The sequence below is a fragment of the Meles meles genome, chromosome 18 (genome assembly GCF_922984935.1).
Source record: "Meles meles chromosome 18, mMelMel3.1 paternal haplotype, whole genome shotgun sequence".
NCBI lineage: Eukaryota > Metazoa > Chordata > Mammalia > Carnivora > Mustelidae > Meles > Meles meles.
The window spans coordinates 46,510,352-46,639,771 of NC_060083.1; the positions used below are offsets into that span (position 1 = coordinate 46,510,352).

At 53.3% G+C, this 129,420-nt stretch overlaps 3 protein-coding genes across 10 annotated transcripts; 1 reads left to right on the plus strand and 2 right to left on the minus strand.

The window, feature by feature from the left end:
• Nucleotides 1–32,958: 32,958 nt before the first annotated feature.
• FMNL1 (formin like 1) lies at nt 32,959–58,686 on the plus strand. 7 transcript variants are annotated; one of them, XM_045983717.1, is made up of 28 exons: nt 32,959–33,367; nt 41,832–41,915; nt 43,462–43,575; nt 44,230–44,303; nt 44,475–44,558; nt 44,942–45,079; nt 45,376–45,393; nt 46,902–47,010; nt 47,601–47,677; nt 47,880–47,973; nt 48,893–48,967; nt 49,232–49,342; nt 50,433–50,582; nt 51,069–51,170; nt 51,337–51,592; nt 51,862–52,164; nt 52,354–52,478; nt 54,146–54,348; nt 54,862–55,096; nt 55,319–55,387; nt 56,208–56,288; nt 56,378–56,507; nt 56,667–56,830; nt 57,020–57,121; nt 57,261–57,356; nt 57,613–57,721; nt 57,877–57,975; nt 58,236–58,325. In XM_045983717.1, exons 1-27 carry the CDS (start codon nt 33,239–33,241, stop codon nt 57,966–57,968), a joined length of 3,324 nt encoding a protein of 1,107 aa, XP_045839673.1. In that variant the 5' UTR covers nt 32,959–33,238; the 3' UTR covers nt 57,969–57,975; nt 58,236–58,325. The 7 variants fall into 7 exon arrangements, with proteins under 7 accessions (XP_045839673.1, XP_045839678.1, XP_045839672.1 ...); XM_045983722.1 differs by having other exon boundaries at nt 43,462–43,545; XM_045983716.1 differs by lacking the exon at nt 57,877–57,975 and having other exon boundaries at nt 58,236–58,686.
• A 40-nt stretch (nt 58,687–58,726) lies between these two features.
• SPATA32 (spermatogenesis associated 32) lies at nt 58,727–67,932 on the minus strand. The gene is made up of 12 exons (XM_045986274.1): nt 67,755–67,932; nt 66,847–66,901; nt 65,980–66,025; nt 64,663–65,918; nt 61,681–61,899; nt 61,515–61,561; nt 60,485–60,628; nt 60,046–60,117; nt 59,826–59,946; nt 59,445–59,623; nt 59,179–59,337; nt 58,727–58,874 (listed from the first exon to the last, which is right to left on the minus strand). Exons 1-12 carry the CDS (start codon nt 67,930–67,932, stop codon nt 58,747–58,749), a joined length of 2,604 nt encoding a protein of 867 aa, XP_045842230.1. The 3' UTR covers nt 58,727–58,746.
• On the minus strand, nt 65,550–118,050 carry MAP3K14 (mitogen-activated protein kinase kinase kinase 14). Of its 2 annotated transcripts, XR_006815793.1 has the most exons (18): nt 117,954–118,050; nt 94,375–94,650; nt 93,189–93,258; nt 91,203–91,413; nt 90,482–91,096; nt 89,420–89,557; nt 84,510–84,639; nt 84,142–84,273; nt 83,572–83,676; nt 82,028–82,191; nt 81,475–81,625; nt 79,642–80,025; nt 79,370–79,476; nt 78,808–78,952; nt 77,829–77,929; nt 77,136–77,513; nt 65,980–66,901; nt 65,550–65,690 (listed from the first exon to the last, which is right to left on the minus strand). XR_006815793.1 is itself a non-coding variant. In XM_045983723.1 (16 exons), the coding sequence occupies exons 2-16, from the start codon at nt 94,628–94,630 to the stop codon at nt 77,349–77,351; spliced, it is 2,874 nt and encodes a 957-aa protein (XP_045839679.1). In that variant the 5' UTR covers nt 94,631–94,650; nt 117,954–118,050; the 3' UTR covers nt 75,366–77,348. The 2 variants fall into 2 exon arrangements, 1 of the variants encoding a protein (XP_045839679.1); XM_045983723.1 differs by lacking the exons at nt 65,550–65,690; nt 65,980–66,901 and having other exon boundaries at nt 75,366–77,513.
• Between the last annotated feature and the right edge of the window lie 11,370 nt (nt 118,051–129,420).

Genomic DNA, 129,420 nt, shown 5'->3' on the forward strand with positions numbered 1-129,420 from the left:
GATCCTAGAGTCCTGGGATTGAGCCCCGCATGGGGCTCTCTGCTCAGCAGGGAACCTGCTTCCCCCCCCACCCCACCCCCGCCAGCTTCTCTGCCTACTTGTGATCTCTGTCAAATAAATAAATAAAATCTTTTAAAAAAAAAGATTTTATTGATTTAAGAGAGAGAATGCACACGCATGCATGAGTAGGAGGGGCAGAGGGAGAGGACTACGTACACTCCGCTCTGAGCGGGGACCTGGATGCAGGGTTGGCTCCCACGACCCTGAGACCGTGACCCGAGCCGAAATCAAGAGTGGGACCCTTATGGCTGAGCCACCCAGGCACGGGAAGGGAGGTTTTCTCCTAATGGAAAAAAAGCCCTGGGCAGGCTGGGGTCGGGGCATAAATCAATTCCTAGCAGAGCTGGTGGCCTGGCTTTCCCATGGCTCACTTCCGCTCTGTGCCTCCTGCTTCTCTTAGCTTAGTCACCTGTGTGGTCCCTTCCCTTGTTCCCTCATTCCCTCCGAGGTGAGCCCCTCACCTGTCTGCGATATCGACAGCTGAGTTAGCTGGGACAATGCAGGTCCCAGCCACGCGCCAGGCAGTACTGGGCTAGGAAATGAGCTCATCCAGCACCCCCCGCCCCCGCAGACCACCCTTCCCCAGACACCGGTGTCACTTCCATCACTGTGCCTGCGTCCCTGTTGGTTGCCGAGATCAGGCTGGGGTGGTGGAGAGGGAAGTTAGCCACCACCCTCTGTGTCCCTCGGCCACACAACCCCTGCGCGTGGGGAGGGGCGGAGACCTGGCCAGCCTAACCCAGCTTCCATTCCAGGAAGGCTCATCTTGACAGGCCACATTGGGCAAGAGAAGGGATCGGGCCTCTGAGCTGCTGGGATGGAAATGTTGACGAGCCCTGTGTGTTGTCTGGACAACTTTCATTTCTGCCCTGCCACACCCAGGCCTTGCCAGCGCCTTCAGCAAGGGAAGCGAGGCGAGAACTGATTCTAGGAAGGGACAGTTTTCAAGAAAAGAGCAGAATCTCCTGTCCCTGGTGGGGGCGGGGTTCTGCCAAAGATTTTATCCCCCTTCTCTTTGATCCCCGAACAGCTCAGGAAAGCCAGAGGAATGACTGTCCCCACTTTGCAGATGGGAAATCCAAGGCACAGAGCAGGTGGAAGAGGCTTTCCGAATTCCTAGCCTGCCATCCTCCTTGGAGTGCCAGCCGGGGATCCGAAGGCCGCCCCCCCCCCCCACCCCCCAAGGCACAGGCAGCCCCAGGCAGCCTCCCAGCTGCCGCATTCCTCAGCAAGGAGCCTGGGAGCCCAGAGGCAGAGGTTGGGCCTGGTTGGACAAGGTTGTTTACCTGGGGGTGTGCGGTGATTAGGAGGGGTGAAGAGATTGCAGAGGGGGCTGCAGGAGGGTTGGGGGAGGGGTATGACGGGAGGGAGAGGTGCTGGGGGTGTGTCCTTGGAGGCGGCTTGGGCCAGCGAGTCCCTGAGTAGGCCAGAGCTGCTGGGCGGGGACAGGTGAGGAGATCCGCCCTTCTTGGCTCAGAAGCTGAGGATCCTGGAGACGGGAAAGCTCCTGCTGGCCCGCCCCACCCCCGAGAGAGAGACACTCTCTCTCTCTCTCTCTCTCTCTCTCTCTCTCAAGCTGGGTTAATATTCCCAAGGCTGGGGCAAGAAAAGGAGAAGAGTGTGAGCAAGGAAAGTGTCCTTACTGAGAGGGGGGGTGAAGGAGACTCAGTGTCCCCTCCTCCCCGGATCTGGTTCCCTGACCTCAGTGCCCAGGAGCCCCAGGGCTGAGCAGCACTGGGGTTGGGGTGGGGGGAGGGGGGTGGCTCTGCCGCAGGTGGTGGCCAGGTGTGGGCCCCTCTTGCCTCTCTCGCCTTGTCCTCTCTCTGGCTGCCTGGTCCTGAGGCCTGGGCTTCTCTACCGCACAACAGTGACAGAAGCTCCAACTTCACAGCAACCACCCGGCCCACCTCGGCCACAACAGACACACCCCCTCAGCTGGGGAAATGGGGGCTTAGACACATTCCCCTTTCCAGGCCTTTCTAGAACGAATGTTCAGTGTCTGCCTCCCTCATGCCCATTTGCTTTCCAGGATCTCCTTGGTCACCTGGGCCAGGAGAGGGAAGCCCACAGAGGCAGATACATTCCACCGGAGCGAAGCTTCCCACCACCCCTGCGTACCCTCACCCACCTCCTCCTCTCTTCCCCATCAGGGACTCCTTTCAGCTCAGGTGGAAACTCCTGTGTCCAGAGAGGGGGCAGGAGGAGTCTACAGGAAGTGAAGAGGGGGTTCTGAGGTGCAGTGATCAGAATGAGGGAAGACGGGGTGGCGGGGGGGGGGCAGTTCCCACTGCTCCTGCTAGGTGTAAGCAAGGGTGGCACTGGCCCTTTAAGTGGGGGTGCCAGCCGATGCCCTCCCCCAGCCAACCCAATTCGTGGGCACACTGAGCATGTGCAGGAGCTGTGCAAGCGCAGGGGAGGGAAGTGGGGGGAGAGATTCCGGAGGGAACTCCTCACCCCCCCCCCCACTTCCTGTAGCTGCCCCCACTATCCTTCCTGGGTCTGACAAAGGAGCCCATGGTGCTCACCCAATCCTTTCCCCCACCTCAGGCCACGGTGGGTGCTGCCCCCTCAGGACTCTGGGCATGCAGAGGCTGATGGGCAGGCCCTCTGGGCCCTGGGAAGTCGGGGCAGCCCCCCTGCTGCCCTGAGTGACACACACACTCAGCCCAGTGCCATCCCCACTTCTCTGGTGTGGGCGGCAGATAATCTTCCTGGTGCTTAACATGTTTTGATATCATTCCCTTGGCACCAGCATTTTTAAAAGAACCTGGGACGAAACTGCTCTGAAAATTAGAAACAGCCAAAAAGATGAGGTCCCTGCCCACACCCCGCCTGGAGCTTGCAGTCCACACTCAGAGGAAGCAAATAGCTTGAGGTCTGTTAGTGCCTGTCTGCCTCCCTCCCTGGTTCATCCCTTTCCCTACAGGCAGTTGCCTTCCCAAGTCCAAGGCTCAAACTCTGCCACTTCAACTGGCTGCATCGTCTAGACCACCTTCCCTCTTACTGTTCCCCCACGTCAAGCCACCCTGTTCCTGCAATGCCCCCCCATACCTCATCCCTGCTTCACCTCCCCGCCCCCCTTGGCACTTGCTCTCTTCCTCCTTTAATCTCTTAGCTCCAGGTTCCCTTATTTCTTTTTATTTTATTTTTTCAAAGATCTTATTTATTTATTTGTGAGAGGTAGGGAGAAACAGACTCCCCGTGGAGCAGGGAGCCCGATGCTGGCCTCCATCCCAGGACCCTGGGATCATGACCTGAGCCCAAGGCAGATGCTTAACCAACTGAGCCACCTAGGGGCCCCCGGGTACCTTTATTTGTAATCGAGATAAAATTCACATAATAGATAACTGTTTTTTTTTAATATTTTATTTATTTATTTGACAGAGATCACAAGTAGGCAGAGAGGCAGGCAGAGAGAGAGGAAAGGAAGCAGGCTCCGATGCGGGGCTCGATCCCAGGACCTTGGGATCATGATCTGAGCTGAAGGCAGAGGCTTTAACCCACTGAGCCACCCAGGCGCCCCGATAACTAACTGTTTTAAAGTGAACAGTTCAGTGGCATTTAGTGCGTTCACAATGTGTGCGCCCGCCGCCTCTGTCTAGTTCCGACTTTATCAACCTAAAAGGAAACCCTTGTCCCCATGAAGCGGTTAGTTTCTCCCTGCTCCCACCTTTCTCTAGCTCGGATTTACTTATTCCGGATATGCTGGTGGTGAAGCCAAGAGGGAAAGACTGGTCTCCTGGGGCTTGGATTTGAAATGACCTGAGAGGACCAGAGGGCATGTTGTAGAGGGAGCACTGTACGGGGAGGCTCAGACCTGTGATCCATCCCAGTTCTGCTTTGAACTCAGGGGCCTCCTTTCCTTTGTTCAAGGGCATGGTGGGGGTGGGTGGGTGGAATGCTTCAGGCCAGTCAAGGATCCTGGGCCCTCCAGGGCCTATCCCTGGCCAGGGGGCTTATGTCTGGGAGTAGCTGCCTGGCCTGAAAAACGGAACACCTCCTTGATCCTCTTGGCTCCTCCCTGCTGGGTCCAGGCAGTGCAGGTGGGTCTGGGGCACAGTGTGGTTCATACTGGGGGGTTTGGGGTCAGATGAAGGAGATGAGGCATCTTTGGCTCAGGGAGGTTGAGAAGCTCGCAGCCAGTCCTGCCTGACTGTGTTCGAGCCATTGACTGCTGTGTTCTCCTGTCTTCCAAAAAGATAAAGCAAGTTAAGGTTTAGTAAAGTGCCAGTAGTGTGGGAATGCTCTCAGATGGAAGTGGCCATAAACGTTTACTACTTGCTGGGTATTGTGTAATCAAGAAGGGAAGAGCTCCATTCCAAGATGGTTCTTGGGAGTTCCTCTGACCACCCCCTTCCTTTATCTTTTGGAGATCATTTCCATCTTGCCTTCTCTTCTGGCTTGCCTACCATGACAGCTTTTGGAGGGGGCTAAGAGGGAGCTGGCTGGACCTTGAGCCCTTAGGGCAGGTGGGAGTGGGAAGCACGGCTTTCCTCTCCCCGAGATAAGATACCATTGCTGCCTTCACCTGGAACTCAGTTCACTCATGTCTCCATGGCTGACCCAAACAGAAAGGCCTTTGTGGACCCAGGGAAGGGAGGGGACTGCACAGGCCTTGCCTGGCGGTGGGACAGGGTGAGCAGCTGGTTCCCAGTTGGCCGCAGTGTTCTGGCTGCCTGTGGGTGTGGACATTCCAGAGCCCACCTGCCCCAGAGGTCCTCTCTGGACCCCATCCAAGATGGGCTGCCCAGATCAGCCCTCATGATGACTGGCATGGGTGCCCTGCCCTGCTTTGTCCTTACTGCAGGGGCTCCGAGAGGAAGGTTTGAGGGAGACTAAGTTGTGAGGGACACATTATGAGCCACGTGGGGCATCCAGAGCCGGCCTCTGCCACAGCCTGTCATTCCAGAGGAAAGGAAGGGAAAGGGGTCTCCATGGGCCCATAATTCCCCTGGCTTTTGCTCCTTCCGCCTTCCTTCCCTGTCCCTTGGGCTCACCTTCTGTCCACACACACCCTATCAGCCACTCAGACTCTTTTACCACAGTGTGAGGATCTGGTCATGGGTCTGCACCTTTGTGCCTGAAACCGAGCCCTGTGGGTGCTGGTCTGACCTGCTCCCTCTCTTCTCACTGGGTCTTCAGGCCCCACTGTCCTGCCTAGACAACCCCCTCCCTTTGCTTCTCAATCCCAGCCTCAGTTGTTCCCCCTTGGGCCTTTGAAAAGGAAGATCCTTTTCCTCTGGGCCCCTGGCCCAACTGTCCTCTCTTGTAATTCCCATCAACTCTATCTGTAGCCACAGGCATCTCCTGGGATGTCTCCCAGGACTCATCCCACTCCTACAATCCCCCCTGAGCAACTCTAGCTTCCTGACCTCCCTGGGCAGCACTCCTCAGCTGCCTCTCCTCCCCCCTCCCCAGGCTCCAGGTGCTAGGGGTCTTGCCCCTTCCCCCATAAATGTCTACACAAGTGTGGTCCTAACACCCTCGAAAAATTTTTTTCACCACCATTTGAAATTCCACATTTATCATAAACTGCTTTCACATGTCCGTTTGTGGGTTTTCCATTCTACTAGTTCTCCAACTCATTTTCTTTTTTTTTTTTTTTAAGATTTTATTTATTTATTTGACAGACAGAGATCACAAGTAGGCAGAGAGGCAGGCAGAGAGAGAGGAAGGAAAGCAGGCTCTCTGTTGAGCAGAGAGCCCGATGCGGGGCTCGATCCCAGGACCTTGGGATCATGACTGAGCCGAAGGCAGAGGCTTTAACTCACTGAGGCACCCAGGCGCCCCTCCAACTCCTTTTCTTAAAAGATTTATCTATTTGTTAGCAAGAGAGAGAGAGAGAGCTAACAAGCATGCAAGCATGCGTGCATGTGTAGGCCCTGGGAGAGGAGGGACAGTGGGAGAAGGAGAGAGAGAATCCTGAGCTGACTCCCTGCTAAGCTGGGAGTCCAGTTCAGGCTCCATCCAGGACCCTGAGATTACGACCTGATTCAAAATCAGGAGCCAGATTTTGGACCCACTGAGCCACCTATCTGTCGCTCCATCTCATTTAGTGACAAACTAATCACGCTTAAAAAAATTATTATGCTGCGGGATGTCTGGGTGGCTCAGTCGGTTAAGCATTTGCTTTCGGCTCAGCTCATGATCTCTGGGTGCAGGGATCGAGGCCATTGGGCTCCCTGCTCAGTGGGGAGTCTGCTGCTTTCTCTCCCTCTGCTCCTCCCCAGAGCTTGTTCTCTTTCTCAAATAAATAAAATCTTTAAAAAATTATGCTACATAATATACTTTAATATCTGATAGCTCTATTTTCTATCATTACACTTTTTTACTAAAGATCCTGGATATCCTTAGATTATTTTTTCGTAAAGTACATTTATTTTTTTTACTTTTATTTTTCAAAGATTTTATTTATTTGACAGACAGAGACACAGCGAGAGAGGGAGCACAAGCAGGGAATGGGAGAGGGAGAAGCAGGCTCCCCGCTGAGCACAGAGCCGGACGTGGGGCTCAATCCCAGGACCCTGGGATCATGACCTGAGCCAAAGGCAGAGGCTTTAACGCACTGAGCCACCCAGTCGCCTCTGTAAAGTACATTTAAAAGCAGCTTGTTCAGGGGTACCTGGGTGGCTCAGTGGGTTAAGCCTCTGCCTTTGGCTCAGGTCATGATCTCAGGGTCCTGGGATCGAGTCCTGCATTAGGCTCTCTGCTTGGCAGGGAGCCCGCTTCCTCCTCTCTCTCTCTGCCTGCCTCTCTGCCTACTTGTGATCTCTCTCTGTCAAATAAATAAATAAAATCTTAAAAAAAAAAAAAAGAGGAGCGCCTGGGTGGCTCAGTGGGTTAAAGCCTCTGCCTTCAGCTCAGGTCATGATCCCAGGGTCCTGGGATCGAGCCCCGCATCGGGCTCTCTGCTTGGCAGGGAGCCTGCTTCCTCCTCTCTCTCTCTCTCTGCCTGCCTCTCTCCCTACTTGTGATCTCTATCTGTCAAATAAATAAATAAAATAAAAAAAAAAAAAAGAAAGAAAAGCAGCTTGTCCAGATCCCCTCCCCAAAGCATCTTTTTTATCCCCTAAAGCATGTCTCTATCTATCTACCTATTATCTATCTATCTACAAAGATAGAGATAGATAAGCAGATATCGACGTAGATGTAGGTATCTTCAGGAGATTTCTAGACATCACCTAATTCAACACCAATCTTGAGGCTGGGTTTCCTTTCTAAATCCGCAACTCTGTCTCTTGCATTCTGTAACAGTTTTTAAGGGTGTAGTTCAGTGGCATTAAGTACACTCACGTTGTTCCGCATCCTTCACCACCATCGGTTTCCAGAACTTTTTTCTTTTCATCTGCCCAAACTGAGACTCTGTATCCACTCAACAATAACTCCCTATCCCACCCGCCCCCAGCCCCTGGCAACCACCATTCTTCTTTTCTAGAAGCCGTTTGAGATGATCGCTTCCCTGCTGCTTTCCATCCAGCTGGAGTACAGCTCCCCTCTCCTTGCCCAGCTCCTGTGTCCAACAAATAATTTCTCTTTCAACTTGACTACCCATCGGAATCACCTGGGAGAACATTTTAAAGTTCCGATGTCTGGGTGCCACCCTCCCCGGGGAATTCTGATATAATTGGTCTGGCGATGCTGTCCAGGCATCAGGGTTTTTAAGGGGGATTCTCCTGTGCAGCCAGGGCTGAGAACCACAGTTCTAGGAACTCCAAACACTCTCTCTGCCCAGCTGTCTGTGGCCACATGTCCTTTGTGTGGGGTACCTCTCGCTTGCCCACATCCCTAGGAGGACTCCTAGATGTCATAACCTCCAGTATGCAGATGCCAGACAAGGAGGCAGGATGTTTGGGGAGCCCTGGAAGACATGGGGGTGGACAGAGCTCGGATTAAAGAGGAAGGAGGTATGAGGGCGCCTGGGTAGCACAGTCTGTTAAACCTCCAGCTCTTGGTTTTGGGTCAGGTCATGATCTCAGGGTCGTGATCTCAAGGTCAAGGTCATGAGATGAAGCCCTGGCAGGCTCCATGCTCAGCATGAAGTCCACGGGAGATTCTCTCTTCCTCTCTTTGTCCCACCCACATGTGCTTTCTCTCTGTCAAATACATAACTATATCTTGGGAAATAAAAAAAAAAAGAGGAAGGGTGTATTTCCATCAATCTCTCCGGAGACGCCTGGCCTCCACGGATGTGCCAGGGCTTATGAGGTAAGAGCAGAAAACACGCTGCGGGCCCCTCCAGCAGTCAGATTTTGAAATCTTGCCTGGCAAGGATCTGTTGCCTCACCGCCGCGGCCGCAGCAAAGCCGCCCACGGCGTGTGTGTGTGTGATGATGACTTCTGCCCCATCTGGGCAGGGGGGCCTCCAGACTTGGAGTTTACCCAGGCCTCCTGCTACTGGTGTCCAGCTGTGAACAAGTGCAGAGAGAGAGAGAGAGAGATTGAGATTGCCAGGACTTTCAGAATCAATGCTATTTTCTTCCATTTTTACTGGGAAACTAAACCCCATTTCTTCTTGCTCACCCAGAGCAGAGGGAGGACGGGAGGAGGCCCCTTGGAAGCTTGGTCCCGGAGGGTTCTCTAGAGCCCCTGGGCTTTTCCAGGGTGGAAATGAAGAGCACAGACTCTTCCCCAGGTTCAAATCCTACCTTATTCTGCCCACAGCGGCTCCCTGCCCACACAGAGCAAGGACAGGCGCCTTCTCCATGGCCTGTCTGGGCACCCACACCCTCCTCGGCAGGCGAAGAGATGGCATGTCTCTCTGGACACACCAGGAGCCATAACGCCCCTCCAACAGATACTCACTGGGTGTTTGGTGTTCTAGAGCCTCAGGAACAAGGCACCATGAACTGGATGGTTTGGAGCAATGGAAATGTATTTTCACATGGCTCTGGAGTCTAGAAGTCCAGAACCGAGGCATGGGGAGGGCCGGGCTCCCTCCAAAACCTGCAGGGCAAGAAGCGCTCCTTGCCTCTTTTTAGCTTCTGGTGCTTTGCTGGCCTGGCCACCTGTAGTGTCCCTTGGTTTGCGGCTGTATCACTCCAATCTCTGCGTGTCTGTCTGTGTCCAAATGTCCCCTTTGTATGAGAACATCCTCGTGCTCGCTCTGGCAGCACATATAGTAAAATAGAAGGACACCCCGATTACCTCCTTTCAACCTGATTACCTATGTAAAGGTTGTATTCTAAGGTATTGGGGATCAGGATTTCAACATATCTTTTTTGTGGGCGAGTGGTGGGGGGACTCAAGTCAGTCCGTAACTCTGGGTGTTCATGCGGTGCCCAGCACTGTGCCAGGCACTGGGGATGTCACAGGAAGCCTGATGGACACACTCACTGTCCTCATGGACCTTATCCTCTCTTGTGTTACCTATAGCTTCTTCTTCCCTTTTAAAAGAATTTTAATTAATTAATTAGTTAGTTAATTATTTATTTTTAAAAGTAGGCTCCACACCCAATGTGGGGTTTGAACTCACAACCCAGAGATCAAGAGTCCCGTTCAGGGGCACCCGGGTGGTTCAGTCAGTTGTGTCTATCTTCAGCCCAGGTCATGATCCCAGAGTGCTGGGATTGAGTCCTGCTTTGGGCAGGGAGCCTGTTTCTCCCTCTGCCTCTGCCTGCCACTCCCCCTGCTTGTGCTCTCTCTCTCTCTCGCTAGCTCTCTCTTTGTGTCAAATAAATAAAATCTTTATTTATATTTTTTATTTTTTGAACTTTTTTTTTTTTTTAATTTGAGAGAGAGCACAAGTGGGGTGAGGGGCAGAAGGAGAAGCAGGCTCCCTGCTGAGCAGAGAGCCTGATGTGGGACTCAATCCTAGGACTCGAGGATCATGACCTGAGCCGAAGACAGATGCCCAACTGACTGAGCCACCCAGGTGCTGCAATAAATAAAATCCTTTAAAAAAAAGAAAAAAAAAGAGTCCTGTGCGTTATACCAACTGAGCGAGCTGGGTGATCATTCCAGCTATAGCTCTTTATTTAATTCTAACTCTTCAAAAAAAAGAAAATGTATGTATGTATGTATTTATTTAAGAGAGGGAAAGAGCAGGGGGAGGGGCAGGGGGAGAGGGAGAGAGAATGTGCTGCCGACTCCCAGCTGAGCGTGGAGCCCCATACGGGGCTGGATCCCATGACCCTGAGTTCATGACCAGAGTAGAAATCAAGTTGGACCCTTAAGGCGCTCCTTAATTCTAACTCTTGCTCGTAAATACCCTGGAGTGTTCAAGCCGCTTTCTTTCATGAGTGTATTTGGGCGATCTGATGAGATTCCCATTTCACGGATAGAGAGACCGAGTCTTAGAGGACAGAAGTGACATGTTCAGGGTCACATGACTAACAAGTAATAACACAAGTTAACAATCAAATTCAGCTCTTGCTAGATACCAGCCAGTGTGACCTCACACGCTTCATTTCATCTAATTGCCACAGACATTTTTCGGGGTGAGGGAATTGAAGTAAGTTGTCCAATGCCGTGAGGCTAATAAAAGATTGCACTGGGATTTGAACCTAGATGGTCCAATGCCTGCTTCCATGTTCTCTGCCACCACCATATAGTTCTCTACAGTGAGACACGACTTTATATCTTTTTTGCTGCTCTCTGCTCTACGCCAGCAAGTCAAGCCTGATTACTCATGTACCCTTCATGCCTAGCAGAGAGTCACTCTCTGCTCTTCTTTATCCAACTTCTCTGAAGCTCCTTCTCTCTTCCTCTTCCCTCCCGTTCCTTCTCACTCCAGACAAAGTTGCTTTTTATTTATTTATTTAAAGATTTTATTTATTTATTTGACAGAGAGACCACAAGTAGGCAGAGACAGGCAGAGAGAGAGAGGAGGAAGCAGGCTCCCCACTGAGCAGACAGCCTGATGTGGGGCTCGATCCCAGGATCCCGGGATCATGACCCGAGCTGAAAGCAGAGGTTTTAACCCACTGAGCCACCCAGGTGCCCCAAAGTTGCTTTTTAAATGTCTTACTTATTATACATGATATATATATTTTTAAAGATTTCTGTTTGTTTATTTGACAGAGAGAGACACAGCATGAGAGGGAACACAAACAGAGAGAGTGGGAGAGGGAGAAGCAAGGTTCCTGCTGAGCAGGGAGCCTGATGCAGGGCTCGATCCCAGGACCCTGGGACCATGACCCAAGCTGAAGGCAGACGATTAATGACTGAGTCACCCAGATGCCCCTATACACAATATTTAAGACATCAAACAAACACCCATGTACACACCACCCAGTTTAAGAAATAGCAACATTACTATTACTGTTGAAGCCCTAGGATCTTATCACACCCCACTTGCATTCTGCCCCCTGGGGGGGGTGCACCCAGGATCCCAGATTGGTGACAATCATTTCCATGCATCTGTAGAAACACAGAGTTGCTTTTGACTGACAGTAGGAATTTGTGAGCTTCTTCTTGACAAGAAAACAGAGCAGGAGGTGGGGAATCAAGGTGGAGGTGTTGCTTGAACCGGATCTCTTTTGCAAATATATTATGCCAAAATATTTCAGACACAGAAGGGCCTATAGAATGAGAGAAGGAACCCCCTGCTCAGGAAATGAAACATTACAAATGATCCCCAGGGTTTTCCTCCCTGATGGAATCCTTCCAGATGAACCACCCACCTGAATTTGGGGCTTATCCTTTGGAGCTGAAACTTGGGGGAGAAGCAGGAGGCTAGAGTCATCTGTGGGTGGGAAAGGACATCACTTAAGCAGAAACAGCAGGGCAGAGGAATGAGTTCAGGAAGCGGCTGTTGGGCAAGTTCTGGAGGAGAGGTAGGGAGCTTGGCAAGGTAGATAAGCAGCCATCCCTGTCCTCCTTGGGGACTTCCCTTATTAATTTCCCTCTGTCATTGCCCTAATCGCCCGGAATCCTAATTATTTGTTAGCATGACTCTGAGATCCTGAGGGTAGGGATCCTGTTAATCATCTTTGCCATCCTAGCATCTGACACAATGGTGGGCACAGATTTTTTTTTTAATCAAATATTAAATTGATTAAATGAGTGAATGAAGAGCGGTTCAATTGATTTCAGCCTGCCCTGCGGGGGTGGGGAGCTGCTGCTGGTGGCAAGAGGACAGTCAGAATGGGAAGTCTGAGTGGGAGTGTTTTTGTAGAGAATTATCATTTTCCTACACCAAGTGCAGGACACCACTGCCTCCATCCATGCCAAGCAGAGGCCTTGCTTCTTAACGCGGATCAGTAAGGGTGAAGATCCGCTGTGTAGACCGATGGGCAATGATGTGGACGGCCGCGTGGACGGGCTTCCAGCCGCTTCAGCCACACCGGTGTCATTTGAAACCCTTTAAACTCTTAGCTCTGGTTGGAGGGAAGCAGATAATCAGCCTCCCACAGGATTGGACCTATTTCTTTTTCTTAAAACACCCTCCAAGCCTTGGAGTCCCCCTGCCCGTGTGTGCTCGCTATGCTGTTAAGTCTCCTTACAGGTACCCCCCCCCCCCCCCCCCCCGCAGCCCATCATTTGCATTCCTAGAAGCCCCTCTCGGGGCTGGGCATGCTTGGGTGGGTTTTGAGTGGTGAGAAGTGCTGTTCTCAGAGGCTTGCATTCCACACGGGGCCCAACAAATAGAGAGAATGCGTCTGCAATTAATGGCATCTCTTTGTGTGCAAAGAATTCGCGAGCTGGGGGCTGGCTGTTTGCTCTCTCTTCCCAGCCAGATGTGTGAACCACCATCCTATCCTGTTTTAACCAAACCTTGGCTTAGAAAGCCCCCTTTTCTGTCCCACGGAAGGGATGAGTGGGCTAATATGAAAAAGATGAAAGCATCAAGCTGTCATACAGATAAGTCTTACAAGGTTTCGGATAAAGAGCAGGTTACGAAAGGACTTGGGCAGTGTGATCCATAGAAATTCAGGCGACGGGATTCGGAATTTGCAGAATGTGGATCAGTGAAGTTGTTCTCTGCCTTGCTTCTCTGTTTCCTGTAATTCAGTTTAGATATGCAGAATGCTGTGTAGGGCTGGGGGCTCCTTTGTGGCCGCCCCTCCATAGGTGCCCCCCAACTTGTGGCAGGGTGGGGGAGGGGTGTGGTGGGACATGCCCTGGACTTGGGATTTGGCGTGGGAAGACTGGACATGAACCCGGGCTCTGAGGCTTTTACTGGCCCAGTGGTCCTCATTCACCAAACATTTATGGAGTACTTGGCACTAGGCTGACGCTGGAAAGACAAAGATGAATCAGACACAATTTCTTCCCTCTCCTGCCCCTCCCCCTTTTTGTTTGACACGGGGGAGTATTTTTATTTTTTGTTATTTTTTATTTATTTATGTTTAGAGAGAGAGAAAGAGAGAGGGAGAGACGGGTGGGGAGGGGCAGAGAGAGAGAGAGAGAGAGAGAATCCAAAGCAGGCTCCATGCTCTGCGTGGAGCCCAACATGGGGCTCAATGTCATGATCCTGAGATCATGACCTGAGCTGAAACCAAGATTCGAACGCTTAACTCACTCAGCCATCCAGATGCCCCGAGAAGTATTTTTAACTTTGAAATATGTCAGGCAATCAGAAAAGTATAAAGTAATAAGAATAATAAAATGAAGAGCTATGATAAGAACCACCTGGTTTGGGGCACCTGGGTGGCTCAGTGGGTTAAAGCCTCTGCCTTTGGCTCGGGTCATGATCTCAGGGTCCTGGGATCGAGCCCCCGCATGGGGCTCTCTGCTCAGCGGGGAGCCTGCTCTCCCCTCCACCCCGCCTGCCTCTCTGCCTCCTTGTGATCTCTCTCTCTGTCAAATAAATAAATAAAATCTTAAAAAAAAAAAAAAAAAAGAACCACCTGGTTTAAGAAAACTAGAAAAACATGTGAAATCCCTTGTGCCTATCTCAGTGCCCTCTCTCCCACTAAGATGGTACCTCTGTTCTCCATTTGGTATTTATCATCTCCCCCTGTATGTCTGCTATTTGTACTCCCGAGGGATGTATGTGTAAATAATATGTAGTGGTTAAGTAGTTTTGTTTGGTAAGTTCCTTTATTTATTTATTTATTTTTAAAGATTTTATTTATTTATTTGAGAGAGAATGAGTGAGAGAGAGCATGAGAGGGGAGAAAGTCAGAGGGAGAAGCAGACTCCCCAAGGAGCTGGGAGCCTGATGCGGGACTCGATCCCAGAAGTCCGGGATCATGACCCGAGCCGAAGGCACCCGCCCAACCAACTGAGCCACTCAGGTGCCCGATTTATTTATTTATTTTTTAGTAATCTCTACATCCAGTGTGGGGCTTGAACTCACAACCTTGAAATCAAGAGTTGCATGCTCTACAGACTGAGCCAGCCAGGAGCCCCTGGAGTGGTAGGGATTTTAAAATTCCTGTGGGGGCACCTAGTTGGTAGAGTGTATGACTCTTGATCTTGGGGTCATGAATTTGAACTCCCCTCCCTGTTGGGCATAAAGATTACCTAAAAACATTTATTTATTCTTTAAAAAAAATTTTATTTGTTTATTTGCGAGAGAGAGAGAGAGAGAGAAAGAGAGAGCATGAGCAGTAGGGGGAAGGGGCAGAGGGAGAGGGAGAGGCAGAGCTGTCACTGAGCAGGGAGCCCAGCTCAGGCCTCGATCCCAGGACCCTAAGATCACGACCTGAGCTGAAGGCAGATGCTTAACCGACTGAGGCACCCAGACACCCCCTTAAAAACATTTTAAAAATAAATAAATAAAATTCCCATGAACCATACAACCCAAATACTTTAATCACTTGCTCTTTAGTCAAAAACACTTTAAGATTTATGTGATACAAGTCGCTCAGTCATTTGGTTTTTTTTATATTAGTGTAAAAAAGAAAGTCTACTTTTATGAAAGTATAACATTTAATACAGACAAGTGCATAAACCGTTAAGTACAAAGTCGATACATCGGTGTAATCATACCCAATAAAGAAACAGAACACTCTCAGCTTTCAGAACTCCCTAAGCCTCATTTTTTTTTTTTTTTAAGATTTTATTTATTTATTTGACAGAGAGAGATTACAAGTAGATAGAGAGGCAGGTAGAGAGAGAGAGGGAAGCAGGCTCCCTGCTGAGCAGAGAGCCCGATGCGGGACTCGATCCCAGGACCCCGAGATCATGACCTGAGCCGAAGGCAGCGGCTTAACCCACTGAGCCACCCAGGCGCCCCCCTAAGCCTCATTTTTAATCACCAAGAGTACCTTGTATCCTGACTTCTTTTTTGTTTTTTTAAAGATTTTATTTATTTATTTGACAGAGAGTGGAAGAAAGAGCAAGAGAGAGCACAAGCAGGGGGAAGCAGCAGAGGAAGAGGGAGAAGCAGGCTCCCCACTGAGCAGAGAACCCGATGCAGGGCTGGATCCCAGGACCCTGAAATTATGACCTGAGCCGAATGCAGATGCTTAACTAACTGAGCCACCTGGGCACCCCTGTATCGTGACTTCTAACATAGATTAGTTGGTTGTTTGGCACTTTGTCTGAAAAGAAACATGCTGTCTGTACCTCTCTTTTGTTTGGTTTCTTTCCCCAGCATTACATCTCTGAGATGTATCTGTGTTGTTATAAGTAGGAGTAGCTCATTATTTTTCATTGCTGTATAGTATTCCCTCACATGAATGTGCTAACGTGCCATATTTCATTCTGCTGCTGCTACTGCATCTTTGGGTTGTTTCCAGTTTGGGGTTCTTATGATTAGTGCTGCTATGAAGATTATTTCCCATGTCTTTCTGTGTGTACATGTATACCTTGGTCTTGGCTGTGTATCTGAGAGTGAAACTGCCAGATGGAACCGAATGCATTTATTTAGCTGTAACAGGAACTGCTAAATTTCTCTACCAGTTGACTGTGAGAATTCCTTTGCTCCACATCCATGGTGGGGATGGGTTTATTTATTTATTTATAAAAGATTTATTTATTATTTGACAGGGAGAGAGAGAGAGAGTGCAGTGGGGGGCAGAGGGAGGAGGAGAGAGAATTGCAAGCGGACTCCCTGCTGAGCACAGAGCCTGATGTGGGGCTCCATCCCATGACTCTGAGATCATGACCTGAGCTGCAATCAAGAGCCAGATGCTGGGGCCCCTGAGTGGCTCAGTGGATTAAGCCACTGCCTTCGGCTCAGGTCATGATCTCAGGGTCCAGGGATTCAGGCCCACATCAGGCTCTCTGCTCAGCGGGGAGCCTGCTTCCCCCTGTCTCTCTACTTGTGATCTCCCTCTCTCTGTAAAAAAAAGAGCCAGATGCTCAACGACCGAGCCACCCTGGTGCCCCAGGGCTTCTCTTCTTAAAGTTAAACTCTACTAGGCACTTTATAGGGCCTCTTCTTATTTTCCCATCACATCCAACCCATGAGGAGGGTATGGCTGTTATCTCTGTTTTACAGATCAGAAAACTGATCTTGAAGGTCTTAAGAAACTTCCTTAAGGCTGCCCAGTGAGGGCTAGAGCAGGGCCCCCAGGCTTCGCTGTCTCCAGCCGCTGTGGTCTGGAGCCCTGTGTGGTAGAGGTGGGGGACCCACAAAAACACATCCCTGGGAGGTGGTGAGACACATGCTCAAAGTACATTGTGCGAGGCACCGTGGTGACCCCAAAGCTAAAGGAGGTCGGTCCCACTGGGTGAGTCAGAAGGAGCCACAGCAGAGCCCTGCACTGAACTGGATCCTTGGACAAGTCAGCGCAACCACATGGCGCTCACCTCCAGGGGTCCTAGTGAGGTTTCCGTGCTGGCATCAGGGAAAGCTCCTGGGACTTTGCACAAAGCTGGTGTTCGGTGGAGGGTTGTTGAAGAAATCAGTGAACATGGAGGACTGGGAGAGTTTCACAAGGTTATGGTCCTTCCTGGAACCAGAGGAATGGAGAAAACTACCGCCACAGGCCCCTTTCATCCTGAGTCTGGGAAGGCCAGGAGAGAGCGGGGAGTAAATGGCCGCTCCAAGATCCCAGGCAGGAAGGACTCCCACAACCCCACCTCCCCAGCCCAGCCCACTCTACTGTAGGAGGGGCTGTGTGAGAGCAACTCTTTCCTTCCTTCCTCCCCACTCCCTTTCCTCCTCCCCCCCTTCCTTCCTTCCTTCCTTCCTTCCTCCCTTCGTCCTTCCTTCCTTCCTTCTTCCCTCCTCCCCCTCTTCCTTGTTTTTCTAAAATTTATGTTAGTAATCTCTATGCACCATGTGGGGCTCCAACTCAAGACCTGAGATCAAGTGAGCCAGCCAGGCAGTTGGAGAGCAACTCCTTTCTACCCAGTTAGAAAAAACACCACGGGGGCTCGCCCGGCCCTCCTCGGCACCCTGATACCCCCCCACCCCCAGCTCCATCCGGATTCCCAGACCAGCAGAAGGAACTGGAGTCTAGGAGCAACAACTTCTTGCGAAAGGCCTTGGCGACGCTGGGGACGGGTTGAGGAGGGGTGTGTTTGTTTTGAAAGCCTGGTGCTGCTCGGGAGTCGGGGGAGGAGGAGGGGGAAGAGGAGGGAGGGGAGGGAAAAGAGAAGGAGGAGGGAGTGAACGGGGGAGGGGTAGGAAGAAGAAAAAAGATGGGGCAGAGAAAAGAGAGGATTAATTTGCTACTCAGACCCTAGGGCCAAGGACTGAAGCCTCTTCCTGCTTATCACCTCCCTTCCTCCACCAGGCGTCATCGTAGGGACTTGTTTTGGGGCATCCACGGTGGGGGAAGGGGTGTGGGGAAGCTGAGGGCTTGGGAGTGTGAATTTAGACCCCGGCAAGGAGGAGTGAGCCTGCTTCCAGACCCCGAGCGCTGAGATATGGGAGAAAACCCGTGCGCTCACCACCTCCAGGTCCCGGCTATGCCTCCGCCAGGGTCGGCCAGAGCTGGCTCAACAGCGGCACCTGCTGGCCGGGGCCCTCCCTGCGGGGCGGGGCTCCCCCTCCGCCCAGGGAGCCCCGCGGGTGAGTCACTCGGGCTCAGGTCCTCGGCGGCGTCAGCTGTCAGGTCAGAAAATGTCGGGGGCGAGGAATGTCCCCAAGCGGCGGCCTCGGCCCTTCCAGTCACCACCTATGCCCCTGATTCTGCGCGATAGACTCAGCACCCCGACCGAGGGTCTGCCACGGGACCGATCCAGGGACAGTGCTGGGGGAAGAGCGGGATAAAAGTCTCTAACTTCAGAGCCTCCGGTTTGGGTAGAAGGGTTTTGTTTGTTAACCTTTTTTTTTTTTTTTTAACTGCTTATCTGGAAAAATTTCAAGCTTACCGGAGAGTGCAAGAACTATACAAAAATCCTCCACATACCACTTACCCAGTCGCTAAAATATACCATACACCAAAATACCCATATGTGATCACCAGTTGTTAAACTTTTGTCCTACTTGCTTCAGCTCTCACCGTGTGTGTGTGTGTGTGTGTGTGTGTGTGTGTGTGTGTGTGTGTGTGTGTGTGTTCCCTCCCAAACTGGGAGTGGCCACCATTCTCTCCTTTGCTCAAAAATACTTCAGGGGCTGTTTTCTAAGAACGAGGGGCATAACACAGTAGACTTTTCAACTTTGCGGAAATTTAACCTTGATCGGACACTTTTAACTAATCGACCCTGCATATTCCAATGTTATCAATCGATGGAGTAAAGGTCCCTTAGAGCATTTCCCGTAGGATCCAGACTAGGATCACACATGACATTTCTTGAAGCCTCTTCAATTGGGAGAAATTCCTTATCTTTTTCCATCTTTCACAATTTTTCAGAGTAGAGCTCCCCCCACCCCTCCCCCGCTTTCTTTTAATTGAGTGCTCCTCAGTTTGGGTTTGTCTCGTCAGGCCCCACAGCCATGTTGGAAATACTGCGTAAGCAATATTATGTTCTTGGGGATGGGGATCTCCACATTGAGGGGGTTTTGGAACTGCTGAATCCTGAATTTATTTATTTATTTATTTATTTATTTATTTGATAGAGAGATCACAAGTAGGCAGAGAGGCAGGCAGAGAGAGGGGGAAGCAGGCTCCCCGCCTAGCAGAGAGCCCGATGATGTGATGATGCGGGGCTCGATCCCAGGACCCTGAGACTATGACCTGAGCCGAAGGCAGAGGCTTTAACCCACTGAGCCACCCAGGTGCCCCTGAATCCTGAATTTCTAAGGACTAACCCCTGGAGTTATCTGTAAAAACTCCAATCAGATTTTCAACACAGGTTAAGAATGACACTATTGGGGCGCCTGGGTGGCTCAGTGGATTAGGCCGCTGCCTTCGGCTCAGGTCATGATCTCAGGGTCCTGGGATCGAGCCCCGCATCGGGCTCTCTGCTCTGCAGGGAGACTGCCTCCTCCTCTCTCTCTGCCTGCCTCTCTGCCTACTTGTGATCTCTCTCTCTGTCAAATAAATAAATAAAAAAAAAAATCTTAAAAAAAAAAAAAGAATGACACTATTAATTATATGTGGGTTTTCTTTCTGTTGATGATAGGCTTAGGCTCAGGCTCTGCCCCCCTTTTTCTCCCCTTTTCTCCCTTCTGTCTCCAAACTGCCTTTGAAATTCAGCAGCTCCTCTTGAAAGCATTATTCTTTTTGATGGCCACTAGGTACACCCTACTTGTCCAATGTCTTTTTTTTTTTAAGATTTTATTTATTTATTTGACAGGCAGAGATCACAAGTAGGTAGAGAGGCAGGCAGAGAAAAAGGAGGAAACAGGCTCTCCGCTGAGCAGAGGGCCCGATGGGATCATGACCTGCGCTGAAGGCAGAGGCTTTAATCCACTGAGCCACCCAGGCGCCCCCAATGTCTTTTTTTTAAAGATATTTTATTTATCTTAAATAAAGGGAGAGAGGGAACACAAGCAGGGGGAGTGGGAGAGGGAGAGAAGCAGGCCTCCGGCTGAGCAGGGAGCCGGATGAGATGCTTGGCTCAATTCCAAGACCCTGGGATCATGACCTGACCGGAAGGAAGGTGCTTAACCCGCTGAGCCACCCAGGTGCCCCTGTCCAATGTCTTCATAGTCCTTACCCTCTTGACTGCCTCACAGTGCCTGGGACTCACTCTTCTTCCTCCCTGAAACCTCCTGGAGCTGAACTTCCTCAGCCTCCACCCATCTTCCCTCACCAGCAAATGACAGAATGCTAGCTCGCGGCTGCTGGGTGCTCTGGGAGTCGGTTCTGCGGGACGTGGTTTATCTGGGAAAATCTGCAGGTCCTGGTTTCTCTTGTGGCCTCCTGAAACCTCAGTGGAGGCATCCTCCCAGTTTTAATCCACAGCTGGGTCTCGGGGCTTGTTTACCTCCATGGGAGAGCTCAGCCTTCTTTTTTTTTTTAAAGTAGACTCCATACCCAGCGTGGAGGGGTTTGAACTCACGACCCTGAGATCAAGTTCTGAGCTGAAATCGAGAGTCAGACACCTAACCCACTAAACCACTCAGGTGCCCCAGAGCTCAGGCTTCTAGAGGCTTCCACATCCCTTTCTTCTTCACCCACTTAGTAGTGCAGCCCTGAATCTTCCCTCTCCTGTCTGGACTGGCCCTGTGGATGCCTTTCAGCTTCTAAGAATCCCACATGGAACTGTTTACTTCTCTTCCAATCCGTAGTGTCGTCCTTGTGCCTGTTGTGACTCACTCGCTCTCTGTCACCTGTCTTCAAGCAGGAGCTTAAAGCTTCAAGCACGAGCTTTCACCCTTACATCAAAGCCATTATCTTTCCTCTAAAAGATACCTCCCTTCCCTTCCCTCTGCTTCTCTCCTGATCTCTTGTTTTGTTTTTAAGTCTGTAACCGGTCTTCAGTTTTACCATCTCTTTCTGATGTGCCCAGCAGGTCCCGTCCCTCCGGCTACACGTGATCCCACCACTGACGAGGCTTCGGTCTCATCGTGTTAGCATGGCTCCCATACCTTGAGAGCCTTGGCAGTGGATCCTTCCAGACTCCCATCCTCCCCCTTCCGGGTCCACGCCCTGCATTCCAGTCATACCCAGTCTGTTGTGTTTCTCCCAACCTATCATTGCCACTGGACTTTTGCACAGGGTTTCTCTATTTGAATGGCCATTCACCATCCTTTTCTCCGCCCCCCCCCCCCCCAATTTGGTCAAATGCTCTCTGTGAAGACTGTCACTCTGTGAAGACTTCCTGACTTCCTGACATCCTCTGGTAGTTCTACACTTGTATCTGGGAAAGAGGGGTCCAGCTCTGGCCTCCTCCAGCTCTATGCCTCTGCAGGAGGCGAGGAGCCCACTGGGAGCACTGCCCAATGGCATTTTCTGTGATGATGCAATTGTTCTCTGTCTGCACTGTGCAGTATGGTAGCCACTAGCCACATGTGGCTATGAGCACTTGGAATGTGGCTCACTGGGACTTAGGAACTGACTTTAAATTTATTTTTATTTTATTTTTTTAAAAGACTTTATTTATTTCACAGAGAGAGAAAGATCACAAGTAGGCAGAGAGGCAGGCAGAGAGAGGGGGGCAAGCGACTCCCCCGCTGAGCAGAGAGCCCGATGTGGGGCTTGATCCCAGGCCCCTGAGATCATGACCTGAGCTGAAGGCAGAGGCTCAACCCACTGAACCACCCAGGCGCCCCTATTTTTATTTTTTTAAAGATTTATTTATTTGTTGGAGAAAGAGGGAGGGAGAGCACAAGCAGGGGGAGAGGTAGGCAGAAGGAGAAGCAGGTTCCCTGCTGAACAGGAAGCCCGACGTGGGACTCGATCCCTGGACCCTGGGATTATGAGTTGAGCCAAACGCAGACACCCAACTGACTGAGCCACCCAGAGGGCCCGGAACTGACTTTTTATTTATTTATTTAAAGATTTTTTTTTTTAAAGATTTTATTTATTTTTTTGACAGACAGAGATCACAAGTAGGCAGGCAGAGAGAGAGGAGGAAGCAGGCTCTCCGCCAAGCAGAGCGCCCGATGCGGGGCTCAATCCCAGGATACTGAGATCATGACCCTAGCCGAAGGCAGAGGCCCAAGCCACTGAGCCACCCAGGTGCCTCGGAACTGACTTTTTAAATTGTATTTCATTTTAAATAATTTAAGTCAAAATTTAAGTAGTCGTATGTGACTAGAGGCTACCGTTTTGGGAGAGCACAGAACTTGACCATGCCTTAGGTACCTGGGGTCTTGGGGTTCCCTGCCCAGAGGACCCCTAGCCCTGTTTCCAGGGCTTGCACAGACTATGTCCCAGGTTTATTCTTCCAAGGACAGACTGTAGAGTTGTTGTGTATATGTGGATAAGAGTGCTGTTTATGGGGGTGTGGGGGGCTTGGATATGTGGCCTGGTGTGTGTGTGTGTGTGTGTGTGTGTGTGTGTGTGAGATTGTGGCTCCTCTTCATGCAGGATAGAGCCTGGGGTGGAAAAGGAACTGTCCTGTTCCAGTGCATAGTCCTAGAATGCTTTTTAATTTTTTAATTAAATTTTATTATTTTTCTTTTTAAAAGATTTTATTTATTTATTCCTGAGAGACAGAGAGAGAGAGAGGCAGAGGGAGAAGCAGGCTCCCCACTGAGCAGGGAGTCCAATGAGGGACTTGATCCCAGGACCCTAGGATCATGACCTGAGCTGAAGGCAGATGCTTAACCATCTGAACCACCCAGGCACCATAGAATTTTTTTTTTAAAGTAGGCAGCATGCCCACCATGAGACTTGAACTCATGACCCCCAGATCAGGAGTCACAGGCTCCACTGACTGAAACAGCCAGGTGCCCCAGTCCTTGGATTTTTTATTTGAATTTGGGTTTTCAAGTCCTCGGGCATATTCTTCTTACCAGGGTAAGAAGATAAAACTTGTTTATTTGTGTTGGCTTTTGGTTTATAACTTTTAAACGTTTAGATGAGTTGTAAGTGGGCTCTAGTGGACTTCTGGCCCTTGACCCACAAATTTCAGGAGTGGTTTTTTTTTTTTTTGGTTTTGTTTTTGTTTTTTTAAAGATTTATTTATTTATTGGAGTGCCTGGGTGGCCCATTCCGTTAAGTGTCTACCTTCAGCTCAGGTCATGATCCTAGGGTCCTGTGATGGGGCAAGTCTGCTTCTCCCTTTCCCTCTGCTCCTTCCCCCCGCTTGTGCTCTCTTTCAAATAAATAATAAATAAATCTTTTTTTTTTTTTTAGATTTTATTTATTTATTTGGCAGACAGAGATCACAAGTAGGCAGAGAGGCAGGCAGAGAGAGAGGAGGAAGCAGGCTCCCCGCTGAGCAGAGAGCCTGATGTGGGGCTTGATCCCAGGACCCTGGGATCATGACCTGAGCCGAAGGCAGAGACTTTAACCCACTGAGCCCCCAGTCGCCCCAATAACTCTTTTAAAAAAAAAGATTTATTTATTTTAGAAACAGTTTATTTATTTTAGAGAGAGGAAGCATGTGCTTGGGGGTGGGTGGGAGGGGAAGAGTGAGAGGGACAAGCAGACTCCCTGCTGAGCAGGAGGGTGGGGAGGGTTGGAGGGGGGTGGGGAGGGCTCTATCCCATAACCCTGAGATCATAACCAGAGCTGAAATCAAGAATTGGTGGCTTAACCGACTGAGCCACACAGATGCCCTTCAGAAGTGGGTTTCTTTCTTTCCTTTTAAAAAGATTTTATTTATTTATTTGACAGACAGAGATCACAAGTAGGCAGAGAGGCAGGCAGAGAGAGAGGGGGAAGCAGGCTCCCCGCTGAGCAGAGAGCCCTCTGTAGGGCTCAATCCCAGGACCCTGAGTTCATGACCTGAATCAAAGGCAGAGGCTGAACCCACTGAGCCACCTAGGCACCCCTAAGGTTAGTTTCTTTTTTAAAAGATTTATTTGGTAAAGAGACAGGGAGAGAGGGAACATAAGCAGGGGGAGTGGGAGAGGGAGAAGCAGGCCTCCTGCTGAGCAGGGAGCCTGATGCGGGGGCTCCATTCGGGGCTCCATCCCAGGACCCTGGGATCATGACCTGAGCCGAAGGCAGATGCTTAACGACTAAGCCACCCAGATGCCCCTCAGAAATGGGTTTAAGCTTAGTGTCTTCACTAACTCACTCTCTGGCACACAGAACCTCCCCTCATGCACCCTGTTGTAGGCTGTCAGCTCGTCCCAGGCAGGCCTGGGTCTAATTCCAATGTAATCGAATTAGAGAATTCTATTCTACTCATTCTGGGGCCTGGTATGCTGTGGGCCCACCATTAATCATCATTGGATAATGAATATAGAGTCTCAGCTGCTGGCCCAAGGCCTTGGCTTTCATAACAGTGGCCAGGGGGTCAGCTGGCTGGTTGGCAGTGGGGGCTGGGGTGGGGGTCTTCCAGAGCTGGCTGTCCCTGCTCCAGGGAAAGCAGCCAGGGGCACTATGCTCCCAGACCTGTCTTTGTTCTGCCATTTTCTTGATCTTGGACAAGTCACTCTCTGAGCCCCTGTCTCCTCTTCCATTAAAAAAAAAAAAAACCACCAATTACAGTGTGTTGCCAAGAGGATCAAAATAAATGAGACCCTCTCACAGACCCAATGCCTGGTATTTCAATGTCTCCCATAAATGCGCCCTTAGTCAGCAATTACTGTATGCCAGGTACAGACTCCGTTCCCCATTGTAGGTGCCCCCTAGCTCTGATGGGCCTGGGTGCTTCCCGTGGCTCCCTCAGCCCGTCCTCCATCCTAGCTCAGCAACTCTGAGCACCCAGGTGCCACCTTTCATGTGGCCGCTGGCTGGCTGGGGCCTCATCTGACCTAGTTTGCATGGCTTCGAAAACGAAAGTTCTCCAAAAACCACATTTTTTTTTACTTTGGGTGGGCTAGCAGACCTGGCTGGGACAGACAGACAGACAGACAGACCAATGCAGGTGACAGCTGTGGTTTGTGGCTTCTCAGATTAGACACACTCCAAAGCTTGACAGGGGACCAAATACCTTCTTGGCAGACTGTTTGTGTTAGCCAAAAAGCTTGTCCCCACCTCCCTCCCTCAGGGGCAGCAGGAAAAGTGAGCCGGCCAACGTGGGTTTGAATCCTGGCTGTGCCATTTTCTAACTGGGTAGCTTGAGTTGTCCCACTGGTAACAGCCTCAGGAGCCTCATTAGGAAAACAGGACTGGAATAATCTTTAGTTCACAGGGCTGCTGTTTGTAACTCGTCCGTCAGGTCCCCTCTTCCCAGACTCATTTGTTACCTCCAGACTCAGTCCTTTGGTTTTCACGCCTCCTTTGACCTTAGAACTAACTACTGTCAAGTTTTTCTTATACACACCTCTCCCTCCACAAACTACAGTTGTGCCCTATGATGATGGTAACATCATCCTGCCATTTTTAGGGCCCTGTCTGCCAAGAGCTTTCTACATAATGTTTTTTTAAAGATTTTATTTATTTATGTGACCGGCAGAGAGAGATTACAAGTAGGCAGAGAGGCAGGCAGAGAGAGAGGGGGAAGCTGGCTCCCCCCTGAGCAGGGAGCTCGATGTGGGGCTCCATCCCAGGACCCTGAGATCGCGACCTGAGCCGAAGGCAGAGGCTTAACCCACTGAGCCGCCGAGGCTCCCTCTACATAATACTTTCGATATTCTATTCCAAATATTTTCTATTTTCTGTTAGGAGTTCTTCAACTCATGAAATATTTGGAAGTGAATTTTGACATTTTGAAATGCATGGGGTTGTCTTCTCTTTTTATACTGTCTTTTGATTATTGAGTTCTTTTTAAGATTTTATTTTTAGGGACACCCAGGTGGCTCAGTCCATTGTCTGCCTTCAGCTCAGGTGATGATCCCAGGGTCCTGGGATGGAGCCCCTCATCGGGCTGCCTGCTCAGCAGGGAGTCTGCTTTTCCCTTTCTCTCTGCCTGCCACTCCCCCTGCTTGAGCTCTCTCTCTCTCTCTCTCTCTCTCGATCACTCTTTCTCAAATAAATAAATAATATCTTTTAAAAATTTTTTATTTTTAAAAAGATTTTATTTATTTATTTGACAGAGAGGGAGAGAGACCACAAGCAGAGGGAGCAGCAGGCCTCAGGCAGAAGGAGAGGGACAAGCAGGCTCCCTGCTGATCAGAGAGCCCTTTGTGGGGCTCGATTCCAGGACCCTGGGATCACGACCTGAAAGAAGCCGCTTAATTGACTGAGCCACTCAGGCATCCCCAATAGATTTTATTTTGAAGTAATCCCTGCACCCAATGTGGGGCTCAAACACAGCTCTCAAGATTAAGAGTTGCATGCTCTTCCGACTGAGCCAGCCAGGCGCCCCTTGATTATTGATTTCTAATTTAATTATATTGCTGTCACATAATGAGGTCTGCTGGATTCTTTTGAACTGGTTGGGACTCGCCTTGTGATTTAATATGTGGTCACTTTGGTAAGTGTGTGCCTGAAAGCAAAAGTGTGTTTGCCAGTTGTTGACTGGAGAAATCCAAGTATTCAATCAAATTAAGCCTGTCAGTTATATTGTTCAAATCTTCTACACACTTACTGATTTTGTTTGTTTGTTTGTTTGTTTGCCTGCTTAAACTACCAATTCCAGAGGGAAGTGATTTAAATCTTCTTTTATATTGGTGGACTTGTCTGTGTTTCCCATTATTTCTCTTTATGATTTTGAAGCTATGTTATTAGGTGCATATAACTGTAGCATAGTTATACATTCTTGATAAATTGAGGCAGGCAAGTATCTCATTCTCTCTCTCAGCAAGGTGGGTTTTTTTCTTTCATGTTTACCCAAGGATTTTACCTTTTGGGTCCCTTGACTTTGGAGAGGAGCAGATTTGTGTCTGCTCCAAACTCCCACCTTACCAGGCCCCAGATTTTGTCACATTCCATTTTGGATTTGTGACTTTGGGGATTTTCTTTTCTTACAAGCTTGGCCTTGTATTGAAAATATCATGTGCACGCGTGTGCACAGACACAGACACACACGCATGTGCACACACACACACACGCGCACACACTCTATCTAGCATTTCTAGTTGTTTTGTACCAGAAGGGTTTCTCTGGACCTATAGTCAACCTTATTGCTGGAAATAAAAGTCTCTGCTAGCTCTTAACTTGAAATTTTATTTACTATTTAAATCAGTTCTATGAGGGGCACCTGAATGTCTCAGTTGGTGTTTGCCCTTGGCTCAGATCATGATCCCAGGGTCCTGGATCTAGCCTCCCATCAGGCTTCCTGCTCTGTGTGTAGCCCACTTTTCCCTCTCCCTCTGCCTCCCGTTCCCCCTGCTTGTGTGATCTCTCTCTGTCAAATAAATAAATCGAATCTATAAAAAAAATTCTATGAAATCCTATCACCATTTTTTTTGTAATGAGAAAACTGAGGCCCAGTGGTTTTTGGATTGGGTTCAGATCCTAGCTCTGACATTTACCAGCCACCCAGCATACCGAGCTCAGAGAGCACAACAGTCGGGCCTGACTTCAGGGTGGCTGTCCAGCTCCGAATGACACATGGAAAGCCCCCACTATAGCATCGATGCTTGGAAGACATCTGTGACCATTTAACCTGTGATCCCCTGGCTTCTTTCCAGTCTGCAGGCCTGGCTGTCCATAGGGCAGGGACAGGTGTCTGGTACTAGGGGCTTGTCCTCTCTTCACTGGGAGATGTGGACAAGGCTAGTTCAGCACCTGCTGGAGAGTTCCCTGGTGGACCACAGAAGGCACATATGTGGAGATTCTGATTCTGATGCACTCCTGGGTGTGGGCACATGTGTCCCATGGGTTATGGCTCACGAGGGTTTGCCCTTCCCCTTCCCCTGGGCTATTCTCTGGTAGGTCACATAGACAGGACAGTGGGCTTACTTCCCTTAGCCACCACAAGTTGCCAGCAAGAGGGACAGACAGCTTTCCTTGGTTAGCAAGCAACTTGCCTTTATGTTACCTTCACTTTCTGAATAGGGAATAAATACATATGGTTCAAAATCTGAACAGTTTAGAAAGATGCACGGAGAAGACTTGCTCCCACCTCTGCCTTGTCTACCCCGTTTCCCCACTCCTTAGAGGTGACTACTTTTCTTACTTTGCTGACATATATTTATGCATATATTTTTAAAAGATTTTATTTATTTATTTGACAGAGATCACAAGCAGGCAGAGGGGAAGGCAGAGAGAGAGGGGGAAGCAGGCTCCCCACTGAGCACAGAGCCTGATGCGGGGCTCGATCCCAGGACCCTGGGATCATGCCCTGAGCCGAAGGCAGAGGCTTTGACCTACTGAGCCACCCAGGACCCCCTGCTGACATATGTTTACGCAAATACATTTATTCTTATATCCACCTCCCTTTCTTACACAAAAGATAACATAGCATATATACTGTTTTGTGTGGCATTTTTGCTTCCAAATATATCCTGAGATCTTTCCATATCAATACTGACAGGTTCATTTTTTTTTTTCAGCTGCCTATTTTTTCATTGTGGAGACGGACTATAGTTTATTTAACCCTTCATTGTCTAGTATAGTAGCCACATGTGGCTATTTACATTAAACTTATTTACAATTAAGTCACATTTGAAATTCATTTCCTTGGTGGCCCTAGCGACATCTCAAGAACTCAGTATAGCTACCTGTGGCCAGTGGCTGTCATGTTGCACAGCACAGACGGAATGGAGCATACGCATCGTTGCAGAAAGTTCTAGTGGATTCCTGGTTTCATGGATCCCCTGTAGCGGGACACCTGGCTCATTTCCAGTCTTCAGGCGGTTCATTGGTGTTCACTGGTGATGCCAGCCATCCCTGGGATGCAGGAGAGCTGAGTGAGAGCTGCTTTGGGAGTGCTGGGCCTTAAACCTCAGATTTCAAAATCTGGGAGGCTTCTGCAAGAGAGGGGCTATGTGGGCGGGGGGGGGGCGCATGGGTGGCTCAGTTGGTTAATCGTCTGCCTTCGGCTCAGTTCATGATCCCAAGGTCCTGGGATCATGCCCTGCATTGGGCACCTTGCTCAGTGGGGAGTCTGCTTCTCCTTCTGCCTCTGCCTGCTGCTCTGCCTGCTTGTGCTCTCTATTTCTCTCTCTTTCTCTGTAAATAAATAAATAAATAAATAAATAAAATCTTAGGGGGAAAAAAAACAAAAGAAGGGCTATTAGGTTTGAGACAGGGTCTTGACCAGGGCCCAGAAAAGAGAGTAGCCCTAAGGACAGGCTTCTTGCTTAGCTCTAACCCTCCACCTCCTCCCTTCATCCCGGCTGAAAGGTAAGCCTGTTTCCTTTCATTCACAGTTTAAGTCCTGCACTGCAGATACTGGAAGAGAAGAAACAGCTTCTTCCCTGGAGGAAGAGACAGACGCACCTGCCTTGTGATTCTTTCTTTTTTTAAAATATTTTATTTATTTGTTTGACAGAGAGAGAGAGAGAGAGATCACAAGTAGGCAGAGAGGCGGCAGGAAGAAGGCTCCCTGCTCAATCCCAGGACCCCGGGATCATGACCTGAGCTGAAGGCAGAGGCTTTAACCCACTGAGCCACCCAGGTGACCCCCTTGTGACACTTTCAACTAGGCCTCACCAAACATCAGGAGGCTTTGTTATACCATAATATAGCAGAGTGAGGGTATGGGAAAACAGGCATCCATTGTCGGGGGTTGGAAATTGGTGCAAACTTTTTTTTTTTTAAGATTTTATTTATTTATTTGACAGAGAGAGAGCTCACAAGTGGGCAAAGAGGCAGGCGGAGGGGGAGGGGGAAGCAGGCCCCTTGCTGAACAGATAGCCTGATGTGGGGCTCGATTCCAGGACCCCGAGATCATGACCTGAGCCGAAGGCAGAGGCTTAACCCACTGAGCCACCCAGGCGCCCCGTGGTGGAAACTTTTTGAGGGCAATTCCAAATCTACCCAGATTACCAAAAATCTACCCCAAGGCGCATAACCTTTGACGCAGCACTGTCGTCTTTATAAATTTGTCCTATGGATACACACATAAGTACCGACAAGGATATGTATCGAGATATTTCCTGCAGGCACCATTGTCTGTTGCAAGAAAAGATAGACACAACCTGAATACCCGCTAGGAGGGGAACAGTGAAATAGACTGTGGCGGAGGACTATGCAGATTTTGTAGAGCGCCTAGTCTGACTAGATACGTTACTAAGTGAAAATAGCAAGGTGATAAATTGTGGCGCATGTGCTACCATTTGTGTTAACTGCCCCCCCCCACCCCCCACACTGCTTCTATATGCCTGAAACATCTCTGGAAAGATGCATTAAAACTGTTGTTCTTTTAAACTGAGGACATGGGGGCACCTGGGTGGCTCAGTGGGTTAAAGCCTCTGCCTTCAGCTCAGGTCATGATCCCAGGGTCCTGGGGTCCAGGCCGGAACTGGGCTCTCTGCTCAGCGGGGAGCCTGCTTCCCCCTCTCTCTGCCTGCCTCTCTGCCTACTTGTGATCTCTGTCTGTCAAATGAATAAATAAAATCTTTTAAAAAGTAAATAAACTGAGGACATGTATGTGTTACTTTAAAAAAAATTTTTTTTTTTTTAATTTTTAGAGGTACCAGCTGTGTAATGGTGAGCAGGCAGAGGGAGGGAAATTCCTGGGGAGACCTGAGCTTTGAGTGTCCCCAGTGACCGCACAATTCCTCCATACGAGGTGACAAGGGCACGACGGTCCAGAAATGTCACCCATGCTGTGACTCCATCTCCGTTACGTCCCGAGGCCTCGCCCTGTCTTGGCTGTCATACTTCCTGCGCCCAGCAGGGGGCAGCCCAGACCCACCAAAGCACTGGTTCCAAACTTCACCAAGCATCCCTTGTAGGATTTCCTCCTCTGTGGACCCTGATTGGAAAGATATTTCCTGCCAAACCAACCAATTTTATTAGGCAATAACTGATTAAATTATCTCCGTTTTTGTCCCCTACATTTCTGGTCAGGGCGCACACGACAGAGTGTAGCCTTCCTGAGCTCATCATTTTCCCTGTAAGAGGTTCTACTTAGCTCAGTCTTGTTCCCACTGGGCCTTGGGTGGGAGCAGTTAGCCAGAGCATCCCCAGGGATTGGAAACTCAGGCTGGCAACTGCTTCATTAGAGGCTTCCCACCCTGCTCAGATCTTCAGCTGTGGGGCCCAACTCCCACCCTTCTCCTACCTATTCAAAGAAGATCTTTGACAAGAGGACGCATGAACACCAGGTGCCTAGTCTGACTGGTGGCAGCCACTTCCCCAGATGTGTCTGGAGTCTGTCCCTTGCTAGGGGTGAGCAATGGGGACTCTTTTCATCTGCCCCAGATTCTCCAGGAGTGACTGCAGTGCTGGGCATACAGCTGGTGTAAATTAAAAGTTTGTTGTTGTTAAATGGAAAGAGACAACCATTGAGGGGACCAGAGACTAAATTCTTTAAAAAAATAAAATAAAATAAAAAAGGAGGTCCTAGTTAATCTCAAGGGCAAGAAGCCAATGACAAGACTGGACCATCCTCGGCTGAAGATAAGGGTCGTAGGCACAACATGGGTCACCTTCTTGGCATGCCCAAGGAAAATCCTGCTTTGTCTTACCTTATGGGTCCCTGACTGGGACATGAAATCAGAAACCACATCTCTCTCATCCACTAGAGGTGCGAGTGACCTTGGCAGAAGAAGCGCTTAATCAGGTCGGTCTGGTAGAAGGGGCTGTTTCATCTCAGGGCCTTCCTTAAAATTGGATAAAATTCCTAGCTCCTGCTTAACTCCTGTCAGTGGTTCTGGATGGATTGGGGGGGGGGGAGGGAAGAGGAAGCTCTAAAGGGAAGGGACACTTATGGCCTCTGGCGTGGGTGGCCTGGAGGAAATCCAGGGCTCCTTTAGTGGGCCCTCCCTCCTTAATGTCTTGGAAGTGCAGGGAGGGGCAACTGGGGATAATGGGGAACAAAAGGAACAACTGAGAGAGAAGGACCTCAAATACAGCTTGGAGATTATGTCTGAGACCTGGGGTTCTACAGCCCCCCCCCCCATACTCCCTCACCTTTCTGGTCCACCCTGGATGAGAGAGGCAGTGGGGGCTAGGACACAGCAGCCCCAAGACAGTATGGATTTTGAAGGTGGGCAGAGAAAGTCCTCCTCTCTTAGTAGTTGTGTGCCTTTGGGCAAGTCATTTAACCACAACAAGCCTCAGTCTTCCCATCTCTAAATGAAGAGATCAACACCTACCTTCCCTGGTCATTGTCGGGATGAATGAAAGGAGACCTCTGGAAGCATTTCTGTAATTGCTAGAATTCAGAGATTATTATTCGCCAAGGTGAGAGGCCACCTTAGGTCCCTGGAGGTGACAGCGTCAGGAGATTTTTTTTTTTTTTTTTTTCCTCCTCTGCGGTGCCTGCTCCTTTCTCAGCCTGGATGCTGGCTTTAATCCTCTGTTCCCCAGCCCCCGCGCTTCAGCTTGAGACCGCCTTGGTGGTCTCCAGATTCTCTCGCACCTTGCCTTTTTCCATAGGCGCCCCCCATTCTACGATCCTGGGCGTGTGGGCATGCGCGCAGAGTTGGTCCAGGGTGAGACAGGTTGTGGGGGGTCTCCGCTGGCCTGAATCCGCGCCCCCGCCCTGCTTTGGGGTTCTCATTTGCAGATGGTTCCCTCCGGTCCTCAGCTCCTTTCCGGACTAAACAGAGGAGGACAGAAACAAGGGGTGGGGGGCCCGAAAGGGGGTTCCCACCTTCGCAGTCGGGAACCGAGAGGGGGATCCATCCCTTGCGCCCCAGCGCCGCACCATCATGGGTCTCCAAGCCGCGCTCGCAGTTGCTGGCAATCCTCGACCTGGAGGTTTGCCCTGCCTGACCCCCAGGCCGTCACCCCCCACCCCCCGACCCCGCCGATCCCCGGCTCCGATCGAGCGGGAGCATGCGGTTCTAGGACCCGGAGGCGCCGCCGCGCGCGCCGCCGCCTCTGGCTGGCGGCGGCCGCCTCCAGCTCCCGCAGGTGAAGCTGAGCCCTCCGCCGCCTCTGCGGCAGGTGAAGCGGGTCAGCCGCCCCCTCCCCGCCGCGCCATGGCTGCGGCGGACCCCCGGCCCGCGCCCCGCGCCCGCCCCCTCCCTCCAGCCCGCCCCCCGGGGGCAGGGTGCGTAGCGGCGACGGCGGCGAAATGCGGTTTGCGCGCTCGGGGAGCGACAGCAGAAGTTAGAAAATCGCCGAGGGGGGAGCCCGCGCCGCAGCTTCCTGCCCCCGGCCCAGCCCTCTGGCCCCTGCGGCCTGCAGCCTGACTTCCTCCCCCCACCCCGCAGCTCGCCGCCCGGCTCCTCGGACGGGGCCGCCCCGATGGGACGCCGCGCCCCGGCCCTAGCGCGCCGCTGAGCCGAGCGCCGCCGAGCCGAGCCCGCGCCGCAGCTGCTCGCCGCTGCCCTGCTCGCCCCCGCCCCTCACCCCTAGGCCCTCAGCCGCGTCCCTGGTCCCCCGGAAAGCTGGATTTCCGAGGCTGGAGGCGCCTGGCCGACTGGGTGGGGACCACCATGGGCAACGCGGCAGGCAGCGCGGAGCAGCCAGCGGGCCCCGCCGCGCCGTCCCCCAAGCAGCCCGCGGCGCCCAAGCAGCCGATGCCCGCGGCGCGAGAGCTGGAGGAGAGGTTTAACCGGGTTCTGGTGAGTGTGACCCGCCGCGCGCTGGGCGCGGGCGGGAGACGGCGGGGGCTCGGCACGCGTCCCCGCCGCGGGGGGCTCAGGTACCGCTTGGAGATCCCTGGCCCAGTGGTTGCCCCTACAGGGGGTGGGAGTGACCGTGGGTGCTTTCAGAGTGACTTAGCACTCTCCCCCCCAAAACTTTCTTCTGCAGTCGCCCAGTCTGCCTCCCCAGGACACCCCCATCCCTGGCGCTCCTGGGTCTAAAGGTCTAAACAAAAATGTCCTGCGAGGAAGTTGGGAGCCTAGCACGCAAGGGGGTCCCCGGGGGATCCCCTTCCGCACTGCACGCAGGCCGGGTCACGGGGCGCAGGTCTGGAGCATCTGCTGGTGTCTCGGGGCTAAAGATGGACGGGTCACATCTTAACGTGCTGGGAGCTGGAGACCGAGTTCAGGTGTTCGGTCCAGATTCGTTCGTGCCTGGGCAGCTGGGAGCTGGGTCCTCAGATCATGCAGAGGGAGCGTCTGTGTTTCTCACCCTCGACCTGTGCAGGAGAGATTGCCTGTGGGTCCTTATCTTGGGCATTTCCTCCAGCCCACTGAAGGGATTAAGGTCAGGAGGGGTGGGGTCAGGATGGGTTGGCCACTTTGGTTTGGGGTGGTGCAGAATTCTGGAAACCCCTGTCGACTCATCTTCCCCACTATCACCTGCTGGAGAAATTGAGGGGCTCAGAGACTAAGCCCCTGGGGAGAGAGCCATCAGCTGGGGCTGAGCCTGGAAGCAGTCAAGGATGTGTTTGGGGAGGGGCTCCAGAGCAAAATCAGGGCTCCCTAAGACCTGGTGGGAGGCGAAGTAGGGAGGGGGAAGGGCCACTCATTCTCACTTCCCTCTCCCTACCTCAGCCCTGGCCCAGGCTCCTTTCTCTAACTAATTGCCTGGTGACCTGTCTGCTGTCAGCTCCCTTGCTGGACTCTGGGTGACAGGCGCATGAGGCCGTGCTTTTTCCCAGGGGCACTTCGCAGCCTAAGCAGGCTGGCATTGCAGGTCTGAGCGTGGGAGCCCAAGGGAGACTTAGGCAGTAGAGCAAAGCTGGTGTGTGTGGCAGTGCTTAGTCCTTTGTCCGTTCCACCTCCTTGACATCATTTCCCCTCCCTTGGCCAGTCACTGGGCAGTACTTGCCAGATTCTCCGCGTGGCCCCTCATCAGAGTTTCTAGAAATCTTGGCTGCCCCCCTCCCAGAAGGAAGGCTAGGAGGGGTTTGGAGGAACTATCGGGTGCCGTGGAATCTGGTCCAACCTCGTGAAGGCACCTTGCTTGATTGGGGAGAGGGAGGGACCCGGAGGGACACCTCACACCGGGTCAGGCCCTGATTACCCCATCTCTCCACCCGCTTTCCTTTTCCCAAACCCATGGCCTGGCAAAGCTGAGCTGAGCTGAGCAGATGGGGGAGAGGGGAGAATGAGGAGAGACAGTCTCTGGGGGACCATCTGGGGAGCCTGAGTTGGTGGTGGATCCCTGGACCCCTGCCAGCCTGATGGGGGGGGGGGTAATAGGTCTGTCCTTCCCCCCTAACTGTGTGTCTGTGGACAGGGATGGGCCAGGCTATCAGAGGGAGGTTCCGGCCCCCGTCCACTCTCTGTTAGGTACGCACTAGTGGGCAGGAGTGGTGTGAATAATTCAGACCAGTGGGAAATCCAAAAGTCAAAGGGTGAGTTTCTGATGCATGTGTAGTTCTTGATTGCCCTGCTCGAGTTTTGGCCTTAGCTCTGATTGGCTGAGTCTGATGCTAACGGCCTTTGGGAGTCCCTGAGTACCAGGGCGTGGAGGGTGGAGGCCCAGAGCTGGGTCTGAGAGGGTGTCTTGGCGGAGAAAGCAGCGGTGGCTGCGCAGAAATCTAGGGCAGCAGCACCCATTGGGGCTCAGCTTTCCACCCCAGCCCGCAGGAACCCCAGTGTGTTTACACTTGGCCTTCTTTCTGGGGAGGGATCAGTCTGTCCCTTGTCCTGTGTGAGCAGAACACACCCCACCCAAGGTCGCTTGGCTAAGAACCTGGCTCCCCTCACTCCCCACCGACAGGGGCATGAGCCCCGCCCTGGGGTGACGGCCTTGGCCCCTGCCTGCAGCTGCCTGGGCTAAGTATTTGGCTAAAACCACGAGCCTGGCAAGCAGTATTGCAGGGCGCGTCTTCATCAGAGCTCTGCCTCCGTGGCCAGAGAGGAATCCTGTCCCTACGGACTGTCTGAGAGGAGGAGGAGAGCCTCGGACAGCTGAGCGATGGGCCCACTGCCGGTCAGGAATCCTTGAGTCTTGACAACAAAAACATAGCTCCTTTGCATATTGTCACATGGCCCCAGGGGAGCTCTTCCTTTAGCTTAATGGCAGCCCTTTGGTCCCTGGTGGGGAGTAGGATCCTGAGACCCCAAACCACGCCTTGGCTCCTGGCTGTGGGTGAAGGGTGCCCCCACCAAGGCCTACGCCAGACAGGAGATGGAGCTCTCTCTCCCTTTCCCTTCCGTGGCCTTTCTCCCATGCAGGGGGGTGGGCTAATTTTCTGAGGAGGCTGTGAGAGAGAGGGGTGCCCCTGCTTGAAAAGGGGGTGGGGAGAAAGAGCAGGTTGAGCCAGGGTTTTCCGGCTGCTGCCTTAGCAACAGTGGAGGAGCGATGGCTGCCCAGAGACATGGGCCTGGTAATGGTGGGAAAACCAGCCCGCCAGACACCAGGCTCTCGCCTCTCCTACACTGTGCTCAAGGCTCGTGTCTTCCTTGCACACCTTCCCCTGTAAGGGTCGGGGTTTGGGACGACAAGGCACTCTTTCCAGGCCTTCCAGAAGTTCATGATTCTGGCTGGGCATAGGATACTCCTGATCTGTCTGGTTGGGGAGGAGCCTGTGACCTTGGGGCCAAGGGACCAAGAGAAGGTGCCCCGGACGTTGGGCTGGAGGCCGAGGGTGATGCTGACCCACACGGAGGCTGAACCATTCAGAGATGAGTTTTCCTGCTAGGGCTTAGCCCCCTGACATGCCCTTAGCATGTGCCCAGGGGTATAGACATTTGGGGAGGCTGTGTGGGGAGGTCAGGATGCCCCCACACAGGGTGTGGATCCTGGAAGTCCTGCTTTCAGCGGGACCCCTTCCCTGAACTCCCTTGCCTACATTGTGTTGGCCAGTGCCCTTCTCTGGGGCGAGGCAGATGAAGTTTGGGGACATGTAGCTCTAGAGGGGTGATAAGGCCCTGCACCTCTCATCTCTGGGGTGTCTTACACAGAGAACCCCAGTGAGGCTGTGGGCAAGTGGGCACATGCTGGGCTGGGCAGGCGCTGGCGGGTGACATTCTTAGTGGGCTGGGCTGGCACACGCTGACCCTGGAAACCCAGGGATGTGGTAGGCATGATTCATGGGGACATCTGGGTCCAGTTGGCAAAGAGCTGGGTGAGACGGGCAGGAGCAGGTGGAGCTGCTCTGGGGGCTACCTCTGCATTTTCCCAGGCGCATGGGACCCTGGAAGGTGGCTCAGGCCTCCCTGCCCCTGAGAAGGCCAAGGGTCACTCGCGGGAAAGGCAGAGTAACTTCCTGAGCTTTGAGTTATTACGCTGGGGGGTTGGGTTTTCTCTTTGCCACATACTACCTGGGTGACCTTGAGCAAGTTACTTGACCTCTCTGAACTTCAGTTATCCCCATGGGTAGAAAGAGGCTGGCCTCTGCCGACCGTTGAAAGATTAAGTGGAGTTTGCCTGACACAGAGCAGGTGCTCCAGAAACTCTCCCTGACGGTGAGGAAGGGGATGACATCGGAGAGGGTAGGACCCTCTCCATACTGGAGGCCTTCTAGGCCCTTCTAGACTGTGCCTTTCCCCTCTTCCCACCTCCATGACCGACACCCACCAAGGCTGCCAACTTCAGCCATCACAGGCCATGCTGCCCTCGCTGCCATCAGGCAGGTCTGCAACAGTGGGGCCTAGACCGAAAACTGCCTGGCGGCCGGAAACCACGAAGAGGGAGGGCCCACCTCTCCTGAAGGGTGGGGCAGTGGTGGCGCTAACGGTAGCTCTGTGCACATGGGGAGGGGGTGGGGAGCCCTCCACTTCCCTCTGAGAGACGGTGTGCTTGTGTGGGGGGGGGGTTTCCCCAGTGAGTAAGAGCTCAGTGTGGGCAACAACAGGAAGCGTAGGGTGCTGGGTGGCAGGAAGTGGGGCTGGCTGTTCCTGGTTCCTCAGACTCGGGGGACCGGGGCCAGGCTGTCTGCAGGAGACCCTGGGGGCTTGGGACTCACATTTCTTGCTGCCCTCAGTGAGAAGGAAACTGAGTCTTCTTGAAGACTTGCTTGCCAACTAGGTCAGCTTGGGCAAGCAACTTAATCACTCTGTGCCTCAGTTTCCCCTTTGTGAAATGGGGATCATCAGAGTATTTCCTGTGTAAGCTTCTTTTTGAGGTTTTTTTTTTTTTAAGATTTTATTTATTTATTTGATAGACAGAGATTACAAGTAGTCAGAGAGGCAGGCAGGGAGAGAGAGGAGGAAGCAGGCTCCCTGCTGAGCAGAGAGCCGGATGTGGGGCTCGATCCCAGGACCCTGGGATCGTGACCCGAGCCGAAGGCAGAGGCTTTAACCCACTGAGCCACCCAGGCGCCCTCTTTTTGAGGTTTAAGTGATAGGTAGATAGAAAGCACTTGGAATGGCACTTAGCCCAGTGTGGACATTTGGGGAATATTTACTGTGGTTGCTGCAATTCTCCCCCCAGGGCCTGGATCACCTGGGCAGTACCTGCCATCCTGGCTCCCACCCGGCTTGCCCTTGTCCCTGCCCTGGGGACCCTTCAACCCTGATGGGAGAAGCTGTGAACATTTTGGGGTTCTCGGCACCTCATCCTGGGGCCAGTCGGCTCAGAGCCCTCCTCTAAGTCTGGGATTTCCTCTAACTGCCCCAGAAAATCTATACACTGGAATTTTAAAACTTGGACAAAATGGATTGTTGGAGATGCACTGAGAGCCCTAAAGACCAAAATTGAGGCCATGGAGCGGTGGGCGGAGGGGGGTGCGTGGGGAAGTGGGGGCACTTCCTGGCTTTTGGGCCCCTCAGGCTGTGGAGGCTCTGGAGGGCTGGTCTGAGACTGGGCTTGGTAGCCAAGTTCAAGGGCATTCTGGGACTCAAAGGGCCAGATGTCACGAGGAGAGGGTGGGCAGGTGGGCTGGGGCAGAGTCTGAGCCCAAGCTGAAAGTGAAACCGGAGGGCGTGGCTGTGTCCTGAGGCAGACAGAGCCGCTCAGTCTCCAGGGAGACCCCTCCAGATGTCAGCACTTGGGGGACAGTGGGTCGAGGCAGAGCTTGCCAGGGACTGGACTTGGGGGAGCGAGGCTGGAGGCCCCTCTTGCCCCTCAGGACGGAGGGGCAGGGAGGGAGAACGGGCCCCACACATTCTAACAGAAAGGTTGGGGAATCAGCTCCTTTTCTTGGCCATGCCCTCAGAGATGGGTCTTTTCTGCCTCTTTCTCTGACCCAAAGCCTTAAGGGCAGCAGGGAAAGGGGGGCTGAAGGGTCAGTTCAAGCCAAGCCTCGGAGGCAGGTCTGTTGGGTGTGGACGTGTTCACAGACTTCTGCTCATCACACCGGCCCTCCCTCGGGGTCTTCAGCAGACCCCTCCCACCCCCCCAGTCTGGGAGCCGCCTCTTCAGTGTGCATCACTGGAGAGTATTATTACATCAAAACACAGCTTCTCCCTGAGTATTTCCGGGGAGCTCTGGGCGCCGTGAGGCAGAAGGGAAGTGTGCCTATTTTACGGAAGGGGAAGCTGAGGCTCAAAGAGACAGAGAAGTTGGCAGGCTAGGTGGGCCCAGAAGCTGGATCTTCTGAATCTGGCCCAGGTTCTTCCTCCACCCCCTGTCACCTCACAGGAGGCAAGTGTCCCCCCACCACACCTGGCCTTCCCTGTCCTTTCCTGTCCCATGTGAGCGCATCAGCCAAACCTCTGCTTCTCTCCCAGCCGCCCCCCCCCATGGGACCGCCTCCTTGCAGAGGGCCCTGGGTCTGGGGTCCAGGGCCCGATTTTCCAGGAGGGTTTCGCTCCCCCTTGAGCGAGTGGCACCCTCTGGTTCCTGTCACGCTCCTCAGGGTCCCCGTCTCCTCGGTGGGCTCAGTGAGGAACAGCTGCTCATTAGCGCTCTGCGCTGTCATGGCTATTTCTGATTTCCAAGCCTAAATTTAGCACGTCTGGCAGGCGGGCAAGTAGCCTCCGGGGCTTGAGCATGCCCAGGTGGGGAAGGGGCAAAGGAGTGGCCTGCCCGCCACCATGGTCAGGGACAGGTGGACCCAGCCGCAGAGGCCTCCCCCTCCCCAGTAATAACCCCGGGGCGGACCCCAGGGAAGAGGGCCAGGGCACTGGTTCATAGTCAGCTCTAGGCTCAAAGCTGGCCTGGCTGCCCGCTTCCTGGCTTTGTAACCTTGGACAGGTCATTAAACTAATCCGTCCTTCTAGTTGTAAGATGGGACCGATGGTGCCGATGGTGGCGAGGATGTCCCCTGTGTGGGGGGGCTCAGAGCAGTGCCAGGCATGGTAGGCGTCCAGGCAGGGCTGGCTACCACATTTATTGGGGACGTTATTAGCATTAGTTGCGGCCTCTAGAAGGGCCACCTGGGCCATTCCAGGAACCAGACAGATCCCTGGGGTGGGTGATGGCTCAGAAAGACCCCTGTTGGGAAGCAGCTGTCCCTGTAAGGCTCTGTTGCTGGAGCTTATCCACACCCCCTCTCTCCAAGTCGGCCACCAGTTTCCCTGACATTGGTGGACCGGTGGACATTGGCTGCCTCCTTCCCCCGAGCCTTGCCCTGCTCTGCCCTGCCCCACCGTGGATCTCTGTGGGGTGGGGATGGATCAGGAGAGACCAAGGAGAGAGAGAGAGACGGGGATGGAGAGTGGTCCAAGGGAGGCCTTCCCTCAGCTCCAAGGGCCCTTTCCTGGGCAGTCGGTGCTGTGGTGGCAAGAGCTGTTCTGGCCACTGGCAGCTTGGGGAGGGCAGTAGATGAGACAGCAGCGGTTTCCCTAATCCAGGGGCTCACTTCCGCAATGGGGAGAAGAATGACGTAGCCCCATCCCCAGCTGGGCTGGGGGGCCCGGTGGGTAGGCAGTTTCACCTCTCAAGTGGGGCCCCGGCCGGAAAGCTTGGGCAATGGGGGCTGAGAGCACCCAGCTTCCGGCTGTCTGGGACTGACCCAAGGCAGTGATTGTTTTGGGGGGTGAGGTCTGGCCAGAGCCCCAGAACTGGGCCCGGCACCCCAGAGAGGAAGCTGGCTACGGAGCCTCAGGTGGGTGTGGCCCGCTCTGTGCTCCAGCTGGGCCTCCTCTCAGGCCCACGTGACTGAGGATGTGTCGTGAGCCACCAGAGCTGGTGACAGGGGCCCCTTGACTCTGGGCTGGGGATTCCTGGGGACTCCCACATCCCCAGTGGGGCAGAACTCCTTGAGGGCAAGAACTGTCTTTTAGGGCCTGACTCACAGGAGACTATCTTTTAGCCTGGGGTTTACGGAATTGGGGTCGATCGGCGCCATCTTCCGTGTCTATTGGGAAGATACACCAAGTTCAAGGGGGCCAGGGACCCCCTGGAGCTGGCGGCAAGGACAGGACCCTGTGTCTGCCCTAGGAGGGAGAAGCTGGCCAGGCATGTCTGTGGCTGGGGGAGGAGGACCAGGCGGAGAAAGGCTGACCTTTCGTAGCTCCTCAGGGGAGTCCCAGCCTGGGCCACCAGCCCCACGGACCCAGTGTGTCGGCTGCTGGCCCTAGTTCCTGTGGCCCGGTGACCTTCCCCAGGAATCCCCCTGCCCATCCAGCTGTGATGGGCCTACTTGGAATTCCCTGCCTGTCTGACTAGCTTCCTTGACTCGTGTCAGTCTCCTCCTTCCAGAAGCGATGAGGACGGAGGGGGCTGGAGAGGGTTGAGGAGGAGACGTCCGCTGCCATCCTGGCAAGAGATTTCCCGGTGCGTGTGAGACACTGGTACCCTGGGCCGGGACCGCACGCAGTCCCCACGGTTTCTGGTGGCACGCAGGAGTGGGCCACAGCTCCTGTGGCTGGAGACGGAGCCTGCCCAAGTGGGAGAAGAGATGGTACCCCCTTATGGCACATGGGGAAATGAGTCCGGGGCTGCCGGAGGTCCCAGAAGTTAGGCTGAGAACCCATGAGTGTGAGTGTCACGGCAGACGCCCCGGGGAGGTGGGGTATGGATGACAGAGCCCAGGCTCTGGGGTCAGGCAGACTCAGGGCCAAATCCCAGTGTCACTTTCTAGCTTTGGGCCAAGGGGAAGGTGCCCTGCCTTTGGGCCTCGGTTTTCTCATTGACTAATGCTGCTTATGTCCCAGGGAGAGAGGGTGATGGGGATTCACATGGATGACAGATATCCTAGGGACCTGACCCCTCATGGCTCCTCTGAAAATGCCCATACCTTGCCCTTCCCACTGGGGGCCCAGGCTCAAGGTCATTCCCTTCTCTCCCCCACTACCCCAGAACTGCATGAACTTGCCGCCGGACAAGGTGCAGCTGCTGAGCCAGTATGACAACGAGAAGAAGTGGGAGCTCATTTGTGACCAGGTGGGTCCCAGGCCCCTTCTGGCAGTGGAGTACCCTGCCCTGGCCAGGCTGGGGCTGGCAGGAGAGGGGGACACTGCCACATTGCTCATGGGGCCAAGACCCTGCCCAGAGGCCTGTGTAGCGTCTGCAGAGTGTGCTGGGGGGTGTCTTCAAGACTCTAGGGTCTCCTTCCCTCGGACATGGGTCTCTCCAGGGACCTTATGAGTCCCTAGCAGGGCTGGGTCCGCCCTCTGAAGGGCTGGCAGGGGCTAGTGCAGGCCGTCAGGCCGTCGGTCTCTCCAGCCCGGCCATGTCACCGTCCTCCTTGCGGAGCTTCTTGAAGCAGCCTCCGTTGACCCTCCAGCTCAGGGCTGGGGAGGAGAGGAGGCAACCCCAGGGCTGGGCCTCTTTGACCCCATGGGAGGTGAGGAGGAAGGGGCAGGATCCCTGTCTCCCTCCTTTCCTGGGGGCCAGGGGAGCTACTGTCAACCAAGCAACAAGCCAAAGGTAACCGTTCCCAAGTGGCAGAGTGAGAACTAGACGCTCGGTCTCCTGGTGCTTGGGCAGGCACCTGGCTTTGCCCCCTCTGTGGCTCCCTGGCTGCCCTTGCCTCTCTGGCTTCTAGGGCTGCTGTCCGTGGTGGCAGGGAAGGCCCCCTCCCTCGGCTGGGCCAGGGTGGGGCCTGGCTGCTGCAGTCCTTCGGGGGAGGGAGGGAGGCAAGGGTGGGGAGCTGGGGAGCAAGGAGCCTCCCCTGGGAGCGAGGGCTGGGCCTTCAGCTCCTGCTAATGGACCGGAATGGGATGAGCAGGCCATGATGGAGACTGGGGGATAAGGGCTGGGCCACGGAGGGAGGGCAGGGAGCTGCTTCAGAGGGGGCTGTGTTTGGGGTCCCTGCCACTTGGCCTGGCATCTCAGGCTGGGGACTCAGAGGCCTGGGAGAAGTGGGAGGCTGAGGGGGGTGGCTGGGTGTTATCTGGGGGATCTGGGTGGGGAAGGATGGGAGCTCCTCTGCTGGGGGGGCCCTCTGCTGTGGCCCCTGCTTCTTCGTGAGTGGCTCTTGTAACCCTGGGTGGGGCAGGGAAGTTAGGAGCTGCTTTTTTGAGCGTGGAAGGTGGGCACACTCAGGTTCCCACCAGCACAGGTGAATGGGACAGCTGGGAAGGGGCCCTTAGTGTGTTCTTCCTCCCCGGACTCCCAGCTCTGGATGGGTTATGTGGGCTGGGGAGGGCAGGGGGCTGGGAAGGTACCACCTACTGGCCAGTCTGTGTCCCCTCCCTGCCCCCACCCTGGTCACCAGGGTGGGGTGTGTGGCACTAGGGACACCTCCAAACCCTGCCCCCCACCCAGGACTGCATTAGGGCTGCGGCTTGTGAGGCCATTGTGGGGAGTGAAGGTCCAGGACTGGGGTCTTCTAACGTGCCTTGGTGGGTGGTTTGGTTAGACCTTTGATATTTCAGAGGGGTCTCCGGAAAGCCTGGGGCCTGGGGTCAGAGCTGAGGATGGGATTCTGGGGAAGGGCTGGGTTAGCTGTGGCTGGTTTCCTGTTCACCCCACTCCATCTCCCCAGGAGCGGTTTCAAGTCAAGAACCCTCCCACCGCCTATATCCAGAAGCTGAAGAGCTACCTGGAAACTGGTGGGGTCGGCCGCAAGGTAGCGACGGACTGGATGTCTAACCTGGGGGTATATGTCTCCCCCTTTTTCTCTGTCCCTTTCCCCTTGCACCTGCCAAGCTCTGGGCAGCTGGAGTAACTGTGCGAATCAGCTTTTTGGTGGACTTTGTGGGTATGTGTGTGAGTGTGGGTGTTTATTTTTAGGGGCTGGAGGGGGCCCGGGGCAGTCTGCTCGGCCCAGCTGCGGACGCTTACGTGGGTCCACTCGTGTGTGCGCTCGAGCGTGTGTGTGCACCATGTGGCCGTGCGTGGGTGTGTGTGTACTATGTGTGTGCTTTTGTGTCCACATATGGTTGTGAGTGTGTACCCTTGGGTCCACATATAGAAGTGTGTGCACCCCATGTGTCCATGTGTGGATAACTGGTGTCTTATCTGTACCCACGGTGCTTGTGTACGGATGTGTGTGTGTGTGCGTGCGTGCGCATGCCGCATGTCTGTGTGTGTGGAGGTCTGTGTGTGCACCGTGCTCATCCGTGTACGGGGCCATGTGTAGCCCGAGATGCTTGATCTGCCAGGCAGGTGTGTGGAGGTGGTGGGGGAGGCTGAGCGTGAAAGGCCAGTCGTGGGGGGCGGGCAGGGGCTGCTGGCTGCTGCCTCCGCGCTCAGCGGGCCTGTGGGTGGCCCTGGGCTTCACCCACCAGACTCTCCTGTTCTTGGTCCCCAGTTTAAGAGGCGAGTTCAGGAGTCCACACAGGTTCTGCGGGAGCTGGAGATCTCCCTGAGGACAAACCATATCGGGTGAGCAAGGGCTCAGATTTCCCTCTTTGGGGTCTGGGACAGTGCTGCCCCCAGGTGGCTCCTGGGGCTTCCCCTTGCTACTGGGGATGGGCTCTGGCCGTGCCTGTTCCATGCCCAGCCTGGGCAGGACCTCTCTCCTGGCTGGAGCTCAGGGAGCCCTGTGCCCTGCAGGTGGGTGGAGGAGTTCCTCAACGAGGAGAATCGCGGCCTGGACGTGCTCCTCGAGTACCTGGCCTTTGCCCAGTGCTCCGTCACGTAAGTCCACGCACCCGCCCTCACACGACTCCTCAGAGCCCAGGTTTGTGCCTTCCTGTCCCTCATCCATGCCTCTGCCCGTGTCCAAGCAGTGCCGCCCTCGAGCCTACCCTGGGCTCACACGCACCACACCCGCGTGGTGGGTGATGCCACTTCCTCAGGGCCTGCGTGGATAGGGAGGGACATGGCCTGGGGTGGCCAGCCGGGACCCGGGCGGCTTACTCTTCTGTTCCCGCCTTCCTCAGCCTCCTCCTCTGCCCAGCACAGCGCTGAGAACAGCCCCTGATCTCCCCTGCATGGTCTCTCTCTCCCCTCAGCATCCCTCGCCCTGCTCTCAAGGGCCCCTGAGCTGCGGGCCATCCAACCCCATCCAACCCCTGCAGGTATGACATGGAGAGCGCAGACAATGGGGTCCCTGCCTCAGAGAGGAGCAAGCCCCTGGAGCAGTCTGTGGAAGATCTCAGCAAGGGGCCGCCCTCGGCCTTGCCTCCCCAGTCCAAGAGCCGCCACCTGACCATCAAGTATGTGGGGCCCCTTGCAGGATGGTGGGGGGAAGAGAGGATTCACCCCTAGACTGCTGCACCCTGCCAGCCCCACCCCAGGCCCTTGGGGGTGGTGGGAGCAGCAGCCTGGCATTGGGGGGTCCCAATAAGGGCCTTAAGCAGGGCTTGAGAGATGGGCGTGTTATGAAGCCTTCCATGGGTGGGCACCTAGAAACTGGAATCTGGGTGGGTCTGGGATAAGGAAGGTGTTTCTGGGTTGGTGAGACCTGCCTTGTACCCTTCTAACCCCCTCTTCTTTCCTGTGCGGCCTCCAGGTGCCCCCCCTCGCCCCGGTACGTAGCCACCTGGGGGCAGGTGCATGCCTGGTTGGCTCCCTGGGTGGGGGTGGGGTAGGGTGTTCAGCTGACACCTCTGGGTTCACCTGCTCTGGCTAGCCTCCCCACCCTAATGCAGGACATCCTGCTGGGAGGCAGGGAGAGGGAAGGAGACAGCCCTGGAGCCTCATGTGGACCCCCAGCTTCTATCCTTCCAACATTGGTCTACGGGCCCAACTTCACATTAAGCCCCAAACCCTCACAATTTCTTTGTTTGCTCATTCATTCATTCATTCATTCAACAAATTTTTTTTAGCCTTTCCTATGTATTAGGCATGGTGGCAGGTGCTCAGGAAACAGATCACCCTGCCCTTGAGAGCCCTTGGTCTAGAAGGGGACAGTGTTTGACAGGCTCTCATGGAGGCGTGAGCAGGAGTTGTGAGAGGGGAGGTGGCTACTGGGAGAGATAGCTCTGGAATAATGTCTCACAGATGGATATGGGCTCTACGGGCAGTGGCGGGGACAGGGAGGGGCAGTCCAGGTGGAAGGAACAGCATAAGCAAAGATTTAGGCCCGAGTAATGACGGGAGAAGGACAGTGTGGCAGTTGGAGGGAGGAGGTGGGGCTTCCTGGTGTTGTCGGAAATGTGATAGAATTGTCAAGACGCACTGATGTGGAAGTCATGATTGACAATTCTGCAACAATGAGAAGGAATCACATATTTCTTAGTAAAGAATAATCGAGGACACTCATAGCACTTACTATGTATCAGGCACTGTTCCAGGCTCATTTCATAGTCCCAAAAACCCTGTCAGGAAGGTACTGTTATTACCATTCCTATTGTACAAATGAGGAAACGGAGGCACAGGGTGATCAAGTAAACTCACCTAGTATAAGTGGTGACCTGCGATTGGAAACCACATCATCTGAATTCAGAGTTGGCCTTTCGAGATGGCAGATAAGCCCAGGGCGCTGAGAGCGCCACCTTGTGGAGAGCACTTCCACGGTGATTTCCAAGCATTGGCTGTCTTCCCTCTCTAGGCTGCCTACCCCCACAGCCCAGCAACACTTTTTGTACTTTTTTTTTTTTTTTTTAAGATTTTATCTATTTATTTGACAGACAGAGATCACAAGTAGGCAGAGAGGCAGGCAGAGAGGCGGGGAGCCTGCCCCGCTGAACAGAGAGCCTGATGTAGGGCTCGATCCTAGGACTCTGGGATCATGACCTGAGCCAAAGGCAGAGGCTTAACCCACTGAGCCACCCAGGCGCCCCATAGCAACCCTTATTGATGCCAAGTTGCTGTTAAGGTCTTTGCCTTCCTCACTCCCTCTGCCCCCCTTGCAGCATGTCAGGCCCGAGTCCTAGGGACCAAGGGAACCTTTCCTGCCCTCCAGTGGCCTCTTTGGTTGGGTGGATGGGAATCAGTTGCTGAATGTTCCAGATGTGCCTGGGGCAGGGTGGGGGCCAGTTGTGGGAAGCCTGGTGTAGGACTCTGACCCCTGCTGCCTCCCCCCACCCCACCCAGGCTGACCCCTGCCCACAGCAGGAAGGCCCTGCGGAATTCTCGCATCGTTAGTCAGAAGGATGACGTCCACGTGTGTATCATGTGTTTGCGCGCCATCATGAACTACCAGGTTGGTCAGTGGGCGTGAGGCACCGGCGTACCTGGGAGCTGGGTCTGTCCTCACCTGGGGCTGCCTCAGCCACCGAGGTTCAGGGACCCGCTATCCTGCCCCCTGACCCTGTTCCCCACTGGAGAGCCCTGGGGATGGGGATTGTTGAGGGTCTTGAGGCTTGAGGGGAAGCCCAGATTTCTACCCCCTCCTGGTCGGGCCCTCTGGAGTGCCCTGGATATGAAATATGCCTCCGGTGGGGACCTGGGCACAGCCACCAGAGAAGGCTGAGCATAGCGAACTCAGGGACAGCCACTCTGGGTGATTTTGTCTGGAGGAGTGGCTGGTGCGGCCTGCCCTCCTTCACTTAGCAGGCCTTTGAGGACTCCCTGTTTGTGGGGTGCTAAATCCTGACACTGGCTTTTGAACAAAGTTATTTAAAAAGAGGGACCAGGCTTTGGTAGCCACAGAAAAGGCTATAAGAACTTCCCAGACCTGAGGGCAGTGAGACCGGAAGGCAAGAGCCCTGCCAGTGCCTGAGGTGCTGGGCGTGACAGTGCTGGCAATCCTGGGGGTCTGCCTGGAAGAGTTGACCTTTCCTCTCTCCCCAGTCTGGCTTCAGCCTCGTCATGACCCACCCAGCCTGTGTCAATGAGATTGCGCTGAGCCTCAACAACAAGAACCCCAGGTGAGTCCCGGGCCCCTCACCTTTCTCCACATCTAGAGTCTCCTGCCACTTGACCCCTTGCCTACTCTGCTCCCCAGTTCTCAGGACTACTGGCCAGGCTCATTCCAGCCCTCCTCCCCATCAGCTGCCCCCAGCCTGGCCCACCCTCTTCCCTTGCTGTGGGGCCCACTTTCAAGGGATAAACTGGCCCCCCTCTCCCCAGGACCAAGGCTCTGGTGTTGGAGCTGCTGGCGGCTGTGTGCCTGGTGCGAGGAGGGCATGACATCATCCTGGCAGCCTTTGACAACTTCAAGGAGGTACTGAGGCCCCCCACCCCCAAAGGGTGCTCGCTCTCTGGGGCCCCTTGGAGTCCTGTGGCTGGCAGTTGTGGCCTCTGCTGGGGGCAGCTGGGAGTGCTGGGTGGGCATTTGGGGAACGCAGGGTGGGGATAAGCTGGAAGGGGGAAGCTTTCAAGGGCAGGTACCAGGTCACGTAGGGGCACTGCCTGGGGCAGAAGGGACAACTATGGGGATCTGCTGAACCTCTGATCCTCAGACTGGCCGGATCCAGACTGGACTTGGCCCATGCATCTCAGAGTTCTTTGACATCTCAGAGTTCTGCCAACTCTGGCTAAGTAGATGCATGAGAATATGATGCATAAGGTGGGATATGGTCATTCATTCCCTTAATACTATTTGTTGAGTGCCTACTATGTGTCAGGCACAGAGTAGGCCCTTGGGTTGCATCAGTGAGCAAAAGAAACAAAGAAGGCAGGGAAGGACAGATAATGAACAATACACTAAATGAGCAGATTACATAATATGTCTGAGAATGGTGGACACTCTGAGGAATAAGTCCAGGTCGCTGGAGGGGCAGGAAGAACGGGTCACAGGGTGGGCAGGGAGGCCTCGTGGAGATGGTGAAGTTTGAGCAAAGCTGTGAGGGAAGTGAGAGGCTTGGTGTGGTGGTGATCTCAAGTAAGAGCATACCGGGCAGACGGAACAGCAGGTGCAAAGGCCCTGAGGTGGGAAGGTGCCAGGACAGCAGTGTGGCCAACACAGTTAAGTGAAGGGAGGTTTGGGGGGATGGAGAGGGAGGGGAGGTTTTGAGCAGAAGAGCGATGTGGCCTGACTTTGATTTAGAGGGGAGGCGCCTGTAGAAGCACATGATGGTGGCTGGGAATGGCTTGGGAGGTGTGTTGCTGGGGCCCTCGCGACAGCCATTCTCCCCATGCAGGTGTGTGGAGAGCAGCACCGCTTTGAAAAGCTGATGGAATATTTCCAGAAAGAGGACAGCAACATCGACTTCATGGTGAGCCGGGAGGTTCTGTCTATCCTCGGTGTAAGGAGGAGCCAGGGGTCCCGGGTCTCCAGCTTCTGGGCTCTGCTCCTGAGTGACTGGTGGGAGAGGGAAGCTGGAGGGAGAGACCTGGAAAAGAAATGTGGGTAGGGGCAAAGCTGGGTTAGTGGAATGAGAAATGGGGAAAAGGAGAGACTTGGGAGTAAATGAGGAACAGAAGGCTTGGAGCACCCCCACCCGGAGGGTCACAGACCTGCTTGTGGACCTGCTCCCCAGGTGGCCTGCATGCAGTTCATCAACATCGTGGTACACTCAGTGGAGAACATGAACTTCCGTGTCTTCCTGCAATATGAGTTCACCCACCTGGGCCTGGACTTGTACTTGGAGGTGAGCCCTGAATCCCCCCACTGGGACTTAACCACTAGGCAGCTGCGGAGTGTGGCTCTGGGCTCAGCGGCGTGGGTGCTGAGGTTGGCAGATCTGGTTCAAATTCCGAGTCTGCCACTTCCAAACCCATGTGACTTGGGACAGGTCTCTTCTCTCGGAGTCTCACTTTTCCTGTCTGTAGAAGGAGAGAATCATAGATGACTCTAAATAGAAATGAGGTAGATCATTTTCTGCCACCTTCTAGCCACGCGGTCCATGGAGCTGTTATCTCAGGCACCGGAACAGGCTCTGGGTGGCCCTGGGCCTCTCTGGCTTTGGGAGGATCAGCCTCAGACAGGTTCTGCCTCAAGAGCATAATGGGAGCACAGAGATACTGGGCGGAAGTGGGAGCAGGCTCATGTCGGATGGGCCCAGGGCCTAGAGGAGTTCCTTGCCCTGGAGAAGGTGGTCGCAGAGGGCCTTGGTGTTTCCTGGTCCAGCCTGTGCAGAGAAGCTGCAGGTATCCCTATTCCTTTGGGAGGCCTTTGGGATTGGATTGGGATTTGGATCTTTCTAAAAGCCAAAAGGTGAAAAGTTGGAGGGGATGATCTAACCATACAAGGGACTATTATTCAGCCGTGTAAGGGGATGAAGTTCTGATACATGCCACCGCATGGATGAACCTTGAAAGCATTATGCTAAGTGAAAGCAGCCAGACACAAAAGCCCAAGTACTGGATGATTCCTTTATGTGAATGTCCAGAAGAGGCAGAAGGTCTACTGGTAGTCGCCAACGGTTGGGGGAGGGGAGAGCAGGGACTGACTGCTAACAGCAGGGTTTCTTCTGGGGGGATGAAAATGTTCTGGAATGAGACAGTGGTGATGATGGCACAACCCTGTGAATATACGAAAAACCACTGAATTGCATGCTTTAAAATACCGAATTTTATGGAATGTGAATTCTATCTCAATAAGAAATTTAAAAAAAAAGCCGGCTGGGGCTCAGGCCATTTCCTCCAGGCTCCCGGGCTGATGGGGGGGGGGTGGGGGGGCGGCGGCGGGGAAGACATCTCACCTGGGGCCTCACCCCGCTCTTTCCGTCTCGGGGACAGAGGCTGCGGCTCACGGAGAGCGACAAGCTGCAGGTACAGATCCAAGCGTACTTGGACAATGTTTTTGATGTGGGTGCGCTGCTGGAGGACACGGAGACCAAGAATGCTGTGCTGGAACACATGGAGGAGCTGCAGGAGCAGGTGGCCCTGGTGAGAGCTGCTCCTGAACTTGGCCTTGGTTTTAGGTGTGAGTAGGGGGTGGCTGGCTGCCTGGCCCCGGACTTTGACCCGAATCCAAATCTTGAATCCTGTGGTATCTTTCTCAATGAGCCTTCGCTGGGTTCCTACCCTGCGGGACCTCTGAGGTAGGCAGGCCCCCTTTCTTCCGGTGCTCAGAACCCGCACCCTGGATTGGGTGGAACTGGGTGCCTGTCCGTGGTCCTAGCCCAGTTTCCTCTCCACCCACCTCCCTCCTCAGTGGTGCCTGGGTTCCTCCTCCCGAGAGAATGTCAGTGCCCTCAGGATCTTACCTACTTGGGTTCAAGTGCCAGGCTCAGCCCACCTGCCAGGCACCCAGTGCTAAGCACATCCGGAAGCCTCCCCCAGCCCTGCAGGCAGGCGTGCCTGCTGCCACCCCCTCACCGGCGGTGCCGGTGCCCAGCGGCGGGTGGGAGCTCACCATGTGCTGTGCCACAGCTGACAGAGAAGCTTCGGGACGCGGAGAACGAATCCATGGCCAAGATTGCCGAGCTGGAAAAGCAGCTAAGCCAGGCTCGAAAGGAGTTGGAGACCCTGCGGGTGAGGCTGGTGGCAGAGGGGGCCGGGCCAGGGGTGGGCCGGGCTCCCAAGAACTCACCGGTTGGGGCTTCTAGGCTTGACACTTCCTCTCCCGGGGCAAGAGGGTGGGGGCTGTGTGCCAAGCCTGCTCGGAGGCACTGACCCCCCCACCCCCCGGGGCTCACAGGAGCGCTACAGCCAGGCGACCTCCATGGGCGCCTCTAGGCGTCCCCCTGAGCCTGAGAAAGTGCCTACCTCCGTCCCGGCGCGGCCCTCGGCCCTAGAGCTGAAGGTGGAGGAGCTGGAGGAGAAGGGGTTAATCCGTATCGTGCGGGGGCCCGGGGATGCTGTCTCCATCGAGATCCTTCCGGTGGCTGTGGCAACTCCCAGCGGCAGTGATGGCCCGACTCCTCCGGGAGTGCCCACCCGCTCGCCCAGCCCAGGTAAGCAGGAGCTTCCGGCAGGGTGGGGTCGACGTGGGGGAACCAGGGTCTGGAGGGGGAGCCTGGGAACATCTCCCGCCCGGAGAGTAGGAGAGGTAGGTTCAGGGCTGTGGGCGCGGCTCAGGTGCTTGCGGGGATGGTAGACCGGGACCCAGTGCGCCTGCGTAGGCAGGGGAGGCGGAGGCGAGACCACCTAGGCCCAGAATTTGATTCCGCTTCCCCCATACCCCCCCCCCCCCGCCCCGTTTTGGGTTCTCGGTTCTTTCCAGGCTCAGATCTCCCACCTGCGGCAGAGCCGGTTCCCGGAGGAGCACCCCCACCGCCACCGCCACCGCCACCTCCCCCACTTCCCGGCCTCCCCCACCAGCAGGAAGTCCCGCCTTCGGCACCCCCATTGGTCTCACCCCTCCCTGGCGGCTCCGAGCCCCCACCCCCGCCGCCGCTGCCAGGAGACTTGCCACCCCCACCCCCGCCGCCACCGCTGCCTCCGGGCACAGATGGACCAGTGCCTCCGCCACCTCCCCCGCCTCCAGGAGGTCCCTCTGGAGAGTCCGGTCCTGAGATGGCCTCAGGTGGGTGGACCACCAGGGGCTGGGGGGAGATATGGAGGTGCCTGGACCTCAGTGTCCTCTATTACCTGCTGTATGGGGGGGGGGCTCCTATTGCCTTCTCCCTGTCCTGTCAGGTCATTCTGGACCCTCTGTCCCACCAGCCACCCCACCTCACCTCCCCGGTGCTCAACCACTCTCTCCCGGTTCCAGGAGTGAAGACCAAGAAACCCATACAGACCAAGTTCAGAATGCCACTCTTGAACTGGGTCGCACTGAAACCCAACCAGATCACGGGCACTGTGTTCACTGAGCTCAATGATGAGAAGGTGCTACAGGTAAGTGTGACCCTGCCTAGCTTCCCCTGTGGGCACCGGGGGAGGAGGGGACTCGGCCTGCACTGTGCTCGGTCATCGCCAGCGCCCCATTGTACAGATGAGGATGTGGAGGCCCAGGGATGGGGGTTAAGCTAAACAGGGTTAGTGCATCTGATAGGCAGTTTGTCCTGACTCCCCTGGAGGTTTGCCCCTCCTTCACTACAGAAGGCACATCTGGCCTCCACCGTCTGGCCTCTTTCCTCCTTTTTTTATTTTATTATTTTTTTAAGATTTTATTTAGGGGCGCCTGGGTGGCTCAGTGGGTTAAAGCCTCTGCCTTCAGCTCAGGTCATGATCCCAGGGTCCTGGGATCGAGCCCCGCATCGGGCTCTCTGCTCGGCAGGGAGCCTGCTTCCTCCTCTCTCTCTGCCTACTTGTGATCTCTGTCTGTCACATAAATAAATAAAAATAAATTTAAAAAAAGATTTTATTTATTTGACACAGAGAGACACAGTGAGAGAGGGAACACAAGCAGGGGAGTGGGAAGAGGGAGAAGCAGGCTTCCCCACAAGCATGAAACCTGACTTGGGGCTTAATCCTAGGACCCTGGGATCATGGCCTGAGATGAAGGCAGACTCTTAGTGACTGAGGTGTCCCTCTCTCTTCTCCTTTTTTTTTTTTTTTTAAAGATTTTATTTATTTGACAGAGAGAGACACAGCGAGAGAGGGAATACAAGCAGGGGGAGTGAGAGAGGGAGAAGTAGGCTTCCCGCCATGCAGGGAGCCCGATATGGGGCTCAATCCCATGATGCCAGGATCATGACCTGAGCTGAAGGCAGAGGCTTAACCCACTGAGCCACCCAGGCGCCCCTCTCTTCTCCTTTTAAGCTTCTTTCCCACCACCCCCAAAGGGAACCAGGGTTTCAACTTTTTTTTTTTTTTAAGAGAGAGCGCAGGGTGGAGTGCAGGAGTGGGGCAGAGGGTGAGAGAGAGAGTTCCAAGCAGGCTCCAGGCTTAGTGAGGAGCCCAACATGGGGCTCAGTCTCACAGCCCTGAGATCATGACCTGAGCCAAAATCAAGAGTCAGATGCTTAACCAACGGAGCCACCCAGGCACCTTTAACCCTTCTAATTCTATTTTTAGCTTTCCAAAAGGGCTGTGTTCTCTTGCTTCCAGGCCATTGCTCATGCTGTTCCTTCTGCCTGGAATGCCCTTTCCTTTCCTCTTTTTTTTTTTTTTTTAAGATTTTATTTATTTATTTGACAGATAGAGATCACAAGTAGGGAGAGAGGCAGGCAGAGAGAGAGACAGAGGAAGAAGCAGGCTCCCTGCCAAGCAGAGAGCCCGATGTGGGGCTCGATCTCAGGACCCTGGGATCATGACCTGAGCTGAAGGCAGAGGCTTTAACCCACTGAGCCACCCAGGCGCCCCTCCTTTCCTCTTTTTAACCCCTGTCCAGTTCAGCTCTTCCTTGAGCTATAAGGGCTTGGAGTGTGGGTCCCCAGGGTTGGGTGCTACTCTTCCTCCTTGATGCTGTTTGTTCTCCCCCTGTCTCCCCCATCAAGGTCGAGCTGGGTTACTGGTTTGTTTCTCTGCTGGTGGTGTGGTCAGGGCTGGATGGCTGGTTCAGCCAGGAATGTAGCGAACCCCAGCTGGCCTAGCCTCACCTCCTCTCCCTGTGTCCTCAGGAGCTAGACATGAGTGACTTTGAGGAGCAGTTCAAGACTAAGTCCCAAGGTCCCAGCCTAGACCTCAGTGCTCTCAAGGGTAAGGCAGCCCAGAAGGCCCCCACCAAGGCCACCCTCATTGAGGCTAACCGGGCCAAGAACCTGGCGATCACCTTGCGCAAGGGCAATCTAGGGGCTGACCGCATCTGCCAGGCCATCGAGACGTGAGTACCTCTGCCCCACACTTGTGAGTAACCCAGCCCCGGTACTGGCGGGGGGAGCATCAGGCTTTCAGTAAAAGAGTCCCATCCATGGGGCAGAGCCCATCAAGCTTCATGCTAACTCCAGTCAGGAAGTAGGGCTGGGAACCTTGTTCTAATTTTCAGGTAGAGAAAACTGAGAAAACTGAGTCCACTGGACAGGGCAGACAGTTTGGCAGACAGTCCATAATGCGAGTCCACACCCAGACTGAGACATTCCCGTTTCCTCCCTGCCTCCTTGCCCAGCTGTGGGCACTCAGGCCCTGGCATTTACAGCTGGGCATCTGTCCCTACTGTATGATAGGCACCTGTGGCTTCCCAGCTCCCAACTGACCTGACTGCTACCTCTTGGTCCCTGAAGTTACTGGCAGATAGCAAATACTGAAGTTCATTTATTCAGTCGAGGAAGGGGGGGTGGTTAGTCCTGTCCTCAAGAACTGGTGGGTATAGAGCGATAACTACCCCATCTCCCACCAGGTACGACTTACAGGCCCTTGGCCTGGACTTCCTGGAGCTGCTGACCCGCTTTCTGCCCACGGAGTACGAGCGGAGCTTGATCGCCCGCTTTGAGCAGGAGCAGCGACCCATGGAGGAGCTGTCAGAGGAGGACCGCTTCATGCTACGCTTCAGCCGCATCCCGCGCCTGCCGGAGCGCATGGCCACGCTCACCTTCCTGGGCAACTTTCCGGACACTGTCCAGCTGCTCATGCCGGTGTGGGCGGGGCAGGCAAAGCGGTGTGGGCGGGGCAGGGTGGTGTGGGCGGGGCAGAGAGAGCCTCGTGTGGGCAGGGCCAGGTGGGCGTGTGTTCTGGGTGGACGGGAGGCAGCTGGCAGCCTCCCCTCCTCGGGAGGGCATTTAGGAGTACTTGAACTTCCCATGGCCTTGCCCCTAACCCTCCCCCAACTTATCTCGACTCTCCCATTGCACCCCCAGCAACTGAATGCCGTAATCGCAGCCTCAATGTCCATCAAGTCCTCTGACAAACTCCGCCAGATCCTGGAGGTGAGCGCCCAGTGCCAGGGCCTGGGAAGTGGGGCCCACCCATGACTCCTTGCCTGTTCCGGGTGCTGCGAGAGGGAGACCCCGGCCTTGCCCTGCACTCCTAGCATGCAACAGTTCCCAATTCTCATGTAGAAAGAGCTAAGGCAGGGGTGGTGGTCATGGCTACAGCAGCGTACTGTAGACTCCTCCTGAGGGCCAAGTCCCCTCTGGGGATCACTGTGTGATTAACAGAACACCCGCACCTGCTCAGGGGAGTCTATCTAGCAGAGTCTCTGGGAACCAGTAGAAATGGCTGTTGGATGGTGACACACTGAGGGAATGTGAGCAGCGCAGTTCCGGGTAGGAATAGCAGAGGACAAAATTGGGTACACTGAGGGGCACTTGGCTGGCTCGGTCGGTTGAGTATTATGCGACATTTTTTTTCAAAGTTTATAATTATTTATTGAAGAAATTTCTACACTGAATGTGGGGCTCGAACTCATGTCCTCAAGATCAAGAGGGACATATTCCTCCAACCGAGCCAGCCAGGCGCCCCAAGCATATGACTCTTGATGTCGGGTTGTGGGTTTGAGCCCCACGTTGGGCGTAGAGATTACTTAAAAATCAGACCTTAAAAAACAAACATTGGGTATGCCAGGCACAGAGGACAGACAGGTGCACAGGCTTGTACGTGGGTCATGAACCTGAGGGGTGCATGCCCGAGTGCAGTGTGGGCTGAGTGTGTGGGGCTGCTTTTTGCCACGTCTTCTTGTGCAGTGTATACTTGAGGGGGTTTCTTCAGCCCCGGCGCCCTGCTGAACATCCCCCCTCCCCCCCCCAGATTGTCCTGGCCTTCGGCAACTATATGAACAGCAGCAAGCGTGGGGCAGCCTATGGCTTTCGGCTCCAAAGTCTGGATGTGGTGAGGGGCACGAGGAGGGGTTCCCTGGCCTGGGGGATGGGGATGGGGAACAGCTGGTGGCCTGTGGCTGACGACAGGCCTGCACACAGCTGCTGGAGATGAAGTCGACTGACCGCAAGCAGACACTGCTGCACTACCTGGTGAAGGTCATTGCCGAGAAGTACCCACAGCTCACGGGCTTCCACAGCGACCTGCACTTCTTGGACAAGGCGGGCTCAGGTATGGGTGCCGGTCCCCCGCTCCTTGGGTGGGTGGGGAGGGGCTCAGCCCCGGGGACTGATAGGGGTTTGAGGAGAAGTGAGGGGCCCACAGGGTGTCATTGGACAGGAATGTCACCTCTCTGATTCCCTACCTCGTGCTGCCCCATCCCCCACCCAGTGTCCTTGGACAGCGTCCTGGGGGATGTGCGCTCCCTGCAGCGAGGCCTGGAGTTGACCCAGCGAGAGTTTGTGCGGCAGGACGACTGCATGGTGCTCAAGGAATTCCTGAGGGCCAACTCACCCACCATGGACAAGCTGCTGGCAGACAGCAAGACCGCTCAGGTGGGCCAGGGCTGGCCGGGCCCTGGAGGTGGGGAGGCGGGGGATGAAGGCCTGGGTCAGGGACACAGTGGGGGGAGGCGGCAGGGGACCCACCTGCCTGGGGCAGCAGAGATGAAGCGGCCAGTGTCTTAAAGGCGCCTGGAGCTCCTAGGGGTCGGTGTTGGCGGGGCTGACGGGCTGTGCCCACAGGAGGCCTACGAGTCCGTGGTGGAGTACTTCGGAGAGAACCCCAAGACCACGTCCCCCTCCATGTTCTTCTCCCTCTTTAGCCGCTTCATCAAGGCCTACAAGGTATGTGTGAGGGGCGGGCAGGCTGGGACCCCTGTGGGGCCTTCCGGCCTCTCCACCTGGGCAGTGTGAAGGGTGGGGGATGCTTCTGTCCAGGGGCGGGATAAGACTCCCCTCACAGAGACCTACCTCGGCGTCTCAGAAAGCCGAGCAGGAGGTGGAACAGTGGAAGAAGGAAGCAGTAGCCCAGGAGGCAGGCGCTGACGCCCCCAGCAAAGAGGAGGCCCCAGCACCCAAGGTAGGCAGCTGCGCCTGAGCTCGGCGCTTTGCAGGGATACCCATCCCGAAGACCCAGGCCTCCTCCGTGCCCTCATTTCTGGGAACAGACCCTGCCCCAGCAGCCTGGGACGGGAATGGCTTCCTTTTGCTCCAGCCTGCTGTGGGGGAGCAGGCCGGCAGATGTCCTAGGGTTTGGTGGCCTGGGGAGAGGGGATCCTGGAGCTGGAGCTATACACCTTGCATGACCACCCCCCACTCCCTCATCACCACCCAAGGCCCGGCGGCAGCAGATGGACCTCATCTCTGAGCTGAAGCGGAAGCAGCAGAAGGAGCCACTCATCTACGAGAGTGACCGCGATGGGGCCATTGAAGATATCATCACAGGTGAGGTTTTGGCTGGGCCTGTCCTATCCTCTCTCTGTCCTTCTAATGCTGTTCTCCCCCAACCCCAGCCCTAGGGGTCTGGCTGCCTCAATGCTTCTTGCTACTTTTCCTATCTTTTTTCCTTTCTCTCCTTCCTCCTCCCTCCCAACCCTCAGTGCTCAAGACGGTGCCCTTCACGGCCCGCACCGGCAAGCGGACGTCCAGGCTCCTCTGTGAGGCCAGCCTGGGAGAAGAGATCCCTCTCTAGCCCCCAGGTACCTGGGTAGCCTGGCCTCTGAGCCTAGAAGCTGCCCACAACCCTGGGGGGCCCTCGGGGGACTGGGTCATGCTGCCGTCCCCGGGGCCACGCGTGGCTGGGGTGTGCTTGAGTGGGGTCTGGTAAACATGAACAGGTCCCTTCCCACATGCACACAATCGGGGTCCCTACAAGGGTGAGAGGCCAGTGGCCTGGAGTTGGGGTCCTAACCCCGGGGCAGACTTCGGAAGGGTGCGTGTCTCTCTTCTTGGCTGCCAGATCTGCGGAACCAGCCCTACATCCGCTCAGACACAGGCCGCAGAAGTGCTCGCCGGCGCCCCCCGGGACCCCCCCTGCAGGTCACCTCGGACCTCTCGCTGTAACTGCTGTTTCTGCACAAGGACTCAGTGGGGAATGGGGGATGGCAAGCAGGGGGCCCAAGGAAGATGGTCCTCAGCTCGGCTGGGCCGGGCAGCCCCCTCTGCCGCTGCTGCCATTCTCCACGATGGTCCCACCTCAAGTGGTCGGGTGCAGGGGCATGGGGGGGACAGCATCGCCAGCCCCTCCCCCAAATGCTGCTTGCAGCACCCCCTTCCCCTAATAGCCATACTTAGCCTCAGCCGGAGCCTGGCCTGTAACTTATACAGTGCAACCTTGCGCTCCATCCCCAGCTCCGGAAACTCTCCACGGACCTTATTTTTATACAAGATTAATAAACATGTTTGCAAAAGATCCGCGTCCGCTCTGTGCCCGCCCCATCACACGCAGCCTGTTCTGCTCCGCAAACGCTTTACTTTTTCATAGCAGGTTTCTGCAAACAGGCTGGTGAAGGGGAGTAGGGCTGCTTCTGCACTAGAGTTGGGGGGGAGGGAGTCATCTTCCAGGGGCGCAGATAGTCTAGTGGCTGGCCCATGAACTCTGTGGGAGGGCAGAGGGGTTGTGGGGAGGATCAAGCCGGCAGCTCCCCTTCTGAGACTCGGGATTAGCCTCACCTCAGTCCTCCTGTCTACGCGCCCGTCTCTGCCTCCTATCTGGGTACCCTGCCCCTTTTATCTGAGACTCTGTCCCAGCCTTGGTCAAGCCCCTGCATGATCCCAGGTTACTTCGCAGGCTTCCTCCCGGTTTCCTGGAGTCGGCTCGCACGCAGTGCCTGCCCCTCCTCTGTCTGCCTTGCCCCGCCCCCTCCCTCTGCTCTCACCCCGCCCCCTCCCTCTGCTCTCACCCGGGCTGAGCGACCTCTGGGTGGGCACGAGCTTGTGGCGGCTGGAGTGGCAGGACTTGGGAAGTCGGACATTGGGGCATGGGGCTCGGTGCCACATCCCGTCTTCTGGGGGTGTCCACACGGCCAAGTTAGGTATCTGAGAGTAGGGGCTGTGCGCACCTGGCCCGGGGAAGCCGGTGGGAGGAAAAGGAGAGGCTTATTCCTGACAGCAGGTCCCGGAGGGAGGGTCCCCCCTTTGTCGGGTCCCTGCCCGGCCCAGGGCGCACCTGCTTTGTGCAGTCTGTGCAGGGAGCGCTCCAGCTGGGTGCTGGAGAGGCCGCTGAGACGCGCGGCCTGGCAGAAGAAGGTGAGGCCCACGTGAGGGCGCCCGGCACTGCTGCGCCCTTGGGACCGGCCCTTCCAGCCAGGGTTCAGCCACAGAACCCGCTGCTTCTTGGTGTAGTAGCTTGAGGGGACAAGTGGGGGGCAGCCTCATCAGACACCGCCTCCCCCAGTCTTCTCCATCTCACAGAGGGAAACCACCTCAGGACAGGAGGCCACAGGAAACTGACCCGGCATTCAGGGCTCCCATCTCCCTCAGGGGACCCCTGCAGGGGGCAGCAAGTGCTCCCCCATCCTGGGTCCTGAAGCTGGGGACATGGGCCTACCTCATCACTTCCTGCACCACCCTGTGAGGCAGGTAGCCCTGGTTCATCAGCTTGAACAGCATCTCTAAGAACAGGGTTTGCAGGCGCTGGGGGTCCCAGAACTGGCTGTTCCTCACCTGGCCTGGGGGCAGAGATCGGGGTTGGGGGGGGCGTGTGAGGAGGAGCCTCCCCCCGCCCCCCTGTCCAGGCCCTTCCCACCCTCCCCAGCCTAGCCCCTCACCCAAGCACTGAGCCAGGCGGTAGCTGTCAGTGAGGACCCCCAGGAAGTCTTTGAAGCTTACGGTTCCATCACCTGGGAAGAGAGAGAGAGGAAGGGGCGCTGGGGTGTCTTCCCCCCGCAGAAGCCTCACTCTGCATGTGCTTTAGGGGTGTGTCTGCAGCTCCTTCCAGACACCAGACGATCCAGTCCCACCTCCAGCCAGATGTCAACCCAGGTGGAATGGGGGAGAAATAGCCCTTGCCCTGGGGGATCCCCCAGTCACGAGGATTAACACAGCAGAAAGGTTTAGGGCTATGGGATAGGTGTGTTGATCAGAGCAGGCTTCCTGGAAGAGGGAACTCTAAAACAGGACTGGGCTGGGGATTCTGTGGGCAAAGGAGACCTTGTCCAGGGCTAGAAGTGAGGGAGGACAAAAGGCCAGGGATGGGGGGGCGCCCACCATCCAAGTCTGCCTGCTGCAGGGCCTCACACATCTCCTGTGGGCTCAGCTGGATGCCCACATTGCGCAGGGTGGCTTTCATGCTGCGCATGTCCACAGAGCCTGTCGGGCCGGAGCTGAACAGTTTGAAGATCTCCTGGAACGCTGCGGGCGGGGAGGGAGGCAGGCAGCTAGGGGAACGGCACGCAGGGGCCGGGACGTCCGCCCACTCCAGCTCACAACGGGACTAAGGACTTGGGTCATTCCCACCATGAGGGCATGAGAACACTTAAGAACAGCAGTGGCTGCTGTGTTGGCCCTTGTCAAGTCCCCATTCAAGTCTCAGGTCCAAGACTCATGTCTGGACATTCAACATTTATGTCAAGGTCACACCACCAGTAGACTGGGCAGTGCTAGGCTTCGGACTCCGGCTCTGGGGCTCCGTGCTCTGAGGCTCACGGAGCCCGGCTGGCACCTGGCAGGGAGCAGGAGCTGAAGATTACTGGTGGTGGGTGAAATGACTGCTTTGAGGGGCCCCCGCCCGTGGTACTGTGGCTTTGGGGCCACCAGATGTAGACCCCACAGCACCAGACTCTGGGGTGGAGCAGGGAACTCAGATTATTTTTCCCCACCCTCTCTCCCAATTTCTATTTATTTATTTGACACAGAGAGATCACAAGTAGGCAGAGAGGCAGGCAGAGAGAGAGGAGGAAGCAGGCTCCCTGCCGAGCAGAGAGCCCGATGCGGGGCTTGATCCCAGGACCCTGGGATCATGACCTGAGCTGAAGGCAGAGGCTTTAACCCACTGAACCACCCAGGCGCCCCCTCTTTCATCTTTCATTTGTGCAGTCCATCTACCCATCACACACACACACACACACACACACATCAGTGAGCCCTGAAATTGTAAAGATCAGCCAGTTAGACTGGCCTTGAGGGACAGTTACATGATCACCAACTTCTCACAACAACCCTAGTCTCTGGAGAGGACACCCCTTGCCATTCTGCCGGGAGCACCCGCCCCCCTTCCGCTCCCGGCCCCAGGCCTCACCTGCCAGCAGCCGGGCTGTCAGGGGCAGCAGGCTCTTCTCTGCAGAGCTGATTCAAGAGGAAGAGGGTGGGAAGGACTTTGCACCTGCTACAGAAAGATGCTGGGGCCTGGCAGGCCTTACCCCAAACCCCGCACCTTGGACCTGGTCTCTGGTCCCTGCCCTTACCGCTGAGACCCAGAGCCTGACCGCACTGAGCGGGCAGCTGCAAGGCGCTTGAACTCCCTGGGTCTTTGGGAGAACTGCTTGGCCCCTATGCCTTTGATGGATGCTGGCTCCCTTGGGCTCAGCGGGGGAGCGGGCTGCTGAGGCCTCCCTTTCTGTGTCCTGCAGCCCTGCTCCCCTCCTGGGTCCTGTGTGGGCAGTCTTCGAGGCTGCTGTGGGGACCTTGGAGGCAGGAAGAAGACAGGGGTGAGGGGCCAACCTGTCTGAGCGCTCAGACTAGGAGGGGAGGAGGAGGGCCCTGGGACCAGGCCTGTGGGGGCTCAGGCTCGGCTCCACCTTCTCCCAGGACCCCCACACCAGCCTGTACCCCCAGGGGGATTCTGCAGACAGTAGCTTGTCCCAGCAGACCCTTTGCCAGCCCGGTTACCTGTACGTTCCCTGTGCCAATATTGGGGAGCTCTTGGTCTTCTGCCTTCGGCTGCCTGAAAGGCAGAGTCGCAGACTCGAGGCTGGTCCAGTGCCCGGGGCCCGCAGCCCCTAGGTTGGTTTTAGCAGCTGTTGGCAGCAGGGCACTCTGTCCCTCGCCACAGGCCCGATTCTTTTGGCAGGGGGTGGGGACCTGCTGCCTTACACTTGAGTTTCTGCTCCCCTTATGGCATCTGAATTTGCGACTCCACTCCAGACGCTAACACAGGCTGGCAGAGGCCCAGGGAGAAGCAGGCCTTAGAGTCCGGCAGTGAGGGCTGGGGACGAGGGGTGCAGCCCACGGTGGGGCTGTGGCCCAGTCCCACCTTACCCCGGGTCTCCTGGTGGGGAAGGGTCTCCTCTTCCAAACCATGCAAATTTACAAACCACGGTTCACAAAATACTCCAAGAAGATGCTTCCAACAACCCAGCCGCCCCCCAGATACTCACCTCCGTATCTCCTCCTCCTTCCTCTTTCCAGTCTCCGCCCCCCACCCCCCCTCCCCCATTGGCCCTGGCCCATTCCCAGCTGTTCATCCCTTCCTAATCCCACCCTCCTAGGGCCTGGGTGGGCAGGCTTCCAAGCATCAGCAAGGCTGGGTTTTCACCTGGGGCCTTAGTGCTGGTGGGTCCGGAGGCTGACAGGGCCCAAGCGAGGCTCTCCCTCCCCCTTCTTCCCTTTTCACACCCGCGTCCCTCCCCACATTCTGAATTCCCTTCCTCCCTTTGCTGCCAGCTCTCCCACATCGCCTGTCCTCCCTCAACGTGGGAAGGCTTGTGCATTCGTGTGCGTGTTTAGTACACGCGTCTGGCGCACGGCCAAGTGCGTTGATGTGTGCTTGTGCACACGGCCAGTGTGGAACTGTCTTGTGAGTGAATGTGTGTCTGTGCGTGCCCGCGTGGTGCGTAAGTCAGCGGAGGGTAGGGGTGTGTGTGTGTAAGTGTGTCTGGGTTGCACGGGGAAGTACACCATTACATTCAGGTGTAATGCCCCCACATTTTGATACTTGTAGCTCAAGGCTGTGTGGCCCCTGGAGGGCCAGTCCTTTGGCTTCTCTCTTCCCCACCTTTGAGGCCCTGGGCACTGTCCATTCCCCATACCAGGCCCTCACTGTGGACAGAAGTGGGAGGAATTCCTTTCAGACTTGCCTCCTCACCTGGCCAGCCCACCCCCCAGAGGCCCTCTCCGAAGATGATCCTAACATGTCCCTGGCTTCAGGCCAAGAGGAAGACCCACTTCACGACCTAAGACACTGGAACACTTGGGGCGCCTGGTGACTTAGTGGGTTAAGCCTCTGCCTTCGGCTCAGGTCATGGTCTCAGGGTCCTGGGATCGAGCCCCACATCAGGCTTTCTGCTCAGCAGGGAGCCTGCTTCTCCCCACCCCCTGCCTGCCTCTCTGCCTACTTGTGATCTCTGTCAAATAAATAAATAAAATCTTTAAAAAAAAAAAAAAGAAAAGACACCTGAAGCCTCAGACACGGTCACGAGTCTTTGCCACTGGCTGAGAGTTCTGGAAGGGAGTGAGGAGAGGTCAAATAGGGCTGGCAGAGCCCTCAGGGACAGTGTGGGCAGGTGGGCCGGGGCAGCTAAAACATAGGGGTGGGTTGAACCGAATACTACAGGACGGGTTAACTAACTAGAATTTAAATAAAGTCTTGAAAGAAAAAAACCCATGGGGGGCGGCATCCCTAAGAAATCGAGATCAGATGCCGCAGCCATGTGAGCTCACTGGTCCGGGAGCATTTGCACAAAAAGTCTGAGCCGGGGCCAGCACTGGAGGCTTTTACTGGTTTTGTCTAGTCATTTCACTGGGGAAGTGGGGGATGACACCTTAAAATGGATTTTCAGCAATAATGGACTCCCTTTCCTGGTTCCCGGCACCGAGCTGCAACGCAAAAGAGAGAGTTGTCACTTGGGCCCCATTGGCAGGATCGGGGAGGGGGGTGAACCCAGACGCCTCTGCGAGGAGGGCCCGGGCGGGGGGGCGGTTAAGAGAGCCTCTTCCTGCTGCACGCGGTTGGGCAGCTGGCCCTCTGTTGTGTCCATTCATCACCAGGAAGCAAGGGGTTCTGGAGAGCACTGTTCCCCTCACATTCTGCTCCAAGGAGGCATCCTGGGCCCTGGGCCATCGAGTCCTCAGCGGGGCAGATGCTAGCCTGAGCATGACCCATGAAGGTGAGGCCACCTGCCTTCTGGGGGACCGAGCTTCCTAATGCTAGAATGGCCCTTCCCAGGCCGAACCCAGGTCATTGCCTGGGCCCAGAAGTGCTCACCCTCCATGGTCCCTGGGCCTCCTCCAGCCCTGGCCTTGGCTCTGCCCCTCAGTCCACCGGAACCTTGTTTCCAGCAGCCTTTATGAGGTCACTGAGTTTGAGACATCACAGCCCACCCTGTCCCCGTCCCCTCCCCAGCCCCTCGTTCCATTTCTCCACCCCTACCCAGCTGTGTGAGGAGTGGGCCCACCCACACATCCCAGCACATCCCCTCTGCGGGAAGCTGGGGGCCAGACTCACTTACCCTTTCACGGCTCCTTTAGGAGGAGGGGACCTGGCCGGCTGCTGGAGAAGCTGCACTTCTCCTTTTATGGTGGCCCTCTTGATCCCCGGCTTGCTGAAATCCAGGTAAGGGCAGAAGAAGTTCTTGTCTTCCTGCTTCCAAGCTTTCTGTGACTCCTCAGTTTCCAGAGATTTCTCCAGCAAGTCCTTAGTGAGCTTTTCCTTCTCTGGCTGGTCTGTCGCCAGCTGGGGGGCGGGATCTGTAGAAGGTACCTCAGCCTTCTGAGGCGGAGCTTTGATCATATGCTCCAAGTTGGGCAAGTCCATCTTGCTGGAGGAGGCCACCGCCAAGGAAGAGGCAAAGTTGACCAGATCGGCCAGGCCGATGCCTGGTGGGGGACTGGAGGAGGGCGGTGGGGGGTTTGATGGCTGCTGGGAGTCAGCGGCGGGCGGCACTGGCTGGGCACTGGGGTTTTCGATTTGCTTCGTGCAGCACACACAGGCGTCCTCGAGGTCAGACTCCTGGTCCTGACAGCTAGTGGTCTTACCTGTGTTATTGCTGATCGCCCGCTGCAGGCTGTGTTCTGAGGCCTGGATGTGTTTGTCTGCCCAGAAGAGATGGTTAGAGGTCTGCACGCGGATAGAGCGATGATTGGTTGACGCCTGATCCTCTGGCAAACTCACGTAGCTAGAATGCGACCTCACACTCCAGAGGCTGGTGTGCCGCGGTGTGTGGGGCTGGAGGGGCTCTGTCCTAGACTCCAGCTGCTCGGGGTCCCTGGGCTCTGTCTCGGGCTCGGGATCGGGCTCTGGCTCCAGCTCCGGCTCCGGCTCCGGCTCCGGCTCCGGCTCCGGCTCCGGCTCCGGCTCCGGCTCCGGCTCCGGCTCCGGCTCCAGCTCGGGCTCCTGCTCCGGCTCCAGCTCCGGCTCCAGCTCCAGCTCCTGCTCCAGCTCGGGCTCCAGCTCCAGCTCTAGTTCCCGCTCTAGTACCTGCTCTATGTCCAGGTCCACTTTGTGAGTGTGCTCCAGTTCCAGCCATTCTTTCTCCAGCTGAAAAGTTTCAACTGAAGCTGAGGAGGCCCCTGGCCCTGAGGTCCTTCTGGGACCAAGTCCCTGTCCCCCTCTCCTGAGCCTTCCTCCCCTTCTGGTCCCTCTTGTAGAGACCCACCTGGGGCAGGGAGACAGTGTGAGGCACTGGCGAGGGTGGGTGGGCACGAGGGCGCCAGCACGGCTGGGTGCAGGCTCCCCGGATTGGCATGGATTTCGAGAAGACGGGCCCTAAGGAGTCCAGCCCCTTACCTCCCCCCTCCCCCCAAGAGGTGCTCTTGCCCACTGTTACCTCGATCTCCTCTTCTTCAAACGGCTGCTGTTGGTTTGGGTCACTGCTACAACAGAAGGGGACGGAATGGATGACCGGCTTCCGGGAGATGGGTGGGGTCGTTTTAGGGGGGAATGGAGGTCTCTGGGGCCCTCAAGATTCCCTCCCCTTACAGAGGCTGGCAAGACCCCCCGCACTCATCCACTCCCCTCATGGTGCCTGCATCCACCAAGAATTCTGGAGCAACATTCTCTATCTTTAGTGAGTTTGGGAGGTGCCTGGAGAGCCCCTACCCCAAAGAGGGATCCAGTCAGCTAGAGGTGAGGCCCAGGATTCTTCCTTCTGATCAAGTATTCCCATGAGCCAGTGAGCTCCCCCGGGAAGACTGGTGCCCAGAAGGTGGGCACCCCCAGAGGGAGAAGCCCAGGGCGACGCCCTCCTCCTGAGATGCCCAACTCCAGCCTGGCAGATCTCAAAGTCAGGGGTGTGTGTGGAGGCTCCCCCTCAGCTCTTGTTGGCCATGTGCTGCAAGCGCGGCCCTTCCCCTCAGTGCTCAGCCCCTGTGACGCCCTCTCCTTCCTCAGGCTTCGGTCCCCCCTCACCTTGGGTCGCTCTGTGCTCAGAGCAAGGCAACCAGAAGGGCTCAGTTCCCACCCATGTCCCCGAGTGTACCCCACCACACCTCAGTCCTTCATTAACGTCAGAGGCTGGATGCAGAAGCAGAAGGGGGGTGGTAGGACTCCCCTTCCCCCAACACTGCCCTTGAGGAGATAGGAGAGAAGCAAGATGGAGGGAGATCTTGGGTTGGGGGGTTTGTATATGAAAGCTTGGCAGTTGTGGCATGGGGTAAGGGTTGTTGGTCCTGGAGGGTGGGGGACTGGCTCTCACTGCGTCTCCACAATGTCCACGGACTCCTTGCCACAGCAGGGGAATCCACTGGCACCTGGCAGGGAGAAGGAGGTGAGGGCCGGGGAGCTGCAGGGGGAGACGTCCCTGGGGCGTTCTGGAACCCTGGGCAGGTGGTACTGCTCCAGTTACCCCCTCCCTCCTTCCCTCCCTGCCCTGCATCTCAGCCCATTCACCACCGCCTCTCCCATCCTGCCCCTCGCTCCCTCCTCTCTCCAGCGTCACCAGCCCTGCCCTCCACATCTGCTCCCCTCCGTGCTAGAATTTGCCTTTCCTTTCACTCTCCCCAACCCATCACCCTTCTCCCCTAGGACGGATGCTAACAGGCTTCACTGCTGTTTCTTGAGGGCTGCTAGCCCAGGCAACGGGTTGGGCACTTTCTGTGCTCTATCTCATCAATTCAACACAAAAAATGACAAGAAGTTCATTTGCCCAAGGTCCCTCAGCTGAAGGTTGCCAACATCAGGAACCGGATGCAGATTTGACGGAAGAAAAACTCTTCACTCCCCTGCCCCACGTGCTATCCTATGAGGTGTCTGTAACTGCGTGGGGACCCCTAAGAACCCATCCATTCCTGGTCGTTGGCCCCCTTCCCTCTCTCTTCTCTGGCCAGGCTTCGGATCTGGCACTCCCCCTAATCCCAGCCCCTCCTGCCCTGAAGTCCTTCCTCTCTTCCAGGCTTTTCTCATCCTGGGGTCACCCACCTGGGGAATTTTCACCCCAGGCGTTTGATCTGTGGGGATGCTGACTGCAGTGTCCCCATCACCCTCTGAAGAAGAGGTTGAGCATAGCCTTGAGGAAGGTTTCTGCACCCCAGTCGCCTCCCTGGAGCTTGTATCTTTTACTGAAGATGCTGCTTTTTCATCATCTGGGGATGGGGGGTGGGGCACCAGGCTGTCCCATTCTTCCAAGCTCCCCAGGGTGGTAGATGGGGGTCGGTGGTGGATCAGTCATGGCAGTGGGAAAGCTGGATCCCCCCGAGCCTGGAGTGTGGCAGGAAATGATGGCCTTGGCTCTGGCTGAGAAGAATCGCTCCAGGATTTTATCCAAAGGATCAGAGTGTGCCATGGCCTCCTTCTAGAGATGTGGAGGCTGTTTCTGTGTCTGGGATTTGCGACATCCATGTTCCTCCTGGGCCTGGGCCTCTTGGATCAGCCACATGGCCGGGCTAGGCGCATACTACCACAGTCAGGCTCCTAAGAACTAGCTCAGTGGTCTCTGGACCCTTCCACCAACTTGACTGCCATGTTCCATTGGCTTCCTTCATGTCTCTCTTCATTTCTAGCTCCACCTGCCCCCAGTGCTGCTTTTCTCCAGGCCTCTCGCCTCAGTGCCTTCCTTTGCTCACTTGCAAAATTTCCCTCGACAATCTAATCAACATCCATTGCCTAAGCCCTTCCATGAACAGAACGGGGTGTGGATAGGAAGAGAAAATATTAGGTGCGAGCCTCATCGCAGCACTGGAGGGGTGGAAGCAAAAGTCCGAGGTTGACTCAGCTTGGGACCTCTGTGCCCAACTTGGGAATGTTCTGTCAGGGACTCAGGTGACATTCTATAGCATGTGAAACAATTTCAGTTTCCAACCGCTGGATGCTAGTGCATAGAAATGTATATCCTGTAACCACCCTAAAATCCTATCGGTGCTAGTTTCTTGTTTTGGTTTAGTTTTGTAGATCTCATAAGGTTCTCTACAAAAACAATAATGTGTGTGACTCAGGGCACCTAGCACAATCAGTCGCTAGAGCACGTGACTGTTGATCTCAGGGTTGTGGGTCCAAGCCCCGTGTTGGGTGTAGAGATTACTTAAACAACTTAAAAATAAAGTATGTGTGTGACTCAAGAGACAGTTTTACTTCTTCCTTTCCAAATTGGATGTCTCTTATTTCCTTATTCTGCTTTAGTGTACTGAGAACAGTGTTCAGTACAATGCTGAATCGAATTGAGAGTGGACATGTTGTTTTGTTCCTGACCTTAGGGAGGAAGCATTCAGTATTTCACCATTAAGCATGATGTTAGCTGTAGTTTTCCCTCAGAGATGCCCTTTATCACGTTGAGGAAAGTTCCCTTCTATTCCTAGTTTACTTAGTTTTTACAGATTTCTTTTTTGGAGAGAAAGAGAGAGCGCGTGTTTGCAAACAAGGCAGGGGAGGGACAGAGGGAAGGAGAGAATCCTAAGCAGACTCCACATTCAGTGTGGAACCCAACATGGTGCTCGATTCCAAGACCCTGAGATCATGACCTGAGCTGAAATTGAGTTGGACACTTAATCAACTAAGCCACCCAGGTGCCCCTTAGTTCACTTAGTTTTTAGATAGGAAGAGATGTTAGGTTTTGTCTGATGCTTTTTTTTGCATTTATTGAGATGATTATATGTTTTTCTTTTATATTCTTTTATTTTTCTTTTGTTTTTTAGTATCTCTTCACCCATTGTGGGGCTTGAACTCATGACCTTCAGAATAAGAGTCGCATGCTCTCCCAACTGAGTCAGGCAGGTGCCCCTGTTTTTCTTTTATGTTCTGTTAGTATATTATATGATATATATAACATGCTATAACACAAACAATGTTATATTCTGTTAACAATTCTCTTATATTCTGTTTATGGTAAAATAAATTAATTTTTTGAATGTTAAAATCAATCTTACATCCCTGAGATAAATTTCATCTAGTCATAATGTATTATCATTTTATACATTGTTGAATTTGATTTGCTAACCATATTTTTTAAAGACTTTATTTATTTGGGGTGCCTGGGTGACTCAGTTGGTTAAACGACTGCCCTCGGCTCAGGCCATGATCCTGGAGTCCGGGATCGAGTCCTGCATCGAGGGGGGGGGGGGTCCCTGCTCAGTGGGGAGCCTGCTTCTCCCTCTGACCTTTCTCCTCTCATGCTCTCTCTCTCTCTCAAATAAATAAATAAAAATAAAATCTTTAAAAAGATTTTATTTATTTTGACAGAGGGAGAGATAGCAAGAGCTGGAACACAAGCAGAGGGAGTGGGAGAGGGAGAAGCATGCTTCCCACAGAGCAGCGAGCCTGATGTGGGGCTTGATCCCAGGAACCTGGGATCATGACCTGGGCCTAAGGCAGATGCTTAACAACTGAGCCACCCAGGTGCCCCTGATTTATTAACTTTTTTGAAAGAAATCTCACATGAGGTTCATGAAGTATATTGGTGCATAATTTTCTTACATTGTCTTCATCAGGTTTTGATACCAGAATAATGTTGGTTTCATAGAATGAGTTGGGAAGTATTCTCTCTTCAGTTTTCTGAAAGAGTTTGCATAAAATTGGTATAATTTCTTCCTTATGTTTGGCAGAATTCACAGGTGAAGCTTGTGAACCTGGGCCTGGAGTTTCTTCATCCATGTCATCTAAGTTGGTGAATTTATTGGCATAAGGTATTTATAATATTCTTTGTTATCCTTTTCATATCTGTAGATTCTGTAATGATGCCTCCTTTTTCATTTCTCATATTGGTAATTTCTGTCTTCTTTCTTTTTGTCCTGTTCAGTTTGACTAGAGATTTGTCAATTTTGTTGATCTTCTTGAACCAGAGATATGTCTGTTTCTTGCCTGATCATCGTAAAGTGACATCTGGCAGGGAATCAGTCCTGCAGTTACAGGTTCTAAATCAGCTTTTTTTTTTTTTTTAAGATTTTATTTATTTGACGGAAATCACAAGTAGGCAGAAGGTGTGGGGGGGAAGCAGGCTCCCTGCTGAGCAGAGAGCCCGATGTGGGGCTCGATCCCAGGACCCTGAGATCATGACCTGAGCTGAAGGCAGAAGCCTAACCCACTGAGCCACCCAGGCGCCCCCCCCCCAATCAGCTTTTTATGATTTCACTCTTAAATATGAACAGCTAAGCATGACCACACATTTGAGGAAACTGCCCACATGCAATTGACAGACCAAGAGAAAAGATGACTATAATACCAGAGGTTATTTGGGAAACAGAAAGGAGCTTTAAATATACTCTAGAATCTTGAGATTCTGAGATGTAGATATATAGCAATAGGTATTACATCCAAAAAGCAAGAATAGGATGTTCTTAAAAAAATTAGGAAAAGAAAGAACTTTTGGCAAAAAGACTTGGAAAATATAGCAGAAAATTTTCTCAGGAAGTAGAACCAAAATATCAAGACAATGTGAGAGAACATGATCAAGAGGCAGTCAGTTCTGAGTTATAGAAAGGGGATCTAGAAAGAATAGAGAACATGGAAAAGGAAAGAGGAAAATTTTCATGAGCTGAATGATGATGTCATTGGCTTAAGAGTGTTCACTGAAAGCCCTGCACGATAGATGTCAAAAGATCCTTCTGTCAAAGTTCATTGCACCAGGAACAAAGAATTCTTAAATGTTTCTAAAGTGGAAAAACCAGTCACCTACGAGGGGAGGGGGGTCAATTATACTGGCAGCAGTGTTAGCAACAATGGCTGCCTTTAAAATTCTGAGGAAAATGTTTTTTAACCTATAGGTTTATATCCAGCCAAACTATCATTTCAGACATGGAGGGACTCGGGAAATTTACTTCCTCTTTTTTAAAGGAAGTTATTTGAGGATGTGCTAAAACAAAATAAAGGTATAAAACAAGACAGCCAGGAAGGAAATAGGGGTCCACCCCAGGAAATCAACTAAGTTCCGGGATTTTAACTGTATAGAGGCAAGAAGATGAAGGGTTCTGGATGGTAGATTTCTGAAACAAAACCTGACAGAATAGTTGATTAGATGTAGAGGGTGGTGAAAACTAAGATTATGATAAAACCAAAGAACATAAGGAAAAGGCAACTAGAAACTCCAGGAAAAACAAAAAGCTGTATGAGAAAGAAAAGGTAACTGTGGTACCTTTCCTGGTTCTGCCATGAACGGTAGTTAGGAGTCACAATAATGTAAGTCCAGTTCTCAACTTTCCGAATCAACATATAAATATCAATTGGAAAATATATTTGTGACTTTAGGACAATGTAAATATTACCAACCTTGATATTTAAAAAATAAAAATACAGGTTAGCATCATTGGGAGGTGGGAGGGAGGAAAGCTGAAGGGAAGACTCAAGGGCACTAAAAACTTCATCTTACTATGTGTGGTATGAAAAGATATCTAAAGTGATAAAAAATAAAGACGTAAGTATATTAAACTTACAAAGGCACCAGCAAATCTAAAAATGATGTTGGGAGAATGGGGGAGGGTGGATCCATTAGAGCAGGAAGGTGATAATGTCTAAAACTGATAAACCAAGAAAGGGTCCATGAGCTTGCAGAAAGATAAGAAGGTAATTAGGCAGAAAATGGTTCTAATGAAACAATCGTGGCTGCTCTGAGGAGTGAGATTGGGGGTGTGTTATAGGGGATAGTTGATTTTCATCACTGAATAAGCTCTTCAGGCTCTTTAATCATATGCATGTTTCTTTGATAAAATTAAATACTGAACCCCTGACTAAGGGCCAGACACTGTGCTAGGGGACACAGTGATGAACACACACAGTTTGTGCCCTCTTGGGACTTCCATGCCTGTGGCTGGGACCATAGAAGATCCTCCAATCTCTATTTCTTATTCTTTTTTTTTTTAATATTTTAAAAAAGATTTTACTTATTTATTAGAGAGAGAGAGAGAGAGATCACAAGTAGGCAGAGAGGCAGGCAGAGAGAGAGGAGGAAGCAGGCTCCCCGCTGACTAGAGAACCCAATGCAGAGCTGGATCCCAGGACCCCGAGATCATGATCTGAGCCGAAGGCAGAGGTTTAACCCACTGAGCCACCCAGGCGCTTCCTCTCAATCTCTATTTCTTATTCCCACTTCTCCGGAGCTCTAGATCGAACTCCAGTCACTGACTGCACATTTCTCCCTAAGTGGGTGGATCTCTCCCTTGTCAGAGCCTTGGATATCTCCTATTCCTGAAATATCCTTTGTTTTCTCTTGGGAAGATGCTCAGTGCTCACTTCTTCCCAAAGACCTTCAGGACTCTACCCTGTGGCATCTCCTCCAGTTGCCCCCGCCCAGACCTGATCCCTGCAGACCTTTGAGAGCAGGACTCTTGTTGATTCCTTAATCAGAGGTGGGCAGACTGTGTGGGCTGCCCGTTTTTTTTTTTTTTTTTTTTAAAGATTTTATTTATTTGTCAGAGAGAGAGAGAGAGAGCGAGCGCACAAGCAGGCAGAGTGGCAGGCAGAGGCAGAGAGAGAAGCAGGCTCCCCCGCTGAGCAAGGAGCCCGATGCGGGACTCGAACCCAGGACCCTGGGATCATGACCTGAGCCGAAGGCAGCAGCTTAACCGACTGAGCCACCCAGGCGTCCCCAGTGGGCTGCCCACTTTGAATCTCTGATCCCCTGCAAATAAGAGTCTGCAAGGTGGATTCTCAGCAAAAGTCTGTGCAAAGAAACGAACTCTTCATCCCTCTCACCCTCCCAAGCCATGTGGCTTGTTCTCCATTTTTAACCTCAAGTTCATACCCTGCGTGTCTAGACTCAAGTGTGGCCAACTCGCCTGCATGCCTGATCCATCTTTCTTCCTAATCACTAGCATTGTGATTCCCCCCCCCCGTAATCTCCCCCTCCCCGATAATCCTTCATTCTATCACCCAAATTAGAAACCTGGTTGTTTGTGAACCCTCTCACTTCCCCAGCTTCTGACCTCCCTATCTCTGATGTTGACCTTGCCCAGGTCCCTTTCTCCACCCCCACTCTTACTCATCTCCTAACACAAACCTAGGACTGATCACCTGCCGGCACTCCATGCTGAGTGGTTCCCATACATCCTATCCTCTTCACCACTTTATGCCCAGTCACGACTCTGCTCTCACAGATGGGGAAACTGCCCAGGTCACACATGGGCTAAGAGCAGTGCCATGACTGGAACCCAGGACTGACTGGCTCTGAACCCCATGATGCTAACCACTGTGTTGTTTGAAATCTCTTTAGGCTTCTAGCTGGACCACTGCAACCATATTTCCCTCCAACTTGGGCTACTTAATGACCCCAGAGTGACCTGCTTTTGGTCACTTCCAGACTGTAGAGTGGTTTCAGAGATCCTGTATGGTCTGACCTCTGCCCTCTTGCTGCAGTTCCTGGTATCCAGCTCCCTCCTTGCTCCAAGCCCAAGCTCCCCCAGAGCACAGCAGGTCCTTTTGTGCCTCAGTGCCTTTGCACCTGCTACACTTCAGTTACCTAGGAAGTCTTTCCTCTGGCAAAACCCTACTCATCCCTGACAGGCCAACCCACCTCTCCAATGTCATCATCTGTGTAACACAGCTAGCTGTCCTATCCACATTTTAATTTTTTGTTAACTCATCAAACTCAGGGCCCAGCACAAGAGTAAAAGCTGAAAGAGATGCACCAAATGTCACAGGGGTGATTTAAGGCGTCCGCCGGGTTTGGGAAAGGGAAAAGCGGCTCTCGGGTTGTTGGTTCTTGGCACAATTTAAATGCTGGCCCACGTCCTCCTTAGTGAGAAGGTCCCGAGAAGAAAGCCCCCACTTCAGTGGAAATCTAAGGGGCAAACAGCTTTGCTCACTGTTACAGAGCAGAGTGCAAGGGACGAAGGAGGCGCTCAGTATTTGTGGAAGCCAACTGCTTCCTTCTGCAAAGGCTCCAATCAACCAGGAACAACTGAATGTGATTTGGGGGTTATCAGCCGTTTCGGACAATTTATGAGTCGTTTCCTGGGCATAAGGCCACGATTCTTTCCGTGTGCCCAGAACCCCTACAAGAGTGGGCTGAATCTGCAGCCTTTACTTCAAAGCATACTCCGTGTACAGGGCACAAGCCTGTGCACCGCGCAGGGCCGAGGCTGGGCGCGGTTGTCTGGGGACGAAAGCATGGGAGGCTGGGGTCGACCTTCCTTCCCCGTGCCCCGGGCTTTGGGAGCAGGGGGAGGGGCCCCGGGCTGATTCCCCGCCCCGCCCCTGACTTTCACTATCCCCGCCCCTCCTGCCCCCGCCCCTCGGGGCACGCGCCAGCCTGCTCCCACCTGTCACCCCCATGCTGATCGAGGCTCTGTCGGGGAGGCGGGGAGCGGGCTGGTGGCTGCTGCCCCTCCGCCTCCAGTGCGCTCTTTGGTTGGGGGCTGTGGGGCCGCTGGAGATGCTGCGGGCGCCTGCGCCTGTGATGTCGCCGCCTCTGTGACGTCCCTGCCCCCGACCCCAAGGCGGAGAGGTAAAAAAAAACAAAACCAAACCGGCTCAGGATTCGGGGCGCGTGGGCGGGGCGGCCGCTGTGGGGTTTCCTGAGCAGGCTGAGCCACCCGGAGCACTCTCTCCAGACGTTGGGCTGCTCTGCTCTTCCCCGCAGGCCCAGAGGGAGCCGCCACCGGTAAGCCTGGATGGCCTTAGCACCTGCCCCTTCCTGGGGGGCAGGACCCCTCCAGGAAGCCGCTGAACCTCGAACCTGCAGCCTGCACCCCAAGGTCTGCATGTGCCCACGTGCACACACACACACAGCTACCTGAGCAAGGCTTCAGGGGGTGTGGAGCCAGACGTGACCCCCCCCCCCCCCAAGTAGCCTCCATCCTCAGAAGGGCGCCTGTCCTGGAAAGTCATCTCTGCTAGCTCAGGGGTGGTACTCTCAGCTGGCTCCCAGTTCTGCTCCTTGGAAGCCAGGCCTCAGGGACAGAGGATGGGGAGGATGGGGCTGTGTTCATTCCAGGCTCCTGGTACGCCCCCACCTCTCCACAGCCGCCATTGCCCAGGTCTTGGTGACCTTTCCTCCTCAGCCTGGCAGTGTTTGGCCAGGGACTTCCCTGCTGCCACTGGGTGGGATATCTTGCCTAACTGGTCTGAATGGATAGGCCAAAAGTGGGATTGGAAGTGCCCAATGGGAGGGGTGGTGGGAAAAGTGACCTCATTCAAGGGTTGGAAACAGTCCTTGCCCAAAATAAATGGCAGATGTGAGAAGATGCCACCAAGAAGGCAAAGGGAGGCAGCTGTTGGGATCTGAGGTTCTGAAAGCAGGCAGGCGAGAGTGGGGACAGCCACGGCCTAAAACATTTGTCATCACCCCAAACTTTATTGCTTCCAACGAGTACCACCCAAACTCTGCAGTACGGAAAGGCTGCAGCTCTTCACGTGCTGGGGGCTGGGGGGGGGGTGTCTCTCCCTGGGGAGCAGAATGGCTTGATGTGGATAGCTGGACAGAGGCCACTTTGGCAAGATACCGGGATGAGCTTCTCCGGAGGAGAACTCCCAGGGGACACCCCTCACCTCCAGGAGCAGACGCTAGCCAGCCCCCACGCAAGGATTCACAGTTGATTAATGCTACATGAGTCCTGATCAGCCCCCCCCATTGACAAAGAGACTGGGCTGGGGTAATGGGGTACGGTGTGGGGGGGCTCATCTTAAAGAAATCCGGAGGTTTGAGGGGTCATGTGCATGGAGACAGGTCAAGATTCAAATCCCTTCACCCCATCTCCCAGCCTGCTGATGTGCGTGCAGAGCCACCGACCTGCCCTCCTGGAGGGCAGCCGTGAAAGTGCTTTGAGGTCATCAGAGTGCAAAGTGCGGTTGGCAATGCCCCCCGAAGAGAGGGGCACGGCAGGGCCAGAGTGAGTATGAGGCCCGGGCTGTGTCTCAGGAAACTGGGGTGCATGATGTCTAAAGCCACTGCCGGGCGGGGACAGGAGCACTGGCGCCTGCCACTTTCTTGCACGCGGATCACAGCCTGCTTGTAGGCCCATCTGTAGACCCAGCTCCTAGCGGGCTGGGCTCCTGCTACCCTTCACTGGGACAGACCGAGAGGGCAGAGGGCCAGTGAGCCATGGGCCATGCCAGGTCTGTAGCCACAGCTCAGGGCCTGCTGCTCTGGGAGAGACTGGTGGCTAGCAGCGTCAGGACATGTGCTTGGGGACTGAGAACCATTTCACTTAGACACCTGTGGTCCTGGCGGAAGCTGAGTCCGGCTCCGGACCTGTGTTGCTATGCCCTGATGCTGTGCCGTGGTCTCCCAGGAAGACTTCCCAGCATCAGGAGTCCCTGACTCTGTTGGGAAAGTTCCTAGATCAAATAGGGGCTTCGATGGCCACACAAGGGGGTCAGAGGGCTCCCCGTTCACCCCACGGTAGGTACAGATGCTGGCCTGCTCCTGTACCAGACCTGGGTGTGGGTCCTCAGACACTCAACACCCTCCCACCTGCTCGGAGGCCGAGGGACTTGCTCACCCCTTCCCGACCCAGGCCGGAAGCTACGCTCCCCTGACAGCCAGCAAGGGGCCACTGATCCCGAATAGGTCAGGCCAGTTCACCGGGACCAGGGCAGAGCAGACCCTTTTCATTGCCCACTTACGGGAAGTGGTCTCCTGCTGCCCTCCTCCTCCCCATGTGGGCACAGGATGCTCTCCTGGTGGGGTCAGGCGGGACACGGGACATCCTTGTCTCCCCCGCTGAGCCAGGGGGTGGCAGGTCCCTGGGAGCAGGCTGAGCCCGGGTGCCAGGGGCAGAGCCGAGCACCGATGAGGCAGGCTGCCTCCCGCGGAGTGGTCAGCGGTGGGAGGCTAGCTCAAGGCCTGTTCTCTAGCTGGCCGTGCTTGACCCTCCAGCTCCAGGCAAAGCTGCCGTCAGGGGCCAGGGTGCAGTGCAGGTCAATGCCCGAATCCGGCACCTCCATGTCATAGCGCACGGGCTGCCCGTCCTTGGTCACCAAGCTGAAGGCTGCAGCCGGGATCTGGGGGCAGAGCAGACCAGTGAGTCTGAGACTGTGGCACGGGGCTCAGAGGCTGCCTAGAGGTGCCTGCTGAGGTCTCCCTCCAGCTAAGCAGGCAGTCCTGAAGGCCTAGACGAGTCCGAGAGGTTCAACTGGCCCAAGGGTAGGTCCTGCGGACCTTCCATTGCCACTGCCCGGCCTGCCCTGGGACCTCGGGGGAGATCTGAAGCCAGCCACTCCCTACGTGCCAGTTCTCGTTATTCAAAAGCCTTCCTCCCAGAGGGCTGGGCCAGGTACATGAGCTTCCTCTAAGTCAGCGTGTACCTGCCCCCTTACCTGGCTGCTGATGCCAGTTGCGATGTCCCCCACCTTGACCCGGTGAAACTCCCGGATGTGCAGGTGTTCACCATTGAGAGACTGTATCTGGATTTTCACACCTAGAAGGCAGGTGAGGTGAAGGTCAGCGGAGTGGCCAGTGGCTCCCTATGAAGCCCTAGGCAGAGGGACACAGGACAGCCATGAGGAAGCTGACATAACATTTAGGCTGGAGTGGCCCTAATGTCACACCCCTGCTGGCTCATCCTGGTAATTTTCTGTCAACCCTAGAACTAGGCATGCACGACACAAAGAGCTAAGGTTGGCTCTTTTGGGGAACTAGTATTCCAACTTGCACACAAAGCAGAACGGAAGTGGAAACGCAGACTCTTAAATTAGCTTGCGGTCAACTCAGGCTGTTAACGTTCTCTGAGTTGGAGAGGCCATTGGCAAGGCCATGGGGGCCTGAGGCTACGTGTCACACCGGTGCTGGGAAGAGCCGGGGAACGGGGAGCCACTGAAACCCTCATTCAATCCAAATCACAGCGCAACCCTCGCAGCCACGCTGGAAAATATCTTGTCTTTGGACTTGAAATCCCAGAGGAGGATCCCAACAAACTTGCTTGCTGCTGATTCTTATCTTGTTCCTTGTTTCCCTTCTGAAGACATTATTTCTTTTTTTTTTTTTTTTTCTGAAGACATTACTTCTTGACTCCAGGCCAGGAGAGACTGCTTTGTGCCCCAAGTGAGGGGCCTTCTGGAACTCCATCAGCAGCCCATGGAGGCAATGGGCCTTCGCTGCCTGACTAGGAAAGGCTCTTGGCCAATCAGAGAGGGCCTTTGCTCTAAACCGACCTAATGGTCACTCCAGTCTGGGTACCAGGAGCCTTCTTCCCCCCTCGCCCGCCAGGGGAAGGGAGACCTAAACTCCCTTGGACTCCCCAAACCCAGGTGGCTCAGGTCCCGTGGAGCGGCTGAGCAGGCGAGAGCTGGGCCGTACCGTTGAAATAGCTTGGCGTGTCAGTGGGCCGCCCCCGGGCCAGCACCATGTTCCAGCTGGAGCTGCGAGCCTCGGCCTGGCTGTTCCACGAGTGCACGCCGGAACTCAAGGTGTCCCGCGAGCTCTGGGAGGCCTTTGATGGGTTCTGAAATGACAGCGGGTGCAACTCAGGCCCCTGGGCTCAGGGGACTGTCTCCGGCCTTTGGTTGGATTGGGGGCACAGGGGCTGTGGGCCCTCCCCTGGGGGGTGAGGAACTGCTCACGTCCTGGGCTGGAGTGTGGCTCTACTGGGCACTTTTGGGGCTAGGCAGGGGGCTGAGCTGAGGAATATTTCTAGAAGAACCCAAGCCCAAATCTTCTATCCACTAGCCTTACTAGCCGAACCATTCCCCAATTCCCAGGTGTGCTGAAGACGGATTATCTCATTCTGAGAAACCACAATCCCCTGCCCTGGTGGGGAGCCCTTCTGAAAGGAAGGGGTGATTCCCTTCAGCCTCCCTTTACCACTGCTTGCACGCAGCCCACTCACCAGTGGGACACAAAGGGTCCGCGGCCTGCTTACCTTCTCACTGTCATCGGACAGGGAGAGGCTGTCGATGCTGAGGCACGAGAGAATTTGCTCCTGCTCCTCCAGCGAAAAGGGCTGGGACAGGCTGTTCAGAAATAGTTCTGCAGAGAGAGGTAGAGGATGGCTGTCAACCGGGAGCGGATGGTCTGTCTGTGTGTCTGGCCGCTTGGACTGCAGGAGCGGACCTCCGGGGGCAGGTGCACAGGCCCTGGGGGAGGTCCGGGCCTGCCCGGGGCCCCGGGGGCTGCAGCCGGGGCTGCCCGTACCTATTTCCAGCTGCTGCAGCTCCTGCTCAGGGAGCGTTGCCTTCCGCTCCACTGAGCTGGGGTTTTTGACAGGGGCCGGGTCCAGGGAGGAGAGAGGCAATGGCTCCCAGGTCCCAGACTCCTCCTTGCCCCAGTTCAGGCTCGGAGACTTGTTCCGCTCCGGGGGCTCTGGTGGTAGTGGAGGTTGGAGCTGAGGGGCCCCGCCTGTTGTGTCCTCAGTTGGCTGGGGTCCCGGAGCCCCAGGGGAGAGCTCCCTCGGCTGGGCGTTCAGGGTCTCCGGAGTCCCGGGAGAGTGGTCTTGGCTGGGCAGTGCCTGGGCTGGGTGTGGCGGTGGATATCTCGGCTCTTTGCACTCTCCCCGCCAAGGGCTCCTCAGACCTCCCACTGCAAAACAGAGCACGCTCGGTGAGGTGGAAAACAGGCCAGCCCAGACTCCGGGCCGGACCAGGTGGCCCTTCCTGAGCAGAGGGCTGGGAGCAAGCAGCGTGGGAGGACTCTGGTTCCACTAAGGGACACAATTGAGGAGGGCGCTGTGTGGTCTTGGAGGAGGTCTCTTCCATAGGATGGCCTTCCACGATGGGAATATGACAATATTTCTATCTATTCCATCTTCCTTCTAGGTAACAATCACGAATTTAAAAATGACAGCAATGGCTGCAGGAAAGGACTCTGCCACTAGTAAAGAGAAGATTTAACAAAACAGCCCTAGGGCACCTGGGTGGCTCAGTGGGTTAAAGCCTCTGCCTTCGGCTCAGGTCATGATCCCAGAGTTCTGGGATCGAGCCCCGCACCGGGCTCTCTGCTCAGCAGGGAGCCTGTTTCCCCCTCTCTCTCTGCCTGCCTCTCTGCCTACTTGTGATCTCTCTCTGTGAAATCAATAAAATCTTTAAAAAGTAAAATAAAGTAAAAAACAGCCCTGAGGTCACAGCGACTTCAAGTTCCCATGTAAACTGGCCTCCTTGACCACCTCCTGCCCCCCTCATCTCTCTTACCCCCCCCAACAGTCAGTCTTTCCTTGGGGACTATTGCTCTAGAGTGCAGGGGGGCAGTTCATCTGTGTTTGGAGGGGTGTGTGAGGTCTCTCTCCTGTTTTATTTATTCCTGTGATCCCCATAACCATGCCTTTCCCTTGCCCGCCTCCCAGTGACATTCTATTATGTTTGATGTGTCCCTTGGTGTCCAATTATGTTTCTGCAAAGTGTGTGTTGTTTTTATTTATCAATATCTAGTTTACAAAAAAGGGATTGTGTTCTAGGCCTTGTTCTGTCCATCTTCCCGGCACCACAGTTTGAAAATCCCGCCAGGCTGCTCTGAGGACGCTGTCTTGCTTTCACTGCCCTGTGGAGTTCCATGGGACACACCCCGTGCACCACCCCTTACCCGTGGCCCCTCCCAGCTCCTGGGAAGGGATGTGGCCCTGCACCCTCCTCCCCTCCCATAAACGACTCACAGGTCGCACACGTGCAGATATTGGCCTAAGGGCCCCTGCCCCACACCCTCCCCGCCACTGGGTGTTACTGGCTTTCTGCCTTTTCTCACTGACTGGCTGGGAAGTGCCACCTGGCTTTATCTCACAGTCACTGATTCCTCATCAGCTCAAACACCCCTCTCCATGTTGTAGTCCCTGGCCGCCAATCGGCCGAGCATCGAGGCACAGCACAGAGCACTTCTCTTCACCACGGGTCTTCCAAAAAGCCCATGGTGGGTATCATTCCCATGCTTTAGATGGAGACACCCAGGCCACCAAGGTGCTCAGAGGTCAAGTACCTTGCCCCTGACCACGACACCACACTGTCGCCTCTCCCGCCCCTGCAGCCAGTGGGGGACTCTTACCGAGGTGCAGCGCCTGGCTGACCTTTCCCCCCAGCTCCACCGCAGAGGCCCGGCGGCCAGGCTCTTTCCTCAGCCCCTCCTGGATGACCTGGGCAGTGAGCGGGGTGCAGGAGGGCGGGATCTCCCTCACAGGCGGGGGCTCGCTGGCGATCTGTGGGTCAGAAGGCAACATGTGTGGCCTGTCTCCCCTCACTCCCAGCACCCAGCTTCCTGTTCTGGCTCTTCTCCACTCTCCCCTACCCTGTGGTGCTGGAGTTGGTCACAAAGACTGGAGAGGGCTGGGACTTTGCCATGGAAAGGGAAGAAGGGGGCCAGGTAAATAGGGACAGGGTCAGGCAGCAAGGCCGACCTGCCATGAACTTGAGGGGATCCCTCCCTTAGGCTCTCCCCTGGAGCCTGCAGACTTGGGTGGCAAGTATTTGAGTCAGGACCCCGCATTTAGGATGAGGCCTCTTCCTGTTTCCATCTGCCGCCAAAGAGCAGCCCAGACCGAGGCCACCGCAAGCCTGCGGCCGGGTCTCCCGTCTTCACCCTCCCAGGCGCTGGCACTGACCTTGAGGCAGAGCGGCCCCCTGAAGTACTGGGTCCACGGATGGTAGCCATTGAGCATGTGCAGCATCATGCAACAGCTGCTCCAGACGTCCACCTTGGCGTCACAGGGCTGGCCCATCACCACCTCCGGGGCCATGTGGGTCTCCGTGCCGGGGATGTAGTCCCCTGGGAAGGCGGTGGGAGACCAGAAAGCCAACTATGAACTCGGATGGGCAAGAGCCTCTGCAATGACCCCCACCCCCAGCCTCCAGCCCATTCCTGAAATACCTGGAATTTGTCTCTGTTCAAGTACCTTGAATAGAGAGGAAGCTTCTAGACCAAACTTGCTGGGGGTAAGCTAAGTCAGGGGCCCCACTGGGAACTGGTACAAAGGCTGTATCACTCAAAACAGGGGCTTGACCCTATGGACCCCATCCTTAGAATACTTTTTTAAAAAATGGGGAGGGCCCTGGGCACTGAAAATTAGGTTGTAGGAGACTAATTATTGGTTTGATGTTTCTGAAGTTTTAGTGAGTGAAGAGAGAGAGAGAAAAAAAAAAAGAAAACTTTAATACATAGAAAACTAGAAGGATCAATACCAGATGTGAAGATTTTCTTTCCCCCTCTGGTGATTTGTATTTTTTATTTTTGCTTAGTTCTACTTTCTGCAAAAATTTTAGAATAGAAATTATTCTTATAATAATTTCTAAAATAGAAATATAAAATTAAAAAACCCCACTAGTTATTTTAAAGTGACAGGCGGGGGTCCGTCTTCAGTCTGTTTCTTCAGAATTACCAACATAATCCTTTAATAACCGAATCACTTCTAAAAGACTTTTTCTTTTAGTCAAGAGGAAATAATTTTATGCTTAATGCTATAAATGAAAAAAGCAGGGCACAAAACTGGGTTATATCGGCCTTAACTACATACAGGGTTAAAAAAGAAAAAAGTTGACCTGGAAGGAATTACTTAAAATGTTCATGATTGTCTCCCTGGGCAAGAGGAGTGTGGAGGCTCCTTTTCTCCTCCTCTTCTATAGCACGTAACTCTATAATTGCCAAAAATTTTACAGTGGATGTGGATTATTTTAATAATCCACTGGGGGTGCCTGGGTGGCTCAGTGGGTTAAAGCCTCTGCCTTCGGCTGAGGTCATGATCCCAGGGTCCTGGGATCGAGCCCTGAATCGGGCTCTCTGCTCAGAAAAATCAGGAAAAAAAAAAAAATCAGAAAACTGTGAGTTAAAAACAAGCATTTCTCCAGCTACAGAGCCTAGGAGCCCCAGTCAGCCTTCCCGTTGTGCTTCCAGAAACTATGCTCAGAGGCCCAGGAGGGCTGAGGCCACAGGCTGGGAGCAGTGCTCCCCAAAAAGGCGGTACAAGAGGGTTGGAGCCATGGGGGCTCCACGGAGAAGACCTGTTGTCGAGGGGCTGAAATACAACAGAGGACAAAACATGCTCCCATCTCTGACTGCTCTTATGGGAAGCAGGGGTGAAGATACGGGGCCAATGCTGAGTCAAGGCTGGGGATGACCAGCCCGGGGAGGGCGGTAGGGGGCGGGGCTTACCTGTGACCAGTGACTTCCCCAGGCCATCAGGTTGAAGGCACACAGCATGGCCGAAGTCGCAGAGGGCGGCACGGCTCCCGTCGCTAGACAGGAGCACGTTGTCAGCTGCCAGGCCACCCCAGAGAAGAAGAGGAACAGGTGAGTCACTTCCGGCCCCAGCCCGATCAGGACCTCCAGCGAGGCCGCTGCTGGCTGACCCCAAGTGGCAGCTGCTGTTTCTGCTGAGTGTCCTTACTCATGAGGAAGGCAAGAGTGTTATCGGTTCCGGCTAGAGGCAGGCAGCAGGCGGGTGTCTGGGGTACAGGGACAGAGTTTATTCCTGGGATGCTGCCACTCAGCTCTGCTGTCCCCACCCTCCCCCAGTGGTCACCAGGACGGAGGAGCTGTGTGGGCAGCGCTGCCCACTGGTGACTACAGGGTCAGGCTGAGGGCTTGGGAAACATACTTGCCCTTCCCAGCCTGACTCAGGCCCTGGCACAGGGGATGGCCAGGCAGGCCCAGAAGGATCGGGAAGGGTGAGGGAAGGAAGGAGCCCACTGGGGACCAGAGCGGTTGGGGTGTGAGCCTCACCTTTGATATCTCCATGCAGAATTCTTCGGGTGTGGAGGTATTCCAGCCCTTCTAGAGCCTGGCCCAGGTAGTAAAGGGCCCGGTCCTCCGGCAGACAGCCCTTCTGCTTTATGAGCTGGCCCAGTGAGCCACCTAGGAGACCAACAGCCAGTCTCTACATGGGGCATTTCTAGGCCTGTAGGCAGGCCAAGGACAAAGGGCTTCTAAGGGCAGGTGATTGGAAAGTAGGCCTTTTCTGCCCACGTCACAGGGTCAAGAGGTTAAAAATGGAGTAACTGGGGACCAAGGTCAACCTGGGCAAGACCCAGGAAAACCCCAAGTCTTGGCTCTGAGCTGTGAGGGGGAAAGAGTGGCGCCTGGCTCCCTACCTTCCAGCAGTTCCATGAAGATGTTGACCCAAGGACCTTCCTTCACAGCTCCATACAAAGGGACGATTCTGGGGGAAGTCAATCCTGCACATGCCACCAACTCCTCTGCCCGAAACACTTCGATGCGCACCTGGCAGGGCCCAGAGGTAGCTGTGAGTTGGGATGCGTGCCCAGGCTGTTTCCCTAGCATCCTAGCAGGACCCTCCCTGCAGGGAGACTCCCAATCCTCCCTGCCCCACCCCACATGTCGATTCTGAGGCCAGGCAGGGTCCTGGTGGGCCCACTGGACCCTCAGAGACTAAACTGTGCACCCTGGGGGTCATGTTCCACTTCTAGTACTTGGTTAAAGTTCTGCACTGCGGAAGTGTGTGGAAACACTTAGAATCATACAAAAAACTACAACCCTTATCCAGGCCCCTGGCATGCTGCCCACGCTCAAATCTGCCAAACATAGAACTCCCCCCCACCCCAGCCCAAATGGCTGGGCCATTTCTAGGACGTGGGACCTTTTGTTTATCAACATCCACATCTATTTCCCCAGAGGCCGGGTTTCCATCGTATCTGCAGCCAAAGCCGATGTAGCCAAGATCCTGGCTCTTGTCAGCACCCTTCTCAGCGCTTTTCTCAGCTCGGAATTATTTGTCTTTCCCCCTGAGGATGAAAATGTCCATGTAGACGGAGCAATGCTTGTTTATTCTGTTTGCAGCTGTTTCCCCAGGATCTGGGCCTAAGATGAGGCTTCTCAGGGGGAGGGGCTTGGCCAAGGCCCCTCCTGCAGGGACCACACACTCCTCTGTGTAGGGGCCAGCATAGTATGGCAGGAAGAAATAGGCCTGGGACACAAACATCCAAGATGAGAGACTCTGGCTTGGCCATTTCCGAAGGTAGATCACTTCCCCTAAACTCTCTCTCCATAGGCAAATGGTGGTGACAGTGGTATCCTCTCCCATGTAGGGTGAGGATTTGGAAGGATGATATTCAGCACCAGGCCTGACAACCCGTGGGTGCTCAGGAAATGTAAGGCGCCCCCTTCCTCCAGCTCAGATAAGAGCAGCTTATTAAACAGTATTCTTAACAGAGCCGCGTCCTCCTTTCTGGCTGGCGCTGGTTCTCGTGTTAGCCTTGAGAGGCACCACCAGGGGGCGCCAGTGGCAACCAAACCAGCCTGGAAGAAATCAGTCAGGACCTGGCGGGGCTTGGCTGGGAGACCTGCTGACTTGGCAGGAGATCTGCCGAGGTGGGGCTTTTGGGCTTTTGGACTTTCGCCTATCAGTGGAAAATGTCTTCTGGTTACAGAGTATCTGGTTTGGTTCATCAACTCGCATAAACTTTGACTCTTTGTCAGTGTTTCCAGCTCTGAAGCTGTGCTGGAAAGAATTTGCCCTACAGGACTTGGATGAGGCGATGTCTTTTAACTCTCTGGCTCCTGCAGCGTGAGTGGGGGCAGTCTGGGGCACCCCAGAGGACTCGGCTGGGCACTGCAGTGTTTGGTACTGGAGGGGAACTGGTGATGGCTGTGGGGCATCACACAAACTACTAGCTCCAGACGGTTCGGTTTCAGTATCAGCTTGTGCTCCAGTCTTTAGGGAGCTGGGTTTCTGGAGGCTGCTGTGATCTAAGTACTTCAGGGGGCGGGGGTGGGGGGTGTGTGGTCAGGCATTACCTAGCTGCCAAATCCACAAGCCACCTCCCTTGGCTTAGCGGCCTGCATGCTGACCCTGGGCATTGATTTCTCCTTCTTGAGACTCTCCCCTCTTTAGTATTTGTATTCATTTTACTTCATCCATAAACAGAGGGATAATCACGATTCTGTGATCTCAGGAACATAAAATGGGTGAAAACACAGTACAGGGCCCATAGGAGTCCAATGAACAGAGGGCTCCCCCGTTATTCCTCTTCACCACGGAGCTATTCTCCCCTTAGTCCTGGGTCCGCTTCCTCAACATGTGTCCGGGCTGCCCTCACTCATGTACCTTGCTGATGGCAGCTTCTACCATCTTTAGGCCATGGAAATGTCCCTCCCCCATTACACCCCCAGCTCGTTTGGGGCAGGTGCGTGGATTCTGCCCTTCTGTGTCCAGCCCCTGGCACGGTGGGCTTTGTAACAGCTGGCTGGATTTGGCCAAGGCCACACTAACCCAGATCAGTGGCAGAGCCGAAAGGAGGCTCCCAGAACTCCACGCTCGAGCCAGATGTTCTTCAAGGAATGGTTCTTACCCCTCTTTGGGCCACAGAACCCTCTGAAAATCTGATACATGATACAGAACTCCCCACCCAAAATGTGTGTAAACACACACCGTATACAAGTACGCCACAGAATAGAGTTCCAGGAGCTCATGCGTTCTGTAACTTCACCCACTGACTTCTGCACTGGCTGAGGAAAAGCACTAGAGAGCTGTCTATGTACCAAAAAAGGAAATGTGGCCATGATTTACTATTGCATGAAAAACATGGCACGGCCTCTAGAGTATGATCTCATTTTAATAAAAGAAACTACATGTTTATGGGGTGCCTGGGTGGCTCAGTCGGTTGGGCGTCTGCCTTCAGCTGAGGTCATGGTCTCAGGGTCCTGGGATTGAGCCCTGCATTGGGCTCCCTGCTCAGCGGGAAGTCTGCTTCTCCCTCTCCTTCTGGTCACCCCTCCCCCTGCTCTCTCTCAAATAAAATCTTTTAAAAATAAATTATATGTTCATAAAAATATAAATTTATATACATATATAAAATCAAGTCTAAAAAGTCAAAGGGCAGGTACCTTTGTGAATGGATTGGGGAATAGGGAGACTTTTGTGTTTTGGGGTATCCTCTGGATTATTTTGTAATGGGCCTATGTTTATTTGCGATTAAAAAATCAAACAAAACCTTAAAAAACAAAACCCCCTACATTAAACCCTGGCCTCAGGGCCAACTGGCATCCAACCCGATGTTGGATGTTCTAGATGTTCTAGAAGGAGGACCAAGGAAGTGCTGTTGTACCACGTGCTGGGGGGTCCTCAGAGAACACCGGAGGAGGGTACGCAGACTTGTTCTGACCCCCTGTGCCCCCGACCTCCGATCCCTGCCCCCTCCCCCAACCCTATCCTCTTAGCTGGGAACTGTTTTTCAGATCTTCCTGCTGAAAATGCTAAAGGACACCTGTGCCTGCCCCACTGCTCCCCCCAACCCCCCGCTGACCACCTTGTTGGCAGCAGTGTGGGCCGTCAAAGAGCCATCCCACTTGAGGTCGTGGGGCAGGGGGGAGGGGGCAGATTCTGAGAGCGGCCGGCTCGAGCGGGCCTGGGTGGCAGTCCGGCCTTGGGAGCCCACTTGGTGTGGCTGGAGCTTTTCCGCCTGCCTTGGGGAGGTGAGAAACGGAGTATCTGTCCTCTTCTACTATATCAGGGTTGTTTACCTTGTTGCCTGGACTCCGAGAACCTCAGCAGGGCAACAGCTGAGCAGCCCAGTGACTAAGCTCTCCCCAGCACTGGGCCTGGGTTTCTAGGACGCTTCACACTCTCACTCTCCTGCCACCCGCCCCTCAGGAGGGACAGCTGAGCCTTCTCCGATGGCCTGCGTGTGGGGTGGGACTGCGGCTGAGGAGGTCAGGCACGGAGCCCTGGCTTCCAGGGGAGGAGGCTGACCCATGCACTGCCAGACTGTACACTGGCCCGGGGCGGAGCCTGCTTGTTTGACAGGGTATGTCTGAAGTTTGGGGTAATACCTACGGATAGTCCCCTCCTGGCCTGTCACCCGGCGGCCCAAACCCCCAGACTTGAACATCCTGGCCCACACACAAGCCAAGGTAGGCAGGTGATTCACGTCCCCACGTGTGTCCTCAGCGCCGAGAGCCACAGCGGTGGTGTCCCCTGTGCACGGGGCCTGAGCGGGCAGGCCCAGCCTGATCTGGCTACTTGGTCTTCTTTCCTCTTGGAGAGCAGAGTGTCCCTGACAAAACCCACTTGAATACAAGATCCATCACTAAACTAGCTTATGTCCCTTTATTGTGAGCCAAGAACGTGTCCCAGGGGAAGGTTTCTCATTTCTGCCTCCTGTGGCCCTGGGCACTAGCTCTGAGGCTGAGTTTGGTCTGGGGACAAGGTCAAGGGAGCTGAGAGCCAGGGTAGGAGAAAAGACATCTGAAGGAGAGTAGGCCTGACACTAAGGTCTGCATTCTGCTGCAGGGCCCAGACAGGGTCCCCTGACCAAAGGAGGCCTTAGTGCCAGGCCTCGCTGTGTGGCTTAAAGCAAGGCACACGACCCTCTCTGGTCTCTAGGTTTATCACTGGGGAAATGAGGGAGCCGGAGAGGTGATTCATACCTCTGCTTGCATCGAACCCTAGGACCACAAGCCTCCTCCCCCAGCCCCTTCCTAAAGACTGGTTCACAGCCGAACTCTAGAGACAAACAAGCCTGGGTCTCTCGCTGTAAGTTGCATTTCCTCATAATGTCCACCTCCTAAGACCTCTTATTCCTGCCAGTGGGAGGCAGAGCCCGGACTCAAATCAGATCTGACTCCCCAGTGCTCAGCCTCATCCAAGAGGCACCTGTTAGGTACAGGCTACTGCTCTGGTCATTACGTTCCGGCCCAGGTGCGAGCCTCCCCACTGTGCAGTTTAGGGGTTTCAGCTCAACATGAATCCCACGATGCCAACTGCCTTCCAGGTTTGGACTTGTCCCTTAAGGCCCTGGCAACAGGAGCGGCCCAGGACGTGGGCGCACTTGTAGACTCCGACACGCACGCATACCAAATGCAGCTCCCAGGCCGGGACATGTGGTGGACACTGCTCCCTTCTGGGGCCAGCTGACCCCAGGGTGCCTGGCAACAGCCAGCCTCCGTTCACAAGTCAGACCATGGCTGCCCCGGGATTGCCCTTGCAAGAAAGGCTGCTCTGCAGCTCCCAGAGCCCGGCCATAGCTTTTTCTTTGCCACGTACCTTTTTGACGGCACACTGAAAGCCAGTCTGCTTGTCCTCCATCCTGTGCACTTCTCCGAAGGAGCCTCTGCCCAGGCAGGGCTGGCGTGTGGCCCAGTGGACCTCCTCTCGGTACTCATAATCCACCGGCTTGAGTTTCTGGGGTTGGCAGGAGAGTGAGGCCCGTGTCAGTGGCCAGGACAGCAGAGGGACGAAGGGCTACAGTGAGGAAGGCTGTGGGCGGCAGTCCTTGCCAGGCTGCAGGGGTGAGGCCTCATAACCCAAAACATCGCCAGGTCTGAGGCAGGGCTCTGAGGGGCAGGACCAGCGGGGGTCACAGACATAAGGTGAAGGCAAGGGAGAGCTTCGCGGGTGGCCCAAGTCTAGCTGATCCTTGTGATGAAAGATCCTTCTCCCCAGGCTTTGTGGTTGTGGAACAGAAACGGAACTGTCACCAACCTTGACACTGAAAAAATATAGCTCAGGAGCTATAAGGTAAAGGAAAGAGAAGGACTGCGAAGAGGGCTAGGGGGCAAACGATCATGTCACAGATGGACGGAAGAAGGCCCCCAAATTGAAGTCTGCTGAAATGACTTAAGATTAACAAAGCTCTCCAGCAGAGAACTGGGGTGCGGGGAGAAGGCAGGTCAGGGGTAGTGCGGATGCACAAAATCCTTGTTTTTCATAGCGGGGGTGGGGAGGGAACGTGGTTAATAGAGCTAATTCCTGTTTCTCAGAATACGCGTCACTGATAAAACACACACACGAGAGCGATAGCAACAATGAGCTAACCAACCAGAAGAACTCAAGATAGAAACATCTAGAAGGCCTGAGAGCGACCTGGAGGTGGCATGGGGGATACTGCCTCTTGCCAAAGCCTTGCACTTTCCTACTATCGGACGTGTTGTCACGCGCACAAGTGACTTCCATCGAGAGTGGAGACCCTCCCCCCACCAAGGCGAGTGGATCTGGCAGGTTTCCAGGGAGGCTCCTTCCCCCAAGCGGGTCCCACCTGACTGCCAGCCGCTGCTCTCGGCCCCAGAGTGGGTGGTCCCCGGGGCAGGTGTGTGGGGGCTCCCTTACCTCCGTCAGCAGGACTCCCTCGCTGTCTTCCGTCTCGGGGCTGGGCTTCCGGGGCTTGGACCCCCCTGCCGACCAGGTCTTAGCCAGGCTGGCCAGGCTGTGGGCCTGGCCGGAGCTCACGCTGCCCTGCAGAGCGTGCACGAGGTACTCCTCCACGGAAAACTTCTCCCGCGGGGTGCGGGTCGGGCAGCTGGGCTCCAGGCGGGGGCTGGGCACTGGCTTCTGACTGTCCGCACGGGCCAGTTTGCCCAGGTGAGAGCCAGACAGGGGCTGCTGGTTATCTACACAGGTCAGTTTGTCTAGGAAGGACTCTAAGGGGTGAGGTTTCCAGGGCTGGAGTGGGTGGAATGGGAAGGGATGGGGCAGTCTGCTGTAGGGGAAGGGGTGAGCGGGCTGGGGCAGGGGGCCGAGATCCTGGGGGTGGTGGAGTTTCCACACATGATTCAGGCATTGCAAGGGGCTGATGAGTTTGTGGAGTTCTGAGCGAGGCAGGGCTGGCCGCAGGCCCTCCTCGAGTTTCTTAAAGCATAGTTGGCCAAGGCCTGGCTCCTTCAGAGGCTTGGTGAACTGGAGGGCGTTTCTAACATACAGAGGGCCTAGTGGGGATTCATCCTCCTGTGGGGAAAACACAGGTGTTAGGACACAGGGCTAGAGCCGAGGCCCGGACGCTAACCCGAAGGCCCCGTGAGCCTGGTGTCTGGGCTGTGGCAGCGGCTCTCACCTGTACGGGGACTGTGCAGCTCTCTTGCTCCGGGGTTCTGGGAAGCGGTTTGGCTAAGGCCACTCCGGCCTGAGCCAGGGACTTGGAGCTCTTCTTCCTGCGTTTCTTCTGGGCTTTGCTGCGGCGCTTTCCCTTCCAACACACACGGGCCATCTTGCCCTCCGTTGCATGGGCCACATTGTTGGGGATCTGATCAAGGCTCTCGGACTGGCTGTCAGAAGGGACAGGTACGCATGTCGAGCGTGAGGAGGCGGGGGGTGGGACGGCTCAGGTTCAGGTAACTGCAGTTAGAGTCCTCGAGACCCAGAGGTCAGATCCCTGCTTGGCGAATGCGGGAAGGTGCCTAAAGCCCAAGGAACCTCAGTTTTCTCATTTGTAAAATGGGCGTAGGATTTCCTGCCATGCAGACAAAGCTGGGGTTTAAAGCAAAGTGCTCATTTAAAAAGCCTACCTCAGCGCCTAATCCCCAAGCAAGCTTCCAACACACAACAGTTATTACCACCGTAATGGGGCGCATGGCCATGATGGGGCGCACGCCGGTCTTCGGCGGGAATGGGTGGATGCAAGGTTCCCTCACTGCTCTCCAGGGTGGGCTGTCCCTGGAGAGGTCCCAGGGGGCTGTGGGGGCGCACATAGGACTTGGAGGGCCGCACTCCACAGCGGACATTCTCAGCTCTGACAAGGGCTTGTTTCCATGGCCTCTGGGAGGGGGACAGGGAGTTTGGGCACCTCCACCCCCATTGGCTCCTGGAGACACCTGGTTTCTGGGAACGTAAGTTGCTGCATAAACACAGACACTATGGGGGCACCTGGGTGGCTCAGTCGGTTAAGTGTCTGCCTTCGGCTCAGGTCAGGATCCCAGTGTCCCTGCTCAGTGGGGAGGCTGCTTCTCTCTCCGCCCTCATGCCCCCCTCATACTTGTGCCCCCCCCGAAATAAATAAAATCTTAAAAAAAAAACAACAACCCAAAAAACAAGTCTGGGCCCGTTACTGGGGAGCCTTCCCTCCTCGGACGGCCTAGAGGCTGCCTACCACCATGGACGCAAGCTGGCTCTTGGTATTAAGGCACCAGCCACAGATAAGTGTCTGAAAAAGAAGCTGCTAAACAGCCGTGCAGCAGACCACAGCCTCAGCTGCCCTCCTGTGACCTCACTGCTGCCCCCCACAAAGGAGGCAGAGTCACACCAGTCCGAGGGGGCTGCCAAAGGCCTAGGGGCTCTCAGGCAGCTGGTCTTTCGGCTCAGGCCCCTCAGGAACCCCTAACCCTGGGCCAAAAGGCACTGGGGACAGTGCAAGGCTTCTCATCAAACACTGAGCAGTTCTTGGTTCAAGGGCAGCAGGCTTCCCCGCAACCTTTTCCCATCACTAGCACTTTCCAAATCCCAATGATTAAAAAGTCTGCCTGTTGGTAGAGGTGGGAACTGTCTCCGAGTTCAACCTGCAGTTGGCCAAAAAAATCATCTTTGGGGATGGGGAGCCTGGGAACAGAGCCTCACTCTGGCTTCCTTTCCGTGGGGCCACCCAGCTGCGAATCTGTCGGTCCCCCCTCCTGTTTCCAAACCCTCATCCCTCCTTGGATGTGTCTCGCAGGAGAAAAGACCCCAGCAGGTTTCTCCCACAGTTGGAGCGGGCCCCCAGGCGCCTGCATTCACGGTCACGCACCAGCGGGAAAGTCACTCCTGTTCCCAGCACCCTCCCTGCTGATGGGAAACAAGGGGGAGCAGCAAGGACTCTGAGGAAAATAAAAATAAAATGTCAAGCTGATAGGACCCAGAGGCAGTCATCCGCACGCTGTGAAAAGCTTTTGAAAAGCTCCTTTGGCTGACAGAGCAGTTCAGCCAGGAAAACCTGGGCAGATTCCAAGAGCTGAACCACAGGTGCTGGAGGAGGGAGCCAGGGGTCACTGGGGAGCGGCCCGGGTGAGCAGCCGGGGGAGGGAGGATGCGGTTTCGGTTCCCTGGGTCCCACGCGGGCTGGCCTCCTCACCTGTACTGTTTGGACCCAGCGATGAAGATCCGCTCTGAAAACGTGGGGCTGAACTCTTGGCTGTTCTCACCTTGCGAGCAAAGGACAAGAGGTTAGATGAGCAGGAAGGAGAGGAAGAACAGGAACTGGGCACTGAGGAGCGACGCGTCTCACAGATACCTTCTCAGACCACCTGCCTGCCAGCCTGCTCCCTGCCAGCGCCAGCTTCTCTCGCCCCACCTTCCCACTGAACAGGAGCAGAGGGGGTGCTGAGGGGTGCCCTCCTTGCTTCACTATCCGTACTGCTTAAGTGAGATCCACGGAACACACCCAACGCCGCGGCCGGCACATAGTAACGGCTCAATAAACGTCAGCGGTCGTGTCCATGTACGCATGTGTATGTGTGGACTAGGACCATCACGTCCCCCATGGTTCTAATTTGTATTCTCTCCTCTCTCCTCAAAAGCCAGCCAGACGGGAGTGGAAGACAGGGGAAGGATGTGGATATGTGGGAAAATGCCACCATCTCCCCAGGCTGTACCCCAAGAAAGCTCCTTGGAGGGCAGGGGGTAGCGAGGAGCACTTCCGGCCTCAGCCAGGCACCTGGGAGTCTCAGGCTCTGGTGGCAGCCGCCATGCCGAGTCATGCAGAAGTACTGGGAGTGGAAGCAGAGACGACCCGACAGGCCCCACCCCACACTGGCCTATGTCCCTGTGCCGGCCCCGCAGGCCGAAGAACAGGTGTTCATTCTCTGGGGCGGGGCCACCTCAACGTGGAAGGTGGTGAAGGGCCTAGAGGCCCCAGAGGGGCTTTCCAGGAGACCTGGCCTTTCCTGTCTGGGGCTTCTCCAGAGATGCTCAGGCTGTCCAAGGTCACAGCACAAGGCCGATGGCCTGCCTGACGATCCTGCCAAGAGCCCCGGGACTGGTGACGTCTCCCGGCTCTCCTCCCCTGCTATGGTCATGATGGACAAAAGCCTCCACACACCACCCCTCCCTTCTGTGTTCCAGTCCCCAGCACGGTGACAGCTCCTACTTCGACTCATTCTTAGCTTACCCCCCACCCCAGCTGTGTCCTGTGAAAATCTCTGATAGCGGTTGCCCTGACCTCCCGCCCCTGTGCCCTGCCACCTTGGCACAAGGACTGTGCCCCCCCCCTACTCCCCCCGCAGGCCTGCCTGCCCTCTGTCACCAGCCCCGGCCCTTACATTCGGCCTGGGCAATGATGGAGATGGCGGCCAGTCCTCCCTCAGAGCCTTCTTTGGCGGTGCCTTTGGTGATCACGTCGTTCAGGATGTCCCACTTCCCGCAGAACACGGGGCTCTTCTCTACAGCCTCGAGCTTGGTGACGGGGCCTTGCTTCTTCCCCATTGCCTGTGTCTTCTCCTTGGCTTTGGCGAGCTCCTTCTGCTGCCCGGCAGCCGAACCAGGGGCGCCCGGGCAGGCCATTTCCATCACTGCCATCTCCCAGGCTCACGCTCACCCTGAGGGACCAGAACAGACTGGGTTGGAGGAGAAAAGCAGGGAAGAGGCTTTTGGCCTCCTCCTGCCTCATATACTGATCTTCCAAACACCCCAAGTAGCCAAGGAGTCAACCCTTGGCATGAGCCTGCACCCCGGCTCCTCTTCCTACCAGCCACACCGCCACAAGCAGACTCCTCCGCGCCGCCCAGCGAGGCGGGTTCCTGCCCACTTCCTCCAGGACGGCCACGGCGCGGACATCTGGGTTTGTTCTTTCTTGTTTTTATAAATAACGGCCGAATCTCTTTCTGTTGTTTTTTAATGCTGCGTTTTGCTCCCCTGGAACGTGGTGGTAGATTCCATACTCCAAGCCTGCCAGTGACCTCAGGGACTCTGCACAGACCGTGCTTTCCTAGAGGACATGTCTACACCGGCCACGGTGGCTTTTCTCCAAATGGGGAAAATCAAGTTTTTGTTGGGTAGCAGGAGGTAGATACACGTGTGTGTGTGGAGGTTACGTGTGGATATATACATTTTATACATTTCAGATATATGGCATATTAAGAGGGTCTACAAATCGTCATGCAGATGGTAGTGCCGGCACTCGGCTCCTCTCCCAGGACACATCTGTCTGTGGCCTTCCAGAAGGAACTGACAGGCTCCCTTCTGTAACATCCGCACTTGTTTGCTGAAAACCCCTCCCAGGTATCGTATTGGGAGTGGAGCTTAATAATTAATTAGCGCACCCAATGCCAACCTACACCTCTAGGACTCTGAAGACAAAGCACAGGGCTTCCCGTCTCCCTGCGTTCTACCTCCGGCAGTCCTGTGCGTTCCCCGGAAGCCCCGGGGGAGAGTGAGCCCCGGGCTGAGACAACCCTGTGCAAACAGCACGCAGACTCGAGCTGTCATGAAAGAGATCTGCACCAGTCTGGGATGGCTACCACGTGGGAACCTTTTGAAAGGCTGGGCCTGCGTGTTCCCGAAGCACAGGTCCCTCCAGGTCGGGACTTGCTTTCCGCCAAGCCTGAGAAGGCACCACATTCAGAGAGGTTTTTAATAAGTGCTCTCTGCTGGCAGGCTGGTCTAAAGCTGTGGCTAACAGATGGAGTGTCCCCTGCTGGCAGGGCACTCAGCCCAGAACACAGCTCTATTCGCTCTCGGGCAGAAAGGCAGGCCGCGTGAAGGCAAACTATCCACCGCTGGCCCTTTGCCCTGGGAGGCGAGGAGCTGACCTGGGACGGTGGGGGGCTGGGCATTGCTAGGCTGAAGCCCTCTTCCTATCGAGTCCGCGGCCCTGCAACAGCCACGAGGCACTGAACCAGCCTGACTGGGGGGCGGTGGGTAAGGGGGTAGGAGAGGGTGGGATGGGCTGGTTGGTCACTACTAATTTGATCCTTCCAGCTCTGCCTTCAAGGGTCTGCCGATTTGGAACTCAGAGCAGCACCAGCTTTCAGCACAGATGCCTAGGCTTGGCCCTGAATGCTGGATGCTGGGGAGGGGCATGGGCAGCCTCATCGTCACCTGATGACCTTGAGAAGTCTAAAGGGTGCTCTGGCTTCCAAGTGCCCAGCTGTCTCAAGCCTCTTATTTTTTTTCTTTTTAAATATTTATTTATTTATTTAAGAGAGAGAAAGAGAGAGGTGGTGGGGCAGAGGGAGAGAGAATCCTCAAGCAGACTCCTGGCTGGGTGTGGCACCAGACATGGGGCTCAATCCCAGAACCCTGAGATCAGGACCTGACTGAAATCAACACTCGGCCGCATAACCAACCGTGCCCCTCGAGCGCCCTGTCTCAGCCTCTTTGCCAGGGGAAAATGGGTCTTAAGAAAAAATCCCAAGTCCTCAGAACCTAACACTATTAAAGATGGGCCGAGAAGGACCTCAGGAGTGCTTTAATTTCATTTTCACTCAAACAAACTGGAGCTAATTAGGCGGAAACTTGCCCAAGGTCAGCCAGCCTTGTGTGGCACTGCAGGCCCAGGATGTAGAACAGGCCCAGGACCCAGAAGCCCTAGCTCCAGGCTGTGGCTCCCCCTCCCCGAGTCTCCTGGGCTCCAGGCAAACCCCAGGGGGAAACTCATCGCCTTGTTTGGTCAGAAGGCTCCTGAGGGCGGGGGTGGTGCCCTCATAGCAGGGCACGGATGAGATGATTAATGTTGGCTGGATGGGGGTATCTGAGGATGACCTCCAGGGACAGGATGACCCTGAGCACCAGGGATGAAGAGAAAGTCCCAGGTGAGGAGTGAGAGATATGAGGCCAGCCGACAGGGCTTGCTGCGAGGGCACCCAGCTGTCTGAGATCCAGCTGTTGTGCGGTTCACACGGCCTGTCTCGGCTGGACAGGGCTCATCCTGAGCTACGGCCCTCCAGAGAGGCTGCGGGGCTGCCCCTCACCCCCCAGGAGCCATCATGTTGCCTCGGCAGTGAGCTGGGCCCATGGCCAGGGGCCCTGATCCTTGTCTCCACGAGCATGCCGGGCTCCCTGGGCCCCTTCTGCAGCGCCCGGATGACTCACCCAAGAGGCTGGCAGGCAGACAGAGGAACAGGCAGGCCACTGAGAGCCTAGCCCAGCAGCTGGCAGCTGAACCTGTGAAGGGCACGGGAGAACAGGCTGATCCTCACCTCCCAGGGGCACAAAATCACAGCCTGGGAGCTGTACAGCTTCTCCAGTGCCACATGACCATGACTCAGACCCTCCCTGATAGCCTCCAAGTTCAAGAAGCTATTCTAAGGATACTCTGGCCTGACAGCAGCTCTCCTACACATTCACACATGTTTGCTCCCTCCCTCCTTCCCCGCTTCTACAAGGGTGCTGGCCTACAAAAAATAGGGTTCTGCACTGAGCCTGGGACTGCTGGCCAGGCGGCCTTCCTAGGCCTGGTCTTTGCCCCTGGCTTGTTTTCTGGGGCTTGCTGCCCCAGACCGCTTCCCTGCAGCTCTGCTCCTTCGTTCTCCTACAGCCTGTGGGGTGTGAAGACCGAGCCAGTTGTGTCTCTGCCTTTGAAGGCAAGTCCAAATCCCAATCCATTACTCAGTCTGGACGCTTGCCCCGGCTCCACTCTGGTCTCAAATGCATTCTGCTCCTTTGCTCATTGTCAGAGCTGAAGATGTGGGCACTGGTAACAGCCAAGCCCACTGAGTTCACCTACAAGGCCATGGAAACCGAAGGAGAAAGGAAAGGCGTGTTACTGGTTCAGTATTCTTTTAGGGCATTGTTCGTCTGCCTTCTCTGCGGTCTCGATGATCCCCTGGAGAGGTCTGGGCATATCTGTGATCTTTGGGCATATCTGTATGACATGCCTGCTGTGGGCAAGGCTCCTGGGCCCCGAGACAAACTTGGCTCCCTCACCAGCTAGTAAAGCTCTTCTGTCTGTGTTGGGATATATATATATATTTTTAAAGTAGGCTCCATGCCCAGTGTGGAGCCCAGTGTGGGGCTTGAATTCACAACCCTGAGATCAAGACCTGAGCAAAGATCAAGAGTCAGATGCTTAACCAACTGAGCCATCCTGGCACCACCAAGTTGGGGAGTTCTTCATGTGGGTTCAAGGACAGCTTTAGATGGTCTGTGACTCGCAGAAACTATATACGGTTTGTATTTTTACAGGGAAGAGGTTCACAGCTTCCATCATATTTTCTAAGGGTCTGACATTCCCCCGAAAGTTGCTACAGTCTCCTTAGAAGATCAAGGCCATGATTCTGGCACTGCTCTTCCATGACAAAGAAGAGCTCAATAATGCAGCAGTTTCCCACCTAACTGCAAGTCAAAATAACCAGATGATTCTAAAACGCACTTGCCCTAGACCTCCTGAAACAGTTGCTGGGCAGTATGCCCAGAATCTGTACTTTTGTTTGTTTGTTTGTTTTAAAGATTTTATTTATTTATTTGACAGAGAGAGATCACAAGTAGACAGAGAGGCAGGTAGAAAGAGAGAGAGGGAAGCAGGCTCCCTGCCGAGCAGAGAGCCCGATGCGGGACTCGATCCCAGGACCCTGAGATCATGACCTGAGCCGAAGGCAGCGGTTTAACCCACTGAGCCACCCAGGCGCCCCCAGAATCTGTACTTTTGACAGGTTCTCTGGGTGATTCTGTGCCAAGAGGTCAGAGACTACCATCTGATCCCTGGTCTATACTGTAAGGCTGTGCTGTCCAATATGGCAGCCAATAGCCACATGTGACTATTTACATTTAAATCGATTAAAATTAGGGGCACCTGGGTGGCTTAGTGGGTTAAAGCCTCTGCCTTCGGCTCAGGTCATGATCTCAGGGTCCTGGGATCCAGCCTTGCATTGGGCTCTCTGCTCAGCAGGGAGCCTGCTTCCCAACCCACCCTCCCCCCGCCTGCCTCTCTGCCTACTTGTGATCTGTCAGATAAATAAATAAAATCTTTAAAAAAGTCGATTAAAATTAAATAAAACTTAAAAATCAGTTCCTCCATTACACTAGTTACCATATTAGTGCAGATAGAGAACGTTTCCATCACTGCAAGAAGTTCGATGAGACAGTTCTTGTTTAAGACTATGATAGTAGGGGCGCCTGGGTGGCTCAGTGGATTAAGCCACTGCCTTCGGCTCAGGTCATGATCTCAGGGTCCTGGGATCGAGCCCCGCATCAGGCTCTCTGCTCCGAAGGGAGCCTGCTTCCTCATCTCTCTCTGCCTGCCTCTCTGCCTACTTGTGATCTCTCTCTCTGTCAAATAAATAAATAAAATCTTTAAAAAAAAAAAAAAGACTATGATAGTAATGTTTTCTCTGACAGCGAAATTTCTGTTCCTAGGATTCTGTGACAGGACTGGAATTTAGGCTAAATGAACTGCCGATTAACTGGAAGCTACAAAAATATGTTTTATTTTGATCTTCAGTGATGATAACCTTCATATTTCAGTTCCCTTTTTTAGTAAGTGCAGCAAAAACACCAGACTAGGAACCAGAAGATCTGGGTTCTAGCCTTGGCAACTTAAAAAAAAAAAAAAAGCAGTGGGACCATTTCTGTCAAGTGAAATCATAGCTCAACGCCCAATATATAAAAGAGCTAGAAGCACGCAAATGACATGTAACTCACATGAGAACCAGCTGCTCTGCCTGAGAAGGTGGGCAGGAGCCTCACATCCTCAGCTTCCCTTCATCCACCAAGGATTTCTGTGGAACGCTAGGTCCTCTTCTGAGGAAGAGAGTTTGAAAACCAGTGGCCTAGGAAACCTTCTGAGGTCTCTTCTAGTTCCCCAAATATAACCGATTTGTCAGGATCATTTGAGGGCAGGATGACCAATTCAGAACGATCACTCTTGATATTCACTAAGCCCCTACCATTATTGACCTCATTTTCAGTTGTGAAGACTGAGGCCTGGAGAAGGCCAGGGGCCTGCCAGACCAACCATACAGTTAACAAGTTGCAGAGGTGGGGCTGGACCCACGTGGCTGTCTCCAAGCCCGCACGCTCAACCTGGAGCAGGCCGCTGAGAATTCCTCTCTCGGCTGCTTCTGACTTGTTCTGAGGACTGGAAGAGACAGATTCCGTGAAATGCCAGTCGGTCTGCCTGGCCCACAGAAGATGTTGAATGAAAGTTCATTCTCTTGCCCTTCATCTGCCTCATAAATGCCATCACTGAGACAATGGGACTTCGCCGTGTGGGCGCGACAGAGTCAAGGTGTTCAGCTGCAGCTAAAGCATCCAACACACTGAGCCTTGGGTCTCCGTATATAAAAGGCAAAGAAAAACCTCTGTTTTACAGGCTCATCTTGGAAATGTCCACCGAGGGACCAGGGCAGACCAGGGCAAATCCCTCTCATGACTATTTCATCTGGAAGTAAAAACTTGTCCTCCTCTGAATGCCCAGAGGGGACAAATAGCAGAAGTAGAATGACTCAACTTCCTTAATAAGATATTAGTTGAAAACCAATCTTATTCTGATGCTTCCTCTTTTAAGCCGTCAGCTTGCCTGGCCACTAGGCCACACTGGGCTGGCTTCTGCCTATCAAGAATGAGGGGCTGTGCAGGAGGGGAACCAAGGTCAAGTGCCAGGCAAAGTGAGCTGGCCTGGGAAACGCAGCCATCTGGCCTGGAAGACCCAGAGATCCTCGTACACGCTCAGCGCTGGCTCCCCTTTCTGCCTTGCCTGCTCTCCCCAGACTCCCCCACCCCCGGCCTCTGTTCTGGCCAATCTGCTCTTCTCACTTGCCTGAGCACAGCAGCAATGGGTAAGCCTCGGATTCTTTTCCTTTGCTCACCTTCTTGCTCTGGTAGAGAATGCCTTCTTCCTTTATTAATACCTATCCTTTTGGGGCGCCTGGGTGGCTCAGTGGTTTAAGCCGCTGCCTTCGGCTCAGGTCATGGTCTCAGGGTCCTGGGATCGAGTCCCACATCGGGCTCTCTGCTTGGCGGGGAGCCTGCTTCCCTCTCACTCTCTCTGCCTGCCTCTCTGCCTACTTACGATCTCTCTCTATCAAATAAATAAATAAAATCTTTTAAAAAAAAATACCTATCCTTTTTAACCTAGCCCCTCAATGAAGCTCTTGCATCCACTGCACAGGTGTTCAGAGAGGGTCCCCTAAGTGCCAGGGCCTGTACTAACCGGGATCATTCACTCAATGTCATCTGTGCGTTGGGCATGCACAATGTGCTTTATCCATTTTGATAACTCACAGAAACCTTGCAGGGTGGGTGATATTATTCCCATTTTACAGATGAAGAAATTAAGGCTGTAGGAGATGAACTTCCTGCAGAAAAAAATGAGTGCCAATTTATACAACTAGAGCAACTATCATGGGATTAGAGCTAAAGCTTCCTGGCCCTTTCCTCGGGGACCCAAGGATTCCCAGTTCCATTCTAGAAGAAAAGCTTGTTGACAGACGCCCCTGGAACATCAAGGGCCTGAGCGGTATTACTACCATGTGGCTATTACTGCTCCCATTTTGCCCACAGGATCTGCCCACTGTTCGTATTTAATTGCTTGGCCTGTGTAGGCAGGAAACACAAGAACTGAAAATGAGGGGTCTCCTATAAAAGTCAAATCAGTGATAAACTGGTCAGACTTCTAGGTGGATTACATCACCACATGTTCCTGAGATGTTAGAATGTTTGACTTGATTAGTTTTAACAGGTCATTCCATTTTCTTAAAACAACAACAACCCCCCCCCCCCCCCCACACACACACATAGAAGGCACTCATGCAGGGTTTCTAAACCAGCCGGCAAAAAAAGAAAAACAGAAATCTTGATCACTCTAACAAAAGGCAAGAAAAGAAGGAAAAAAGTAGCAAAGGACAAGGACACTAAGTATAAAATGAGAACAGAAATGAAGATGGCAAAAGTAAGTCGAAGTATTAAGGCAGGATTAATCACAAATAGATTAAGCCCAGCTATTAAAAGACAATCAGATAAGATTTTAAAAGATCCAGCTAGATCCTTACTAAAAGAGAGGAAATAAAATTATACAGAAAGACTGAAAATAAAGGATGAAAAGAGATATGCCAGACCAACACTAACCGAATACATGTAATATTCATATCAGACAAAATATTTAAGATGAAAGGCTATAACTTATATGCAACCAATAAAGAGTCTCAAAATCCAAAGGCTGGAGGCAAGCTGAGGCTTTATGGATGAGTGAGGTCTCTGCTTTGAGTGTCCTGTCAAACAGAGCTGCAGGACCTTTTTTTTTTTTTTTAATTTGTATTTATTTATTTGAGAGAGAGACAGTGACAGCATGAGTGAGGAGAAGGTCAGAGGAAGAAGCAGACTCCCCGTGGAGCTGGAAGCACGATGCGGGACTTGATCCCGGGACCTGAGCTGAAGGCAGTCGCTTAACCAACTGAGCCACCCAGGCACCCAGAGCTGCAGGATCTTAATAACACAGCCTTCTTCGAGCACGGGTTAGGTCTGCTGGAGACTGGGCTCTGCGTTGAGTACTGGGTGTATACTGAGGAAGAAGACCCAGTCCCTTAAGGAGCTCATAGTCTACCAAGGGAGAGACACGGAGTTAGAAAATTACAATACAGTATGGTCACACAGCAACAGACACAGACACACAGCAGACGCAATGGAAACACTTGGAGGGACACCGAGCTCAGCCTGGTGGATGTCAGGAAAGGCTTCCTAAAGTCCTCGGACTAAGTCTCAAGGGGTGAGCCAAAACTACCCAAGAAAAAGGAGAAGGTGTTCTAGGTGGAGGGAATGGCAAGAGGGACGGCACAAAGTGAGTCTAGAAGAGTCGCAAATAGCTCCAAGTTGCTGGTGGGCAAAGCTCAGGTCATGCGGGGGTTAACTCTCAGGAAGAGGGGTAGAATTCTGATGCAGAGTTCCAGGGGGAGGAACCGACAGGGTAGGGGCAGTTGGTAGATGTGGGTACTGACATGTAAACTGTGCCCTTGGGACAGAACTCTCACCCCACCTCTCCAGTCTGCGCTAACAATACTCCCAGCTCTGGGAGCCTTGCTGAATCCCGCCCCCCCCCCCCCCCCCCCCCCCCCGCCAGGTGGAGAGGCCGAGTGAGGCTGGAGGCATCTCCAAACCAGCCTGGCACGCCAGCTGGAGGCCTGCATCCCAGGAGAGCAATTTCTGGCTTAGTGTTTCACATTAAGGATCACTGAGGATAGGAAACGCGAATGCACCTCAATCATTAAAATCTTGCCCATCAATTTTAAAATAAAGACCTGTCATGCCCACAGAAACTCAGTCTCGCCAATTCCACAGGTCAAACTGCTAGGTAAATGAAATGCACAGAACAAAATTTCTGACTGTCCTTCGGCTGCCACCACACGCCCGTCCACGCTGGATAGCCCCACATGCGCGCGGAGACCCTGGTGTCTACAGGCCCCTTCAAATGTTCCAGGGAATTACGTCTGTCTATTCTATTAGCACAGGCCTCACCCACTTCCAGCTTCTCCCTGACCCCCTCCCATCCCAAGCTAATCTGAAAATATCCTGTCTTTAAGATAACCTCAAGGTCAAAGACATCTGGTAGCTCTGCACTACTTATGGGCCCAGTATCAACTCTGTGGTCCATAATCTGTCTGACCACTATTTCCCTAAAAATACAGGGTTTGGCTGTGGCCAGTCCGATCTCTCCATGCCCGACTCGCTTGCTGCTCAAATCTACAGGTCTCTGTGTGTCCCGTGTCTTGTGGGGGCCGCTCTACACATCCAGCCTGTCCTTCATCCCCAAGCTGGACTTAGGTCTCCACGAAGTCCCTCCCAATAGCTTCACTGAACTGTCGCCTCCTTTTCTGACTGCCTATGGCCCTGGCTCTCCTCACTCTCCTTAGCCTCACCCTGGCCCCCACACCGTCACCCTCCCTTACTCCTCAAATGAAATAACGCAGACGAAAGAACTCTGGAAACAAGACGCATTACACCAAGAGGAGATAGCCGTTTCTTGCGTGCACAGCTCAGAGAACTGTGTCTAGATAATGGAGCAAACAGAATTATGGAAAAAGATGCATCATCAGAGATGCTTAGTATATTTTATGATAGCAAAAGCTGGAATAAAAATGTCTGATTACAGGGGGAGGATAATTATTAATTAAATCATGGTACATCCATTAATGATGCTTACAAATAATTTTTAACTATATGGAAAAATGCTGATGGGTATTAATAGTATTAGTAGTATTAATAGAGAATACTATTAATAGAGAAAAGATTCAGAAGTATATCTAGAGTATGATCCCACCCAACCTGTGTCTGTATACTACATCAACCTTTATAAAAATGTACCCAGGGCACCTGGGTGGCTCAGTCTGTTGAGCTTCTGACTCTTGGTTTTGGGTGGGGTCATGATCTCAGGGTCCTGGGAGCGAGCCCACGTCAGGCTCAGCGATTAGTTAGCACGAGTCTGCTTATCCCTCTCCTTCCTCCTCTGTCCGCCCCCCCCGCCCTGTGTGCATGCTCTCTATCCAAAATTATAATAAATAAATGAAATATTTTAAAAGGGGCGCTAGCATGGCTCAGCTGGTTAAGCATCTGCCTTCAGCTCAGGTCATGATCTTAGGGTTCTGGGATCGAGCCCCACGCTGGGCTCTCCACTCAGTGGGGAGTCTATCTCTCTCCCCCTCTGTCCCTCCCCTCTCCCTGCTCATTCTCTCTCTCTCTCAAATAAATAAAATCTCAAAATATTTTAAAAAATAAAAATAAATAAAAATGCAGACACCTAGCAATGGTTCACTCTTGGTGTTTTAATTTTTTTAATACTTTTCTAATTTTTCCACGTTTTTTCCAGACAGCATGTATTATTTTTCCCAGTTTTCATTTTGTAACAGATAATGTTTCCAAGTGTTTAAAAAAATACAGAAAGGCTATACAGTGAAAAGTGTATGGTCTTCTCATCCTTGCCCCATTCCTCTGAGGGGATCTCAGTTACTGGTTTCTTGTTATGTCCCCCCAGAGATGTCTTCGGGGAAGTATTACTTTTATAATGAAAACAAGCGATCACTCAAAAAAGGGTCTCGTGGTATGGGAATTGAAGAGGCACCTGGTTCACAGTGTGAGTGGGGCTTAATAAATACGTGATAATAAATACTCCCAACCCACAGCCCCCACGGAGGCCTCATCAGAATCGCTATGGCTGGCCAGCGAGTTCGGGCGGCTGCGCTACCGAAACAGAGGGCTGGAGATGGGCAAGCCCGTCCCTCCTGGTTTTGGTTTTCATTTCTGTCTCTTTCTTGTTTCCCATTGGGGGCTGTTATGACTCAAGAAGTAGGAAGGTGCTCAAAGATGGCACTGTCAGCCGTCCTCAACTCTGAAGGCCATGGCTTCCTTGCTTTTATGTATAGTCACCGAGGCCAAGTGTGTATAGCGGTGAAGGCCCACGCTAGTGCTAAATGTTAAGAAACGCCCGTGGGCACAAGAGGCCCCACAAAGAGCAGGACACACAGCAGAACTGGCCCCGAGACAAAGCCACCAGCCTCTCCTTCCCTGCTGATGTCGAGGGTGGGACCTGAGGGTTGGTCTGAATCTGGGAAACCCGAAGAAGGCAAGCTGTGCTGGCGAATCCCTCCTACCTTCTCTATGTAATATCTGACCCTGTTTCTTTTTCCCTTTAAATGAGAGAATTAAAAAAAAAAAAGACTTTGCTTATTTATTTGACAGAGAGAGAGAGAATACAAGCATGGGGAGTGGGAGAGGGAGAAGCAGGCTTCCCGCTGAGCAGGGAGCCCGATGCGGGGTTTGATCCCAGGACCCCGGGACCATGACCTGAGTTGAGGGCAGATGCTTAATGACTGAGCCACCCTGGCACCCCATTTCTTTTTTTGATTTGTATTTTGTTTTCAACTATAAAAGTAATATTTGTTCACTGTAAAAATTTCAACCATACAAAGTACTTAGAGGAAAAAAAAGGAAAGAGAACTTAGCCTTATTCCCTCCTCCCTACAATTTGGTATAAATCCTTCTAGTTCTATTAGCATAAATATATATAACATTTGGGACTATTTTTTAAAAGAAACATGGGTTTATAGATAGCTAATATGCTACCATTATATCTTTGACTTAACAATAGATTATGGAGAGCATCTGGGTGGCTCAGTCAGTTAAGCATCCAGCTGCTGATTTCAGTTCAGGTGGTCATTTCATAGTTGTGAGATCGAGCCCAGAGCTGGCCTTCATGCTGGGCATTGAAGTCTGCTAATGATTCTCTTTCCCTCTCCTTCTGCCCCACGCCTCCATTCCCTCTCTAAAAACAAAATGAAAAACCCCTACAAAACAACAAAAAACCCACAGTAGATTATGGACACTGTCCTACTTCAATGTATGTAGATCTCTTTCTTTTTTCTTTAATGGCTCCGTAAGATTCCATGGTAGAGGGGCGCCTCGGTGGCTCAGTCAGTTAAGCATCTGCCTTTGGCTTGGGTCATGACCTCAGGATCCTGGGATCGAGCCCTACGTGGGGCTTTGTGCTCCATAGTGGAGTCTGCTTGTCTTTCTCTACCCCTCCCCTGACTTGCTCTTCCTCTCTGTCTCTCAAATGAATAAATAAGTCTAAAAAAAAAAAAAAGAAGAAAAGGATCCTATAATGTCCAATCATTTCTCCACCTATTCTCCTATGGATGTTCCTGCAAATTGTTCCCAATTTTTCAGTCTTACAAGTATTACTGCGAAAACAAAACAAAACCCAAAAGCTCTTTATTCACTTCTTTGTGTACTTTTATAGGTAAATTCTAGGTGGTAAACACCTAGAACTGGAATTTCCGGGTGACCCTTTGCATGGTCACTCTTTTCTCATTTCTAGGTGTTAGGAAAGTGGGAAGCATTGATCAGTCCAGGATAGGTGGTTCCCAAACATTATGTTATTTCCTAGAAAGATGCTATCCTTGCCTTCAAGATGCCTATAATCTAGTTGGGGAGAGTGGCTGGCTGGGTGAATAAAGGAATCATAAAATGATCTTGGGATCAGAAGGGCCTTTGGAAGTCATTTATTCCAACATATCACTTAATAATCCCATGGATGGCCACCCAGCTACACAGCAGGATGGCCTTGGAGTCCAAAGGTCTGAGCTGGAGCTATATAGTCTTTCACACTCTGGCGGGGGTGGGGGGGGAGACAGGTAAAGATCACTTACTCTGGAGACTCAGCGGTCTCATCTGTAAAACAGGGTTGCTCGAATAGAAACAACAGGATTTTACAGGACAGCTGAATGCAAGAAGCAATCTTAAAAGCCAAGTACTGTGCCTGGAACACAGTGGGTGCTCTGGTAAACGTTAGCAAAACCTCCAATGAGAAGGAAGCTGATACAAGACGAGCGGTCCTTTCCGGGACTGGAAATACCAGTTGTTTGAAAGTCCTTGCTTCTGCAGAGCTGAAATCTGCCTTGCAAAGCCTCTAGCCAGCAGCCCTTACTGTCAGGAGGAAGGTCTGGAATAGATGCCATCAAAGGAGGAGGGGAGAGTCCCAAAATCAGAAGGGTAGAAGCAGTCAGTAAGGCAAGGTCAGCCTACGAGGGGGATGTTCTTTGAAGTGCATCCTGCGCGTGCCGTCCAGCCTCTCCCTCTGTTGGCAGTGCCTGGCTCCGAATGGACTGAGGAACGAGCTGCCAGCGCATGGGGAACCAGGACCCAGAATTCTTTGACAGCTCAAGTTGAAATTAGCTGTCCCGTGGACATCTTTGTCCTGTGGACAGCAACAATCTGCTACTATGTGTATACATGCTAATTACACGCCAGTGTCGATAATAATAGAAATAACGGTAGCTATTACTGTTTGCTACATATTAGGTAATGCATGCATTGTCTCTTGGACCCTCTCAAGAACTCCGTGAGCAGGGCACTAATAGTGTTCCCTTTATACGGAGGAAGAAACTGAGGCTCAGGAGCTCAAGTAAATTAGTCTGATGCTTAAAAAAAAAAAAAAAAAATCAGTGTGACGCTACTCTGCAAGGAAGCGGCAGAAGCCAGATTTGTGCCCAGAGGCTCTTTTGTCAAAGTACGGATTCTTAATGCTAACACTCTGTTTTCATATGATATAAAGCTTTAAAAAATTGAGACCCAAACACACAGAAGCTGCCACAAGTCAAAGGTTTGTTAGTGAGAAACCCAGGGACTGACCCAGGAGGGAGCATCTCCATTAGGGAGTATAAACGCAGCCAGCCTATGTTCTGCAGCAAAGCAACTTTAAAATGGCAATGGGAAGCAAAGACTTCAATCTGGACACGGGGCAGCCCCATGTTTCTTAGTCTCCCCATTCCCGGCGTGGGTATCCAGTCAGGCACACTCAGGCCCATTGCAAGGACCAATTCTACGACAGAGTTCAAACGTGCCCTGCATTTTAGAAGGCCTGGCTGCAGGCCTTCTGTGATTTTTGTTGCTGTTTGTTCGTTTAATAGCAAAGCCTTGAGCATCAGCTAGTATCTTCTCGGTACTTGTCTCCAGGGCCCTGATAAAGGGCATGGCGTAAGCTCTAAAAGAAAAGTGTTACAAAAGCATTTTCAATTCAACTTTTGAATCCTTTGCAATTTAACTTTTGAATCCAACAGCATACAGAACATGCCACTGGGGCATCACTGATCCATGCAGGCGATTATGGAATTGGTATGCAGGAGAATGGGCGGGGGGGGGGGGGCGGGGAGGAGTAGTAATGAGGAAAAGAATAAAAAACAAAAAACCAAAACAATCATATGCATGTCTCATTTTATACAATAAGCAGCAGGGAACTTTTAATGTATGTTAAGTCAAAAAAAATTGCAAGTGTGTTCTGTGGGGTATTTTGTGTCATTACACATCTTGGTTAAGCGGGGCTGCAGTATATACCATTTGGTAATGATCAATTTCCAAAGATTACAGCGCCATGAACTGCCCCAGACATTAAAATCATGCCAAACACAATCAGCTTTCTTTTGATGAGTCAAAATGTACTTCTGGATCTTGTCAAGCCTTGAGGTCATCGTTACAAGCATCATTTGGTTGTGAAAAAAAGTTCTCCTTATTTAACCTTCTGAACTGGATTCTGAGCAAGGAGCAGTTCCCTGGGCTAAGGTTAATCTCACTGAAATACAACCACTGCCCTCCTCTCTCGCTTGGTAAGGAACTCTGTTTTCCCAGGTGGAACTGGCTTCAAGCAGGGTCTACCTGTACTCAGAACAGATGGAGAAAGACAGGTTCAGCTTCCCTATGAGGGAGGAGGCTTCAAGTTCATTGTAGTCACTGGTGACTGGTTTTGAAATTGAGGAACTAGTTTGAGGAACTTCAGAATAAACAAGAAACCCAAACAACTCGGTTTTCCACAGAAGACTTCCAACGCACAGGGGTAAATGGAAGGAAGCACACGGTCCAGCTCTGTTTTTGGCAGTGGAACCTTGACCATGGCCTCATTTCAGACGCTGCCCTACACAACCTATGACAGAATTGGCCCGAGTGACAGCCTGAGGACGTGAGCAACAAAGGTGACTTTGACATGTCCCTTTATAATACAGGGTCACACTCTTGTCCTCCTTTAGGAAGGGAAGAAAGGCCTGGGGCCTGTGGTATAACAGGGAGCATTGAGAGGCTCTCAGAGTATTCCTTGGTCAAGGAGGGGAAACCATGAACAGCCTGTGGCTCCTTCAGCTTCTTTTGGGCCAGGAGGGCCCAGCAGGAGGAATGTGGATGCTAGTCTTGTACTTTCCCTGGACCAAAATCCTTGGCCGGTGGATCTCATGCTCCAGGTGCCGTGTTGGCCAGCAGATGCCACGGTGACATACAGACAAGGTCCTTGCCCTCAGGAGGCTGTCACCATCTTAACCCTGGAAAGGCTTTTTGGAATGCTGAACTTAGTTGTGAAGAAGCACAGTCATGGGTCAGGCTTTGAATCATTTGCCTGCGAACCTGTGTCAGAGTGGCGCCAAGCACATGGGGTCGTGTCACCGCCTTCTCTACGGCAGCCGGAAAGAGTGGGCTAAGTCAGCCTTATCTTCAACAGCTGGCAACCTTTGTCTGCCTCTGCTCTGAGCTATGTGTGAGCACACATTTCTCCTGATAGCGGCTTCACCTCTGCAAATACGTTCCCTTCCTCCCAGACTGCCGAAGTTTCCTGATTGTCCTCAAGCTCCTTTTCCAAGCTGACAGATCCCACCCAGGTCCCTGCAGAATGGGAGGTGGGGCTCCTGCCCTCCAAGGAACTCTGTGTGTGACAGTGCTGGGTCAAGCTGGACAAGGAGGACCACCGGGCCGCGGTGCCTTCCTGGCTCCTCTCCAGCCCCCAGAGTCGTGGTTCACGATTTAGCACCTTCAATGTCTATCCCCTCCCCTCCATCCCGCTGCCACAGCAAGCTCCCTGAGGGTAGCATCTCCGTTATCCTTGTTTTCATATTCTAGCACCTGCCAGAGCCTGCCATATGTGACATTCCTGGCAAAGGCTCACTGAAAGGATGACTGATACACTCCGAAAGAACACACTAGCGTCCAGGCTCTAAGAGCCTATCTGGTCTGGCATCCGAGTGTCCAGACAGTCCCATTCACCTGGCGAGCAGAAGCAGGCAGAGCCTGGTGACCAGGGGTGGCTGTATTCTGACTGCACCCCAGCAAGAAGATGTCACGCAAGCTGGCTACTGAGCTGCCCTCGTCCCCTTTCCTAAATGCTGACCTTGAGACCCAATTACTTCCAAATCTTTGAGAAGATGACCCTCCTGTGCCAGACAACGTCCATGTGGGCTCCAATGTGCACATATATCCTCGACAGGAGGTGGTACACAAATCTCCAGCTTTTACATTTATCTATTTATCTCTAGAAAGTTATTCCTGCCTCTCCAAGTACATCTGCCAACAGTACAGTCCCAACAGTAGGCTGGGACTACCGGGCACAGGCTCAAGGAGCCCGATTCATCCAACTAACTTCTTGGGCCAAGGTATTTCTAATCGTAACTGGTAAGAGCATCTTCATCTGAGGTTGGCTAAGGCCCCCTTTCCTCCTAAACCTCCCAGTCATCCCTAGTATTGACCAGGAGACCAGTACTAATTCTGGCCCAGTGAAAGGAAATGTCAATAACAGCAGACGGTGGGTGGTAAATCTCAGATACAACAGCTCTTTGCATGTACAGGGGCCATCATCCAGATGGGACATCATGCTTTGCCCACAGGAAAGAGCTTCTTCACTGAGAGTTGCTGAGTTGCTGGCTGAGTCCAGTTGGAATGACCCGACTACTCCGGCTTTTCTGGTCATCTGCATCCCATGGGCAACATGTCCCTTCTTCATAGTGGAAAGATGCAGAAGAGCTTCTTGGTGCCCAGTGGGTTTGTACCATCACGGTCAATCATTAATAGGATCTGAATGCCCACTCTGGGTAAGACACTGCTTGGGGAGGTAGGATGGTGCCCTAAAGGTGCAGGCAACCTTTGAGACTTCCGGGTAACCCTGCCCAGAATTTTTTTTCTTATCAACCTTGACCTCCTTTTGGTTACACAAACTCATGGTATAAGAGAGTGTCAAGTGAATAGCTTTCTGTTGACTTTTTCTTAGGCTTAGAGCAGCTGCTCTGGTTCCACCCTTCCCAGGTCTGGCAGAGCTTGCAGCAAGACTGACAGTGATGGGGTCAAGGGAGGGGAATAAAGGAGGAACTAGTTAAAAAATCCAATTCCTACTCCGCCAGTAGTTCTTCTGTTCAGTGGCAGCACAGCACGGTGAAAAGAACCCGGACTTTAGTTCAGATTCTGCCATGAACTAGCCATGTGACCTTGGGCAACCTACTCAGCTTCTTGGGCCATCATTTTCTCTTCTGTAAAGTAGTGGAGAATGTGAATGGTAATGGTCATATCCAGGCTGTAATTCTAACAGCTTTTTCTTGACAGAGTGGTTAGGGCCTAAAGGTCACTTAGCCATGCTTGCCTGGAAATGATGGCTGGCTAGTTCTGATTGACAGGCTGTGGCTCTGGGGCTGAGGCAGGGGTCTAGTAATACTGGTTCTTTCCCTGAGGCTTCAATAAAGTCAAGCCCACTTTGTGGGTAACCCTGGACATTGCCTACAGATGTTCCTGACCATTAGCTGTCAAGTTCAACACCAATTACACGGGTCCAGAACAGAAAGTTTTGAACAGACTCTTTGTCTTGGTGGATGCCTGGTCATGGCCTTAGTGGGAAGAGGGTGAGCAGAAGCCATAGCAACCAGAAACTAGGGAGGCAGGGATGGCTCAGGACTTTCCTCTGTTGCTTCTTTCGGAGTCCCAACACCAGCGCTGGATGCATAGACAACTGAAGTGGTGGCAGGCTTGGGATGACAGTAAAATGGCAGTTTCTTGAAGTCCAGGGTTTCATCTAGCCTTTTCAACCACTGGAGCTCTTTTGCCACTCAGGTGGCAAAAAGAAAGGCAGCAGGTAGAAAAGGGCTCCCCAAAAGATCTTTCACACCAAAGCATGGTTTGCTCTCTCTGCTCTTTGCCAAGGGGTTTCCCAGCTCCCCGGAGTCAAAGCTCCCCTCCTGCTTCTTTGCTGACTGTCACTGGAATGGGGCCATTTTCCACCCTTGAGGTGGCTGGACTCAGGAGCGCAGTGACACCGCTGATCTGGGCTCTGTGCCTCGTCCACATGACCCCCTCCCCCAGCCAGGGGATCCATCTCTCTGTTGGTTGGCAAGCCTTGGGAACCTCCCATTTGTTTCCTTATCCCTGCCTCCAAAGCCCTTCCGTTGAAATGAAAGTGATCTTTGGTAGAGGGCTTTTTTTTTTTTTTTTTGAAGTTTATTTATTATTATTTTGTCAGTAATTTCTAACCCCACCACGGGGCTCGAACTCACGCCCCCCAGCTCCAGAGTTGCATGCTCTTCCGACTGAGCCAGCCAGGCGCCCCGTGGCAGAGGGCTTCTTGACAAGGTCTGCTTAAGACTTCCTCTGCAGTTGTGCTGGGGAATAAGTCGCCTGTCACCTACACCCCTGCATGGGTGACTCACCTTCTAGAGAAAGTGCTCTGCTCACCTAAGCAAAGCTGCCTGGAAAATGACTAAGGCACCTATCAAATGCACTCCGTGAGGCCAAGCAGTTAGTGAGCCGGGCCCAGACGCTCTGCCTCTCACCTCCAGCCTGAAGTCAAGTGTGAGGCTGCCACTCCAGGCCTGCTGGTTTCATTTTCATCTGAACCGAGCTCCACATGAGGCTTGACATCCGGTGATCTATTTTTTCTAAAAACTAGGTTCACTTTAGAAATGACTCTCTGGCCATGAAGACAGCTTCCCCAAGAGAAAACAAAATGTTATTTAAAGGGAACGTCAGCCTGGTGGGAGCCGGTATTTTTGTTTTGTATTAAGAAGAGGAAAAAGGAATTTAAAATGTAGTGTGAGACTTTTTTTTCCCCTTGGGAAAAAAAAAGTCACCAATTCCTTGGGTGATTTAAAGGAAGATCTGCAAGCCCCTGACTACAGATCCAGGACCCCCAGATACGGGAGTAGCAATAAGCTGACAAAGCTGTATATATAAGGGGGAAAGGGCGGTGAGCTGGGGGGGTGCCACGTAGTGGCGAGAATCTTGCCCCACGGAACCAAAATCTTCCTCTGAGTCCCTCAAACAAAGAACAAGTCCTTGCTGACTTATATTCTATACAGTATTTTCCCATTTTTTCATCTCCAGAGCTTTAGCTCTGGGACCTGCTTCCCCGCACGAGGGTGCGAGGTGGGCAGAAGGGAGTCCTAGGAAGGCCCGGCCCAGCTTCTGGCTCAGAGTCCTGGGAACACCTAGGGTGCCCTGGTGTAGGTTCACCAGCTCTGATCGGGCACAGCCCGGGCCTCTGTTGGCTCCTTTGGAGGATGGTGAGGGCCGTGTTTAGTACACGACAGGGAGAACGTGACAGTGAAACCCCGGCCCAGAAGAAACGTCCTCCAGAGGGCCTCCTGAGAGAAAGACTCTCCCCTGTCAGGTGGTCTGACCCTTCCTGACATCGCCTTACAGAGGAAAGGCAACGAGGACCACTGCTGTTACCACCATGACCACCACCACCATTTGAAGGTGTCATGTTCTGGGGCTTATTAGGTGCCAGGCACTGAGCTCAGCACTTGACATCTATTCTCTCCTTTTCTACTCAAAACAATCCCATGAAGTATTTCTGATCCCATTTACAGATGCGGCACCCGGTGCCGAGGGAAGTGAAGTGATTTGCCTGAGTCACACAGGCAGACACTGGCAGACCTGGACCTGACCCAGGTCTGTCTGACTTGACAGCCGAAACCCCCACATCTGAAATTGGAGACACTGCGGACTTGCTCTATCAATTTGGCCTGATCACCTGACCCCTCCGTGTTAATTTCTGCATCTGTCAAACGAAGAGAAGCGGACTTGTCGGGGGATGTGTTCTTCACCTTTCAGTCTTTTATTCATAAGTAATTATGAATAACCAATAACCAATAATCGTCAACAATACTTATGAATATTAATACTTGTTAGCATAAATAGATAAATAAGGCGGCCACGCTGGTTTAGTTACATTCACAATTGACATATTTTGGGGAAAAACAAAACAATTTATCCTTTCATGAGTGGGTTAGTAGAACTAGAGGTCCAGAAATGTGGGCTTAGATTCTGGGCATGACAGTGATGTCCTGAATAATCTCATCCACTTTATTCCTCTTAGTGAGGGTTCCCTCTCCTGATCTTTGGTCCTGCCTTCCTTGACACTAGGGTTGTAAGAAAGTACCTCCCCCAAATGGCTACAGAGTACCACGACTCTTGATGCCATGTAATCTTAAGGGATTTCTATCAGGATGATAAGGGGTTAAAGGACATAAACCGGCAAGCCAGGAAGAGGATCTTTTACGACTAAGAAGGGCACACAGGTCACTGAGGAAAAATGACTTTTCTCTGTAATGTCACTCAGGTAAATAAGACAAGCCCAGAACTAAAGGCTCCATACCCAATATACTGGAATGTCTCACTCAGCTCAACTGAAATGCTCTACTAACCAAACTGCCCTAAGTTTAGCCTTCTATTTCTAATCTACTGCTTTCAACATTTCAGTCAGCATCACCAAGTGCATGCAAAGCCTTCACACGTGCATCACTTCAAAGGCTCCCTTCAGATACTCAGCCCCCACTCCTTTCCCTTCCTCCCGTCGTCGTGCACAGAGGCCAGAAGGCCTGGCTTATCCATACGGTTCCCCAAATCCACCGACATGGAATGGTCTCCCTTCCCGCCAATTTCACACCGGTGCCATCAAAAGTGCCCATAAGGCTCAGATGTTTCCAGTTTAACTGAAATACTAAAATGGGGCAAACAGGAAGCATCAGACACAACTGCGGTAGTGACTTATTAATCACGAAAGCAGAATTTTAGTTGCATTTTAACCTTTTGCCAGGAAAAAAAAAAACAGCTTTGAGGTGATGGAAGCCATCAGTACAAATACGCTGCCTAGACGAGTATCAGGCTGACTTGTACTTTAATTTAGGACTGAGTTTGGCTCTATCATTTTCTTAACTATTCTCCCAGAAAGAGCATCTGTCAGGCCAACCGATATGAATCTGTCAGCTCTTCATCAAGGCAGGCAGACCTGCTAGAAAAGCTCATGTACTGTCCACTGAGACAGGAAAAAAAATAGGAAATTCAAAGTGATTTCACGGGCCAAAGTGATAGAGTGCTCTTAAGAGGGTGCCAACAACGAAGAAAACAGCCCTGGATGAGGGTTTGCCTTTCCCATCTCTACAGATCTCTCACCAGGCCTTGGCTGCGATGAACTGTTACCATAAACCAAAAAAAAAAAAAAAAAAAAAAAAAAAAAATCACAACAGTTGCCTGGAGTTGGGCAACCAATCAGGGCAAGCCTGCTTCTCAACATTAAATGATATACAAACACTCCAAGCAGATCACAAAGGAGTCAGTGTTCAACAGGAGAACCAAAATGAGGAACCAAACCTCCATCTGTTGAGGCGAAACGGCCAACCAGACATTTTTGTTTAATAGATAAAGGCTCATTTGGCAGGGTCTCCGTCTGTGGTGCCGCTCCCACAAACCCTAACAGACAATACCAGGGGCCAAAAAAAAAAACCCCTTCAGAACTGCTCCTTAGAATCTGGAAACAGGCAGAAGGTGACCTAAAGCAGCAGCTGATGGCTGTCTGATTTTACAAAAGTGTTGGACAACACACCTGGGTACGTATCTCTAAAATTCAAGTCGGAGACTCTAACTTTTATTTTGAGACCTTCTGAGAAGTTCACCACACCCTTCAAAATAAATGAGGATGTCTTCAAGGTGTCAGAAGTCTGGCATCACTGCACCCCAGGAACTGATTTTGACATCACTTAAAAAACACCAAGAGTATGGGACGCCTGGGTGGCTCAGTTGGTTAAGCGTCTGCCTTCGGCTCAGGTCATGATCCCAGCGTCCTGGGATCGAGTCCCACATCGGGCTCTGTGCTCGGTGGGGAGCCTGCTTCTCTCTCTGTCTCTGCCTGCCACTCTGTCTGCCTGTGCTCGCTCTCACTCTCTCTCTCTGAGAAATAAATAAACAAATAAAATCTAAAAAAAAAAAAACAAAACACCAAGAGTAAATCCAAACACATCGTGACATGACAAGCAGCTGTCCTCTCATGGGGAGGGCAAAACACCACACCAAACGTCTCCCTTCTTCTTGCAACTAAGTCCCATCACGTGGTCCGGGTCCAGGGGAAGGAATCTGGGTAAGACTCCAGTGGCCCAGGCTCTTCACACTGAGTCCTAGCTATGATGTATACCAAACAACCCCCACTCCACCCAACCTGCCTCAGGTACCTCACCTATAAAACAGGACAATACTGTCTATGTCTTCACCCAGACGTCTCAAGGAAAAAGGAGGTTACAGGTAGGAAGATACAGAGTAAAAAAACACACATCACTAATGTTAAGATATTATCTCCCTCTAGTCTTTCAGACAGACCATGTTTCTAGTCAAGGGGTTTTCAACATTTTTCCTGGAATGAACTTCAGACTGCTATTTTGTACTGGGCCCCACTTCTCATCATTTAATTTCACTTGCTTTTAGATTCCTTAATCAAGTCACTGGTGTCCACTGTCTCCCAGTGGACAAAAATAATTCTGCCATTTACACCACGGATTTCTGCACATTTTCTCCATTCATCCTCTTCTCCCCACAGTACTTCCCCCATCCACCTTTTAAGACCGGACGCAACATTTAAAACTCCAATTAGGAAGGAAGCGCTTTTTTCCAAGTTACCCAGTGCCAGGGAGGCTTCTGGGCAGCTGGGACTCTGCACTGGACAAGAGGCCTCTTTCTGCCTGGTGCCCCACGGGCTTCCAAGATTGGAATATTATACCGGAGCCCACGGATGAAGTCCTGAGTGGAGCGGAGAGAAGGATTACAGAGGGTCAGGGTAAGAAAGAGGATGCTGAGAGTGGCCAGCACCGGCCCGCTGGTGCCAAGGGCAGGCTCTGCTCCTTCTCCCCGCCTCGGGGTGTGACCAGAGAACTTCCCAAGGGAAGGCCGAGGGTTTCACTGCCAGGGCAGGTGGGAGGGCGCAGGACCGGAGCGCTTGTGCATCGGCCACCTTCCGTCCCCGGCCGAGGCGAGTTCCCACCCTGGAGGCACCCAGGGAGAGGCGCAGGAGGGGCTGGCTTCGCGACTGGGCAGGAGAGCGCGGGGGGCGGGGGGGAGGGGGTTCTGGGGAAGGGGAAGCAGGGCGCCCCTTGGCGCGCTCTGGGCGCGTGTGCGGCCTGCGGGGGTGCGAGGCGAGCACGGCGTGCGACCTTGGCCCTGGCAGCGTGGTGTCAAGCGAGCGCTCGCGGCCCGCCACCGAGGGCCCCCGCGCCAGTGGATCTGTCCGGCCGCGCCGCCGACCCCCACCACTCCGGGCGGCGGGCCAGGCCGCGGCCTGGCCCCAAGCTGAGGGGCGACTCATCCCAGCCGCTCCCTCAACGCCCCGCTCCGGACCCCGGGGTCCCGCTCAGTGACCTACCGGCTGAGCGCCGATCTCCCCAACCAGCGAGTGTCTCGCGCTCCCCTCGCGCTTTCTCCCGCCGCCGGCCGCCGACCGCTGGGCTCCGGGACTACGGTCGCCCCGCCCCGGCCTCGAGCCCCGCCCCCTCACCGCCTTCCCGGCCGCCCTCGGGGCCACGCCTCCCCCGGCGGCTGCAGATTTGCCTCTCTTCGCGCCTCCTTGCTCTGGCCGCACCTCGACCCTTGGCCCCGCCCACTCCTCCAGTCTGACCAATGAGCCGGCGCGTCCCGGCTGGTCCAATCGTACGGCCCCTAGCAAAGATTGGCTAAAAGGCTTCGTTTCCCGAAATGGGCATTATTTCCGGACAGTGTTTATAGAGCAGAGATTGCTAGGCCGACGGATTGACAGAGGCGGAGGCGGCCGGGGTGTTGGTGGAACCACACATGCGCATTGGGCTTCTGGCAGTCTTTACGGGTTGCGTGCTCCTGGAGGTTACGGGAAGGAAGGGCGAGTGTGCGCATGCGTGGGGACCCCAAGCCAGGGACTCAGGTTACCTTGGAGACGGCGAGGCGCTCTCTCCTGGGTCTGGTTCTGCTTCCTCTCTGCACTTAGCCTGGGTGGCTGGGGAAGGTGTGGCATTGCGGGGCGGGGGGGCGAATGAGTAGCGAGGGGGTTAGAAGGTTAGAAACACTTTTATTGAGCACTTACTGTGTGCCTGACTGTAGAATTCCCGAGGACGAGTAAGACAGGTTCAAGTGCCTTTCCTTGAGAAGCTTGGGGAGCCTAGGGCCTGATGGGTCAGACCTGTATGTTGAAACCCAGGTCTGATGAGAGAGCTTGCGGATGGCTTGGTGCAACCTCTTCCTACAGCTGGAGGAGCAACGTGGTGGGAGCGCCGCACGAAGCATCTGCCAGCTGGGTTTACTTGTCACAGGGTTAGAGAGTAGACTGGAACTTTATCTATGCGAGAAAAGGGGTTTGGGCGAGTATGCTCCAGGGTGTCACCAGGGGTTCCTTCTGACGGGGGGCAGGGGAGGGTAGTGTGGGGGAGTGGTTAGGGAGCTGTGGGTAGTTTTTCTTTTCTAACTTCTGCGTCTCTGTACTACGGTGAGCTTCTGTTTTATTTGTAATAAACAATTACAATTTTTTAAAAAACAGTTTGTAGGGACCTGGGCACCCCGTTCCCTTCAGCGGTCCACGGCCGGCAGGTCTGGTAACTGGCTCTAGGGGTAGGGGTAGGCAGGCCCCATTCCCAGCTGGTCTTGGGAAGTCAGGATCATCCCATTTCTGGAAGTTTTAGAGCGAAGACCTGCTTAGGAGTTCTCATTTTCAGACAGTCAGTGGTAGCTCAAAGCTTATTTTTGGAGATCTAAGTTATTGGGGGGTAGGGAAGACCATTTATTTAGACAGGGGTGGAAAACTCACAACCTAAGGGCCTCACCCACACACTCAGGCCACAGATATGTTTTGTTTGGCTGGCTGAATGTTGGTTATTGTGTTTTTTCTGTGTGTGTATGTGTGTTTAATTTGAATGCCTTAGAGCACAGCCTGCAGTTCCTCCCAGCCTCTGCCTGTGTTATCTTATACCCATCCACTTAGCTTATGTCATCCTTCTGGCCCCTGAAGCATTTGAGATTGTGGTCCTCAAAATGCCCGGGCTTTGGAGCTGGATAGTGTCTGGTGCCTGATCAGCTCTGTCTCTGACCTGGAGGAGGTGGGCAAGAAGGAAGCTGGGGGTCCCTAAAACTCCTTCCAGCCCCAGGGTTGTTGATATCATTCACTCCGGGAGAGGTGGAGCTTGGACAGATGGTGGTTTACAGGCCGGTATCAGTAAGCCTGGGTCCTCAGCTTGCCTCTCCCACCACCTGTTCGCCTCTGGGCACAACACTTCTCAGGAAAGACGTGGGCACAAGCCAGACTCTGCAGATGCTCCCTGGCTTGCCATCATTCCTTTAAGACACCCAACGCCCACATACTTTACCCAGATTCCCCTGACACTCCTTTGGGTCTGGGTTCCCTGCATGCATCCAGCACCCCATCCAGATAATCTGACCTTATATTCTTAAATTTTTAAAATTAACATATAATGTATTATTAGCCCCAAGGGTACAGGTAGATGATCTGACTTTAAATCTTTAAATACACTCATGTGTATTAGTGGGAGAGAGTTACTTGTTGGCCCAGAGCTGCAACTCCCAAGAAGGAATTTCGCATCAGGTTGCAGCAAAGGGACAAATCCCTACAGGTGAGGAAGGCATTTGGGACAAGGGGGTGCTTCGTGGTTTTGGCTACCTTTCTCAGGCCTTTTCAAGCTCTGATATGTGTGGGGTGAGGTAAAACACAATTCCGACTCCCGGTGAGTACTGCGGAATCTCTGAGCCTTGAGATGGCTGCACTCCTGGAAGGAGAGCTCCAGGGCAAAATCACTTCCTCCCAGTCTAGCTAGTTAAGTCACGATAACCTGGAAAGGCTTCTAGCCTTGAGTCACTTGCGCAGACCCGGCTCTGCTTTAAATAAAAGAAATTGACATTTGCGGAGTGACTCACACCTGGAGCAGTGAGCCAGGTTCTCAGCGTTCAAGGATTTCCACATCCTGCCCCAATGGTTCAGGTTTAGAAAAGGGGTAAACTGTGCTTTTCCTCAAACGAACAGCAGCGTCTGTTTTTTGAGACCTTGCAAAAGTGTTACCAGACCCTTCTGAGTGCTTCATGTGTGTGACCTCCCTGAATATTCACTCTAGTATGGGCCTCCTCATTCCCTGGCACTGTGGATGTTTGGGGCTGGGTAATTGTTTGTTGTGGAGGGCTGTTATCTGTGTTGTAGGATGTTAAAGAACACCTCTGCTCACTAGCCGCCAGTAACACCACCCCCTACACCCAGTTGGGACAACAAAAGATGTCTCCAGACATTGCCAAGTGTTACTAAGGAAGCAAAATTGCCCCCATCCCGGTTGAGAACACTGACAGTCAAACCCCGTAGAGTATGTACTATTAGCACCCCCATTTCATAGATGAGCAAACTGAGGCCCAGAAAGTTGTGACTTTCATAATACTTTGCTGTAACAGATGAGCTGGGGGGCGCCTGGGTGCCTCAGTTGGTTAAACATCCGACCCTTGGTTTTCGGCTCAGTTTGTGATCTTGAGGTTGGGAGATGGAGCCCTGTTTTGGGGCTCTGTGCTCAGCAGGGAGTCTACTTGAGATTTTTTTTTCCCTCTGCTCTTCCCTGCTCATGTGCATGCTCTCTCTCTTTCTCTCTCCCTAAAATAAATAAATACATCTTCAAAAAAGAGAGAGAGAGAGCGAGAGCTGGGATTCAAACCTGTGTAGCCCCAGAGCCCTGCCCCTCTGTATGCAGGACTCTGCAAGGAGCCTTTGGGCTGCAAGCAGCCATTTGCCCATGAGTTCTGTGGAAGACTGCCTTTCGTGCCTCAAAGAGACAATGCTTGGAATTCCTTTGATCGTTTCTCCTCTACTGTTTTGCTTTGGAAAAAAGGAAATTATATTATGGGTTTTATTGCCTTAGTCAGCACGGTTCATGGTGTCCAGCCATGTCTGGTGAGAAAGTGGCTAGTGAATCATCTGAGTGTCTGTGGATCTCAGGCCCCAAATACCTGCGAGATCCTGGAGCTATACTTGAGAAGAACTCAGATGTGAGGCTGAGATCAGAGATGATTGGGGACCAGGGGTGGATGTTCCCGGAGGAGGGGCAGTTGTATCTTTCTGATCGGGGCTTGCCTAGGGCCACAAACGTGATGCCATCGCAGCCCTCCCTTGCTTGGACATATCATTGCAGACACCTGGTCTAGAGGTGTGTGGGGGGCTAGGGAAGCAGGAGAGGGAATGGATGCAGGCAGTGGTGTGCTAGAGCTCTGTTCCTACTCTGCCTTCAGTGACCTCATGTTGGTAGCTGAACACTGGATGAGAAGAGTATTTACACTGTGGGAATTGGCAAACGGTTTAAGCCAGTGTTACCCACCCCCAAGCCAGTTGTTAAATGCTTATCAGCACACCATCGCATGCAAATCCTGAACCCTGGCTGCCTCCCACCAATTCTGCCACACATGGGAGCTGGAAGGGGGCATGGCGAACCATGGAGTTATTGGGGAAGAGGAGGAGCCATGGTGATGTGGGTAAGAAGAGGTGCCCATCTCTGCAAAGGATGGAAGGAAGGTTGGGGGGTTCTCTGTGGGGCACTGGGCAAAAATGACCTTACCAAGAGAGGTCCCAGACATCCTTTCTGATACCCCTCCCAACTTGGGAGCCCTCTTAGGGAGCCCTGGGTTAAGGCTTGACATAAATTCTTCTTACTTCCTAATTGGTTATCCCCTCTTAACTCCCGTCCCTGCCTCCAGTCTCCCCTCTGTACCAACCCTCGACCCTTCTGGTGGCTTTAATCCTCCTAAGAGACCACTGTGTTCATGTGTTCCACCCCACGGTGTCCCAGCTTCTCCTGCCCTTGACCTCCCTGCCTTTAGCTTCTTCCTCTCAAACTCCAAATGCGATCAAGTCTCCCCAGCCAAAAACCAGACAAATTATAACTAAAAAACCCTTCTGTCCTGGCTTTCCCCTACACTGTTGGCCCAGTCTCCTTCCCCCTCCCAACTCCCAAACTTCTTGGCACTCTGGGTGTCTGCTTCAGCTCCCACTTGCACGTACCCCTTGCTGTCTGGTTTCTGGCCCACCACCCCTTATCTCCATGGACCCCCACTAGTTGCCCCCTGGTTAGATGACCTCGTCCCAGCTCCCATCAGCAGACACCACAAATGTGGTGCTGTGTGTACCTGCTGGGTCAGGTCCTGGGGAGTGCAAAACCTCCAGACCCGTCCCTGCCCTTTGGGAGCTTCCCAGTCTAGTGGGTGGACTGACCTTGACCAAGTGACTCCAGATGCGGACTTGAGTCATTCTAGGTGATGAAGGCAACTAGAGGGAGGACAGAATGTAGTGTATCTGGCAGGGCCCAACTAAGAGGCAGAAGTCACTCTGAGTTTTTAAACACACGAGGAATTAATGCAAGGAGTTGGTTACAAAAAGGATAGTATTGCTGAGAAGCCCAGAGGAAATGGCAAGGTAATCAGGAATCCACCGCTACTCCTGGGCTGGAGGTTCTTGAGGGGGAAGCAGCATAATCAGTGGCTGGGGACCAGGGTCTCTTGGAAGAAGCCGGAACCAGCCAGGAGACACAGCTCCTTCCATAGACATTACTCAAGGCCAAGAGGGACGAAGAGTCTCCTTTCCTTCCACATTCCACCCAATGGCCTTCTACCAGGGCCTCTCATTAACCTGGGAGGTTTCAGGGATCAGTCACCAGTGCAGAGGAGAGAAGGTGAGGACCAGATGGGAGAGCACATAGCCCAGGACCAGAACAGGTACGGGATGGGAGAGGATAATCGTGGGGGGGGGGGGCTGACAGAGCAGAGAGGGTCAGAGAAGGCTTCCTTGAGGAACCAAGCTAGGACCTGAAATGTGGAGAGGGGAACCTATTTTCAGACATCATGGGAATTTTTTTTAAAAGACAACATTTTTTGAAAAAGATTTTATTTATTTGAGAAAGAGGAAGAGAGAGAGAGAAGGTATGCATATGAACGGGGGTCGGAGGGTGGTGTTGGGGGGTGGGACAGAAGGAGAAGGAGAAGCAGACTCTCTGCTGAGCAGGGAACCCGATGTGGGGCTCGATCCCAGGACCCCGAGATCATGATATGAGCTGAAGGCAGACACTTAACCCACTAAGTCACCAAGGTACCCCAAAAAGACTTAACATTTTTTTAAGATTTGATTTATTTATTTGACATAGAGCAAGAAAGTGGCAGAGAGAGAGGGAGAAGCAGACTCCCGAGACCGGGACCCTGAGACCATGACCTGAGCCAAAGGCAGACACTTAACTGACGGAGCCACCCAGGCGCCCCCAAGACTTAACATTTTTAAGAGCTGTTTTAGGTTCACAGCAAGATTAAGCAGAAGGTGCTGAGATGTCCCCCATGCACAGCCTCCCACAGTATCAACATCCCCCACCCAAGGGGAATTTTTTAAACAACCAATGAACCTACATTGACCTGTAATCACCCAAAGTAAGCAGTTTACATTAGGGTTCACTCCTGCAGCTGTATCTTCTATGGATTTGAGAAATGTGTAATGACAAGTATCTATCACTATGGTATCATACCAAGTATTTTCACTGCCCTAAAAATCCGCTGCGTTCTGTCTATTCATTCCTTCCTTCTGCCTCAGCCCCTGGCAACCACTGATCTTTGTACTGTCTCCATAGTAATAAATAAATAAATCGTGATCTATCCAGACAATGAAATATTATTCAGCACTAAAAAGAAATGAGCTATGAAGCCATGAAAAGACATGCAGGGAACTTAAATGCTTCTTACTAAGTGAGGGAAGCCAATCTGAAAAGGCTACAGGCTGTGTGATTCCAACTACATGTTGTTCTGGAAAAGGCAAGATGGCGGCGACCGTGAAGAGGTGATGGGCATTTGGGGCCAATTCTCTTGCTGGGCTTTGGAGATGCTGTACGTGCTCTTTTTCCTTCTCCCATTCCTCCCTCCACACTTTTTTTTTTTTAAAGACAGGGAGAGACAGAGGGTGGAGAGGGGCAGAGGGAGAAGGAGAGAGAGAATCCCAAGTAGGCTCCATGGAGGGTGGGGGGGCTCCATCTCACGACCCTGAGATCATCACCTGAGCTGAAATCAAGAGTTGGACAGTCGACTCGACTGACTGAGTCGCCCAGGCATCCCTCTTTCTCCCACTCCTCCTCCTCCTCCTTTTCTTCTTCTTCTTCTTTTTTAATATTTTATTTATTTATTTGAGAGAGAGTGAGAAAGAGAGAGAAAGCAACAGTGGGGAGGGGGAGAGGGAGAGGGAGAAGCAGGCTCCCTGCTGAGCAAGCACAGAGTCAGATGTGGGGCTCAGGGCTCCATCCTGGGCCTCCAGGATCATGACCTGAGCTGAAGGCAGACGCTTAACCGACAGAGCCACCCAGGCACCCCTCCCTTCTCCCACTCTTAAAGACTGAGGCACTTACCAGGTTTTAGTCCTAAGCACCCCAGTTCTCTAAACTTTCTCCCTGGGAGTTCTCTTCCACTCCTGACTTCATTTAATCATTCAACAAACATTAATTGAGTACCTGTTATGTGCCAGGCCCTTGATTAGGCCCCGGCGACAGGGAGAGTTGAATAAGTCATGAAGCCTACACTATAGGAGAGAGAAGGTTGCTATACAATGTAGAGGGTGGAAGGAAGCCCTGGTAAGACAAGAACACATAGAAGAGATCAAAGAAGGCTTCCTGGAGGAGGTGATGCTTGAACCTATTGCTGCCAAGTATACGAGCAGTAAGCCAGGTGACGGAGGTGCAAAGAGCATTCTGGCAAAAGGAATAAGGCATGGAGACAAGGAACATGTCAAGACACAATGAGGGGTTGGGTGTGGGATGCAAGGACGAGGAGAGCAAGCTTCTCAGGCTGGTCCTGCCGGCTGCGATCTGGATTGCAGAGGGTCTTGTAGGCCAGATTTAGTAGTCTGGGCCAGAGGAGAGACAAAGAACATTTCCAGGACAGAAATGTAGAGACATTTCTCTGTCTGCAGTGTGAAAGGTTTGGGGGTGGGGGTGGGGGATAGGCTATAGATTCAAGGGCAGTTGGAGGACCTTGTGGTAGACCAGGTGAGAGATGATGAGGGGTGGGCTAGGGCAATGCAAGGGGATGGAGAGCCAGGAGAGATTAGCAAAATACAGAGAGACTCAGAACCGAGAAAATAAATCAGATGATTGGGTGTGCCTGGAGGCTGGGAGGGTCAAGTCTGGGATGTCACTGTTGCTCAGGAGCCATAGGAGAGAGGTTCTGGGAAGAAGAGGTGTGCCAGTTTTGGACATAATATATCTGACTTCCCAATTAACACCTTCATCTCTGACCTTGATCTTGAGCTCCCAACTGGAATTTCCAGGGACCTGTGAAGTATTTCAACTTCTAGCCACCTGGCAACTCCAGCTCCATCCAGACGTGCCCCAAACCAGCTCCCTGCCCATCTCTCTCTGTTAATGACCTCGCCTTGCACCCCAGGAGCCTCCGTTGCCTCCTCTTGGTGGCTTCCCCCAAGCCAGGGTGACTTGGTCTCCATAATGCCCTTTGTGTCTGTGGCCTTCCTCTGTCTCTCCTTTCTGCCAGTGCCCTGGTGAGGTCTCACTGCTTCCTGTCATTTCCATTCCAATCCTTCCTCCTCTGTCCTGTGTCTCCCTTGCTCAAAACTCTCTCAGTGACTCCCCATTGCTTACTGATCAAGTACAAGCTCGCTGTCTGGCTCTCAAGGTCCCCAGAGTCAAGTCCCCCTTATTTTTTTGGCCTTTCCTTTTCACAAGTTCCCTGCAGAGCCCCTTCTGTACCGCTTACTGTTGTCCCAAACCATCCCATGGGTGGTGCAGGCGTTCCCGTCTGTTTCTGTCTGTCGAATCACACCCGTCCCTCAAGGCTCCCATGAAATGCTTCCTAAGTATGGCATTTCGCAGTTGATTGCCTGCCTCACCTCCTTCACAGACAGCGAGAGCCTTGAGGCAGCTCGTCATCGTCATCACCACCTGGTGAGTTGGTATTCAGTAAATGTGTTTTTCCCCCCTATGATTACATCTGTTCAGTTTATTTTTTAATTAATTTTTTAAATTAACGTAGAATGTATTATTTGCCCCAGGGGTACAGGTCTGTGAATCGTCAGGCTTACACACTTCACAGCACTCACCATAGCACACACCCTCCCCAGTGTCTATAAGTAAATGTATTTTGAACTGAATTGGCTCACAACCTTTCCTCAGATCTAGAACCTTCTGTGGCTCCTTATTGCCAACCCCTTCAGAAGCCTGTTTCTCCTAGTGACTTCCCAGGTTCCATTTTAGGGATCTAACCTCGCTCCGCCACCCCCGCTCCCCAAAAATATATCCCACATTCAATTTCCATTCTCTGCTCAAAGTGTGAAAAATTAAAACACAAAAGTGATGAAAAGACATCCTCTCTGCCTTCCCTAATCTACCAGGGTGGCTAAGCTATGCATACTTTGTTACTATAATAGTAGTTTTAAATGGTATCTTTTGCTTGCGGGTCATCTTGCCTCTCCTTTTTTTTTTAAGATTGGAATTCTGGGGCACCTGGGTGGCTCTGTTAAACCTCAGACTCTTGATTTCGGCTCAGGTCATGATCTTGGGGTTGTGGGATCGAACCCCATGTCCAGCTGCGTGCTCAGCTCGGGAGTCAGCTTGAGGATGCTCTCTCTCCCTCTTCCCCTGTCCCTCCCCTTGCTTGTGTGCTCTCTCTAAATAAATAAATAAATAAAATCATTAAAAAATAAAAAGATTGGAATTCTAATTTTGCTCATGGGGTAACCTGTTTTTAAAGGCTCCCTTGCAGCTAGGGGGCCGTGTGACACAATTCTGGCGGGCAAGATGTACCTTTGAGTCTCTGGGTGGGGCTTCTGGGGAAACCTGCTAAAAATGGCCAATCCAGTGGGCACATGCCGTTTTTCGTCTTTTGGCTCATGATCCTTCTTCAGTATGGAATGTGGCCCCTCTGCCAGGAGTTGGAGCAGCTGGTGTTTGCCCATAAGAACGAAAACCTCATTCTCAGATGGCAGAGCGGAGAGGGGGATGGGCTGAGTCCCCGATGGCCTCCGGGAACCAGGGTGCAACCTGGGACTGCCCACCTCCTCGGGACTGTCGCCCAGCTCCTGCTCCCTGGTAACGCCCCTGTGGTGGAGTTTCTGTTACACGCACTACTGACTTGCAGGCTGAGATTCGTAAAATGGAGCCATCTTGAGAATTCCCGTGAAAGATGGTCCAAGAATGCGATCACAGCATCAAAAACCCTCCTATGTGATAAGCTTGTGCTCACGAGGGATTGTGCACCACGTGGACATGGTACAAAAAAGGGATCTGTAACCCAGGTCAGTTGAGAGGGCCACTCCTATTTTCCGAGGAAGGGAACCTCTCCTGGCAAAAGCTGTGGAAGGAGATATGTAACTTGGTGGGCTAAGAGGGAGAGAATGCCAGAAATTTCAGTCGAGGACTATGTGATTCTGCTGCTAATGGGCCAGTCAGGACCAAGATATGTTTTACTTAATTAAGATCAAAGATGCTCAGATGAAGTGGAGGGAAAACCCAGACGTTGAGATTCAGAGATTAGAGCAGATGTCAGCCTGTGGAGATGAGACCATTTTCTCAGATCTCTGCCATCCAGATGGAGCTTTCCTATAAACCACAGCTTCCCAAAGTGGGGTACCCTGTCCCCCAGTGGTGCACGGGACCCTGTGTGGTGGCTCGGAGCCCTAAGTAACATTGATGTCATGCTGAGAAAGTTGTTCTCTTTCCAATTCTTCTTCTTTTTTTTAAGATTGTAATTATTCACTTATTTGTCAGAGAGAGAGAGAGAGAGAGGAGAGCACAAGCGGAGGGAGAAGCAGGCTCCCCGCTGAGCAAGGAACCTGATGTGGGACTCGACTCCAGGACCCTGGGATCATGATCTGGGCCAAAGGCAGACACTTGACCAGCTGAGCCACCCAAGCAGCCCTTCAGTTCTTTGTTTGATTTGTCTATTCCTTGAATACTTGATGTGTGATGTGGGCACTTCCTACAAATTTCAGAAGACTATGTTTCTCCTATCTCTGGCCACGGGTTATCCTTTTTTGAAACAGCCATTCTTACCAGTGTATTGGGTATTTTTCCGGACATGTTTTATGCATCTACAAACACATAAGTTCATAAATCCTCTTTTATTTTTTAAAGATTTTATTTATTTATTTGAGAGAGACCGCGAGAGGGAGCAGGGAGAGGAGCAGAGGGAGAGGGACTAGCAGACTCCGGGCTGAGCTCAGAGCCTGACTCGGAGCTCGATCCCATGACCCCAAGATCACAACCCAAGCCAAAATCAAGTGCTGGACTCTTGACCAACTGAGCCACCCAGCCACCCCTGTATAGCCTCTTTTAAAAAAATTAATGGAATACACGACTGCTCTGTTCCTTGCTTATTTCACTGTACATATCAGTGAGTTCCCTGTAGGACATAAAGAGTCACCTATTCTTTTTTTAAAGACTACATCCTATACCATTGTGTAGCATGTAATTTTCTTGGTCCCCTAGTGATGGACTTACCTGTTTCCAACCATCGCCTATGATAAGAATTGTTGCCTTATACCTATTTCATTTTGTGTATTAATTAATCCATGCATTCAACGAATGTTTACTGACTACAGACTTTACATCATGCCAGCTCTAGACACTGGGGGTAGAGCAGTGAACACAAAGACCCCAGTGCTTGCATCAGGGAGCTGCCATTCCATATCGGAGAATAGACATAGGATGAAATCCCCAGGAGCAGGTCACACTTTCTGTCAATCCTTCTAATTAAGTCAGGAAGAAAGTCTCACTTGGTGCCAATATGTCTTTAACACCTTTTCCTAACACTTGCTAGTCTTTTTAGACAGAGTAGTGGTCTAAGGATTAGAATTT

Coding starts and splice junctions, on each gene's coding strand:
- FMNL1 (XM_045983716.1), top strand. CDS start 33,239: ATGGGCAACGCGGCAGGCAGCGCGGAGCAGCCAGCGGGCCCCGCCGCG. Junction 41,916..43,461: donor GGGAGCTCATTTGTGACCAG/GTGGGTCCCAGG, acceptor CCATCTCCCCAG/GAGCGGTTTCAAGTCAAGAA. Junction 56,508..56,666: donor CTTGGACAAGGCGGGCTCAG/GTATGGGTGCCG, acceptor TCCCCCACCCAG/TGTCCTTGGACAGCGTCCTG.
- SPATA32 (XM_045986274.1), bottom strand. CDS start 67,932: ATGGCACACTCTGATCCTTTGGATAAAATCCTGGAGCGATTCTTCTCA. Junction 59,624..59,825: donor GTGGTGCAGGAAGTGATGAG/GTAGGCCCATGT, acceptor TGTCCCCTCAAG/CTACTACACCAAGAAGCAGC. Junction 59,338..59,444: donor GCACAGACTGCACAAAGCAG/GTGCGCCCTGGG, acceptor TCCCCGGGCCAG/GTGCGCACAGCCCCTACTCT.
- MAP3K14 (XM_045983723.1), bottom strand. CDS start 94,630: ATGGCAGTGATGGAAATGGCCTGCCCGGGCGCCCCTGGTTCGGCTGCC. Junction 91,414..93,188: donor GCTGGGTCCAAACAGTACAG/GTGAGGAGGCCA, acceptor CCCTTCTGACAG/CCAGTCCGAGAGCCTTGATC. Junction 83,677..84,141: donor TCTGCATGGAGATATCAAAG/GTGAGGCTCACA, acceptor GTGGCCTGGCAG/CTGACAACGTGCTCCTGTCT.